Source organism: Rhamphochromis sp. 'chilingali', assembly GCF_963969265.1.
Source record: "Rhamphochromis sp. 'chilingali' genome assembly, chromosome: 19".
Taxonomy (NCBI): Eukaryota; Metazoa; Chordata; class Actinopteri; order Cichliformes; family Cichlidae; genus Rhamphochromis; species Rhamphochromis sp. 'chilingali'.
In genome coordinates, this window is record NC_137946.1 from 4,077,871 (window position 1) to 4,222,049 (window position 144,179).

General features: G+C 41.9%; 2 protein-coding genes across 3 annotated transcripts; both read right to left on the reverse strand.

Annotated features, from left to right (window-relative positions):
* Positions 1 to 915: 915 nt before the first annotated feature.
* Positions 916 to 56,770, reverse strand: jam3b (junctional adhesion molecule 3b; the record flags this gene model as incomplete). Its single annotated transcript, XM_080867661.1, has 9 exons — positions 916 to 4,063; positions 4,943 to 4,997; positions 5,083 to 5,212; positions 5,337 to 5,436; positions 6,743 to 6,945; positions 7,488 to 7,640; positions 7,725 to 7,838; positions 7,934 to 8,002; positions 56,629 to 56,770. 9 exons carry the CDS (start codon positions 56,768 to 56,770, stop codon positions 4,028 to 4,030), a joined length of 1,002 nt encoding a protein of 333 aa, XP_080723787.1. The 3' UTR covers positions 916 to 4,027.
* Positions 56,771 to 118,542: 61,772 nt separating this feature from the next.
* LOC308387301 (uncharacterized protein) lies at positions 118,543 to 122,620 on the reverse strand. Of its 2 annotated transcripts, none has more exons than XR_013969920.1 (2): positions 120,042 to 120,326; positions 118,543 to 118,744 (listed from the first exon to the last, which is right to left on the reverse strand). XR_013969920.1 is itself a non-coding variant. In XM_080867247.1 (2 exons), the coding sequence occupies exon 1, from the start codon at positions 122,601 to 122,603 to the stop codon at positions 121,776 to 121,778; it is 828 nt and encodes a 275-aa protein (XP_080723373.1). In that variant the 5' UTR covers positions 122,604 to 122,620; the 3' UTR covers positions 118,545 to 118,744; positions 121,586 to 121,775. The 2 variants fall into 2 exon arrangements, 1 of the variants encoding a protein (XP_080723373.1); XM_080867247.1 differs by lacking the exon at positions 120,042 to 120,326 and adding an exon at positions 121,586 to 122,620 and having other exon boundaries at positions 118,545 to 118,744.
* Positions 122,621 to 144,179: the final 21,559 nt, after the last annotated feature.

Here is a 144,179-nt window from a genome sequence, read left to right on the forward strand (position 1 = left end):
GTAAAATGACAGAAAAAGTTCTGGTTGCTCACTGACCAGACTGTCCTGGAGAAGAGCAAGTTTTTGTTAATTCACAAAAAAAATGTCCAGTTTTACTTACTTTACCATGGATACAGGCTTTTGTACTTTAGATAGTGGAAAAAAAGCAGTAACTTTTCTGTCATTTCATTAATTATTTATTACTTTGATGCAGTATGAAAGACTGTGGGAGAGGTCTTCACCCTTAGGACAAGCTGCAAAATTTATGAAAATACATTTAAAAGTCCGAAACGTGTGAAAGATGTCCAGCGGGCCGGTGTTATGACCCTGAGTATGACACCCCTGGTTTAAACAGTGTTGTGAAGACCTGAAACATTTCCCCGCCAGCACAGAGAAGAATAAATAACATACACAAAACAAAAAGAAAAAAGTCAGTACTGACTAAATTGGTCTTTCAAATTTTCTTTAGGGATTTTATTTTGAAATACCAATCAGTGTTAGAAAACCTGGATAAAGACATTATAAATAGGGCTGGGTATCGTCACTGATTTCTAGAATCGATTCAATTCCGATTCACAAGGTCCCAAATCGATTCGATCCACGATTCGATTTAATTCGATTCGATTCGATTTAAATCTGGGAAATTTTGACAGTCAGAAGTATAATTCAGATCAGAACATTTACATATTTTTGTATCTATAAAAAGGAAGCTGACACTCGCAAGACTTTATCCAAGGTGTGAGCATCACAGCAGATGCCTTTGTGTCAAAGTAGCTGAAGATGAAACACAGAAAAACATGAAGGTTTTCCTGGCCTGGGATTTTATAAAAATATTCTGCAGTACATCAAAAACGAAAGAAAACCATTAATTAATGAACATTACCTCTGACGTTACAGCGGTTTTATTAGACACACGGCTAAGCATTTTGCATTTTGAATAATATTAAAAAGTTTAAATTTGTTCAGTATTGAACAGCAGAAATGAGGTTTTCTTTTCGGAAGAATGTAAAAGGGAAAAAAACAGCGGCCGACAGCGCTGTAAGCAACAGTAGACTTGTGTAACAAGCAAGCGAATAATGAAGAAAGCGAAACTGTTTGAGAGAGGGGGGGAGGGAGAGAGGGAGAGAGAGAGAGCTGCGCATCGCAATGGAAGCAAAACAGTAAAAGAGTGAATTCATGACGATGTTTCTGTGAAGCTTAGTTTGGATCTTCTTTTGCTGCTGGTTCGGTCAATATTGTTTGGAGAGAGATCAAACTAACAGCTTTAGAATCAGCGCATAAAGGGCGTGAACACAAAGCGCGGACCCGGATCAGCGAGACTGTGAGAAAGGCGACATCTAACTGATTCTGATCCGCGGGTCGCGCTGTGTGTTTAAGTCTATGTGCAGAATCCCTGTACCTGCTCTCATTTACTGTTTGGTGGTTCTTGAAATTTTGTGAGATGTCACCAGAGATTCTGGCATTTCGGACAAAATAAATTTATATTAAAAAATCGATTCAGGATTTTAATGAATCGATTTTACGTTATCCAAGCCAGAATCGATTTTAATCGATGAATCGATTATAAAAACCCAGCCCTAATTATAAACCAGAGCTCACAGAAACCGCCCTGCTGTGGGTTTCAATCTGTTTTTTTCTAATAGTGCTACATGTCTTTACTAAAAATAATTCCCACAATATAGAGGCACTATTATTTTTCACTTCAACGCATCTACAGCTCCAAATCTATGTAAAAAGCCATTTACAAATTTGCAGATATGTAGGGGAGTGGAGACTTTTGGTGTCATCATTCCTCTCAAACGCCGCGCTTGTGGTTAAAGAAAAGGAAAAACACGAAGCCGTGACTGCACGGCAGAAGCTAGAGGTGGGACCGTGCACGTGAAACCGCACTAGTCTGAAGCCTGAAGGCACTTAAGAGGAATGAACTATGCACAAATGACGAGGTGAAATGTCTGATTCTCACCACACTGTGCAACTGCAGCAGGACTCATTTGTGACCTTATTTGGGCTAATAGTACACTTCCACAGTGGAACACGTTAGATTCAGTGTTGATGTGCAAATGACCGGCAGATCGTCTCTACCACGACTGATAATTGGTTAACATTTGACCGCATTTCCTCTGTTGAAAACCTCGAGCACAGCTGAACAAGAGATTCTTCTTATCTGCATGAAGGTTACAGCCTTTAAAAGTCTGGTTAGAGAGCGAACACTGAGGGAGAGAACTGTTTGTTCTCAATGCTTTTAAAAAACTGCCTCAAGAAGCTCTTGCTCACGTGTTCTGAATGATCTGATAAAATGCTACCCTTCTTTCAGTCCTACAAATGGAAAGAGTTTCATATCGCCTCAAACGGGAGTTTTGAAAACATTTTTTCACTTTACATGATCTTGCGAAAGAGAAAAAACAAAACAAACAAAAAACACCAAATAGCTATTTACAATTAGTACAAGCGTTAACCCTCCAGACCCCCGACAGCCGAATCTCACTGTAACACTGCTGTCAGCTCAGTTCTGTTCACCATCAGCTTTGCTCAGAAAACCAAAAGGCTTCAACTGAAACCTGAAAGATTTATTTTTCTCTCCAATTAAAACATCCAGTCGCTAAACCCAGGAATAAACCAGATGCAGGTCTGTCGTCGTGTCATGTGTTTCGCTCTGTTCTCCACCCGGCTTCAAATCTTGCTGAAAGGTCTGAGACGCAGAGCTTTGAGCCTGAACAGGGTCTTTTATTCTGAATACTAAATCACCATGCTGAGTGACTGATAAGCGCAGAGTTGCTCCTGGGACTCTTCTAAAATGTGCTTTTGCACATCTGGTGAAATCAAACACACAGTTGTGAGTAAGCCACTGGCTCCGGTGGCTGTGTCACACAGCTGGAACACAAAGCAGCTGTGCCATGTGTAGAAGTTAACTCTGTAAAAAACGCTGTTCCAGCATGTGGTCTACCTCATGTTGTTGGGACTTTCAGTACCAGCTGAAGATTTAGTAGTTTAAATAACCCGCTAACAGCTTTGTCTTGATTATCAGCAGAAACTATTTTAAATACCATTTACTTTGTCAACAGTCCACAATCATTCTTGTCTATCTTCTTTCGGGGTCTGGAAGGTTAACATACAAACCCTGTATTAATATTACTATGATTAATATAGTGAAGAAATCTACACATGTATGACAGCTAAACTCGACAGCAACTTCAATATATACAAGATTAACAGCGAGCAGAGAAGGACACTTAAAATCAAGAAAACGCAGCACTGATCGTGTACAGTGTTTCACAGCATTTGACTGGCACTCTTCAAAGCATCTTACTAAGACTATCTACAAACATCAACATGGAAGTCTGTCATGACACAAGCTGGACAATCCCAGCCGACAAATTCAATATGTAAGACCGCCGATATGCTACTACGAGCCAATTTTCACTTGTTTCTTTCATCTGCAAAGGTGTAAATGCTTACAACTTTATGCAAAGGGGTTTGTGTTACATCATCTCTTTTAATCCCACCCCAAAAAACAAAAAAACCCCAAAACATGTTAGTCATTTACAAATACTTAAAAAAGTAAACCTTTATATATAGGCATTTTAAAATATATTCCATCAAAAATAGTCTGACAAATTTTAACAGTAGAAAAGAAATGTTATAGAAATGACAAAAGGTTTGAAACTGAATGCTGCCAGCAGACAGAGCTGTCATGATAGACTGACTGTTCTACTGGACACAACAAACACGTGACTCCTGCTCGCCGCCTGCTTTAGAGTTTAAAACCATGCAATCACTGTAACTGAAGAACGCCAGAATTTAGCAAAAGAACTCGGTTGAAGATAATAAAGTTAAATGAATCTCAGTCCCTATGCGCATACTATTTTTTTTTTTTTTTACACATTATTGTCATATGAAATCCCACCACATTTGGCAAGCTTGTGTAATTGGATTTCAGGCATGCTGAGAGCTCGGTGCACGAACTGCGGCAGCTCCGTGGTCGGACAGTGTGGAGGGCAGACCCGTGTGTCACAGCTTTCACTCAGCACAACAGCCCCCGTCGTCTTTTTCAGATCACAAACGATGACTTGTGTCGGAAATCCCCCTGCAGACAACACGCAGGAAACAACTCATCGTTATTACATTATCACACGGCGCCAGAGCGCCATTCTTTCCACGCTTCTCCTCTCAGTGTGTTTGCTTGTCTATTTGGCACAAATCTTAATGTCCAGGCTTTCTGCAAGTTCGCTTAACAGTTGAGATTTTTTGGACCTTTCTAGTGCTGCATAATAGAAAAACAACATTCTGCCAGCTGAGGGGAATTTAAGTGAGACAGGTGTCGGAAAACAAACTCTTTTAGTCGACTACGACATCAGCACTGCCTGCCGTGAAATGATGGCTCTCATTGTTCCCAGCAGACTCCCGTGTTCAGTGTTGCTGAGCCGATACCTCACACAGAATCTGAATTTAACTTTTCAAAGGTTCTTCAAAAAGTAATATGATGAGGGGCAGAGAGGCCCTGTTTTCTCTGTTACAGGCAGCAACACGATGCTAAGTATTTGGGTAGCTGTTGCTTTCAGACCTGTGCAGACCTGGAGACTAAATACAGCAGCGTAATCACCGCTGTCAGCATGCAGCACACTGTAGTTACAGTTACAGGCGAGTCCTTCAAATGAAAGCTTTGAGAAAGCAACCAAGTAGTAATACTTTCATTTCTTTTCTCCAATCTTTGAATTTAATTGAATTCTGTTTTCATAATGAATTAGTGACAGAAACAAAGTTTGTCTTTGGACACTTTTTTACTCACTTTCTGTCCGGTCTTTGTACCTGATCACTTTTATTGATACATGAATCATTCAATCATAAATATTAGCACCTAACTGGAGCAGTATAGCAGACTGCATTTTCACTTTATTTGCAATTGACGTTTAGCAACAAAATGCCTAAAAGTACAAATGGCCACACAGCCAGACTATCTACTAACCTCATCCTCCGTCCTGACGTAGTCCACTCCATCTCCTTTAGCTGGAACTTTGTAACTAAAACACACAAAGCACATCCGGTTTTTGGCCGACATGTGGAAGTGGTGCTGGTTACAGTTACATTAGTAGTCTGGAATCTTACTTGTTCCCCGTCTGCTGTTGGCTGGAGAAGTAGCCTTGTTTGTAAGCACAGCAGATGCCCACCGTTATACATAAGAGCACAACGACCACCACCAGCACTCCCAGGATGATCCCCACTATGTCAATATCATCTGTGGAGTTCAAATGTGAGTAAAAACTTAAACACTGACGTTTGGATTCCTTTCAACAAATCTAGTACTATCTGCATTCAATAAACACAACAGATTTATTTCCAAAGGAAACATGCATACTTACACACTTCCATCTTCTGGGGTGCACACTGAGTGTGCCCTGCATCATTCTTCGCTCGACAATAGTACTCGCCTGCGTCTTCTTTCCTGACTGAAATGAACTTCTGTGTGAGACAAAAGACAAACCTCTGCTTAATGCAAACTCCCTAAGTGAAGCTCATAGTCTTTTTTTATGCAGACGTTTTATTCTAATTAATATAATAGATAAATATAGGTGAGTGGAACTACGCACAGGCAGCTGTTACAGAGGGAAACAACTGTAGTGACCGTTACTGTGAGCAGAGGGGACAGACAGGTAGAGATTTGCATTGTGCAAATACAGAGACAGTGCCATGAGCATGTGAAGAGATGCAAGATAGGAAAATTAAACAGACTGCTGTCTGCTGCGCACTTTGGATTCAGCGAAGGACGGAGTTAAAGCTACATCTTACACACATATATATATAATATTCACCCTGGTCATACAAGTGAAACTTTACATTTAAAAATGACTGGGCGTCTTTTGGATCATCAGTGTGTGGTAACTGCACGGACATTCATGCCCCTCAAGTTATTCTAAACATTACACATTAAAATGATCAAATAAATGTAAACACACTGATATCAGTGATTTCAAAGTGAAGCGTAAAGTAAAATAAAAGCATCTGTTGAGTTTGTGCCCACCTCTCACACACACTTATAACGCTAAGAATAATTCTCAGACAAATTGTCATCTTCAAACAGTTACCGTCACCCATTTTCCAAGTGTTAAAAAAGCCTGAACGTCAAAGTACAGGTGTTAACATTGCAGGTGGATTAGGTGTCTAAATACATCGAGAGTGCAGGAAATGATCACGATGACGTGATCCAAACATTAAAAATCAAACTTGGACTGAATTTAAATACAACTGTTTAAGAGATTAAGGTATTTTAACCTGTAAATATTAGTAGAGCATTACAAAGAGTTTCAGTTCCAGCTTTTTAAAGAGAATAAAGCTGACACTCCCCTTCTGAACTATTTCACCAGTTCCAATCTCTGCATCAGTTGGCTGCCATTCCTCTCCCATGTGGAAATAGCAAAGGAGTGATTACTGTGTTTACAGGGAGCACTCTAAAAATAACGAGATAAGAACAGTAGAAAAAAACATTCCTTAAACCTCCTTAGTTTACAGCACTGTCGTCCAGTACGTTCACTTAAAGACAAACGGTGAGCGTGTGTCACATCTTCGCTGTGCTGTAAAGCAAGAGAGAATAGAGGAATGTGCAAACGAGGACAGCAGATTCCCCTCATGGCTCAAGCCCTCTCACGCCATCAACTGTCTCCCCAAAATATCTGCCTCCACCCCTGGGCGTCAGGCCACCGTCCCTGCTGCCCCGCCCTTGGCGCTCATATCTGCCCTTGTCCGAGCACACGCACACACGAGTACTAACCAGAGTTCCTGTTTCTGTACTGAGCGTGTATGAGGAGTTGAAGAACTTGACACTGGTCTTTGGGTCATCGGGGATCTCCTCCATGTTCTTGAACCACTGGTACCGAGACTTTGGGAAGCCCTCCTCCTCCACACAGCTCAGCTCAGCCGACTTCCCCAAAGGCACCGATTTCGGGACGCTGCACTTTGGCACAACTGGCTTCACTGTGGGGAAACAGAACATACGATGACTGTCGCTGTAGCGAGTGTTTGCACAGATGGGCTTTTCTGCTCTGTAAACAACGGGGAGAAATAAACCAACACAATCGACACGACGCTGCTGGCTTTATGACTCTGAAGGTTAATGTCACCCTGACCCTGATGTTTGACTGGACTGCCAGGATTGACAGGGAGTGGACGGGAACGTGATTTTCGCTCCATGCCAGAAAACGCCACCAAAACACGCGGCGCTTGCTTTCTTTAGCACTGCAATTCCGAGCAGATGCAGTTTCAGAGGTTTCCTTTTATAACCTAGAACACGCCTTTGCAGCTGGGCAGGTCTGGTCACAACGCATCCTCACATGTATGCCAAAGGGTTGGTGCAACCTACAACACGGTTTCATCTTACAGCATCCGACGTGCGAATCGTTGAGCGAGGTCTGTCCTTTTGAGGGCGCAATAATGACTTGCTTTCTGTGTTTAGAAGCATTTTCTGGCAGTTATCAGTAAGAGAGAGAGTGATCAGTGGCGCAGGCAGGTTAAAGTACCTCTTACAACCAGGTCAATCAGAATCTCATCAAAGGCCTTTTGGTCTTCTGCAGCAGTGACCTCACATCGATACTTGGCTGTGTCTGATCTCGTGGCGTTGGTTATCAGTAACGTGGCAGGTTCTCTGATCACTGCTCTGTTCTCAAGGTCACCTGCCAGAATAAAAACACAGCAAAGGTGAATATTTAAAAATATGTAACATATAGAAACTATTTACAGACTACTTCATGTATTACCATAGATCTTCTTGTCAAAGTAGACATAGCTTGGCCCCCCGCTTGTTATCTTCTTCCATTCAATTCTGGGATTGATTGTGGAAATAGACTCAATCACACATGATAGCTCAACTTCTGTAAGCAGAAACGGGAAGTGATACGAGGACATTAATTCAAGATCAATGACTGGTTTGTATTTTTTTTGAGGGTCGTCAGTCTCGAGCTCTTACTGTCAAACTCATTTGTCCACGGTGAGGCATTATTTGTCTTCAGCACGACTGCCAACACGCTCAGGTAGCCTGCAAAGCAAGATGAAGAAGGCAACATAACTCTCCAGACTGTCATGATACAATACCAGCTGATGCTGGGCTTGTTTTTAACACTCATCTTAAATTTCACTGACACAATAAAAGGGAACTTAAATGTCAATTCCTACAAAACTGTGATGATCTAAACATAGAGGCACTATTTGCCCTCGTTCTGTTAATATCTTCCCTTTTTAGCTGTATTGGTTAAACCACTGTGTGTGGGTGTGTGTGTGCTGTTTCTATGCACAGTGCGGGGAGGCATGTGCCCTTTTCAGGGAAACCTCACCAAACCAGTAGGTCAACAGCTTGCTGAGCCCTACTCTCTCCCTCTATCCTTGCTTCTACCTTCCCCTTCCTCTCTCTCTGAGCCCGATGCTGCCAGTGTTGGACTAAAAGTGCAAACAATGGGCCATGGATGAATCATCTCGACAGCCTTTGGTCAGCAAATTAATTCACACAAAGTCATTTCCATGTCAAAGTTAACTTACCAGCCTGCTCATCAACACTTGCAGGGAGATAAAATGATGGCCTGGCTCATGGATGCAGAGTCACCAATAATCTATTTTTACTAAATTTGTTTATTGAACAAACACTATCGAGATGCTGCAATCATATCTAGTACTCTGGCTCACAGTAAACAGGCTACATAGAGTCCAGACATACAGTTGTGGTTATATACTCTCATAGGCATGAATATCCTGGTAATTTGGGCTTTTAATGATTTCTTTGAATTGTTCTGTTTTCTTCCAGGATGGAATGATTATACAGCTTTAATGGCTTTAAAAAATAAGATTTGGTTGCACAGGTTTGAATTTATTTTGGATTTTCTCAAATATACAGAATGGCCAAAGTATACTTAAACAGAGGCTCAAATATAGGCCTACATCCCTACTAATATTTTGTTAAATGTCCCTCAGTATGTTGTAGCTTTTTTCTGGCCTAATTCTAGCTGGATATTTGGTCACTCTTCTTCGGCAGAATTGGTAGCACTCATTTAAATTGGTTGGTTTTCTGGTACGGACCTGGCTTTTAAGTGTAGTCCAGGCATTCTGGGAACTTAATGGTATCCATTCCAAAAGCAGTTTTGGGATTACTGTACAGCTGGAAGTCCCAGCTGTCACCAAGTTTCACCGGCACAAAACAGTTCCAAGGTATGATGCACAGTGTTGCTAGGTTTGAAATCCTCATCTTTATGGAGGATGTGGCTCAGCTCATAGAGTGGGTCATCTACTAGTCGGACGGGCGGTGGATTGATCGTTATATAAAAGTGCTTGGGTATAGATCAAAGTACTGTAAAAATGTGTGTGTGATTGGCTAAGTAGTAGTAGAAAGTGTGTGCAAACGTACATTGAAAGGTGCAACGTTACAACTTTATTAGACCACTTTTCACAAAAAACAAATATTTTACAAATCTGTTAAAAACTTGTGGAAAACTAAAAATGACTGCACTAACATGTTTTTCTACACAAATTTGAGCCGTCACGCACGACTTCTGTTATCTTGAAATCAAGATAACAATATTTAGACTTACTGCTTGTCTATTACAGCACGGCGAGGAAGCCAAATGCAGCTCCTGCTATTCTTTAAAACCTTTCCCCAGTCTCTCCACCCAATCCCCTGTTTAAAGTATTTTTAAACCCACACCTAAAAGTTGCAGAAAATATTTACAGTTGGTGCAGTCAGTTACTAATTAGTGGTGGAAAGGGTGTTGGGCCTCTCAATCAAAGAAACCTGCTCAAACAGGGATAACGTGACCTCCACCAGCTGTCATCTGGATGCACAGCAGTGTGTAGGGTCACCTGCTAAAGCAGACAGGATAAGCTGATTAGCCCACAGTCTTCCCGGAGATCATAACAAGACGACAGCTTGTTTTTAGCTGCTGACTGTTATAAAACCTTGTCAAAGAAACGGTTGCACCCATGTGTGACAATAAGCTTAATTCTAGGAGTCACGTTTTGTGCACCAGGCTCACACTGAGACTAAATATGGCTATTTTAGCATCGAGTACCGTTATAGGCTACTAATTTTGCATAGCCAGGCTACGCTCATCATATGAAATTTTACACAAAAACCAGGATGATAACAGACGGTTCTTTAATTAGAAAACACTGTTTCAAATACTCCTTCACTCACATATTTGAACTGCTAAGAAGGTCAACAGCAAGACTTTAAATTCAGCTTCAGGGCGCTGCTTTACAACTTACCCTGAACTCTTGGTGGCAAAGGAAGGGAAAAATAAAGCAGAAAAGATGTCAAATGCATGCAGACTCACATTCAAAGCTATTTGAAGGAAAATGTTCAGCAGTACAACGGCGCTCTGGACTGTAATAAATATTAAATAAATACAGAGACATATTTGATTTTTTTGCTTGTGTTACACAGCAACACAGAAGGCAAAGTTTGGTCCCAAGTGGGACAGAGTTGTCTTCACAACACCAAATGAAAAAAAGTTTCCTACAGCTCCAGAAAGTATGACTGAGAACTTCAACAAAGAGCAGCACAAGAGCAGAATTAGAGTATGCACTTTTTCACAGAAATGTGGTAATCCAGTGAAAGCATGTCGCCTCTTTAACTTGTACTCCACCGCGCTGCGCGCATAAAAAGGCTGTGCGCAGAGCAGAAATGCTTCCCAGCCTCCACAGTTACTGAGAGCTCCTCGTACCTGAGCTCGGCTCTTGTTATTTCATTTGATGAAGAATCACTGAAGGGTAATCTTTGCTTTACATGTGCAGTGCAACGATGACTGAATCCAGAGCTTCTTCATTCATGCATGCACTATATTTACTGACAAAAGTTTGTACACGTGATGGAATGCCACTGCTTAATTCTGGTTTTAAATTTCAACGGCACTGCAAACTGCATAACCTAATACTGAATCCAAGCTTGCGAGAATGGCAAGAGTCGATGGTGTGTTGTAATAAAACCAGAAGTTCTTTGTGAATGATTAAAATTAAGTTATTTAGTTCTACGACTTTCCATTAAACACAGCATTCAGTTTCATCTACAGTTAGAGAGAGGCAATGAAGTCCCCTCCATTCCCTGACCACCTCCTTATTTCAGACAGTATTAGTGCAGATTAGGTTCCTAAGTGAGCTTGACGTAGAGATAAAAAGCTTGAGAGGTCTTCTGTGGAAACAGCTGTCCAAGAATGCATATTAAACCCCCACTCAAACAGGCTGGCCTCTAATATAACGTAGGGTAGAGACCCTCCAATAATACAGATAGACCCCCTATGAGCAACCAAACTGCTTCCTATCAGCAAGAACGTCACATGTTTTGACCCCAGAATAAAATAAAAGCCGAACAGTCCAACAACTGCTTTCTATCCTTTCAGCAAAGACTGCATCTTTCCCGGCTCTGTAACAGCGAGCCACAGCTGGACTGGCTAGCAAAGTATCAGGAACTGCTGACTGGATGTTATGAGAGCGGTGTTTCCCATCTCTGCTCCAGCCTGTCTGACACATCCTTCCCTGATCATGCCAAACTCATCCTGTCTGTCTTCTGCCATCCCTGAATAGCCTCTCAGGTCTTCTTCTGCTCTCCTGCATCAATAAAGCCAGTGATAATTAGTTAGTTAGAGGTTCAGGTCTTCATCATGAAAATGGGACGCAACTCTTACTCTATGTGTTATAGCTAAGCAGTGCGTGACCGGGTCCGGGCGTAAGCTGGGTGTAATGTCAATTCTTAGCTTTTAAACCATGCAGGTGCTCAGTGACCTACATATGGAATTATTTTCTTTTTTGCTTCTTGGTTGGACACAGCTGTGAGAGATCAGGGAATCTGCAAATCTGCATCAAAGTTTTTTTCTTTTAATCTTCCTTGCTGCCTCCATGATGGGTGCAGGGTTTTCTCTATAATCTTGGTGTAAAGCCCTCATAAACCCCACCCCAGGTTTTACATCACTGAATAATACAATAGGCACAGAGGAGTTGGTTATTCCTTGATAAAAAAAAAAAACCCCTCCATTCTTTCAGTGGTTTCCCCTGGGACGCCGCGCTTGTTTCCTGTACCGCTGCTCTGTAAATCCGGCGAGATGAGGCCGGTATCATAAATAGAAAGATTCAATTAGGCAACCGGTGATATTCCCCGTGGAACATCTCTACCTCGTGCCCTTGGAGAATATTCCCACACCCTTTGGAAGCTCAAACATCAAAGTACGCACACCCAGTTTTGCATACTATCAACAGTTGCTGTTTGGAAAGTCTTCACCTGCTTGAGTTGCACTGATCCTCTCAGCCAACTCTGACTGTCTACAAGCAAATGGGACACCCAAGAAGCTTTTAATATTATATGTTATATGGAATCTTTAATAGAAAAGAAGGACCCTCCTCCTCCTTTCACAGCCTGTCACCAACCACTGACTTCTCCAAGACTGTATGATAAGCATTACTAACATTACTATAGTGTCACACATTTTCTGTTCTGCTTTAAAGACACCAAAGACTAGCTTTACAGCCTTTCCACACAGACGCAGGATGAGCACGTGCATTCAAACACGTGTAGAAGCACAGAATGGTTAAAAGAACATACATCAAATGTCGCATAGCTACTGTTACATGAACAACATGACCTACATACCGCTAATAGGTGTTCAGCATCTTGATTCCAATTTAAACATAGGTAAACAAGCTAACCAATGAAGTAAACAACAACATCACTACTGAAGAGTACGAGTGTGCGGTGGTGGAGAAATGAAGCATGTAAGTGACACGAGAACCAAACTCCTGTTCCCACAGTGTCCCCTCACAGCGACGCTGCCTTTTAATTTGCAGGCCTTTTGACGTTTTAACCAAATCTTGGTTAAAAATCACTGTTTACATGTTCGGCAAAGACATGTTTGCCTTTTTTCCCCTTTTTTGTCATGAAACTTTTTTTCTTGAATTGGATCAGCACAAATAAACTTTTTAAAAATAATTTCTAAAATTACAGAAATTACTTTATCATAATAAAGTCACGCACCAAGTGATGCTCCTTATGGCTCGGTCACGCTAGATTAAAAAGATGACCGCAACCTCCTGTTGACTAAGAAAAACTGATCGTTGTCTGGTTTTGATTTTTATTCATATTTGGTGGCTGATTTCAAGTAGTTGAAATGATTAACTCAACCACTGGGCGACCACCTTTGATTGCAGGGTGACTGCACAGGTCGCCTGGTGGGAGGTATCAAGCCTCCTAACGATCACGCTTGAAGATTGGTGAAATTTTGCAAACAGCTGCAGTCTCCTAATTTTTAAAAGAAGACAGACTGCCAGTACATTGCAATCAATCTGAGTCAGGCTATGCTGATGAGCTTAAGTTGTCTGCAATGCATCTCTTTGCAGTAAAGGACTTATATTCCAATATAAAAGCAAGGCCGTCCTGCAACTAGTCAATTTTTTTTCTCTCAGTCAGAGCTTCACATCTTTGAGGCTTCACATCTTTGAGGCTCTGGCTGAAGACTGAACTTTAGTAGTTAAGATAAATTTCTGTATAATGTGAATTTGTGTGTGAGCATAAAGAGCAACAGACTTGTAACATGAAGAATTTTGCAGATTTCCTATTTCTAGACAGGCTGTACATGTTTGCCAACTTGTTTTATTTCTGTTTTATGACACATTAACGTTGCTTTAACTGACTGAGCATGACAGACCTCCTCCCTTGGCAACAAGTTATTGCACATGGTCTAGTTTTGCCTAATGTGACTGTAGCATTAGAGAGCCAAATAAAGACATGCCCTTCACAATCAACACCGTGCAAAGACAGTTCTGATTCTGGCTTTACTGAAGCATCGCTTTAAGGAGTTTCTGTTGGAATTTCTTTGCAGAAAGCGCCCAGTAACCCAGTTTATATTCTCATACAAACTGGGTTACTGGTTTTGGCACATGACCGGCACATTTGTGGTCAGTGTGCATAAAAGTTCAACGTAAGCTCCGAGCAGGATCAGGTCAAACCAGGGAAGAGTGACATTTTTAAAGTGTTGAAAGGAATAAAACATAAAACCACACCATGACATTTAGAGGACTGGGTTATACCGATGTCACCATAAGGGACAACTTACTACTAAAAGTAAAACAAACACAATACATACTATAGTCTGTAGTCACAGATTTGTGTTATTTTGCACCTTTACATTGTTATTTGTTATACAACTTCTATATAGTACCCAGTAGTTCTATGAGAGTTATAAAACTGTAAACAGTAATATTTCTCAGTCCATAGCTCTTTAAGCTATGGACTGAGACACTGGTGCCCTGACAGGAAGTAAGCACCAAGCTGAACAGTGTATTGCTGAATCTCTCTCATGTTGTGCATACTCTGTCCTGAGGAGATGCTAATTTCCATTTGATAAAAGTCTATGATTTCAGCTGGGACACAAAGCCTGACAAATTAATTCATAAGAGCATCGCATATTACCATAAGCTTCTTTCTCAGAGACGATTACAGCTCGATCCTAGACAAAGCATGCTCTGGTGCTCCAGTTCCCATAGCAATATTGCTGATATTTCCATAGTAACTGGATTCTGTTTCTTTCTTAGTCGCCGTCTCCCTCCCACCACCGACTGATGACCAGTGCTTGACAGGATCCCACCTGTTTTGGTAGCTGTGGGTGAAAGTGACTAAACAGATCTCAGAAACTTTCTTACAAGGGAAAGGTTTTAGGGCTGCTGGCACGAACCATGACCCCAGGTTGTATTGTCACAGCTGTGGCCATCCAACGGGGCTGGTGTGCCACATAAACCTTATCCCCAGCCACCAGTGTCTATGTGTGCTGGGAGCTCTGAAAAAATATGTGGACATTATAGAGGAATAACTCCTAAAATGTTGCATCGCTGTGTAATCTCATTGTTCGATCATTTGGGAAAACCAGTTTCTATCGACTGGAGAGAACCTATTTCTTTCAACAATCTTTCACTGACTGATGTCTGTTCCTCTGAGCAGGACATACAACAATGTGATACGACACGCGGCCTGTTTTTCTCCTGCCGAGCTTGTAATTTACATCAATATTCACTTAATCTACTGTATTACTGTCAGAGTTGTCTATGTGTGCTATACAGTCCTGTGTAAAACTAAGTACACCCAATAATTCAATAGCTTGTTGAACACCTTTGGGAGCAATAATTTGAAGTAATCATTTTCATTATGATGACGTGTCCATGGTGTACCCTGCCTCTCGCACTAGCACAGCTGGGATAGGCTGCAGTCCCCCCCACGACCCTGAAAAGCATAAGGGAAAGAGAATGGATGGATGGATGGATTTTCAGTATGACTTTATCAGCCTCTCAGTGGGAATTTTGGTCCGCCATTCTTCAGTTGTTTGAGGTTTGTCACCATTTGTTTATGTTTATATCTCATGGTCTCAGAATTTCAGTCAGGTTCCGGTTCGGACTGTGATTCGACCACTGCAACATGTTGATTCTTCTGATTTACAGCAATTCTGCTGTAGATTAGCTGGTTTGGTTCGGACCATTGTTCTGTTGCGTGACCTAATTTCAGCCAGGCTTTAGCTGTTGGACAGATGGCCTCATGTTTCACTCTAGAATACTTTGCTATACAGACGAGTTCATGGTGACTGGGAGGCACCCATGTCCCATCATCAGCCTCTCCCTCCTGTGTGTTGAGGATCTCGTGAGAATTAATGGATTTACGAATACAAAAAAATACCATCGGATTTTGATCTATAATACCATGTGGAAGTGTCTGATTGAAAATGATCCTAAACACACCACCAGTAAAATCATACATGGACAGAAGAACACACAGTGGAACGTGATCAGTCATGGACTGGCCTCCCCAGAGCTCAGACCACTCTGTGGATCCACTCTGTGACAGACTGGATCACTAACTTTACGTTATGTAATGTTGTTTGTAGAGCTGGGCGATAGAACGATAACGATATGTATCGCGATATAACTTTTACTCGATAGAGAAATTAAGCTATCGCGATAGACCTCGCCGCTCTTGTCCTCTTAAAAAAAAAAAAAAAAAAAAAAAGGTCAGCCAATCCAAATTAAGTAGCGCAGAGCCGAACCAATCACGGCCACAGCGTCACGTCGCGTGACTTGTTACGTACAGCACAAGTGCCAAGCCGCACGTGTGTTTGTTTGGGAAGCAGCCAGCGGGTAATGGAGCCAGCGCGTAATGGAGGAAATGAGTGTGCCGACTAGAAAAATCAACCGAGCGTGACCGAAGAGAAAACAGATGATGGTTCCAACGCCGGAGAGATTGTCGAACGGAAGAGCCATAGAAGTTCCGTAGTGTGAAGGTATTTCGGCTATTTCAAGTCTGACAAAAAACAGAGTAGCGTGCACTGTAAATTGTGCCGAAAGCAAGTCTGGAAATACAATAAACTGGTGCATGCGTCACACTGCGCCACGTTATTGTTTCGGTGAAATGAATTTCTACAATACTGTTACTGTTAATTCTACTCTCTGCAGTGTTTAAATGCTTACATATACACACAGTTACTGTCCGTCCACACATACGACTCGGTTCTGCTTCTATGCCCCAGCTTTGTTTACTTTTTCCCACCGAGGCTTCTAGACTTCTGATTGGCCAACATTTCTGCACGGTTAGGAATCTAGCGCCACCTGCTGCTTTGGCATGTTCATAGCAGCGTTTTCCTTCATTTCTCCCTTTATGTGTGGACGGGATTATTTTTTAAAACGAAAACGGAAAATCTCCGTTTTCAAAAATACCCATGTACGTGTGGACGTAGCCTCAGTCTCTGACTGGAAGCGCTAATTCGTCATTCGGCTTTTGTCAGACTAAAGTAACTGTTAAAACTGTTTGAAAAGCTAAGCTATACAACAAGGAGAGATTGAGAATTTCCTTTTAGTTCTCAGTTTATTTGATATTGACAAAAGTTAGTCAGTTTTGTCTGTTCTTCTGTAAAACAAACCAAGATTTATTTTTAGAATTAATATTTTGTTTCTAAGTGGAATTGACAATTTAGTCTGTTTCGTTTGTTTTATTTTGAAACTTAAACGCTTTAGCGGCTGCCTTTTGTGTAGTTTGCAATATTTGCCTTTATTTATCTGAAAAAGTCTCATGTTCCTTAAGTACATCTACCCTGTTGAACTTATTATGGGAAATAAATATTTAAATAAAAACAAGCTGCTGATTATTTCACATTTTACTTGTGAGCAACGGCACATTTAAATCTTACAAATATAGTTATTTGGCTTATATCGTGATAGATATCGTTATCGCCTGAAATGAAAAAAAACATATCGTGATATGAAAAAATCTCATATCGCCCAGCTCTAGTTGTTTGGGTGATTTGATGTGCTTCTGGTAGGGTTCTGTGAAAAAAACACAAGCCAATTTAACAGATTGCTAGCAGGTAAGCTAAGATGCGCCACAGCATAGTGGTTTACACAACCGCCCAATAACAGGAGCTCCTTAGTTTGATCCCAGAAAGAGACACAAATGTGACAGGAAGGAAAAATCTGACAAATCAAATATGTTTTCATCCCAAGAGAGCTGCTCAAAGTAGTTTTAATTTCACATTTAAATGTGAAAGCTACAGCCAACAACTAACTTAGCTCTGTTAAACAATAAAATAGAATCTGCTCAGTAAATAACACTGAATACAATATTGCATTCATATGAACTCATCATTCTTCTTCATTATTTGTGCTAAGCTAGAATGTATTTTCACGTTTATCATATAGACATCCAAACAGTAAGAAACTAAGTTCCTTTACAGGACAGCACATAAATAGGCTGAACTGTTCCTTTAAGGTAAGGACTTTCCAGTATTTTGAATCAGCCCAGTTACAGTGGCTTGTACTGTGGCCAAGTGGCACTGAGCCTGCAGAATCATAATGTTCAGAGATGAAAGTGTCCAGGCCAAGAGTGTGTACAGAATGCTAAGCGGTCTGGACACAATCAGTTTTAATAAGCACAGGAGCAAACAGATGAAAGCAAAGAGCAGGAAGCGGAGGTGAGGGAGATGCATGCTTATCCATCTACGTTTGTGGGTATAGATTAAAAAAAAAAAAAAAAAAAAAGTTAACTTAAAAGGGTCATCCTTATTTCCTAAAACGATGCGTTTAAATCAAATAAAGCCAGGAATCCTGACGGTTACACTAAGTCACCCTCTAGCCTGCTCATCCTGGACTAAGAGCAATGTTTCAGACAAGCTTTTTATTTCCACCAACTATTCGACCCCTGGTGAATAAACTCATTCTGTCTGACTAAAAGTTCAAAGAGATTATATCTTTTCCAGGTGCACACAAACATGGTTTACTTTTCCCTACAAGGACTTGTATACTAATTTGTTCCGCATTTACATACGAGGCTGCTGCGAGCCATGGTCTACAAGTCCGACTAGGTCTCGTGTTGGTGAGCCCTCTGATCTAGGAGGGTCAAAGACTCGGCCTGAGCCAATGAGAGGACGGAGGGGGTGAGGAACGGGGAGGAACCGATGGTGTCACTGAATGCCTGGGAACCTGTCACTTTGTGTCAGTGTTAATGTCTACATCTGGCCTGCTCTCACTTTAACCTCAAGCTAAGTATGACTGGCTCACAGGACTGGGCCAGAGTGGAGGAAAAGCAACTTTTTCTCCTCCACCTTACAGTGCCTTTCACTTGCCACTATGGCAGTCACTGCAATGAATGCGCCGCATTAAGGGATTCAAGAACAGTTTAGGAAACATGGACACATTTAAGACGACTCACATTATCCTCACATTACCACCCTTTAAGTCTCTTTCAACTTTTAATAGCTTTTAGAAGACTCGGGTCTCACCTTTCAGTCTCTCATAAGAGAATCCCACCTGGCAAAATTAGTATTTAAAACTTCCAAGCAATGCTTACATTTGAGTGAAGGGTAAAAAAAACATCTTTTTTCCAGTCTTATAAAATCATCCTTGTAAAATCAGCATTTTACATTCTCTTTTCATCATGTCTAAGTCCCTAAGAGCAGAGGCATGTAGTGACTTTTACACAAAAGCAAGCAGAGACCCCTCCCAGACCCCTTCCTCTATTTAAGACACGTTAGATCAGATTAAAACACACCGTTTTGTGCTGCCTGTTTTTTATTCTCTTAAATATGCTGACAGTCTCCTGCACCTTGCTGAACTGTACATGGATGTCTTTCTGTTTTTGCACTTCTTCTTTGTTTAAGAACTGTAAAATATTAATACTTAGTCCTTTTTCATCACATGTTACACGGTACGTACATTTATGTGGGACTATACCACCAAAATATGAGATGTGCACTCCAGATTTTAGAGCTCTTTGTGAGCTCAACAGTTTTCGATTGAACTTGCGAATGCCGAATCTAAAACTTTCAACTTTTAAAAAAACACCTAGGTGTAATAGGACGTCTCAGAAATGGTCTTCTTAGACAGTTATGTTCCAGCAGAACTGCGAAAGACGTCAAATCAGTGCAAAATGGTTCGCTGGATTAGAAAGAAGCCTCGTACATCATGTCCTCTAAACAATCTGATAACACGCCTTTTCACTTTTCAAGGCTACTGAGAAGTCTACCAAATTGTCTTCTCAGCAACTTTTTGCTGGACCCATCTACATTGGATCAAATCTCATGGATTAAGCACGGCCCAATTTTCAGTGACTATTTTTGGACTAAATAAAGGCCACGACTGACTGACCACATTAAGCCGAGAAAACAACATCCATGGACGTCTGGTGCTTTGGGGAACTTAACTTTATCCATTTCCTATGCAGCCCTTTTGTTCCCATTAAAAACAGGATTTTTAGCCAGTGTGTCTATGATTTAACCTTCCTGATAAATTGCAGGAAAATATAAGCTGACACAAAGGTACTGACAACAGCACTGTACTTATTTCTCTCCTTTAAAGATATAAATCAGTCGTATAGAAAATGTCAAGATATATAACAGACTCATGATTCTGTAGAATAACCTGTCTAATGACTCATAATATTGTGTTTTTGTGTGTGTGTGTGTGTGTGTGTGTGTGTGTGTGTGTGTGTGTGTGTGTGTGTGTGTGTGTGTGTGTGTGTGCATCGAACCGAACCGTGAATTTTGTGTAGCGTTGCACCTCATATATACGGTACGCATATGTATCGAACAATACAAAATGTTTTATTTATTTGATCAACTTTTCTTCTGACGATGCTGTCTGTGTTGAGCGCTCAGTGGATCTGCGTTCGACTACTCCGCCTAGGCTGCACTGTAGGGCTGCTCGATTATGGCAAAAATGATAATCACGATTATTTTCACTGAAATTGAGATCTCAATTATTTGACGATATTTATTTAACCCTTTAAGACCTACCATAGAACCAAGTCCGCCAGAGCTTATATTATTTTTTTACATGTTGTAGTGCCATTTGTGGGAGCATTTCAAGTTGCTATACATCAATACAACTGTTATAGCCCATATTTTAATGATATGTATGCATTAAGTCCATAGTAACTACATTAATTGCAAAAAAAGTGCAATAAACTACAAAAAAATTGAAAATCGTTTTTGTTTTTTTTTTACATATATTTCTACTTGGAGAAATTTAAGAGGTTTATCCCTCAAAACTTTAAATACAAAAAAGTTGCAAAAAATAGTTTACAACAGCAGGAAATTTATTTTGAGTGTCTTCATAGTTTTATTTTGGAGATACAGCAATTTTTATATACTGCAGGAAAAACAAAAAAACAATCCTATGATGCAAATTTGCAAAGAAAACAGCATGTGCATAAAAAAATAAACTATTTCCAGCAGTGCAATTTGAGTTCTAAGCATCCCAGAAACTATTCAGAAAAGTAAACATGACTTATAAAAACACTAGTATAGGCTTTTAAGGCCTACAAGTAAAAAACTACATTTTCCGCGAAAATGGCGGACATGCGATAGTTCGCGCTGACATCTGTTTCAATGTGGGAAGTGTTACAAACAGCTGATCGGATCGGCAAAGCCTGTTTCTGGAATATTATGTTTTTGTTCCTGCAAGCACTTTTTATGCAATTTTTGCAAAGCTATATGTGGAAGGAAACCGTGACCTAGGACAAGCTGATGGCATAAGATGTAAGTACAACTCCTCTGGTTTCATATGCAAAAAAAAATATTGCGCTAGCTTACATGGTTCAGGTTCTACAGGGATTTAAAAATAGTTACACAAACTGGAGCGTGCCGCTCTGACCGCCTTTAAAGGGTTAACAATAACAATGTATTGAATAATGACTTTAAAAAATAATATAAAATAGTGTGCAAATACTGATAACAGTGCAAATGTTTGCAATATAAGAGATAAATGAAAAATGTAAACATCTTTGCTAAACATCAGCACTCTGAGAAGATGCAGCAGCAGATCTCAGAGAATGACTCGGCCTCTGTGTGGAAAGGTTTTAGGAATATTACAAACTACAAGCCTAAAACCCCCCACTCCACTGATGACTTGCTCTTGGCCAACACCCTTAACGACTTCTACTGCCGTTTTGACGAGCCATCAGGCAGCCTTCACACCTCCAACGGCCCCAACAATAGAGACACTTTGGACACTAATTCCCCCACCTCTCCCCCCTCCACAGAGCCATCACCACCTTCAAACACTTCACCTACAACACCCCCCTCCTCACCCCACACAAAAGAGGATTTCACACCACCTCCTCCCACCACAACTCTTCATATTCATGAAGCAGATGTGAGGAAGCAGTTTAAGAACCTGAATGCTCGGAAAGCTCCCGGCCCAGACGGTGTGTCTCCTGCCACCCTCAGACACTGTGCAAACGAGCTGGCCCCAGTGTTTTCTGGCATTTTCAACTCCTCACTGCAGGCATGTCATGTGCCTGCCTGCTTCAAGTCCTCCACCATAATCCCTGTCCCCAAGAAACCTAGGATCACTGGACTAAATGACTACAGACCCGTGGCTCTGACATCTGTGGTCATGAAGTCTTTTGAGCGCCTAGTTCTCTCCCATCTCAGGACCCTCACGGCCCCCCTCCTGGACCCCCTGCAGTTTGCATATAGAGCCAACAGGTCTGTAGATGACGCCATCAACATGGCCCTACACTTCATCCTGCAGCATCTGGACTCCCCAGGAACCTACGCCAGGATCCTGTTTGTGGACTTCAGCTCTGCCTTCAACACCATCCTTCCAGACCATCTCCGAGACAAGCTTTCCCAGATGAATGTGCCTGATCCCATCTGCCGGTGGATCACTGACTTCCTGACGGACAGGAAGCAGCATGTGAGGCTGGGAAAGAATGTCTCGGACTCCCGGACCATCAGCACCGGCTCCCCTCAGGGCTGTGTTCTTTCTCCTCTGCTCTTCTCCCTGTACACCAACTGCTGCACCTCCACCCACCAGTCTGTCAAGCTAATCAAGTTTGCAGATGACACCACCGTTATTGGACTCATCTCGGACGGGGACGAGTCTGCCTACAGGAGGGAGGTTGAACGTCTGGTGTCCTGGTGCAGCCACAACAACCTGGTGCTGAATGCCCAGAAGACAGTGGAGATTATTGTGGACTTCAGGAAGCACACAGCCCCACTCCCCCCCATCATCCTGACTGACACCCCCATCACCTCTGTGGACTCATTCCGCTTCCTGGGTACCACCATCACCCAGGACCTGAAGTGGGAGCCCACCATCACCTCCGTCATCAAGAAAGCCCAGCAGAGGATGTACTTCCTGAGGCAGCTGAAGAAATTCAACCTGCCAACACGGACGATGATGCAGTTCTACACTGCAATCATCGAGTCCATCCTCACCTCCTCCATCACCGTGTGGTACGCTGGAGCCACTATCAGGGACAAACAGAGACTGCAGCGTGTTGTGCGCTCTGCTGAGAAGGTGATTGGCTGCAGACTCCCATCTTTGCAGGACCTGTACACCTCCAGGACATTGCGGCGTGCAGCTCGGATCTCAGCTGACCCTTCTCACCCTGGACACAGTCTGTTTGACCTGCTCCCCTCAGGCAGGAGGCTCCGGTCCATTCGCACCAGAACCTCTCGCCATAAGAACAGTTTCTTCCCCTCTGCTGTTGGACACATGAACAATAACCATATGACTGTACCCGCCACTAACACATGACCCTACGCTGTGTCACTGCATCATTCCATGTTTGGCACTGATCACCACCTGCACTCATGTATATATCTTTCAACGTAGCACTCTTAATTCTTATTCTCATGTATATCTCATGCACATATCTTTCCACGTAGCACTTTTAATTCTTATCCCTACTTTTATTTTTTTCCATGTCTATTTAAGTGCTATTTATGACACTATGTTTGCACTGAAGCACCGCAGCAATTTCCTAATGTTGTAAACCTGCCCAACATTTGGCAATAAACCCCATTCTGATTCTGATTCTGATTCTGATCTATGTTTAGTGAACTTTGCAGTGTTGCTCTGTGGTGCAGCTACTACACCAGAGCAAAGTTTACACACTGTGTCTACTTGATCCACGTCTACAATCCGAGGAGACTTGTTTATACCCCACAGACGGACAGCATTTGGGCAGAACGTCCTCTCTGTTAAGGGTGGCCATCTGTGGAACAGTCTTCCTCAACCCAGTAGAGAATGCTCTACACTCAATTTGTTTAAGGCAAAGGTTAAAAACTGGTTATGGACAAATCAAGTGTGTGATCATGTATGAGTTGTATAGTTTTAATGTTTTATTTGGGAACAGAATGTGTGTATGTCTAAGTTTGGTGATGGAGTTTTTATTATGAATGAATGATGAATTTTTATGAATTATTATGTCTACTTTTTTATGTTTAAGGACAACAGATGGAAATTAGCCTTTGGCTATAATCTGGCATGTTTACATTCATGTAATTTATTTTTTTTACATTTATGTTCATTAACATGCACTGTCCTAAATAAATAAATAAAATAAAAAAGACTCCGCGAACCCATAATGTTTCCACACCACTGAAGTTTTTTTTTTTTTACCTCTCTTTTCAAACAACGGCAGTCACTCTCCTCTCCAAATAACTTCTGCTTAGCTTTCCGAGCTTCCCTCGGGTCCTCTTAATTGTTGTGACGCGTGTTCGAAATGCAGAGAGGTGCGCTCGATTTGCCACACGGAGTAGCACAAGAGTAAAGCACGAGGGAGGGGCTAATAATCGGCTCAGTCATTGTTAATGATCTTTGAAAGCCCAGATCGTAATCGTGATTAAAATTCGATTAATTGAGCAGCCCTACAGCACTGTCGAGTGCAGGTCCACTGAGCGCAGCGCAAGCTAGCAAGACAGAAGTTGCAACATGGCAACTGCCTCAACGCTACCCGAAATTGAACCTCCCCCACCCTCATTCAGATCTGGCGTTTGGAACTATCTTGGTTTTCATGTGAAGTATGACCCTGATGGTAAGCGCGTCATGGACAAAAGTAAAACAGTATATTGGATGTGCCACGCAATGCTCAACTGGTAGGAACTAGTGCATTAGCGCAGTTAGCTTGTTAACGTGTTGACGGCGTCCAGCCCCACGCACGGGGCGATCCGCGGTAACTCATTAACGGAGATTTGCCGCGTTATGGTGTTAATGTCATTTTAACAAGATTAATTTATTTTTTTATTATTATTTTGTTGTTTCAGCAACATTAAATTTAAAAACTGTACTTTTGAGTTAAAATATATATTTATAATTTTAATAAATGACAAATCAAAAAGGGATGAACATTTTTTTATATCGAAAAAATATTGAACCGTGACACCAAAGTATCGAACCGATCCGAGAATGTTGTGTATTGTTGCACCCCTAATATATATGTATACACACACACACACACACACACACACACACACACACACACACACACACACACACACACACACACACACACACACACACACACACGTGTATATTATATATATATTAAAAAAACACCCAGCACGCCCCTGCGGGCGGTTTATCCTTCAAGCTCGGGTCCTCTACCAGAGGCCTGGGAGCTTGAGGGTCCTGCGCAGTATCCTGCAAAGAAACAGAAGAACTCTGACCAAGATTTAACTTAAAGTCCAGAAATAAATGTGATAAAATTTATCTGTTCTGGATTTTGACTCATTTTTGTCTTCCACTCATTATTTATATATATATATATATATATATATATATATATATATATTAGGGGTGCAACGATGTTCGTATCGATATTGAACCGTTCGATACAGTGCTTTCGGTTCGGTACGCATATGTATCGAACAATACAACATTTGTAATTTATTTTATCAACTTTCCTTCTGACGATGGTGTCTGTGTTGAGCGCTCAGTGAATCTGTGTTCGACTACTCCACCTAGGCTGCACTGTCGAGCGCAGATCCACTGAGCGCTCAACACAGACAGCATAGTCAGAAGGAAGAGCGCAGGGCACCTCCCCCACCCTCATTCAGATCTGGCGTTTGGAATTATTTTGGTTTTCATGTGACGTATGACCCTGAAGGTAAGCGAGTCATGGACTAAAGTAAAACAGTATGTTGGATGTGCCATGCAATGCTCAATTACATGGGTGGGAACTAGTGTGTTAGCGCAGTTAGCTCGTTAACGTGTTGGCCGTCCAGCCCCATGCACGGGGCGATCGGCGGTAGCTCGTTAACGGAGATTTGCCGTGTTGTGGTGTTAAGGTCATTTCAACGAGATTAACCTGAAAGCACTAGTGGGAACACAACAAATATGACTGCACATTTACGCCGACATCATCCTAGTGCAAAGACAAAAACAACAAGCATGCTACTAACTTTAGCCGAGTCATTTAGACAGCTGTTAGCACATGATTCTCCTTATGCTGCTGAGAATATAGCCCAGAAGAAGCGGATAGTATAGCTTTTATTTTGGAAAGAGCCATTTCTCTGTAATAAACTCTCTTTTCCAAAGATGCATGATTCCTCAATCAGATACAGGGCTTGCAATATCGCTAGCCTGACGTCCTGGGGCTAGCGATTTTTCCAGTCGGGCTACCAAAATCTATCTCTGCCCTGCCCGTCGGGCTATTGTAGGAAGGAAAAATATATGTCAATGCTTTTGCATTCTTTCAGAAATGTAGCTGGGTAATTATGTCATTGGCATCGGTGAGCCACTGTCGATATGTGACATATTGAAATCGCGTTTGAATTTGCGCTTGTTTTTTTGCTTTCACTTTGCAATCGTGCGAACTGTGTATAGAGAGCGACAGCACTGATCTGTGAGTGATGATAATTTGCGCACCAATTCCTCTGACATCGTCTTATTAATCGTTAGCTTACTATGCAAACATGACAAGTGAAATCTCCCGCAGCTTAAACATGCGAGAGGTTGATCACGCAGAGAATCGCTGAGCTTATGTGAGTGCGTGTGTAAAAGCAGCAGGATTTATATTTGACTACGATGACCTGGATGACTGAGAACCTTCACAGACAGATATATATTTTAGTTCTGCTGAGCCAAATAAGACAGGTCAGGGTGAAGAAGTGACAGCCAAAGAAAAGCTTACCACAAAACGGAGAAGTTATGACAAATCAGACTATAAGGCAAAAAGAAAGTGCAGCTTTATGGTTTCATGGACAAAAGAATTTCTGTGGCTGCAATATGACGAGCTAAATAACCAGGGCTGCACATAAGTGGTCCGCAGGTGCGCATTCGCTGTCAAAATAAAAAACACGCACAAGGGTTAGGGTTAAATTTAAAAACTGTACTTTTGAGTTAAAATATATATTTATAATTTTAATAAATGACAAATTAAAAAGGCATGAACATTTTTTTTGTATCGAAAAAATATCGAACCGTGACACCAAAGTATCGAACCGAACCGTGAATTTTGTGTATCGTTGCACCCCTAATATATATATATAAAATATGTGTGTGTATGATATTATATGCTTTTATCTAATAATAGGTCTTTTGCTGAAGCAGTACTAATCACTTGGATCTACTGTCTGAATACTGAAGCACATATAAATGCATTGTGTACTTTGCTATTAGTGTACAAACACTCTTTAAACATGAGCTTTGTGTGCTGCCCAAGTTTATCTGGTCAACAAGGCATTTAGAAATGATTAACCGACAATGAATGATCTCCAGTGATAAGTTTACTCATTCATTAAGTCATGTGAAACATCTTGGTACTAAGATAATCAGATGGCTGTTGTACAAAAATAGTCCAGTTGTTTGGTGTCACACAGCCTCTTCACATGGTCCCAGCGGCCCTGCATGCCAATGGAGACCTTTGTTTTGTGCCATAGTTTGAGGCTCGAGGAGTGAATGAATGCCTAATTAATCAGAACAATGGTCAGTGGGTGCTGTGATGCCACAGCCATCAAACGCACACAATGTGGAAGTGCAGACCTAAATTCTCTGACTGAAAATCAAGTCGTAAGATCCTGATATGCCATCGATTTGTATCTGCGATGCAGAGTAATTCCAGTGCTGCACTCTTTTCCGAACTAGAATTTTAAACTTGATACTGATACGCAGGAAACTACTCGATACCTGATAACCATCATGGTGAAGACTTTGACCCCATCCTGCAACAACAGAATAGCGAAAAAGTCATATCTGGAAAAAGTTAACTTGTTAATTTTCCACTAATTTTCCCAAATATAAGTTATATTTAGCTAATATAGAGGTTTCATTTGCTTTACAAAGTAATTAGATCATTTCATTACAGATCATGAAGCTAAAATATATTTTAGAGCCAACAAATAACACAGTACCTAACATCTGAATAGCTTAATTATTGTAGAAGAAGAGCATTATGGAAACATGTGGTACTACTTATACTAAAATAAGACGAACTGGTCACAGGCTGATTTTACATCAGCTGTGCTCTTCTGATCGGCCTGGTCTACTCTGGATTCCCCTCTTTATTTGCTCGGATCAGTTCTCCACACTCCGGCTGGATATCCAATCAATATTTCATACCACAACGCATTCAGCCCTTCAATAATTATTCATCTCTTATCTGACTACAGTCCACTAGCCTCTATATTAATGATAACAGATGGCTAATGTCGCTATCGGGCAATTGCTAAGGGGGTAAATGTTGCTAATATTAACAATTGCGCTAGCCGGGTTAACATTTATGATAACTGTTTAATACTTCAATGCTGTTGAAAGGGAAGCTTTATTGATCTCTTGAAATTCCCCCAAAAACGTTGCTCAGTTTGACACGGACCCCTTGCAGTATCCTGTCGTGTCTGGCACCGTGGCGCTGGCAGGAAATCCCTGTGGCCATGGATGTGGGGGTGCCACTGATCAGGCATGGTGTTGTTTGTGCCCACGGATGTTTACTAGGGGTGCAACGATACACAAAATTCACGGTTCGGTTCGATATTTTTTCGATACAAAAAAAATGTTCATGCCTTTTTAATTTGTCATTTATTAAAATTATAAATATATATTTTAACTCAAAAGTACAGTTTTTAAATTTAACCCTAACCCTTGTGCGTGTTTTTTATTTTGACAGCGAATGCGCACCTGCGGACCACTTATGTGCAGCCCTGGTTATTTAGCTCGTCATATTGCAGCCACAGAAATTCTTTTGTCCATGAAACCATAAAGCTGCACTTTCTTTTTGCCTTATAGTCTGATTTGTCATAACTTCTCCGTTTTGTGGTAAGCTTTTCTTTGGCTGTCACTTCTTCACCCTGACCTGTCTTATTTGGCTCAGCAGAACTGAAATGCTTTTACACACTCACTCACATAAGCTCAGCGATTCTCTGCGCGATCAACCTCTCACATGTTTAAGCTGCGGGAGATTTCACTTGTCATGTTTGCATAGTAAGCTAACGATTAATAAGACGATGTCAGAGGAATTGGTGCACAAATTATCATCACTCACAGATCAGTGCTGTCGCTCTCTATACACAGTTCGCACGATTGCAAAGTGAAAGCAAAAAAACAAGCGCAAATTCAAACGCGATTTCAATATGTCACATATCGACAGTGGCTCACCGATGCCAATGACATAATTACCCAGCTACATTTCTGAAAGAATGCAAAAGCATTGACATATATTTTTCCTACAATAGCCCGACGGGCAGGGCAGAGATAGATTTTGGTAGCCCGACTGAAAAAATCGCTAGCTCCGGGACGTCGGGCTAGCGATATTGCAAGCCCTGTATCTGATTGAGGAATCACTCATCTTTGGAAAAGAGAGTTTATTACAGAGAAATGGCTCTTTCCAAAATAAAAGCTATACTATCCGCTTCTTCTGGGCTATATTCTCAGCAGCATAAGGAGAATCATGTGCTAACAGCTGTCTAAATGACTCGGCTAAAGTTAGTAGCATGCTTGTTGTTTTTGTCTTTGCACTAGGATGATGTCGGCGTAAATGTGCAGTCATATTCGTTGTGTTCCCACTAGTGCTTTCAGGTTAATCTCGTTGAAATGACCTTAACACCACAACACGGCAAATCTCCGTTAACGAGCTACCGCCGATCGCCCCGTGCATGGGGCTGGACGGCCAACACGTTAACGAGCTAACTGCGCTAACACACTAGTTCCCACCCATGTAATTGAGCATTGCATGGCACATCCAACATACTGTTTTACTTTAGTCCATGACTCGCTTACCTTCAGGGTCATACGTCACATGAAAATCAAAATAATTCCAAACGCCAGATCTGAATGACGTTCAATTTGCCTGTTGCAGGGAGAGCTTACTTCTGTCTTGCTAGCTTGCCCTGCGCTCTTCCTTCTGACGATGCTGTCTGTGTTGAGCGCTCAGTGGATCTGCGCTGGACAGTGCAGCCTAGGCGGAGTAGTCGAACACAGATTCACTGAGCGCTCAACACAGACAGCATCGTCAGAAGGAAAATTGATAAAATAAATTACAAATGTTGTATTGTTCGATACATATGCGTACCGAACCGAAAGCACTGTATCGAACGGTTCAATATCGATACGAATATCGTTGCACCCCTAATGTTTACCTAAGGATCTGGGGAGTTCAGGCCCTTTATTTCGCGGGCTTGTTTTTGGTCTGCAACAATGTTTGGACAGATATTACACGTCCTTTCTCCTTAGACTTCAGTGAGTTTTAATCGAGTTTCCAACAGAACATTACACTGTGATGACATAATCCATATCATCGACTTGAGCTGTGGTTTTCATATTTGGGCTAAATAGGTGTATATAATCTGCATTTCTTCATAGATTCTAAATGTTAACATAGAAATCTGTTAGTTTTAAAATGTTGACTGATGTCAGTGATGTCACAGGTATCTTGGGCAACCTACATTGGTGAGCTATTCCTCAACAGAGTAAGAACAGGTTAGCATTCAAATGCCCAGACACTATTTATAGTAGCTGTCAGCAGCAACCACCAGCAGCCTGCTAATTAGGATCCCTCCCAGGTAGGAAGTGCACACAAGAGTTGCTCTGCCTGACTTTCACGGTCACTGAGAGAAACCTTGACCATGCTTCATGACGAAATAATTGGGTGCTCATTTTTCTAGCCTAGGTCAGCCTCTTGAGGGAGACAGTGACAACGCCTTGTCATAACAGATTGAAGCACAAGGCCAAGAGGCTGAGCGGGCCTCCCCTGGCACAGCATCTCTGTTATGCGAGCAATCTGACATGCCACACATGTTGAACGTCCAGATGAATTGGGGAGCTCCATGGCGTCAGCTTAAAGGAGATCTAACAGGAGGGGGTCAGGGCTAATTCAACTCCCTGTAACAGTTTTTTTTGGCTACAGTCAGAATCAAATCCCAGGCTTGAATATGAGCTGCTACCACGAAATTCTGTGTTAAATCACGCCACACTCAGTGCCAGAATTAGCTCCTCACCACACTCCGCACAGATGGCATCAGCGGCGCTCGTTGCAAATGCTTCGCATTCTAGTCCGGGCTGCCCGACCCCTTCCTTAATCCTAATTAGGAACACAATTTCCGTGCAGGCTTTTTCCAACCATGATGAAAATAAACATTTGTATGGCTACAGCACAGGCTTATGGGTAATAGTATTTCACAATTCTAGGAATCCACTGATTGTTACAACATTTTAACTGATCAAGAGCGAGCTTTTAGAAATAACTATTGCTACTGTGCTGTAACCTATATCCTGGATGGATGACGTTCTGCCGCCTGTTCCTTCAACCACACACCATACCCCCCCCCCCGTATACTAACAACCCGCTTACACACATTTGATCCTCAGCAGAAATACTCCTCTTTTTCCCGAAGCTTTCCATCAGCACACCATAAAGGATTAACCAATAATTCCCCAAAACATATAAAGATCTGGAAACACTCGCATCTGCAGCTATCAAGCTAATCTGGATGTTGGCATATTAACACAGGTCCTTTTCTGACCAGCCAGCAGTTCCTTTACCTAATAATGCCCTATTTGACCAACACAGTGACAGAGAAGTGGGGAAGCTGATCCACTCTGCCACAGCCTGCAGAGATAAGCGCTCATTGTTGAGTGCGTGGATAGTAAGCGTAGCCGGTCACGATGAGCTAAGGCTCGACTGACAACGGAACAATAACACAACACCACGCAACCGAGACGTGTTGACTTAGCAGGTCCAAAAGGTTTAATCTGCCTGACTTCCTGCGTGCTCCAAGGATGCCTGCTGTGGGCTAAAATGAAAGGGTGGTTTGTGATGTAGCTTTTAGGGACGTGCCAAATTTGTGTAACTATGCTGACTTCAAATTCTGACTGTTTTCATTGGAAGAATATTCCCCCAGCCTTGCAGCTTTCCGTTTATTCCATAAATTTTAAGGCTGCATTGAAGTGTAAGACAAAAGAAGATAAAGAAAAATGCAGTTTATGGAAAAAGCAGAGACCTAGGCAACAGGCAGGTGCTATTTTTTTTAATCATACCCTACAAGTAGGCGCACTTGGCGAGTATGGAGAAAAAATGTCATGTATTCTAAAGTCAATTAAAGAATGGAAGAAGAAATTGGCATCAGGAGAGAAACTGCTTTGCTTTAATAATGTCAATATACTGTGGGGATGAACAAAAGTATTTTACCAGTACAATATAATCTGCAGTATGATCATTGCTTTAACAATGTAACCGATAGTTTTAAGATGGCCTTAAGAGGTTTATGCATACTGTTATCATATTAACCTTGTATTCCAGATGCAGTTATAACTATTTTATACACATTGCATATCTGTGCTTCTTTTGAGTGGATGTTCGGTTCATTAAGGGTCTTAAGCTTCACTGGCATGACTGTCCAGGTGATACATACTGAGGGAAACTAGAACATAGAAGGAATTGCAATACATGCTTACAAAACACTTATATCAGGTCATTTTTATTATCGTTTATAAGTTCATATTTATATCCTGTTCATATCCTGTACATAGCTTGTACTCACTACAGCCTGTACATACTTATAGTTATAGAATATTCACAACATACTTCATACCGTGTACATTATAACGTACCATAATAGACCCATTTCTGTAATATATTCACATATCTATATTATTGCTAATATATATTGTAATATATCTATATCACTAAAGCACTTCTGGATGGATGCAAACTGCATTTCGTTGCCCTGTACCTGTGCATGTGCAATGACAATAAAGTTGAATTCTATTCTATTCTATTCTATATTCTTGTATTAAGCCTTTAGTAGAGGTTCTTGATTAAAACATTAATTCAGTAGATGACATATACATAGTTTCAGTTCGGTTATTACATATATGAGAGTGGCTTCTGTCTCTCTGTCTGGTGAGAGGTCAGGAGCTAGTCGGCGAGGTGAAATAGGGTGTGGTTAGCACACACACACACACACACACACACACACACACACACACACACACACACACACACACACACACACACACACACACACACACACACACACTCGGTTAGAGAGAATCATTTATAGGTGAAAGTTTAATCATGTTTTGCTCGGGGTTGCAAAAGAGCAGTTTGTCGCAGAACTGCTGCTGATGTGTCAAGATGATAAGCGAGCATCCGGCAGTGACAGGAAGTACCAGCCGTGAAGACGGCAGGTACTTCCTGTTTAACTGTGTTAAAAGTCATTGTGGTTTTGATCTGACCTATGTATGAAATGGATCTGACGTTGAGGGGGCGTCATTAAATTTAAGCCCTGATGGTATAAAATATATGCTTATGCTTTGATTAGTGGAAGATCATCAATTGCTGTCTGCGTACGCAGTGATCTTCCCACGCGTGCATTAAATCATCGTTTGACTTCACCCGGCCGGATCAGTGTGGTTATTCTTCGATCACCTCTTGTACCCTTCCTCAATATTGAACCCTTAACAATACCAAAATGTATCTTCAAACCCTATAACAGAAACAAATATAGCCAATGAAGAAACATTTTTAATGTAATTCCCCAAGCTCTCTTTTTCTGATACTGTACAATAACTGGGTTTTCAGCCAGCTCAAACTGAGAGTCTACTACTGAATACTGCTGTCTGTTATTTCTATTTAGTTGTGTTACTCTCTCCACTCCACACCCACATGTTTGTGGATGTGTCATGTGTTGAGCTGGCAAGAGACAAGTGAAGTGAAATAATAACGATGCTGACAATAATATGTTATGTTACCAAGCAGCGTAAGGCAAAGCCAGAACAACACAGAACTAAAAGGAATAGATCAGAACATAACAGAACATACTGTTTGCGAGGACGAACCAATATCAGATCTCTTTGTCAAATGCTATTTTGCAAAATAGTATGTTTTGTTGTACGGCAGCTGAATGTGGATGCTAAAAGACAATACGACTGACATGGAATGTCTTGAACTATTCACCTGAATATTTGTGGCACAAAAATGTACGACGTGGAAGCTTTTATAGTCTTCTAACAGGGCCTCCCAGATGGGTTCAGCTTAGTCATCAAGATGCTATCAGTTCAATAAAACAGTATTTCTAAAGTCTATGGTTACAACAATAGCTTCCTTTAAGCTAGCATTTGTTTGCTTTCCTTGAACAAAAGCCACCTTGTGCAGATGAGGACTGAATGCAGGAAAAAGAAGTTAGACTGATGTAATGATGTATGTCCGATCACTGCTAGATACAATAGCACCCTTTTCTTTCTCTACAATTTAAAAACACTCAAATATTTTATTATGGGTACAATTTATGGGTACAACTGCAGAGCTCCTTCAGTGACAGAGTGCTGCATCCTAGATGCACGAAGGAGCGTTTCCGCAGGTCCTTCCTCCTTGCAGCTGTCAGACTGTACAATCAGAACTGCTCCCACCAAACACAGATGTTTACATCTGCGCTGTAACTGCAATAAGTTAATCAACCGATTCGCACTACAACCTGGGTTTGCCTCTTATCTGTAGTTATTTTTATTTAATTTAATAACTGTACAGTACTCTGTATATAGTAACCATTGTCCTTAATGTAAATATTCAGTTCAGTTCAGTTCAGTTCATTTTTATTTCAAACATTTCAAACATGTGCCTTCACAATCATTACAAAATATCATTCCATTATTTGTTTGAAAAGGAGTAGGCTGAAGTATTTACTTATTTGTCCCTACCCCCTCAAGTTTTACCTCTCATTCATTTAATTTTTTTTTGTCTTAAATTAAACAAACAACATATGAAACATATAAACATATGAAGTAAAACAAAACATAACATACATAAATCAAAAACAAGAAATTAGCAAGCCCCACCACAGTATAGTTTCTTTCATATGAAAAATACAGAATGTGTATATTTGCAGATACACAAGTTATGGAAAAACAACAAACCAAAACAAAACAAAAAAACAACCAAAAAAGAACCGCAACACCATTTCCAGCAACATTACCGTCCTGGGTTAACCCCGTTTTCTTCATTCTTATACTTATTTAAAATTAGGTTTTTATATTTTACTTTAAACTGTTTTATGTTTTGACTGTCTTTTATTTCTTCTGTTAGACTGTTCCATAATTTAACTCCTGCAATTGAGATTGACATAGTTCTTAAAGTTGTTCTAGCACTTTGTATTTTTAAATTCCATTTCCCTCTTAAGTTATACCCACCTTCTCTTTCTATGAACAATTTACAGATTTCTTTGGGAAGCAATTTATTTCTGACTTTATACATTATTTGCGCTGTTTTAAGCTTCACCAAGTCTTGGAATTTAATAGCTTGCATTTTGACAAAGAGTGCATTTGTATGGTCCCTGTACCCCACATTATTTATTAATCTAATGGCCCTTTTCTGTATTATAGTTATTGTTTGTGTGTTACTTTTGTATGTGTTTCCCCAGACCTCTACACAGTAGCTCATATATGGCAGTAGTAAAGCACAGTATAAAATGTGCAGTGCTTTCTGATCCAACATATGCTTTGCTTTTCCCAGGACGGCAATGCCCCGTGCCAATTTCCCCCGAACATAAGTAATGTGTGGCTTCCAACAGAGCTTGTGGTCAATGATCACCCCAAGAAATTTTATTTCATTTACTCTTTCTAAATATACATTGTCAACACATATTTCTACTTCGATGTTTTTCTTTTGGTTTCCAAACAACATAAATTTGGTTTTATCGAGATTCAATGATAATTTATTTATATCAAACCACTTCTTTAATATCGTTAATTCCTGTGTGATCATTTCCAAAACCTGTGGCAATTCCCCACCTGCACACAGTATATTTGTGTCATCTGCAAATATTACAAACTTTAAAATCTCCGATACTCTGCAGATATCATTTAAGTACATAATAAACATTTTTGGACCCAGTACTGAACCTTGAGGTACTCCACAAGCTATATCCATCAAATTAGATTTATATTCATTTATTTGTACATATTGTTGCCTATTCCCTACATAGCTTTTTAACCATTCCAAAACCACTCCCCTAAACCCGTACTTTTCCAGTTTTTTTAATAGAATTTCATGATTAACAGTATCAAACGCCTTCTTTAGATCTAAGAAAACTCCGAGCGCATACCTCTTATTATCCATACATTCCGTTATCTTTTCCATTAAATCTATCAGTGCCAAAGCTGTTGATCTGTTGTTTCTGAACCCATACTGACTATCTGTCATTAATTCATATTTTTCCACAAAACTGTCAAATCTTTTTATGAAGAGTTTTTCCAGTATCTTAGAGAACTGGGAGAGTATTGACACTGGTCTATAGTTTGTAAAATTATGTCTTTCACCGGTTTTGTAAATGGGAATAACTTTAGCAACTTTCATTTTTTGTGGAAAAACTCCTTTTTGAAACGACAAGTTGAATATATATTTTAATGGTTTTACGATACCATCAATAACTGTCTTTACCGTTACCATATCAATATCATTCCAGTCTGTACTGGTTTTGTTCTTAAGTCCTCTAACCATGTCATAAATCTCTTTCTCTTCCACTGCTCTTAAAAACATTGAGCTACTATTCCTTTCAATATTTTCACCAGTGTCCCTTTCTATTCCATCAACCTTTATTTCTTCTGCCAGTTTTGGCCCTATGTTTACGAAGAATTCATTAAAGCCATTTACTATCTCCTCCATGTTATTAATACTTCTTGTCCCTTCTATAAAGTACCCAGGGTAATCATTATTCCTTGTTTCATTTTTGATTATTCTGTTTAATACATTCCATATATCTCTTGTGTTATCTTTATTGTGTTCTAACCTTTTAATGTAATACTCTCTTTTACAGGATCTCATTATATTAGTTAATTTATTTTTGTAAGTTTTATACTTCATTTCAGTTTCTATTGTTCTCTTTTTTATGAATTCTCGATATAAGGTATTCTTTTTTTTGCTGGCATTTTGTAGTCCTTTTGTCATCCATGGTCTTCCTGCATAGTTGTGTTTCCTATTGATTTCAATTACTGGGCAGTTTTTATCAAGTAATGTGTTAAATGTTCTTAAAAATCCTTCGTAAGCTTTATTAACTTCTGTTTGTTCATACACAATATTCCAATCTTGCTTTAAAAGTTCATTTCTAAGACAATTTAAGGTCTTCTCTGTTCTTATTCTTTTGTAAATAATCTTATGTCCATCGTTGTTCACTTTATAATGGCAATTATACGATGCAAAGACTGGTAAATGGTCACTTATATCATTGATTAACAGCCCACTTTTTATCTTTCCTTCTATTATATTTGTAAATATATTATCTAATAGAGTTGCACAATGAGATGTTATTCTGGTCGGTCTTGTTATCAGTGGAAATAAACCTATGCTGTACATGGAATCAATAAATTCTTCTGTACTCTTATTATGATTTGGATTCAATAAGTCAATATTAAAGTCCCCACAAATAAACATTCTTTTCTGATTTATATTTGTAAATAAGTCCTCCATATTATCCTTAAATATCTCAATCTTAGATCCTGGTGTTCTATATATACAACTGACAATTAGGTTTTTCCTTTTTTCTATACTTATTTCCACTGATAAACATTCCATCACTCCATCAATAACAGTTGTCATTCTTCCCATTCTTTTGTACTTTAGGTTTTTATCAATGTAAAGTGCCACCCCACCTCCTTTCTTGTTGATCCTGTCTACATGAAGGAATTCATATCCATTTATTTTAAAGTCTTCTTCTTTTCCAGGAGTTATCCAGGTCTCCGATATGGCTATCACATTGAATGGCTGTTCAAACTGTGTTATGTAGTCTTTGATGGATTGAAAGTTTGCATATAAGCTTCGACTATTAAAGTGAACCATTGTTATACCCTGTTCTACCTTGAATTCCTTTTTAAGTTGCTCATTTGTATAATAATTGCATTCATTTGTCTTATTGTTAAAGAAATTACAATCAGGATCTATGTTGCTGTCATACATCAATGTCTTATTTTCAATATCTATATGAGTTGTTAGTTGAAAATTGTCAGACATCTGCGTTGGTTGTGCACTTGGACGGTCACATCATATTTAGCACTGCTTTGCATTTATCGGTTATATTTTTCTAGTTCCGTCATCTCTTTGATGACTAGAACCTTAGCCTGCTCTGGTGTTCCATTTAACTTAATGAATATTTTACAGTCTGACGTCCAAGTTGACTGTATTTTCTTCTGTTTTCTTAATATTCTTGTATATGTGTCTTTTTGGCTGCTGTTACAACCAAATTTCCCCTTGTGGGACAATTAAAGGATTATTCTATTCTATTCTATTCTATTCTAATTTATTTCACAGAACTCTGAAGGACTTTCAACAGACAACTCAGTCATGAAGTGCCCTTCTTTAGCACTAAAAGCGGATATATGCCATCTAGCTACAGCATACAGCAATACTTCTGCACGGGGCTATTAACAAACTCCATGTGCTGTTAAGTGTACTTAGCGTTTTCGATTGTTGTTTACATTTCAAATCTCTAGCACCAGGCAGAAGAGAGAGTCAGCTGATTGTGACAAAGAAAAAGAAAAAAATACACACAAAACCCCCCGAAAAGTCAAACAGTCAAGTAAAGAGTCACGAGGTCAAAAACATGACTGCTGCAAAGGTTTACGTTCTCACAAAGATTTCCTGTACAGCAGACTGTGACAACTGCATGATGAATAATCCTGTGGGAAGCTGTTCTGACTGTTTTGTTGTTCCTTAGTAAGCGCTAACGTGGCGGACATGAGGAGGAGTGCAGAATGTGAGGTCGCCAAAAGTACGTCACTGTGTAGGAAATGACTGGTCACAGGTGAAATGAGCTTTGAAAGGCAGGCAGTATTGAAGGGACTGCCCCACATTTTTTGACTTTAAATGAAGGAAGCAGTGGGACAAGGTTATGATCCGTAGGAAAAGAACGACAATGTTCTCATTGTTTCTTTAGAACAGTCTTTGGAAAGCTCTGGCTTTTGATTAAAGTGATTAATTGTTGTCTGTCAAAATGTTTGACCAATAACATTTTAAAACACTGAAACTACTACCAGTGCAAAAAAAGTCACAACATAAATCTAAAAATTGTTTATTCCAATCTGAAATCACTTCTAATTAAAAGAGTGGAGATGCCTGCTGTCATACAGCACATTCTGGAAACACAAAAACATTCCATTCTGCAAGACAGAGCTGCAAGCAAACCCTGACTGTTATTCATTTCAAGAGACAGTTGTTTATGTCATATGCCTATGGTCAAAAGAGAGAGAGAGAAAAACTAAACTAAATACTTTGCCATCAAAGTGTGCAACCCAGGCAAGAATTTGCCAGCGAGCAGCCCACTCAGACAACAAATGTGTGCAAAGGCATACTATACACTCAAATAGACTGCACAGGCTGGCTGTGGCTGAGCTGGGCGACAGGGAATGCTGCTTAAACAACAGCTGGGGAGAGAAAGCATGTGAGCCTCCTGCTGCTGGCCACTCCCCTCCCATTCGCTCCCACTCTGAGGGAGCACTTCCATCACCTGCTCAGGGAGGAATCCTTGATGGGTTTCCGTGGGAATTACCAGACAAAAGCAACAGACGGTCCAGCGACCGACCGCTTCGTGACATCCATTCCATTTCCAGGCTGTTACATGAACTATGCCACTGTGTATACAGTCGCATAGCAAAGTCCTAAGGTGTGCGGCACGTGAATGGAGAGCAACTTACTGGTCCTGGGAACAATGGACAAGCAAAGATCTAAAAGTACTTTCATGGTAAGAATAGAGGACAGCTGGCGACCTCAGTCACCTGCTGTCTTTGCCTGCGTCATGCGTAACTACTTAGTGTTCTCCTGCATACTGTGGCCGAGTATGGAACACGTGCCTCGTTCATGATCAGTCTGCTCTTCGTGACAATCATAGCTCCTAATACGAGGAGAATGAGTTAAAAAAAAAAAAAGCAAACAAGCAACAATAAATTGAATCTCTTTTCCCTATAGGTAAGAAATCAGAAATGTATTCCTAAGCAGCTTATAATGCACTTTCTGGTGTTCTTACATGGAAATCCAAAAACAAAAACCTGCACACATCTGCCGCTCGATGCAGTAATGAAATCCAAACCCTGTGGAATGTATCTCTGTCTCTTCTCAGAGCGATAAAAATGATAATGCTTTTGCTCACATTCAGTGCAACTATGGAATGACTCAGTCGTGGGTTAGAATTGATAACCTACCTGTGTAATAACTAGGGATGGGTAGCGTTTAGGTTTTATCCGATACCAGTACCAAACCGGTACTTTTGAAACGGTGCCGGTGCTTAAACGGTGCTCAAACCGGTGCTTAAAGAATGGAGAACACAAAATTGGTCCAAAAACCTCTCATGTTCAGCTGTTTTTTGTAAAAAGATAACAATGTTAGCCTTTTCTGCAGCTATAGGGCATATATGGTATCACTCTTGGCTGGAAGCAGTGCTTAAACAATGGAAAAAACACAAACTTTGTCCAAAAACCTCTCATGTTTAGCTGTTTTCCACTTTTTCTTTGGTCATTTTACCCTTTTTGGCCAGGGTGAAGGGAGTATCTGCCATCAAACAAGAAGACAGCCGCATGTAGCTATGATGGTGTTTGCTAGTTCACCTTACATGCATTAATTTAATAATAATAATAATAATAATAATAATAATAATAATAATAATAGATTGGATTTATATAGCGCTTTTCAAGGCACCCAAAGCGCTTTACAATGCCACTATTCATTCACTCTCGCATTCACACACTGGTGGAGGCAAGCTACGGTGTAGCCACAGCTGCCCTGGGGCAGACTGACAGAAGCGAGGCTGCCATATCGCGCCATCGGCCCCTCTGGCCAACACCAGTAGGCAGTAGGGTAAAGTGTCTTGCCCAAGGACACAACGACCAGAACAGAGAGCCCGGGGATCGAACCGGCAACCTTCCGGTTACAGATACGCTTCCCAACCCCCTGAGCCACGGTCGTGGTTAGCCTACTCAACGTAAATTACACACGAACAACATTAAGCTACTCACGCAGAGAAGAACGGCTGCTGCTGCCGTCATCATCCGTCATCATTTCTGCTACACTGGCAGGGCTAGGGGCCAGGACTCTATTCTTCGGGTTCTTGGGGGATGTTGCTAACTCCGGGTCCGATAACAGGCACCACACCCGCAGTAGATGTGCCCGGCGTGAGGTCTCGCAGCAAGCTATCAAATACGGCGCATTTCTCGGCTTTTAACTAAATGCTATACGTCGCCAGGTGTTTCATCAGATTCTAGGAGTTACCTACTTTGCACAGTATCAGCTTAAAGCACTTGTTGCAGGCTGCTGAGTTTGCATCTTTTGCTGTGAAGTACAGCCAGACTTTGACCGCTTCGCCTTGGGCATTTTTAATCTGTAGCTCTGCTCTAAAAGAACGTACGTACCTGGGCCCGCCTACTATCCTCGGAAAGGTAAAATGATTGGCTAGAATCCAAAGTGTATGACATCTCAGGGAAAAAAAAAAGCACCGAAATAAAGCACCAAAATGTGCGCTGCTTTTCGGTCTGGTTACTACCGTTTATGTCAGAACCGGTGCCATTACCGGTACCCATCCCTAGTAATAACTGCAAGTTAGAACGTAGAATAGAACAGACTTACTGCACTGAACCAGCAGGCAAAGCCCTTATAAGCCATGATAACAACTCATTCTGCTTAAATTCATCATCTCAATAATCTAAGGGAAACAATATAATAGAACAGACAGAAGTGGTCTAGTTCCATTCATAAGGCTTGTTCTACTCAGATCTGATTGGAGCCTTTGGGTTAGATAGCAGCACATCATAGCAGTCCTTCAGAGCTCATTCCTCTCTGCAGAGCAGTTCTCACTGAACATTACCATGATAGCAATCGCCCCAAAGGAAACCGCCCACAGATGTGAACACTGATGATCTTGAGTGTTGATGATAAGGGATAAAACTGTACAGTCACTCAGTTCCACATGAGTGAGCCTGTACAAGGGAAGGGAAGGACAGGGCGGTGGTGGTAGAGGGGGAAGTTGGGGGTGGGGGTTCATTACACTTGAGCGCTAGCTGGACGGAGGCCGTTTCGAGAGGCTTGTCAGCAAAGCGATATAAATATTTCCTCTGAAAGTGTGCCAAAAAGCTCAAGAAACCATAAGATTATTGTTCTAGCTCATAATAGATTGGGCCAGCATGAAAAGCTGCGAGGGGGCTCTGGGTTCAACTTTGGGGTGGAGTGCGCTGGCTGTACAGAGGACTGTGGCTTGCTGTTTGTTTTCCTTCTGTTTCACCTCACACAAATGGAATATACAATATACTGAGGCGCACCATCAACTTTACATGGCTTTTGTTCTCATTGCTTACTGCTGTTGTTTTTTTATTTTCTCAATAAATTATTTGTTGGCTTTTTGCTTTTGTATGTTGAATATTTTAGGAGCCACACATCTGTGCTCTCTGTATTCTTAGGTTTTAAGAGAATAGCTCTCAGAAGTGGCTTTGTTTTTCAGTATAAGCAAGGCAAGCAGGGGCCTGCCACTAATGTAAAAACTAGTGAAGCACTTGAAGAACAAGGTAAAATTTTTACCTCAGCAAGATCTCTCCTGTTGGTACTGTCTGGAAAAACAGCGCAGCATTATCCTCTGGGTTTTTATATTATATGTATATACTAGGGGTGCAACGATATTCGTATCGATATTGAACCGTTCGATACAGTGCTTTCGGTTCGGTACGCATATGTATCGAACAATACAACATTTGTAATTTATTTTATCAACTTTCCTTCTGACGATGCTGTCTGTGTGGAGCGCTCAGTGAATCTGCGTTCGACTACTCCGCCTAGGCTGCACTGTCGAGCGCAGATCCACTGAACGCTCCACACAGACAGCATAGTCAGAAGGAAGAGCGCAGGGCAAGCTAGCGTGACAGAAGTTAAGCTCACCTTGCAACATGGCAAATTGGACCTCCCCCACCCTCATTCAGATCTGGCGTTTGGAATTATTTTGGTTTTCATGTGACGTATGACCCTGAAGGTAAGCGCTCATGGACTAAAGTAAAACAGTATGTTGGATGTGCCACGCAATGCTCAATTACATGGGTGGGAGCTAGCGTGTTAGCCAGTTAGCTCTCTAGCCCCATGCACGGGGCTATCAGGGGTAGCTCGTTAACGGAGATTTGCCGTGTTGTGGCGTTAAGGTCATTTTAACGAGGTTAACCTGAAAGCACTAGTGGGAACACAACGAATATGACTGCACATTTACGCCAACATCATCCTAGTGCAAAGACAAAAACAACAAGCATGCATGCTACAAACTTTACCCGAGTCATTTAGACAGCCGTTAGCACAGGATTCGCCTTATGGGGACCTGATATGTTTAATATGCTGCTGAGAATATAGCCCAGAAGAAGCGGATAGTATAGCTTTTATTTTGGAAAGAGCCATTTCCCTGTAATAAACTCTCTTTTCCAAAGATGAGTGATTCCTCAATCAGATACAGGGCTCGCAAAATCGCTAGCCCGACGTCCTGGGGCTAGAGATTTTTCCAGTCGGGCTACCAAAATCTATCTCTGCCCTGCCCGTCGGCCTATCGTAGGAAGCAAAAATATATGTCAATGCTTTTGCATTCTTTCGGAAATGTAGCTGGGTAATTATGTCATTGGCATCGGTGAGCCACTGTGAATATGTGACATATTGAAATCGCGTTTGAATTTGCGCTTGTTTTTTGCTTTCACTTTGCAATCGCGCGAACTGTGTATAGAGAGCGACAGTACTGATTGGTGAGTGATGATAATTTGCGCACCAATTCCTCTGACATCGTCTTATTAATCGTTAGCTTACTACGCAAACATGACAAGTGAAATCTCCCGCAGCAAGCTTAAACATGTGAGAGGTTGATCGCGCAGAGAATCGCTGACCGTTATGTGTGTGTGTGTGTGTAAAAGCAGCAGGATATATATTTCAGTTCTGCTGAGCCAAATAAGACAGGTCAGGGTGAAGAAGTGACAGCCAAAGAAAAGCTTACTGCAAAACGGAGAAGTTATGACAAATCAGACTATAAGGCAAAAAGAAAGTGCAGCTTTATGGTTTCATGGACAAAAGAATTTCTGTGGCTGCAATATGACGAGCTAAATAACCAGGGCTGCACATAAGTGGGCCGCAGGTGCACATTCGCTGTCAAAATAAAAAACACGCACAAGGGTTAGGGTTAAATTTAAAAACTGTACTTTTGAGTTAAAATATATATTTATAATTTTAATAAATGACAAATTAAAAAGGCATGAACATTTTATTTTGTATCGAAAAAATATCGAACCGTGACACCAAAGTATCGAACCGAACCGTGAATTTTGTGTATCGTTGCACCCCTAATATATACATATGTAGTCCAGCCTTAAGGTTTAAAATTAGCCATATTTTGATATTTTTCCCCTTTCTAAAAGTGGTGATTTTTGGTCATTATATCAGGCAAAAGAACCAAAAAGTGGACGCTAATAACACTCTTGGACCATTTGAATCTGATTTTAGAAACCACATAATACCTAAACTGCTAAAGTTATGAACAAAGATCCTGGACAGACAAAGAGAAAAGCCAACAGTGAAACAATCGTGGAGGTTTTTCAGTTCTCTCACCTCACTTGAGCATAGTTTATGGCTATTAAAAAAAAAACCTAAACAAAACTATTTTGCTGTTAGCTTCCTTTATGCAACGGCTCTGTCACTAGAAACCAATGCAGTAGCGATAAAACACAACTGAACTAAATAAAGTGGCTTAATGAAAACTGCACCTCAGTAGCCAGTATTCAGTACTGTATATGCTTACACGTGCCCAAATCATTCATTGCAGGTGTAGGGGCGTTCCTCGTTAGTCGACTAAAACGAGGAAAACAAATTTGACTAACTGACTAGTCTCAAATAAAGACTCAAATATCAAGTTAAAGCTGAGAACCATTTAATGCCAAAAACTCTCTAAACAAAGGCATTTGATACGTTTTATCGTCCTTAGTTGGTGTAACTTTGACATGGAAAATCGTTTGGAATTACTGCTGCCGCACGTGGAACCATTTGAAGTTGCCATTTTAGCTATGATAATGACAAAGGAAGTGGAGCACCCTCATTAAAGGAAATGAGCAGATAACCTCATCGTCTTGAAAAAAGCTGCTCTTATACAGGATATGAGGTTTAATGTAGACAAACTCTCAATTTAGTCTAATTACTACAGTTACAGGAAAAAATACAGGAAATTCCTTAAAACAGAAAGGCTGTGAAATATCTACTAGCTCCTCCTCTGCTTCTAATTCTTACCCCTTTTTTCTTCTTCTGTTTCATTTAGTTCAGTTTAAGGTGGAGTAAAGCATTTAAAATTGAAATTTAATATTTACAGAACTCTTGTAAGTGCTTTTTGGGTGGATAGCCTTGTGTAATCTTTTTTTAAGTTCAGGAGCTAGAATTACAGAATATTCTCAGCTTAATGCTTCGGTCTTATAAACCTGACCATTTTGAACCATCTGTTCCATTCATGACGAATGCCTGACAAACTCCTGAGTCATGGTGAAATCCACACAAATTGCTTCTTCCTTTTCCCCCTCCATAGCTTTCCGTGTCACGGAGACGAAGCAGAGCCACATGCAAAGCCCCCTCTATGGGAGCTCAGCCGGGCCAGCCACCATGTTACAAACTCGTCACCTATGTCTGGCATCCTGACAAATATTTAAGGCACTCACTTACCCAGAGTATGCCCTGACACGCATGTGGCAACAGCGCTGTGTATACTGAGCTTCTGCTCAAGCATAATTCAAAGCAAAGACCTAAAAAGCGAGGCTGATCCAGGCATTCATGATCCTTTGTGACATAATCAGGAAATTCCATTCATGCGCCTACATATCAACCATTTCACTTTCTTTAAATATTTATTTTACTTTCATACACCAACACTTAGACCCAGGGTAGATTTTCCCCACACTTCATTTTTTTCGTGGATGCTGAGAAAGAGCACACAGATGAAGGTCTCTAGCATCATCATCATCATCTTTTCTGACCCGAAAAACCACTGGTGTACAGAAATCGATAACATTCAGATCAATGCCATTTGGACCGCTTTCTACCACAAGGTACTTTGGTAAGCTCCAAAGCAGCCAAAGAGTGCTATCAATTCCAGTGCAGCCTCAACATATTTATCACTAAGTAGCCCAGAAGGCATAGTGCTCACACCATATGGCCACATGGTCTGGTTACAATCTGTCCACGCTATCTGTCCAGTCAGCTGAACGCAAACTGCACTTCTGTCAGTGCTGGTGGGCTTTGTACAGCACCACAGCTATTGATCACAAATAGATACAGCTTTTGGAATTTGCATTAAAAATATTGTTTATGTTTTTTAGACTCTTATGTGATAACTTGGAAAGATCGAGTCCAGTCTTCTGTACAGCAAGCAGCACAAAGACAGAAACCAGTGAATTACTGTGGTAACAAAATCCACCAGCATTAATGACATTTCATAAATTTCTGGTTTCTAACCTCTTCGATTCGGTATTTTTCTGATTTGAAAATATTTCTTGGCTCTGAGCGGTTGCCAGGCAACAAGATGAAGCTGCATCTCATTGAATCTCAGAAAATAATAAAATCTAGACACTATCACATCCTGTTGCTTGCCTGTTTGTTGTAGATTTAGGAAACAAGATGTAAGAAAGGTGCTTTTTTGTTTCATCTGAAGAGTCAAAGACCGTTTTCTGTACTTGCGGTCAACCAAAGTCCTTTCAGAAGAAAACTTCAGCCCTCAACAGGAAACTTTAAAGTTGGGACAGTTATTCTTAAGCATCATCTTAATTAAACCCTCACTTCAGTGATTACCTACGCTCTATGAAACTGACTCGGGAGGAGTACAACATTCATTAGAATTAAACATTAGAACAATATAAACTTTGTATTTGTAATGTATTGTTATCATTTTATTACATTATTAAAGCACAAGGTTCAGTTAGCAGTTCACAAAAATAAATACTTTTACTTTCTTCCTCTGAGTACATTTCTGTACATTTTTTAAATTTTTACTTGAGGACAGAAGTTGAATCAGTTCTTGAACTTTGACCAGAGTATTTTTAACACAAGTATCTGTACTTCTACTTAAGTACAGAATGTCTGTACTTTTGCCACCTCTGGGATTCTGCATTATTTTAGGATGAACTTGAGATCGTGTTAAGAATTTCTGCAGATGACTGGATGCTGAACTTTGACCTTTTTACCTGAAGTATTTATGTCCTAATAAAGTGACGTTGGTGTAAAACAAATATTTTCTAGTTGCATCACTACTCTCTTTCTCTGTCACACGCACTGAAACACTTTCCATCCCTTCATATGTTGTTATGATGAAACTAATGTAATCTGTATCTTGTAATATGTAACTTAATCATCACAAATGACTCATTGGATGAGTTCCAAGCAGTTAAATCCCCTCACAGGAGACTTAGCAGTATGGGAGAGCTATACCATTAAGTATGATGCTTCTACAAAGTGTCTTTTTCATGACACGGAGACTTCTAACCACTAAGAAGTGATTCGTTTGTCCTTATCATTTAAAACGACGATGCTGGACGTTGTTCTAACATTGTTAAACTGCCCAGTGTGTAATGAATAACCTCATTTTTAAAGCTGAAAACGTCAAGGTCCTGGTCTTGCCCACTGGCTGACCCACACTGCTGAGCCGGGCTGTTTAAAACTCACTTTGCAGAGCCTCCAAGTGGATGCCACTAACTCCCATGAAATCCTCTGATATTTAGCATCACTACTAAACTGACTAGACCAACCCCAAAAAATTAACATTCACTTGATGTTTTAAACAACAAATTACAGTACAGCCCAGGATTACTAATAAAGTCCAGCATTTCTATAGTGTTTAAGGCTTCTATCTACAGCCATTTATAAATAGTGGTAATGTTCTGTTTTGGGACCACATGCATATCTGGAAAGGTATGATGATGCTGGGAGTGCTTCCCTACTCATGCTTCCAAACATGGAAACCTTGAGGTAGAGAGAGCAGCAGCAGCAATGTTCCTGTTAAAATGAAGTTTTCCCTTCCCACTGTTGCCAAGTGCTCACTTATATTGATTGTATAATTGTTGGTGTTTCTCTGTATTAATGTAGGGTCTTCTTACCTTACAAAATAAAGTGCTTCAGGGCAACTGCTGTTGTGATTTGGTGCTATACAAATAAAATTGAATTGAATCAGCTGAGCAATTAGCTCACATGGGCAGCACTGAAATCAGATGGTTATTATTGATTGCTTTTGATTGTGGTCTGAGCTTTACTTTCATGGCCAGCCAAACTAACCCCATGTTAGATGCCGCATGCTTTTATTTAGACACCACATGTCTGGCAGGTGCACTCAGATCCCCATTCAACCTCCACAGAAACATCACGCAGGCCTGATATTAGCCCGGAGGTGGTGGCTGGAGGTGTAGTAACCTCCTTGTAATTACAGACTAACAGATGTGAGAAAAGGAAATGAGCTTTAAGCCCAACTGCTCCTGTGTAGCAAAGGGAGTTCTTGCTGTAATAACACGTGCCGGTATACTAGTCTTAATTACAGCATTGTTACCTAGCACAGATGAATGCTCCATACATGCAGTTCATCATCCTGTCACCTTATTCTCATGTTCCAAGCAATAACAGAAACTGGGGAACTTCCAAAAGCTCTTTACTCAAAACAGCCAAACATCATATTTCATCCCCGGTACAGCTTGTGCTGAGAGGCACAAGGTCATGCTCAACATTTCTGGAAGCTTTAGTTAGAGAATTGGGAAACCCCAACTCAACACAAGATAACACACATTTATACTCTCACACAAAGAGGTTAGGATCTCAGCAGAGCTCCCTTAATATCTAATGTTATTTTTGTGGCATACATCATCAGATGAGCTGAAATCTTTTTTAATTCACTCGGAGAATAACATTTACAGAAAACAGATAAAAAAAACAAACAGATTTCTTTAAAGCCATTTGGTTTATCCTGTGACATCTGAAGTCTCTCTGCTTCATTTTCTTTCACGTGAACACTTGTCTACAGCCCCACCACATTCAAAATTTAGGGTTGATTTTAAGATTTTAGTTATCTATCATTGTTATTTCAACTGTTGCTCTTATATTATATCATTTATGGAACTGAAAGCTGAGAGAACTGAAGGGACCACATAGGGCTGCACGATTAATCGTTAGAAAATCGCGACCTCGATTCATACTTATGTGCGATCTCATTTCCAAATGACAACGATTTAAAAAAAAAAAAAAAAAAAAAAAAAAGACGACGACAATTGTACCGCATTTTACGTTTCATGCAGATACGTAATCTGCATGAAAACAAGCGCTCACTCTTCCTGCTCAACAAATGACAAGGGCGGAGCCTTATACCACGTGATACAGAACCTGGCTGCTAAAATTGGCAGGGAAAAAACAACAGAGAGCACGTCAGGGATGATGAGAAAGTGGCAGGAGAAAATCCGTCCCGGTCAACCACCCAAACATCAATAACGGGAACCTTATACAGCGCTTCCCTATACCCGTCGAACTCCCGCAGGCACAAAGAAATTACGGAGGCTATTACTTATCACCTGACCAAAGATATGGCTCCCATCAACACTGCAAAACGAGGGATTTAGGAAAATGATCAACACCCTAGACAAACGCTACACAGTGCCGTCCCGCAACTATTTTTCTATTGTTGCACTTCCTGCTCTATACACGCAGTGTCGAGCAACGGTGGAGACGGAATTTCAAGCAGCAACGACAAAATGTGAGACATTTGTTGTTTTTATGTTCAGTCTCAACTGTTACGAAGTTGATGTGCAGTTAAAAAGTGCAATAAATATTTATACTGGAAAAGAAAATCGTGAGAGAATCGTGATCTCAATTCTAAGCAAAAAAATCGTGATTCTCATTTTATGCAAAATCGTGCAGCCCTAGGACCACATTGGAACACTATTAAGCTACTGTACATGCAAGTTTTGTGCACAGTTGATAGTAGATGTGGTTTTGAATGAACTGTGATCAAACACCTGAGGTTGTTTGATGACGCTGCCTTGTAGCTATTTTTAGACAGTAATTGCCCTTTTGTTACAGCCTGGTAAACAAAAGATGAATCCAGAGCGATTATCTGGTTATGACTCTGAGCAGGAGCACAGCCTCCAGCTCTTTCCTTTCCGAGCGCAAGCGGCTCAGCCACATGTAGTTCACTGCCTCTTCCATGTCATTAATGAAACCCCTAATCACTTCACTAAGCTGACAGCATCCCAGTGTTTGATCGATATGGTCCCTTTTGAACTATTGATGTACTCCAGCAGAATCCAGTGAACACAGGAGCAGGAGAATAGCCGTGGTGTTTCCTCCCTACACAGGCCATGTGAACAAAGAGAGATAATCAAACAGGAAGCCTGTCTTCTGCCATCCTTAGCTTTGGCAGCCAGTAAGGACTCATCTTGGAGATTATCCTGTTTATCTAAAACACCCTAAACACCCGGTAATAATGTCTTGTCAAAATAAACAACCAATTAGCCTGCTATCACAACAGAGCCATAACTTCCAAAACTCAATACTCCACAACACGCAATTTTTTTCTCATGAATGTCTCCCTTGACTAAACCTCCAGTTGAAAATAGGACCATGCTGACAAACAAAGCCAGAATTTTTAGATTCCTTTTACCCACCGAGGCCATCAAGATTTTCATTTTGTTTTGTTGGCGAGCATGAGCTGCCTGGAGGCTGGTTCTCATGCTAGTCTTACTGACATTTGAAGCATGCACATGCTTTTTTGCCATTTTTGGAACATTATGTTTACCTTTTACACCGAGCATCTTCAACGCTCAGGTACAGTGAGAATAAATGTGAGCAGGACAACAAGCCAAATCCTTCTATCTGTCAAGCTAAAGTGGATTTGTGTCTCAGAAGATGTTTGATGAATGCCTTCAACTAACAATATTGGCCAGCTTTCTGTCCTCCCCCTTTCTGCTCTGCTGATGAGCTGGGTGAGGTCAGCCGGCTCATCAGCAGTGGTCCGTTTTATCTCCAAGGAAAACAGGTGGTTGTGATTGTCAGTCGGTGCTCATGTGATGTAAGGCATTCTGTCTACATATGTTTTCTATTTGGTATGTTGCATTTGCTAATGCGCAGTCAGGTTGAGGAGGGATGCACATATTTCTGGTTATGCTGCTGTTCAAAACACCACGACCACCACCCACTCGTGCACAGTTGTTTCAGGTCATTCCACACTAAGATTCATGTGGCACTCCCCCATGGAGGGATTGCACAAATATCCCCTCGACTTACAGGAATGAATTGGGATTTTTTGTCAAGATTATTACACAACTTCCAGTTAGGCAACAAGCACAAAAATGCATAATTGCTTCCTGGAACCATGATGAATGTGCTGGTATTGCACCTCTCACTCAAGGGTGTGGAGCGACAGACTCTCGACTCATACCAGGCAAATGCTGTGTAGCAAGGGACTCCTTTTGGTTTGTTTGCCCCGTTTTACTCTGCCATTAGTAAAATGTCAGACTGTATCAGACTTGTCCACAGGGGCCACAGCCATGCCATTCAGAGAGCGCTCCAAACATTTGCTCACAAGCTTTGGGTGGGGAGAGAAGCATCTGACAGCAAGCAGCTTGTACGGGAGCTACTATCAGCATTCATCTCAGGGTGCTGCCACAGTCAGAGTCCTGCCGTGACAACTGACAAATAAAGAGCCAAGACTTTTTTCTTTTCACAAAAATGTTTAAATAGCATAATGGGGTCCAATTACATGTGGCTTAGCCCATGTTCAAAATTCTCAGAGTGACATAATGACATTTAACAACAATCTAGCAGTCTGCCGACTCATAAAAATGTCAGCTGTTCAGAAAGAGACTGCAATACTTCAAGAGTGAAGGATGGTTAAATGAGCCTCTAAAACCATCTGCACGATTTCAGTCTCTTTCCAGGTAACAACATTTACATGAATACAATGTTTGTGAGTGAATTACGAGGCTGTAGTTATGTAACTTAAAAATGCAACAATTACGTTTGGTGTGTGTTGCTCTGCACAAGTGTTTCTTATAAAAGTGAGCTTGTGATCTCAGAGTTTATATTGATACGAATCCACTTTGAGCATCTTCCAGTTCCACACATTTCTTGGCTGTGCTGCTGGCAGGAAGGTTCTGGCAGATGTCTAGCACTTTCTTTGGAATATTTTACATGAAATGGTTCAGGTGGAGCCAGCAGTGGAAAACGTCAGTGCATTCCATTAGATCAGATTGGAAAGTCTGCTGTAAGCATGTGTACTTAAAATAATGATGCCCCTCGTCTTTCCCTCTGATGTCAGATGATTGGGCTGATATGTGCAGCCGTGTTCAGCCCGAGCTGGGTTTAGCGTTCGCTTGGCTGACTAGGGCTGTGTGGTCATTAGGATGATAGCTACCCAAAGAATGCCACGAACAGAAAATAACAAGCACATCTCACAGAGACAGATAATAACACTGAGCGTGACCAACAGCAAAAGCAGAGCTAGTGACACTCATTTCTCACTGAGTTCTGCTCAATTTTAAAACTTCAAAAAATAAATTGGGAGCAGAGCTTTTTCAACATACAAGAAGCATTCTAATTACAGTCGGTACCTATTAGGAATCAAACCCTTTCAGTACCAATTAGAGATGGCACGATACCACTTTTTTATGTCCGATACCGATACCGATATCATAAATTTGGATATCTGCCGATACCGATATGAATCCGATATAATGTTTTTTAATCAACAAAACTGTTTTTTAAATATCTTGCTGCATTTTGTATAAGTTCATACTCAAGTTTAAAACAACAACTACACTAAAGCTATTCTGTTATACCTGTATGCAAAAAAAATGTTTCATAGTTCAGCAATACTGATCAATCTAATAAACTTAAACCTACACCATCCTCCCTATTCTGGTATTTTAAAGAGTACTTAGCATAAATATTAAGCAACCTAACTAATAGGGTTCCAACTCCCAGCAACAACAAAAATAAATAAATAAAAAATAGGGAACCACCCCTCACGCTCCACCTCATGATGCTTAATCGACGTAATCAACCTTAATTTGATGCAGTGTGAAAAAAATGCACAGAAATCAATTATTTTTCAAGAAATATTAAATAGATTCAACATCTTTCTTCAACAAAATTGCAGACTGCACAGATGGTACCTTCCCAAAGGAAAAAGTACTATAGCTTACTAGGGTATATATATTAGACTTAATAGTTACTATATACAGTAATGGACTTCTATTCATTTTGCATCAAATTAAAACTTTGGGTGTCAGATAATTATTTATTAAAAGCTTGACATTTTAAATGAGAATAAGAAAGAAAAGTATGTCTTTGTGCCCCCTTTTCCCTGTTAATGCCCTATCGGCCCCCCTGGCTAAACTTTGCTAGATCCGCCCCTGCACAGTTACCAGCGTCAGCTACGTAGAAAAAGATCCTGGAGTAGAAAGTAATATTAAATACATTCTAACAACAGCTGATCAAGCTTAAACGTGCTTCTGTTGTTCAGCCGCTGGTTTCCTCTTTCTGGTGCAAAGTGGGCCAAAAGCAAACTAGAGACACGGACTCACGACAGAAAAGCTGATCAGCTGATCATTAAGCAGTTTCATGATTGAAGTAGCAGCAAGAAGAGGCAGTCGCTCCATATATCGTTTGTTAAGCTTAACGCAGGAATGCTTTACAAACATTCAGAGATGGACTTACACACTTGCTTTACTTCTCTCGGGGATAACTTTGTCGGAGATGAAATGCCGGGTTGCTAGCGAAGCTCCAAATGCTATCCAGAGCACCAACAGGTCCCGCATGCCACAGCCGCTCTATCACGTGAGGCATACTGCTCAGACGTGCTAACGTTCTGAGGTGAGTTACGGCGTGTTGCAAGTTTTGTGAGGTGCTTTCGTGATATTTAATGGATCGGATTACATTTTTTATTTTTCTCCGATATCCGATCCAGTAATTTAGGTCAGTATCGGACCGATACCGAGACGTAATATCGGATCGGTCCATCTCTAGTACCAATTAGTAATTCATAAGATGGCTTGTGGCCAGATTGTCTAGCCAGATTCATTCCTTTTCTAAAGACAGTGGCGATGCAGGCTGGGAGCCACTGAGACCACATGGCTAAGCCCCGTCCAGGCAAGACAAAAGAAATTCTTCAATCTTTACCGGCTCACTGTCCTCCCCTGAAAATGTCAGTTGTGCTGCCTTGTCACAGAGTTTTCACAAGGGATCATTCATTAAGAGTACTGACTTTGAAATATATTGTAAATAAATAAGTAATCCAGCACACAGCCTGGAGGTATGTGCTGAGAGCACGGCAACAGATTTCACTGCTGCTCCTAATTAAAGCAAAGAGAATAAGCCCAGTCACACACGTGCGATATCACAGGAAAGGTTCTTATTTCTGTACCCTTTGATCAATATGTCTGTTCACATCTAAGGGGAAAAACCAGCAACCCATTTCATGTCACGAGATTCTTACCAAGCTCTCAGGCATTCACACGAAAACAAGGTTTCCTGAATCATTTACACATCAAATTAAGTACATTTTGTTGCATTTCTTCACCAAGCTAATAAATAAAAATAAATAAAAATGAGATTAAGGAAGGAATTAATGCCTACGACAAGACAGATACATATCGGAGATGCAGTCAGTTTTCTATAAAAATCGATCTATCTAAATTTAAATTGTATTTTTATGTTGGGATATGAGAAAGAATTTTTTTTAAAGTAACTGCAGCAACAAATATTTTGTTTCCTCACTGTAACACCATGAAACCAGTGGAGCAAATACATTTCCTGTTATTACTGTACAGATTTTATTATTATATTAATTATAGCCTAGTCACCTAGTGACATCATTTGAAATAGCTAGCTAGCTATAACAAGATCACAGAAACTAATTTCAACATTTGTTGGTAAAGCACCAGCTTGTAGAAAGAAAACAACAGGAGGCAAGTTGATTCAGGAAAGCATCCTGATGTCAGCCGCCACGTCGTTATCTGCTTTGCTGTCTACTTGTTCCACCTCAGAGAAGAACTTTGAGGCCCTCAGGAGCCTGCCACTCCTTATTATTACTCCTTATTACTCCTTCACACAACAGATATGGGCGGGTCAATCTAGATATCGATAGTATCGATACCAACGCTGGTATTGTCATTAGATCAACGCTTTGTCTCTATCCTCCAAGTTCAGCATGTAGCCCACTGAATTTTGTTCAATTAATTTTTAGTAAATATAATATAAACAAACATGCACTATAAAAAATATAGTGCATGTTTTATTTATATCCTATAGCACATTTATAGAACAGAAGTTGAGCCAAAGTGATTTATAAACAGGCACATTTACTTACTTCCACTGGCAGTGGGTTTAACATGTTATCTGCATCCGAGGAGCCGTTTCAGCCATCAAACTTTTTCCCACTAGACATTTTTTGAACAGTAACTTTCAATCGAACTGAACCTCAGAGACTGGCCTACCATTTTCTAGCTTCATAATGACTTTGCTCATTGGTGTGTGAACCTTTTCACAGAGCACAGTATTTGTTATTGTCCTTTCAGGATGTTTAAAATGTGTTTTTCTGGCTGTGTGGAACAGACTGTTGGATCTGTTCATCTTTGTTTTGGTTTATTCTTGTCTGCTTTGTGCTTCGGGGTCTGCTCGTTGGAAGACAACTCTGTTTAATTAAGTTTCCAGTTGCATTAGATGAGTGGAATATTTACTGAAAATCAGACTCAGACTTGTTAAATAAAATGTGTATGAAGTATACTAACAATTTTTAGTCTAGTACTCCCCCCAACCACCACCACGCAAGCGTAAAACACCTTCCGTCTACAGTAGCACCCTGAACTTCAAGACCCTTCCCCACGGCTCTGAGCAAATAATAAATTTTAAATTTATGTAAAATCATATGAATGAATACGACTTATTTGTCTTATGACAAATATCGTCAAACCGTGTGAGGAACGTGTAAAGGAACTAGGAGCTCGCGCATGAATATTTAAACAAACCGCTCCGCTCTTACAGGTGTCTGTTTTTCTGTTCTAGGTATCGGACTGATAAAGTTATGAGGACTTTCAGGTGGATACGGTTAGCATAAAAAGAATTAATTTTATTTCGGCTTTGTCGGTTCACCAGCCGTGTCGCGGTTTGAAAGCGTTGGAGTGGAGGAGAAGGATGATGAGGAGGGGGGTGGAGGACGCTTTGCTGGTCTGCCTGGCTCCTCCCGCGGTCAGCCTGCTTTTATTCCGCTGTAGGAAAAATCCGTTATCTCGCGTCAGTACTTCCAACATCATCACCGCAGCTTCAAACCCGCGTTAAATAGTTAACGGCACAAGCTACGAAACCGCCTTGATTCATGTTTAATTTCCCAACGAAAAGTTTGTCTTCATGCTGTAGAGAAACTTTTTCAGAGCCAGGACACGCGCACACAGAAAACGTGTCGGCTTAGCGACTCCAAATGTGCCGCTAAACTGAAGATCTGAACGTTCAGCTCAGACAGCCCTGCTTTCCTGATGTGTAGTTACATGTAGATATATCTGTCACTCCTGTTAACGGCGGCATTATTCCAATAAAATCAATACTTGAGAGTAGTCTGAGCGATGTTTTTCAGTAACAATGGACGCTTCAAACAATCACTCCAGCCGTGCATTTGCCAGACTCGCGTTGACATTAAGTTAAAAATGGCGACTATTTTGGTCACTTCATTAACTATATTTACTTCACGTCGAAGAGACCGAACTCGCTGTCAGTCTGGTTTAAGTTTAACGTTAGTTGAGTCTACACGGTTACTTCTGAGGCACTCTCTTTTCCACTTACTGTTGGTGTAAAAGAAAAATCGACCAAACAGATGTAGTAGTGGATGGCATTTGGCGGCCACCTTCCTCGAGCGGATAAAAGACAAAGTAGTAGTCGGTTAAAATAATTTTTGCACTTACACTGAGTTGAGAGGAGAGTCAAGAGCCAAGCCAGACGTGTTTTCGCCATCTTGGAGTCGATGCAATGCTCTATTTGGCTGACTGTACATGCGCAAAGTAGACTGAAGAGCCTTGCTGGGGATGGAGAGAGGGAGAGAGACATGGAGATAAACCGGAGAGAGAGAGAGCGCGCGCCAGGGAGGAGGAGGGGGGAGGGGGGTTCTATTATATTAGGTTTCCATAGCTACCGAAAGCATCACTCACACAGACTAGAATTTATAGTTGACACAATGTGGGAGGCCCTCACTACTGGGGCCATATGCTGTAGTTATGGTAACTTATCTGCAGTTGCAGATAAATAGGGTACCTCTGCCTTCTGTATACTGTATTGCTGTGTACAGCATTTTGACTAAGAAAATAAAAATATCAAGTTTCCTTGACTACATTAAAAATTTGGTAATATGAGTACAAAAACACATTGACAGATAATAAAGGCCAGCAATAAAACATGAATCTGTAAATACTCTTTCAGTTCTAGAGGAATCTATCATGTGTGAAATGCTGAACTTAACACTCTGTTACTGTGGCCAATAGTATATGGCCGGCTTTAATTAAATATTAACTTTACCTGGCCAGTCCTGCTCATACCTGCTTGCAACTGTCATCCCATTGACAGCTGCCGTATCACCTTGTTCACATGAAAGAGCAACCCCAGTCTTGTATGTCATGTCTGTGATGACAAGTGGTGCAGCCTGAAAAATGCTATACGAACTGTTCCGGTTCGTTCAAACTGTTTCACAACAGCAAAAATAATCTCATATACTTTAAGCTGCTTTTGTCTTTGACAGGATCAACCAACATTTGTCAGTGATAGATCTCATAAAAGCCTCGTTTAAAATAAGCACAGTGCTCACTGTGTACATCATTACTGCAGCAATTGTATCTAAATATAGAAGTATGTCTAATAATGCTAGAATGCATTTGAATTGTATTACATAACATCAAAATCTGTAATTCAGGCAATATTGTGGTATGAATCAGGTGTAGCTGTTTCAACCACACGCTTGTGTTCAGGCTCTGCTCTCTAGGTTTGTATTTGGAATCTGTGATGTAGCATTAAAACTCGATTATCAAAAAAGGGGCAATCAAAGCTTCTCAACGTTCCAAAAGCTGTGTTTGTAGACTAAGGGAAACACCAAATAATATGTACAAACCCTCCTAACACCAAGATTACAAAGTACCAATATATATATATAAATATGACTCTATAATGTGTATATAAATACTTCGATTTAATGTGCATCTTCAATAACGTTTGGGAACTTCAATCATTATGTATGAGATGAAAATCTAAAATCTTGCCTTTCCTACATTTTAACATTAAAAAAAAGTAAAAATCAGAAATTATGCTCATCTTGTTGTTGACAAGATGACATAGAGCTTATCTCTTTTGTTCCAGGTTTTGTTTTTATTATTTATTTAGTTTGAAATCTCAATCTTCTCAGAGTCATCCTGCAAATATCCAATGTGATATCATTTGGCTATTTGTCCCCACTTTTTTCCTTTAGTCAACATAAACGTCCTTTTTCAGTTGGTCATAGAGCCTCAGGGTGCTGGACTTCAGTTGGACTTCCCGTTTGGCAACACTCAGCTAGTTTTAGCTTTCCTGTATATGTGCTATTCTGGCTTCTTGTAGCTCCACCTGCAAGCATTCCTTATCCAGTCCAAATGACTGGACAATGAGCTCACCTCCTCTCCTTAGCTCATACTGGGTGGTTGTAGCTCAGGTGGCAAAGCAGGTCAGCCACTAATCAGAAGGTAGGTGGTTTGATCCCAGGCTGCCTCCTGGCTGCATGCCAAATATTTTTGGGCAAGATACTAACCCCATGTTTGCCTACTGGTGGTGGTCAGAGGGAATGGTAGCGCCAGTGTCCGGCAGCCTTGCCTCTGTCAGTGTGCCCCAGGGTGGCTGTGGCTACAATGTAGCTGCCATCACCAGTGTGTGAATGACTGAATGTAGTGTAAAGCGCTTTGGGGTCCTTAGGGACTAAGTAAAGCGCTATACAAATGCAGGCCATTTACTTATCCAGTTCAAATGACATCCTGAGGTTAGGTGGATCAGTTGTGAATATTTTATTTAGTCTCAGCCTACAGTTTGATGTTCGCTTTGTACAGGAGGTTGCTGATGACCACTTCAGTCCTGAATTCATATCAACTCTTGGTAGTGAATGGACTTGGGGTTTAATGCGGAACAGCAGCAGGGACAATACGTCACCTTGGTATAGCACACAATTGATGGTGATTTGTGTGTTGTCTTCCACAGTCCCAGTAAGTCCCTGATGAATGTTATTAGCACACCAGTATCCACATGTGGGGCATTGAGTTTCAAGTTTTTCTTGTAGTCAATGCCAGTGGTGCGCAGGTTGGTCTGCCTGGCCTTGGAGTCTATCAACCTGCTCTGTCAACCAAGAGCTGTTGCTTTGGCCCTCTGGTATTATTTCCAATGTCTTTCTGAGCTGTACCCATGTATTAGGTCACATGCCCATGCACATATTCAGTTTAGTTGCTGTGATGACTGAGAGGAGTTTCCATATTGTGGCGAGGCAGGTAATCAGCTAGTAGTTTGATGATATTGTACCCTTGCAGGGATTCTTAATGATCAAGATTGTCCTGCATTGTCAGGCAATCATGGTGTGCTGTTACTTTCTCCAGTCAGGTCCTTGTGCTGTGCAGCTCTCGACTCCGAAGACTCATTGAGATATTGACTGGCTCTTGGTCTGGGAAGTTGCTGTGGTCTACACTTAGGGCCATCAGCCACTTTGCATTTCTATCTTATATTTTATTCTTTTTATTTTATTATTTGCTTCCGTCTTATATACCTTGAGCCTAATGACCACAGCTGTGAGCCTTTGCTTGGCAATTTCTAAAGCCTCACTCATGAATATCTTGTTGTACCTCTTTTTCATTAAGCTCACCTTCTGCACCGTAGTTAACTTTGATCATACCCAAATTATTCTAGGATTAGTGTGGCAGTAGCATATGTGAGTAGTTTCACTGATACCGGTAGACGTGTGTTGGGCTCAGAGCAGTGTTCACATCTGCAAGCATCTCCTCTGGCCACAGTCTTCATCCTTAGCTCAGCATCTGTCATCGCGTGTGGCTGGGCATCATTTAGTCCAGTTGCACTTTCCAGCTTCGATATTAGCTGTCATCTATTGATGTTATTGTACAGAGCTACTTCTTCCGGGTCACTGTGGATGTTAGTTTTCTACCCATCTATAGTTCCCACATATGTTGCACACCACCCCTGTTCCCACCACACTGTTCCCTGTTTTCTGTCTAGTCTCCTAATTGTTCTACAAGAAAAGGTATAACATAATATGTCTAAGAGTTTCCACATACATTGTGCCCATTGTGCCCTGCTGTTATTACAACACTAATATTTACAAGGATTCTAAAAAACACCTGCATGTCTATTGTTATATAAAAGAGTGCTTGATAAACACAGTCTTCCTCCCACTGTCTGTGACTTCAGCAGCATCTGTCGCGGAGCACAGAGATTTATACGTCACATTGAACGTCTTGTCGTTGTTCCTTGTAAACTTTTTCAACACTTCGTCTGTAAAGCTTGCTCTGCTTTCCAAGCTGCTGTGTGTCTTGAAAACCTGGTGGAAAATAACTGTGTTTGAAACTGTGTGATTTTTTTCTTCTTTGTCTCATTGAGGCAAACAGAATTAGACCAAAGGGCTTGAATGTACTGTGCTCCCACAGCCCATAGGGAAATGATGTAGAGCTGAAAAAGCTAGTTTCTCTGTTTGAGTTTAAAATTATTATGGAAGCTGTCAAGGCAGATCCAATGAGAATTCCTTGTTTAGCTTAAACCTATTTCAACCTTCTTCCTGTTCCTGCTGATGTGTTGGTGCACTGTTGCCCTTCAGCTGATTGCTTAATGACCTTTGGTCACATATAGGTAGAAGCTAAGTACCTTTCACCTATATATGTGACTTCAGCTGTGCTTTTGCTTGTAAATTCTTTTTTTTTCATGAATAAATAAACCCGAGAAAGGGTCATTTATATTTCAGTCATACACTGAAACAGAAACAAAGACCCAAAATACCAAAACATGTCTTCAATTAAATTGTCTGTTTGGATGCCCATTTGTGACTCTCACTCTGCTGTAGAATAGGGATTTGTTCATCAAAGCTCCTGCATAGCCAATATGACTCCTAGTATACGATCATTCATGGATCAGCCAGATGGTAATGTCTAATGGCATTCCAATGGACCTGAAATTCCACTCTTAGTCTTTCATTGCTGTCATGCCAGTTTAATCCTGCACTATACAAACAAGGCATGTCAGTGCTTTCAATGTACTACAGCACAATGAAGCCTACATAAAATGCATTTGTCTTTAGAGTACTGGTGGAAAAATATTTTCATATTGCAGTGTGGTTGAATCAGATGTTTTTTTACCCTTACATATAAGTTCCCTACTAACTCAAATCCAGAACCATGGCTCCATGTTTATTGTTGGAAAGATGGGTCAAAGCCAAGAGACTGTGTAGCTATTCAGCCAGCCTCCTATCACTGCTGCCAGACACAGACATGACTACCATCAGGTCATGCAGGCGGAGAGCTGAGCATGGCCTTTGAAAGCAATTTTGATACAGATACCTTTTTTATACAGGTGTCAAAAATTTGATAAGCTCACATCAAAGAAATTAAAGTTCTCACCTGCCATCCTAAATATTTAATAGAAGCTTCACTATCCAGTGCTGCAGTAAAATACCACCAAAACCTCTGCTTTTATAGATGTGGTCACACCTACTGATGATTGATTAATTGAATGGATTAGCAGCATCTGGCTGCTTACCCTCTTACTATGGAAGCAGTAAGGGTGTACTCGGGGGTTAAAGTCTGCCAGTTGAGCCCTCCACTGAAAATTTGCTGTCTCTTCATTTAATGGACAGTGTATACGCTGTCATTTTCTACTGGAGTTCTTTTTCATCAGTCTTCATTCTGTTGCTGTCACCCTGCCATCCCCATTTGGAAACTTCTGCATTTTCCATTTCCACCTTCCACCCAGTTAAACCAGTATATTAGTAGACAGCAGTGGAGCTTCTTCAGCTTCTGTTTAATTCTTTTAAGTCACCACCAGCATTGGATTTTCACCACTGGAATATTTTCTGTCATGCCCATCAGACATACATTTATTTTGTGCCTATAGAAAACTTCAACTATCACACAGGCCACTGTGTGCTAACTAACACAGTGAGGTTGCTACAGTTTGGTCAAATAAAATCTTCTTCAGGGTATTTAATGTACATTTATCCACCAGGGTCTTCTTTTTTGCAATCTGCTGGACAACTATAAGTTTAATTTTCTTTTTGACTGCGACCTGGCAGCAACCCGATGGTTTTGCACAGCTTAATTAATCAGGTGTTCCTGCATCTGTCCCTCCCCTGCGCTCATGATGAGAGGTGGACAGTATTGTCTTATTGTGTTGGGTGATTTTATATATCTATATCTAGATAGATATGTCTATATATCTATATCTATATATATATATATATATATATATATATATATATATATATATATATATATATATATATATATATATATATATATATGCGATCTAGCTTATTTTTATTCTCTGGTGTCATTCTTCAATTTTGTACAGCATCTGACCTTTCGATATCTGACCATAAGCTGAGGTCTAAAAATGTCCGTTTAATATTATCTACATCAAACTCTTTTGACTCTATTTCATGCAGCATTAAGAAAACTGATATTATTATTATCTTCTCCAATGACAGCCTGCCTAATAGACACAATTTATCTACTTCTGATGAATAGGTATCCTTCTGTAACAGCAGACTTCGATGTCTTCCTTTGAGAACTTTGATTATTTCTTTTTCTGTCATTTTCTTTCATGCACCACACTCTCTATTTCACCCCATAACTACATCAGCTAAAGTTAAAGGCTGCTGCTTGGAACACCTTATTACTAACGCTGGTCTTGTAGTTCATAAATGATAAGAACACTCTATTTACAGCTAAATCTGAATATTATTTAACACTAATTACTGGTGAAGGAACAGCTAAGACTCTTTTGTCTACTGTAAACAACATCTACTGACCATCTACTGACCACTCAAGAAGGCTCTTCTAGGTCAGTCCAAATATATATACACTGTCTGATCCCATCTTCTTTTTTCTAGCTTGAATTGTTGAGGAAATATCTGGATTTGTTAAATCTACACCTTCTACCTCTCATCTTTATCCACTTCCCACTCATCTTGTTTGTCCCCTCCTTCCACTTTAATAGCTGACATTATACATTCTTCCCTAGTCTCTTATTCATTAAAATTCTTAAGAAACCTGGTGCAAATCCTTTCAACCTAAATAATTATCATCCAATTGCAAATTTACCTTTTTGATAAAGCCTCTCATGATATGCCTTTGAAGAGATAAAATATGCTTGTTGACATCTCACAGGCCTGGTTTAAATTGTACTCATATTGCAATCAATATGTACAATTAAATAATTTCAGCTTGCGTAGTTGTCAGTGGTGTTCCCCAGGGCTCTGTCATTTATTATTTATCTCCTACCTGTGGGTCACATCTTAAGGAAAATTTGCACACATTTTAATGTTTATATGGTCTGTATTTGTATAGCGCCTTACTAGTCCCTAAGGTCCCCAAAGCACTTTAAACATCCAGTCATCCACCCATTCACACACACTGGTGATGACAAGCTACATCGTAGCCACAGCCACCCTGGGGCGCACTGACAGAGGCGAGGCTGCCGGACACTGGTGCCACCGGGCCCTCTGACCACCACAAGTAGGCTGACCACCACTGATGACATCCATCTCTATCTGTCTGCTAAACCTAAAGCCATTCTTACACCTTGTTCTCTCATCGACTGTTGTAAATCACTGACTGAAATGAAATCACACTGTCTGCTAATTTTCTCAAATTAAATAGTCACACAAGTTCTTTTAGTAGGAACTACAACTGTTTTGGATAAATGTAAATGCACCTTAAATTTTGAAACAGAAGTCAAAATTAAATTTCTGTTGATTTTTCTTTGTGTCCAGACTGTGATCTGTTTTTCTACTCTGATATTCACTGCCCCTTTTGGATTTAACTAATTGACTTCAGAAAGATGTCATTTGAGCTGTAGAACTGATTTTAAAACCCTAGATGCTATAAAGCTGGTAAAGAAGGTAGACTTCAGTGAGTGAACTGAATCAGCATCAGCACCTTAAATATAAATTGATGCCCGCTGCCCTTAATACTATAAATGTTCTCACAAAAAGAAAATCCCCTTTGGAATCTGAACTAAACTGAATTAAAAACGGAACAAAACTGATGCCTCTGGTTGGTCTATAGTATAATTTGTCCCAGAGAGTATAGGCAGATACAATGCTTCTGAATTATGCACCGACTGCATCAAACATTCTAGTTTGACATGGTAAGAAGTTGAACCAAGCACAACACACACACACACACACACACACACACACACACACACACACACACACACACACACACACACACACACACACACACACACACACACGTCTATACACAGTCCACTGCCTCTTTTGTTTTCATTGTGTTCCTTGTGTCTTTTGAATAATAGAGGTGGCTGGAGACTTCTTGAAGTCTCAGATTTACTTCTAGCACTCAGAACAACACTCCTTCTTTCTCCATTCACTCAAAACTCCAGCTGCCTTCACTAAACCTACATTGTGTTCACAAATCCCCCCCCCCCCCCTCTTTCTTACTCAGCCAATCTTACTTTTACCACACTTGTTGGGAATTGGATGGACAGGGTGAGCGAGACATGTCAGGCAGCGGATTAACCCCGGTTGAATAAAACAGCAATGAGGATATTGCCTTCTTAAAAAATGCAGAGTAATATTATGTTACCCTATTACAGTTTTTGCCCGTTGCTTGAACACCATGAACCCATGCCTAGACTAAAGTAACACAAGTTGAAGCTTTTGTTACCATACCTCAAACACATGTACCCCTACCTTAAACAAAAGCGCTGCTTTGCACCCCAGTTTCAATTATGCAACACACATGGTCCTGCATGCTACACTCCATTTCATACATAAGACACTTCGCTCACAAAATGAAATTTCAGGGTGCCATTCGGAAAACACATGTATCCAAAATACAAAACACATCGGGTAATTGCAACCACTCAAATACACACCTGAAGGCACTTACTTGCAAAACCGAACACCAATTAGCCAACTACAAAAAGCCCTCAGCGTAGCCATTTCAAGAATGGTAAATGGTAAATGGCCTGTATTTATATAGCGCTTTACTCGTCCTTAAGGACCCCAAAGCGCTTTACATATCCAGTCATCCACCCATTCACACACACATTCACACACTGGTGATGGCAAGCTACATTGTAGCCACAGCCACCCTGGGGCGCACTGACAGAGAACTTTGCAAGCATGGATGGAGGGAGAGCAAGAGGAAGAGGAAGAGGTAGAGGAGGAGGAGGAAGAGGAGGAGGAGGCCGAAGAGGCCATGCACGGACCCATATTTCTGATGAAATAAGAGCAACTTTGGTGGACCATGTCATCAACCATGGCCTGACTATGAGGGAAGCTGGGCAGAGAACATCTAAGCCGCTTCACAGTGGCATCTGTAATACGAACATTCCGACTAGAAAACAGGTCTGTCTTCACCTCCATACCTTCTGCTCTACTCAGATGGTTTTATAGCACTGTTCTACAGTATATCACATTACCATATCAAGTGTACGGGGTGCTAATGCTCCTTTTGCAGCCAAAGTGGCTGATTCCTTATATTGAAGTACAGTGTTGTACAGTGGATGACACAGTACATACAGTAAAGTATTGTAAGAAAAATAAGCAAACCGATGACAATATGTGGTTGTATTTCTCCAGAATGACTCGAAGACCTTCTGGGGGAGGACGGCAACGCCTGTTCACACAACAGCAGGAACTTGCCGTTGTGGACCTAGTGAGGGCAGACAATGCCATCCGTCTCCACCAGCTACGACGGAAAATACTTGCAGACAGGCAAGTGTTCAGCAACATAGACCATGTGAGCATCACCACCATCAGACGCATCTTGGGAAAACACAGCATCACCATGAAGCAGCTCTACAGAGTCCCATTCGAGAGGAACAGTGACACGGTCAAAGGACTTCGAGCTGAATATGTACGGGTACGTGTAACTGTCCCTTACATTTACAATAGAGTATTGGTGAAGTCCAGTAGCAGCTGAATATGTACCATATCAGTACCACATGGATCTATTCTGAGAGCTACACAGGTACCTGTGTGATGGGGTGAGGGTGCTGTATGTGTAGCACTGTAGTACAGTGATATGTTCCCCTTTTTTTCAGAGAATCTTGGCCATGGATGGAGCTGCACAGCCTCATGAATACATTTTCATTGATGAAGCTGGATTCGACCTGAGCAAAACAAGACGACGGGGTCGTAATGTAATTGGCCAAAGGGCAATTGTGCACGTCCCAGGGCAGCGCGGGGGAAACATCACATTATGTGCCGCCATATGCCTTCGAGGGCTTCTGCACCATCATGCAATACTAGGTCCATACAATAGCCAACACATACTCACATTTCTAGATGCTCTCCATGATATAGTTGTACAGAATAGACCAGATCAGCCCAGGTTTGTGGTGATATGGGATAATGTCAGTTTCCATCGGGCTGCTCTGGTCCAGGCCTGGTTCTCAAACCACAATCAATTTGAAGTGGTATACTTGCCCCCTTACTCACCATTTGTGAACCCTATAGAGGAATTTTTTTCGGCTTGGAGATGGCGAGTATATGACCGCCAACTACATGCCCGCATGCCTCTTCTGCAGGCAATGGAACAGGCCTGCGGCGACATTCAGGTGACAGCAATCCATGGATGGTTTCGACATGCAAGAGGATATTTTCCCCGGTGCCTAGCGGGAGAGGACATTGCTTGCGATGTTGATGAGGTCCTGTGGCCAGACCCCAACAGACGGCGGGATCCATGAGCCCACTTATGCACAATTGTCATGGTTTTTTGTGTTTACAGTATAGTGTTTTTTCTATTGCAATATTATTGTGTTGTTGTTGTTGTTTTTTTTTTTGCTTTATCTGAATTCATGGTACTGCAATGTACAATATTGAGTAGGTCTATTTGCGTTTTTGGTTGTTTGAAAATGTGTCTCCTGTAAATGTGCCTTCTGAATAAACAATGGAAATCAAGGACTGCAGTGTTTTATATAAAGAAGACTAGTGTGTTCCCCCTGATCTGTCAGTGTTTGCATATGATGCAAGTATGTGTCATTTTGTCAACAGAGTTACATTTTGACAAAGGAATGTTAGGTTTTGACAGCAGAGTTTAGGTTTTGGGAGTAGAGTTTCAATTTGGCACAGATGTGAATGGTATATTTCCCAGTGTTGTGTCATGTGTACTTGTGTGTACAGTTTTGGCACAGAGCGGAGTTTTGCAAAATGTGTTCAAGCAGTGGGCAAAAACTGTAATATTTTATACTAAGCATTAGGGGTGGGGGAAAAAATCGATACTGTGTAGTATCGTAATATTTTTTTTTGTTAATAATGTATCAATACAGGGACAGCAGGAATCGATATTTTGTTACAAAAAAGTTTTTGTGGACTGACTTCAGAGCATGTTGATCAGCTCCTTTTTCTGAGCAAGAATCCTGACATTCCTTCACTGTCCAAATTTGTTTAACTTTTTTTTTGGCAGCAATAAACTAAATTTAAGACATGTTTTATTTTAATTAAGTTTAAAACTTTTTTATTTAATGTAAAATTATATTTTGTTTTAATTTACTTTCAAATTCTTCAGTTGCTGAATGGGCTGCATAGTTTTCATAAATTGCATAGTTCAGAATAGCTACCAGATGGTTGCATTCAGTTAAGTTGGACTAGACTGTAATACAAACCGTTCAGTTTGTCAACAATAAAACTGACTGAAATGAGAGAAAGACTGAGTGTGAGACTTTGATCCATCCATCCATCCATCCATCTTCATCCGCTTTATCCGGGGACGGGTCGCGGGGGCAGCAGCCTAAGCAAAGAGGCCCAGACCTCCCTCTCCCCAGCCACCTCCTCCAGCTTATCCGGGGGAATACCAAGGCGTTCCCAGGCCAGCCGAGAGATATAATCTCTCCAGCGTGTCCTGGGTCTGCCCCGGGGCCTCCTCCCGGTGGGACATGCCTGGAACACCTCACCCAGGAGGCGCCCAGGGGGCATCCTTGTCAGATGCCCGAACCACCTCAGCTGGCTCCTTTCGATGTGGAGCAGCAGCTGCTCTACTCTGAGCCCCTCCCGGATGGCCGAACTTCTCACCCTGTCTCTAAGGGAGAGGCCAGCCACCCTTCGGAGGAAGCTCATTTCTGCCGCTTGTATCCGCGATCTCGTTCTTTCGGTCACTACCCACAGCTCGTGGCCATAGGTGAGGGTAGGGACGTAGATCGACCGGTAAATTGAGAGCTTTGCTTTTACACTCAGCTCCCTCTTCACCACGACGGACCGGTGCAGCGTCCGCATTACTGCAGCTGCAGCCCCAATCCGTCTGTCGATCTCCGGCTCCCTTCTCCCATCACTCGCGAACAAGACCCCGAGATACTTGAACTCCTCCACTTGGGGCAGGAACTCCTCCCCGACCCGGAGTGGGCACTCCACCCTTTTCCGGCTGAGAACCATGGCCTCAGATTTGGAGGTGCTGATCCTCATTCCTGCTGCTTCACACTCGGCTGCGAACCGTTCCAGTGCGAGCTGGAGGCCCTCACCCGATGAAGCCAACAGAACCACATCATCTGCAAAAATCAGAGATGAGATTCTGAGGCCACCAAAGCGAAAGCCCTCCGCCACTTGGCTGCGCCTAGAAATTCTGTCCATAAAAATTATGAACAGAACTGGAGACAAAGGGCAGCCCTGGCGGAGCCCATCACCCACCGGGAACGAGTCTGACTTATTGCCGGCAATGCGAACCAAGCTCTTGCAACGGTTGTATAGGGATCGAATGGCCCGTAGCAATGGGCCAGACACCCCATATTCCCGCAACACCTCCCACAGGACACCCCGAGGGACACGGTCGAATGCCTTCTCCAAGTCCACAAAACACATGTAGACTGGTTGGGCAAACTCCCATGCACCCTCAAGTATCCTGGAGAGGATAAAGAGCTGGTCCAGTGTTCCGCGACCAGGACGAAAACCGCATTGTTCCTCCTGTATCCGAGGTTCGACTAACGGACGAACTCTCCTTTCCAGCACCCTGGCATAGACTTTCCCAGGGAGGCTGAGGAGTGTGATCCCCCTGTAGTTGGAACACACCCTCCGGTCCCCCTTCTTAAAGATGGGGACCACCACCCCGGTCTGCCAGTCCACAGGTACTGCCCCTGATCTCCACGCAACATTGCAGAGGCGTGTCAACCAGGACAGCCCTACAACGTCCAGAGCCTTCAGGAACTCGGGGCGGACCTCATCAACACCAGGGGCTCTGCCACCAAGGAGTTGTTTAACTGCCTCAGTGACCTCGCCCCCGGAAATTGGCGGGTCATTCCCCTCATCCCCAGACTCTGCTTCCTCCTCGGAAGACGTGTCAGTGGGATTAAGGAGGTCCTCGAAGTATTCCTTCCACCGCCTGACAATTTTCTCAGTCGACGTCAGCAGCGCTCCGCCAGCACTATACACAGTGCAGGTAGAGCACCGCTTTCCCCTCCTGAGACGACGGTTTGCCAGAATCTCTTCGAGGCAGTCCGAAAGTCTTTTTCCATGGCCTCTCCGAACTCCTCCCACACCCGAGTTTTTGCTTCAGCCACTGCCCGAGCCGCATTCCGCTTGGCCTGTCGATACCTGTCGCTTGCCTCCGGAGTCCCACAGGCTAACCAAGCCCGATAGGACTCCTTCTTCAGCCTGGTGGCTCCCTTCACCTCTGGTGTCCACCATTTGGTTCGGGGATTACCACCACGGCAGGCACCAACCACCTTGCGGCCGCAGCTCAATGCAGCAGCTTCGGCAATGGAGACGCTGAACATGGTCCATTCGGACTCAATATCCCCAGTCTCCCTCGGAATGCTGTTGAAGCTCTGCCAGAGGTGTGCGTTGAAGATCTCGCGGACTGGGGCCTCTGCTAGACGTTCCCAGCACACCCTCACTACGCGTTTAGGTGCACCAGGTCTGTCCAGCGTCCTCCCCCGCCACCTGATCCAACTCACCACCAGGTGGTGATCAGTTGACAGCTCAGGCCCTCTCTTTACCCGAGTGTCCAGAACATATGGTCGCAGGTCTGGTGATACGATTACAAAATCAATCATCGACCTACGGCCTAGAGCATCCTGGTGCCACGTGCACTTATGGACACTCTTATGTTCGAACAGGGTGTTCGTTATGGCCAAACTGTGATTAGCACAGAAGTCCAATAACAAAGCACCGCTCGGGTTCAGATCAGGGAGGCCGTTCCTCCCAATCACGCCCCTCCAGGTCTCGCTGTCGTTACCCACGTGAGCATTGAAGTCTCCCAGCAGGACAACAGAGTCTCCAGGTGGAGCACCCTCCAGCACCCCCCCCCCAGGGACTCTAAGAAGGCTGGGTACTCTGAACTGCCACTCGGCGCATAAGCGCAGATGACAGTCAGGACCCGTTCCCCGACCCTAAGGCGCAGGGAACAAACCCTCTCGTCCACCGGGAAAAACCCCAACGTACCGGCAGCAAGCCGAGGGGATATTAGAATACCCACCCCAGCCCGCCGCCTCTCACCAGGGGCAACTCCAGACTGAGACAGAGTCCAGCCACTCTCCAGGAGACTGGTTCCAGAGCCCAAGCCATGCGTAGAGGTGAGCCCGACTATATCTAGCCGGTACCTCTCAACCTCACGCACTAACTCAGGCTGTCCCTATTGCCAGTCTTGGCAGCCGGGGGTCAGTCCGCCAGGGCCTCCGCTCCTGGCCGCCACCCGGCACACAATGCACCCGACCCCTATGGCGCCTCCTGCGGGTGGTGGGCCTGCGGGAGGATGGGCCCATGTCTCCTCTTCGGGCTGTGCCCGGCCGGGCCCCATGGACTAAGGCCCGGCCACCAGACGCTCGCCCTCGGGCACCCTCCCCGGGCCTGGCTCCAGGGCGGGGCCCCGGTAACTCTATCCCGGGCAGGGTAAACTGTTCCCTCGGTGTCCTTTTCATAAGGGTCTTATGAATCGCTCTTTGTCTGGTCCCTCACCCAGGGCCAGTTTGCCATGGGAGACCCTACCAGGGGGCAAAAGCCCCCAGACAACATAGCCCCTGGGATCCCTGGGACACACAAACCCCTCCACCACGATAAGGTAGCGATTCAAGGAGGGGGTGAGACTTTGATATTAGATAAAATGAATATTGATAAAGTTTACCTTTATGTACAGAATCTGAATATCGCAAAATATTTTAAAAAATTGCAATAATATCGTATCGTGGGTTAAGTATTGTGATTAGATTAGATTAGATAGAACTTTATTAATCCCTCAGGTGGGTTCCTCTGGGAAATTCGATTTCCAAAAAAGCACAGCACCGACAGAAGTTACAGAGTTACAGAATATTATATATATATATATATATATATATATATATATATATATATATATATATACACACACACACACACACACACACACACACACACACATATATAAATACAGAGACAATATAAATAAAATATACGAAGGGGATAAATAGAATAAATAGGAATAAAAATAAAAATACAAGTGAATTGCACATTTCAAGTATTGAGTCTATTGCACCGTTGACTATTTACAAAAGTATTGCACAAAAGGTATTGCACAGTGAGGTGAAGAGGCACTACAGCTTAGTTGTTCCCCCCTCCTTTGTCCTCCTGTTTCCCTTCCCTCTCCCCTCCAGGGAGGAGTTAAACAGTCTGATGGCGTGTGGGACAAAGGAGTTTTTAAGTCTGTTAGTTCTTGTCTTTGGGAGAAGCAACCTGTCACTGAACAGACTCTTCTGGTTGTTAATGGCCGTGTGCAGAGGATGTCTGGCATTGTCCATAATGTCCATCAGTTTCTTTAATGTCCTTTTCTCTGCCACTGTCACCAGAGTGTCCAGCTTCATGCCGACCACAGAGCTAGCCCTCCTGATCAGTTTCTCCAGCCTGGATGAGTCCTTCTTTGCTGTGCTGCTCCCCCAGCACACCACAGCATAGAAAAGTACTCCAGCAACCACCGACTGGTAAAACATCCTCAGCAGCTTCCTGCAGATGTTAAAAGACCTCAGCCTCCTGAGGAAGTACAGTCGGCTTTGGGCTTTTTTATACAGGTGCTCTGTGTTGCATGACCAGTCCAGTTTATTGTCCACCCACAGCCCGAGGTACTTGTACTTGTTGACCACCTCCATCTCCTCCCCCTCTATCTGAACCGGCAGTGGTAATATCGTATCGTGGGATGTATGGTGATTCCCACCTCTACTAAGCATGTTATTTTTACTTTTGTGTTTTAGGGTTTTACAATTTCACAAAGTCAAAAAGGAATTGATTTTAAAGTTGAGAGAAATAAAGAGATAAAGTTTCTAAAACTAATCACATAACAGTGATGGTTATTCTTCCATCAAAATGACACCAGGGAATCACACAAGTGGTTTTAGTGTCTCTGCAATGATGACTGCACTGTAGCTAAAAGCAATATTACCTTTCAAAGTGAATCATTATCTTAACTTCTAAATAATCACTGCTGTTACCATTAGCCTCTAAGTTCAGGAAGAACACTTTTGAAGTCCACTGCAGGAGCAGGAAACTATCCCTGTTCAATCAGGTTAATGAGCATCTAAAGACTAAAACTATTATATAGGGTTTCTGAATTTCAAACAACAACCAAAAAATAGATTAAGACAACTCAATTAAACAAATGGAAACACCAGCTTTTATTATATATTCATTTATTGAGCAAAATGTTACAAATCTCTGAGTAAAAAGTAGCAGTAGCAGGATCTAGCAGGTGTTTTCAATCACTCCGGTGTGAGCATACAGTCTGTGGGTGTTGGTGTTCCCAGGGATTTACAGGGATAGTTCAGGACGTGAATCATGGCTGAAAGATTCCTGAGGTTTAGAAAATTGTTGCAAATGATGGGGCTGTAATTCCTGCATAAAACTTTCATTATGTACAGTAACTACATGGTCTAATAGGAAGGTGTAAAGTGGCAACAAGCCAAATTATTTGGTGCCTGAACAGGTTGCTTTTAGAACCGATGACTTGGAAGCGTGTGAAAAGTTTAAACTTCAGTGATCAAGGAACTGACCTCCCAGCCCATTGCTCATTCAGTGGGCTGGTTTCAGTCATTGTGCAAATGTAGTATTTATGAGGTTGGGGAAACCTGCAGTCAGCTGAGACTGAAGAAGTCACCTGACGAAACGTTTCTCCCACTGAAAACGTTACGTCCAGATGAACAGAATCAATCTTTTGGGATTTACTTACCTGGATGATTGAGCATGTATCAAGACATAAACTTCAGTGATGCTCATGCATATAAACGTGAGCAGTAATAGACAAATTGTTTGCTTTTGGAAAAACTTCCTGCTGTGTATTGTGACTCTGTGTGACCTTGAGGTGCCCCAGTTGCCGTAAACACTACAAACAGTGACTCTGTGGTGTCCTCATTATAGCCAAAGCCAGACACGTGTACCAGCAGACTGCACACAAGCCTTCGGCTGCTCTCTCACCCCAGGCAAGCCATTTGTTTTTCCTCTCGCACTGGCATGCATCTAACATCTCCACTTGGAAATTCCCACAGTGATCAAAGGCAATATTGCAATATTGTGACTGGATTTACTCATTGGATGTACAGCTTTTCAAATACCAGATGGATGCTTTGGCGCTTTTGCAAGTAGATGAAACAAAATCCCCTCAGCTCGCTTTGCCAAAAGAGGGTCAACATTCACCAGCATTGCTGGTATTTGCAGCAAACACTTGTGTTTCACGAAGTGGAGTTCTTCTTGGGTCTTGGCAATGATAGTTTTGCATCATACTAAGCAAGAATGCACACAACTGTAATTGAAAAAAAAAAAATAGAACATTTAAATTTAGACAGAAGGACATCGGTGCATAGTGTTAATTTGGTTCATTAATTATCTGAACTTCTAGAGGGGTTTATTTAATATCTGTACACACTTTGATTCCAATCTATTAAAATGTTAAAAAGGTTCAATGAATAAGAAAAATGAAAAATGAAAAAGTCAGTAGTCTCATCTTCTATGGACCATGAAAGCCAGATAGGTTATGATATACAAAATTGTCACATGGCCTTTTAGGAAGCATGGAAACAGCCCTGGTATGCTGGGCTCATTAGCAGCATTGTAGCAGTGCAGTCAACTACCAAAATAGGGTTGCTGCTAAATGCTAGTAGAGGTCACAAGTGCTCCATTGTTCCATGTTAAGCTCTGTAATAAAAGAATTTGATAAATAATAATATTAAAAGTTGGTCTGCACCAAATCCTTCCTCTGCCTGCAATGATTGTAGTCAATGGTCACTTATCAAATAGCTTGACATTAAAGTTAATTTTAGTTAAGGACAAGCGGAAGAGGATGGATGGATAAAGCACAACACACACACACACACACACACACACACACACACACACACACACACACACACACACACACACACACACACACACACACACACACACACACACCTGATTGTGTGTCCACCTTGAAATTTAGAGGGTCTTGCATTTACTGCTTGTGGAAAAATATTTATCGTTTTGGTAGGACCAACAGCTAGTCCTAGGGAGTACATTCATTTAGACTGTGCCTGTAGTATCCATGTTTGTCACAGTGTACAGCCCAATAATAACTCTGAAAGCCAGCATGCCAACTGGATTCTGTGTATGGCAAATTATGGCCATATTATGAAACATATGGTCAAAGACATAGAAAATGGGGCTTTTCAATGTATGGCAATACATCTGACTCTCATCTAAAATTTACACTGTGAACACATTTTTCTATTATATGCTTTATACCAATCACCCATAGTAAAAAAACTGGATTATATAAAATACTTGGATCTGCTAAGTTTAGACATGAAGCTGGTCCAAAATTGGAGAGAAAGATTTAGGATACCAAAATAATTTCTGATGCCTTTTTCAGCTATCTGCCATGGTCCCTTAGTCGATGAGGCACCATGCCACCGTGCTGGCCACTGTAGGGCCAGCACGGTGGCATGGCATGGTGGTTGTCTATCCCTGTGTGTTAGCCCTGTGACAGACTGGCAATCTGTCCAGGGTGTACCCCGCCTCTCGCCCTATGACAGCTGGGATAGGCTCCAGCATTTAAGAATTTAAATGGATGGATGGATGGATGGCATTTCAAAGTTTAAAAACCATTTGCTCACCATCTTTTTTCAATGTCTAGTCTTAGGCAAAAAAGTAGCCACAAATGAAAAACAATGCCAACACTAAAGACTGGATGTTCACATACTGAATGCTGCTTGGACAGCTTTCTTAAAATGTATGAAAAAAATGGTTTATGTTATTTTTAAACTATTAGAACAAAATAATTTAAATAAATCTTTCTTATGAGAAGTCATGAACAGACCCTATTTACACAAGAAAGACTCAAACTAGTGACTGTTTGTTCTGAGGTCTATTTCTTACCCTGCTGAGGTAACTGACCTCCAAAGGATTATAACAGGGTTTTTGCCCAATTATAACATCAGGGGACAGAGAGACAATGCTTTTGACAGTTCAAACTATATTTTTTGTATTTCTAGACTTTCTAAGTATAGGCAACATTCCCTGAACACAGATTAGGGACAACCTAATGTAGTAATAATACCTCTATCTACATACGTTTAGATGTCATTGATCGGTTTTGGCACAAAACCACTTCAGTGCTGATAATGGAAAGGCAACAGAGTCAGCTGTTTAAGCTCTGTGGACTTTGCTGATTCAGCTCCTCACACAGTCAAAGATTCACCAACTGAGTAATTAACTCATATCTTAAGGGCTGACATGCTTTTTCACATAATGCACTGTTACTCCATTTCAGAGTCAGTGCATTAGTAAATCATTTAGTGTAGTATTCTATGTTCATACACAGAGTGAACAAGCTCAGTGGTCTGGTTCATTTTCTGTCTGCCTCGCTGGTCCGACTCTGAAAGCATCTTGGCATTTCTGAACCACACATTAATACATATGGACTTTTTCTGCCAGCTAGCATTTTTGTGAAAAATGAATCCTTGTGTCTATGTCTGAGGGAGTGAAGTTGTCAGTTATCCAGGTGTGTGTCTGCCAGATCTCAGTTTCACTTAATTTATGGCTACGCTTGTGGTTTCTTGCAGTTTTGTGTTGCAAACTGTACTAAGAAATTGATCGCGTCCCTCTTTTCTAACTTGTCTCTTTTTCCTACTTGTCTCATGATATTTTGAAGTAATTTCACTCGGGACAGGCATATAATGGCACAGAACCACGTGAGTGGCAGCAGAGAACAAGAGACGTGGAAACATTTACTCGGTGGATAAAAGTTTGCTTTTACTAATCCTGCCACGTAGTCAAATAATAACACGCCTGTGAAACTTTTTCTAAATGTATTGTGTCTATGGAGTGTAACTTGACCAGCATTACAAACTTGTCCAAAAAAAGCTGTTAAAAAGACAGACTAGTGTAGCTCTAGTCTCACTATTTAATGTGTGAATTTAAAACACAGAAATAGCTCAGGTCATTTCCTTTAATGAGGAGATGTTAAGGTCTGGTTATGGTTTGCTATTATGGGAAATAACTGATGTTTAAAATCAATTCAGGCTAATGTGATCTGAGACTGGAAAAAACTTTTTATTATTTGCACTATAGATATGATCATTTAATCACAACTGAATTGTGAACTTGGTGGAATTGTGTGGGTGGCTTTTATATCCACAGCAAGCACTGTAAAACCTCCACGTAGAACTTAAAACAATAAAATAAAATGTACAATATATCTTATGTTTATTTCACCCTTTACCGAAGCTCTTTCTTGTGTGTGCAGTCTTTTTCCCTGCTGGCCCCAGGTGTTTTATCTGGGTCACTGCATGCAGCTCAGCTTGTCTGTCTACATGGTGAAGACATTTTATCTGACCAGTAAAATAGACGTGGATCCAGAGACCAAACAACTGTGTGCTGCAATGTTACATGTTTCCTAAAAGGTACACTTCTCTAGGCCAGTAAAATAGATCCTGCTCTGCCAGTTCACATATGTTTTTTCTAATTTCTCTTCTCTCCTCATAGACATGGAGACAGAAACGAAGACAAGGCTAATGCAATAAAAGTGCTGCATCTGCCCTGTCAGTGGTTTTGCTCATTACACTGCAGTGGCTGGCCAATTTGACACTGACGGAGGCTTTTGCTATTTTGAGGTCCTTATCAGAGTCATGGAGGGCAAAGCACTCTTAGCACTCAGGCGGACCTCCAGCCTCCATGAGGAGCCATGGGAGGCGGGCAATGTGCAATCAGAGGACCACGTGAGGGGGGGTGGGGTTGGCGAAGGATGGAGACAAGGGTATCTAGGCAGTGTATTTATATCCTACATGTCTCACATCTAACAAAGTGATAGACAGACAAACTGAAAGCTTCTGTCACACAAAATTCTCCATGGCAGCATCTCGCCCCATGCCCCTCTATCCCTCAAAGTAAAAACAGAAAAATAATCTGCGGCATACAGGGTACGCTTGGATTTCTTCGGGTTAATAATAGCGTTTCTCCAGTCTTAGTAATTCCAGCACAGGCCTGTAAAGTCAGGCTTGGGGGAATCTAAAGCATGGGGCCAGCAAAATAAATAGAAAGTATAAAGCAAATTCAGACCAAAGAAGTCGTACACTTTTTCTCAGGGGGACACAATATGTCTCAACTAATCATTTCTTATGCTTTGCCACACATCTGTCACAGAAACATGAACTATAACACTGGTCTTCGCTTACTAGCTTAACCAATGTGCTTAGACATAGTCATACCACGACCACCACCTTGATCCTCGACAGGTAAAAAGGAAGTCAGAGCTAAAATTAAACCCGCAGATACACATATGTAATGTTTCAAGTTATTTTCCTGTTGGATGAAGAGAATATTTATAAATCAAATATTTATTGCAAAGTAAACATAAGTATATATCGTTCTAATTCATCATCAAGGAATCATCTTTAGTAAATATCAATGAATATTTATAGGCTTTGTATAAGAACAAAGCCTATTTTTCTAGTGTTCTTAATAAGTGAATTTATTCTGATAGGCACACAGAAGGGGGTGGAAAACATGCACCCTGGATCGTTCAGATTTTACTGTTAGATAAAAGGTGAGATCCGTAATTTGCCACAGAGCAGTGTTTACATGGATGTCAGTGCAGAGCTGCTCAACGCTTCAGAGCACACAGGCACTGATGCACAGTCAAATAAACAGGCAAGCGCATACAGAGAGAAGACCTCTGTTATTTGAAAAAAAAGGTTCCAGATGGCACTGTGTGAGGTGGTCAGTGAGGACAAGGTAGGTGAAGCCCCCTCAGTAAGCTTCCGTGAGGTCATCCAGGCGTAAGTCATTACGGCAGAGGCGGAGGAGGAGTGAGCGTGTTGATGTGAGACCTAGCTGTCTGTTTGAGAAATACTAGGTGTTTAAATGGAAGTCCTGAAGCAGGTTTCATTTTCCCAAGAGACCTCAGTGCAAGCTACCATGATTATGTTATACTAGCAAAGCTATGAGTGAGGCTCGGAGGGTCGTCACACAGATAGTCTTGAATAATCAGACCCCATCTTATCTTAATAAACTTTTAGTACTATATCACCCCAATTGAGCACTTTGCTCTCAGAGCTCTGGTTAACTTGTGGTAAGGTAGAGTATTTAAAAGTAGAATAACAAGCAGAGCCTTTGGTTTCCAGGCCCCTCTTCTGTGGAATAAGGTCTCAGTTTGAATTCAGGAGACGGAGACATACACCCTCTACTTTTAAGATTAGGCTTAAGACTTTCATTTTTAATAAAGCTTATAGTTAGGGCTGGATCAGGTGACCCTGAGTCCACCTTTAATTGCACTACAATAGATCCAGGCTGCTGGGCCTGAGTGTTTGTGACTTCTTCACTCACCTTTTCAATCACTCTGTGTTTATTCACCACTTTACATCTAATAATTAGTTACTATTAATCTCTGGCTCTCTTCCACAGTCTGTCTTTGTCCTGGCTTCCCCTCCTCACCTCCAACCAGTCACGGTGGGTGGCCACCCGGCTCTGAGCCTGGTTCTTCCAGAGGGTTTTTCCTGTTAAAAGGGAGTTTTTCCTTCCCACTCTCAAGAACATTTGTGCTCATAGGGGGTCATATGAGCCCACTGATTACTATAGGGTCTATACAGAAAAACCTATTTGAACTAAATTGAATTACACTTGAAAATCTCCATAGGAACCTATCACTGCACCTTGTACTGCATGCTTGCAAAATCATGAGCAGGCTGCAACTGTTCATCACAGCGGAGTGCTTCTGTTGCTTTAACCTTAGGCTGGAATGGACAAAAACACTGAAAGGTGAAGCTCTGTAAATTTTATACTGTGCCCACAGTAACTGAGTCCGGCATCAGGTAATGATGTGCTGCTTGTGCTCTTTATGGACTTCAGCAGTCCGCATTACACTGAGAACTGGTGAGAAACTGAACACTTGCACCTCTTGAAAAAATGAATTTCTTGACAGAAACCAGAGGCAGACAGAGTCCAGAAATAACATGTGCAGGTTGAAGTTTAACACATTCCCACATGTGTCTGTTCCTATATACAAAGAACACTGACAAAGGAGGCATGAATAAGGATGAGTCCGTGATCTGTTTTAATGAATAAGTTTATATGTTCGCCTATGCAGATATTTCCTGTTGACTGAATTCATGATGGTGATGATACTAAATTAAAACAAATCACTTTTTTATTCTAGATTTTCTACACAGCCCTGGAGAGGGAGAGATGTGACTCAAAAGATCAGGGGAAAGATGCACATTGAGGTTCTGTAAAAAGAAATTGAGCTGTGACTAAGAGTTCTGACATTTTAGTCTAACTTGCTATAGTTTGTTGATGGCATATCTTCAGGAAAAGAAACATTTATTAGCAAATTTGTTCTTTTTGATTCTAAACAGTTATAAATCAGGCACAGAATTATAACCCAGACGTCTGAATTCATGGCAGAATAAACTGAAATATGACAAAAGGCTATTTCATTCTATAACTGGCCTACACAAGTAATAAAATTTTACAAAGCTGTGGAAATGTAAGCTTGGGGCAAGGTTGCAGGGTTATTCTTTAGGGCTGTTTCCATCATGACCACTGTATTACAAGAAGATCATTTCCACTTGCAGCAGCATGGATCTGTACCTCGTTCCCCATCCTTTCATGTGTAAATGCAAAGCTGCATGAGGAGAGAATAGTAGTGAGACCCAGGTACAGAACACAGCAGGCAGCAGAGTCACCTTATGACAGTAATTAAGTCAGATGCAGTTCGAAAGGAGGAGCTGTGGTAGAGCTGGGCTGCAAAGTTGTTTGCAGATGCACAGCGATTGTGGACAGACTAAAGTAGCTTCTGTCGGCTGGCTGTGAGATCAGACGATGTGCCAGGATTCTGGCTGAGCTTGACTTTGTGGTTTTCTGGAACTAAAACTATAGTGAACAAATACTGCTAATTTATTTCATGTGGTGTACTGTGTCATAAGTCTACCTCTTAGGTAGTCATCAGAGGAATCGTGGCAACAATCAGCTGTGATATTAAGGTAACTAGTTGTCATAGATTCCTTTTAAATACAAAAGTCATTCAGTCACCTCTTTGCTGGTGTGGATAATGCAGCGGCTTTATCTGAATGTTTTTATTAATTGCTTCACTGAGGTAATTTTCCTTTCTTGATCTGAACTGATCTTCAGCTACAAATGGTCACTATAATACCATTCAGTCCAGCTGAGGACTTCTCTTAGTCTTAGTCTTTAATGTGCATTGTCTCTACTGATTAGTCCAAAAACCAGTCCACTGCTGCAGTGAGCTGAGAAGCCTTTCTAAGCATAATTCAGCCTTTTGTTTCAGATAAATTATGTTGGTCTTCTGTATGATCACTGCGGGGCCTACACATCTCTTCTCAGTAATAATGAACGTCACAGATCAGCTATCCCTCTCAGGACTGAAGACCTTTTGGTATTCAAGGGAAAGCTGTAAATTTCACCAAAGCTGTCCACATGACCCTTTCAATCTCAAGTCTTTTATTCTCTGTTGTGTTAAAAGAGATAACCAAAGCCCCTCTGTCAGGGATAAAGAAAAAAAACCCTTACATGAGAAACTACTGAAGATATCTGTAAATATGGAAATAAGTGTAGCAAAAAGAAAGGCAAGAGGCACTTATAAAACTCTCAAGACTCTACAAATCCCTCAAACCAAATCATCCTTTCATTTCCATCATCGTTTTTTGCATTTTAGAGAAAAACACCAGTGGGAGGAAAGGCCAAATCATGGAACAAAGTTATTTCAAGTCAGTGAATATTTCCTTTAGTCAGAGCTCTGGTTCTCTTAAAAAAGTGCAAATTGAGGTCATTCGCCAGTACTTTCTGTGCTAAGCTAATGGATATTACAGTTTTTCTCGATTGCTTAAACACTATAACCAGGCTTTTAAACTAAAATTTCAAAACCGTAACGCTATTTTTCAAAAAGCTCACCCATTTCCCTGAACTATAAACACTATTCCCTGCTTTGACACATGAGTCAAATTTGGTGAACTGTTACTGCAAAACTCTACACACAAATCCCTACATTTTTCAGTGCTTACACCATGTAGTCATTTAGAAAGCACTAGCATTCAATAATGTTAACTTAAGTCAGCATAGCTTGAGCTCAATTAGCACACAATTAACCAGGTGGAAACACTAGGAGTCAAAATTTATCACACACCAATCAGAACCTTCGAATGTGTGACAGTTACAGTAATGAGTGCTTCTATTTTTGTAGGACACAGAGACGACCACCTGGTGGAGGCAGGTTAAGGCTTTTGTCGGAGGGGCAAGAGAGGGAACTTGTAAACATGGTAATTGCAAATAATGTAATCCGCCTGCAAGAGATTCAAAGGAGAGTGATTGAGGATGATCATCTTTTTCGAGGCATAAATGCCATCAGCCTCTCCACAATTGACCGCATCCTCCGAAAGAATCAATTCCGGATGAAACAGGCATACCGAGTCCCTTTCGAACGAAACTCTGACAGAGTGAAAAACCAACGTGTGGAATATGTTCAGGTATGAGTTTGGATATTGTATAAAGTATTGTGTACCATCACAGCATGGCAGTTTATGCTGCCATTTCAGCACTCTTGAACTGTGGTTCAGGGTACCGATTGACTCTACTGTGTTATGTGTTTTGCAGAGAATCTTTGAGATTGAAGGACGGCCTGTTCCCCATGAAATAATCTTTGTGGATGAGGCAGGTTTTAACCTGACCAAAAGAAGGAAAAGGGGGAGGAACATAATTGGCCATCGGGCTATTGTAAATGTCCCTGGTCAGCGTGGGGGGAATGTCACTATGTGCACAGCCATCAGCCAACGAGGGGTACTCCACCGCCATGCCGTACTAGGACCCTATAACACTATGCTTCTCCTTGCTTTTCTTGATGGTTTAAGACAACATATGTTCCAGCTGGACTACAGGGAACCAGCACAGCCAGAGCAGCCTCACTACGTTGTTGTGTGGGATAACGTCAGCTTCCATCGCGCTGCTCTGGTTCGTGACTGGTTTACCAATAACCCAAGGTTTTCTAATATCTTTCTGCCTGCATACTCTCCCTTTCTAAACCCGATAGAGGAGTTATTTTCGGCATGGCGGTGGAAAGTGTATGACCGAGAACCTTATGTCCGTGTTCACCTCCTTCAGGCCATGGAAGAAGCCTGCCTAGACATATCAGTAGATGCATGCCAGGGGTGGATCAGGCATGCAAGAGGATTTTACCCCCGCTGCCTGGCTAGGGCCAATATAGCCTGTGATGTGGATGAGATTCTCTGGCCTGACCCAGACCAAAGACAAGATGCTGAGGTGGAATAATGTTTTTTGGTGTGTGTTGTACTGTATAGTACATGAATAAAAATGTGCCACTGTACATACATTGGTTGCGTCTTTTGTGTTTATCATGTGAAAAGGTTTTTGAAGGGGAGAACCATAAGCAACCTAATTGTTTTGGAACTATTGTTTTGAATTAATTGTACCAGTGTGCAAAACTCTGTTGTAGTGTGTGTGTTTTTGAGGGCTTGTGTTTGATGTCTGAGGGCAAAGTTTGGTTTTTCAGCAAGAGTGAATAGTTTTGAGTGTAGAGCTTCATTTTGACCTGGAAATAGGATGTTTGGGAAATTGAGTGAGATGTTATGGATTTGTGTTTACTGTTGTGAGAATATGAGGCATAGTTTCAAGAAATGTGTTTTAGCAATCGAGAAAAACTGTAATAAGCTATAATCAATTTGGTGTGAGAGCCTACTTACATATTCTCCCATGCAAGGAGGAATCATTCTGCAGAGTGTATGCTGAGGAGAAAATCACCATCAATAATGTGAGTCAAGCTTTTTTGTGCTTGTTGATATAGCTCATCCAGCTTCATGAAGCTCGCTGCTGTGAGGATGTAAGAGTGGCTGCAGAACTGTCGCTATGGATCTCAGACCTGGAGCTACAAGGTCACTGAGCCTGACAGATAGAAGAGTTTGAAGTACAGAAGCTGCTATTTTTTTTAACCAACTCTGACGATGAAGCCACTGTAGCATGACAGATCTCATGAATTAAACAGTGCTCTTATTAACCATGGTGAACCACAGGAGCTGGCTTTCTGTAGTCTGCTGCGATCCGCTTGGTGCCATCTCTCATTTCTTTTTTCTCTCCCTTAAATGACTGTTTGAGCATACACATCAGGTGTGAGAAAGCCTCACCCAGCTGCACGGCATGAATTAGAGCCTCGGTGACAGAGGGTAGGGTGAGGCTTCGAGGGTATCTCCATCCACCAGGAGTGCAGTGCCGACAAAAAGCCAGATGCATCTCAATTCCAATTAGGTAATGGTAGCTGACAGCAGGCATGAGCGAGCCACACGTGGACTCTGAGCCATGGAGCAGAGAGCCGGATGGATCTTTACAAGCTGCATTTCATAAGCGCCTTGACCAAAGGTCTCTGTAGTGCACTTGCCTTCATCTGCCAATCAAAAATTAATACTGTCAAGGAGCGTCTGCAGGATTGATTGTGTATGATGAGGAGGAGAAAAGGAATGCAAGACTGAAGAACACGTGCAGCATTAATGAAATAGGAATGAAAAAGGAAATGACTTGCCAGACTGAGGATTCTTTCTCATCTTGTATTCAATAACCAAAGAAAACATCCAAAAAGTTCTTTTCAGGTCTTGAGGATTAATCAGGTTGCAGTACAGGGCCTTCAATTTATAAAGGTGTCTAAACAACATGAGCCAAAACAGGCTGTTATATGCTTAAATTGTAGCGTTTGACAGATAAAATGTCAGTCATGCAGCACACAGACTCTCTCTCTCCATTGCACACACACACACACACACACACACACACACACACACACACACACACACACACACACACAGATAACCCTGAACTGACAGACTGAATGAACGCTGCTAATCTGCTCATAATTTAAGTCATCTAGGCTAGACAAATTTTGCACATCTGTCATCTGCTTGCCTAATGTTGCTACATTCTAACCGTTTTTCTCCTCCCCAGCAGTCAGACTCTGTGGTCATTATAGTTTGTGTCAGGCCAGCTTGCTGAGTCCTGCATTTACAGTAACCCGAATCTCTGCTAACGCGGTCAAATATCTGAACAGTGATTATCAAGACCTGTGAAAGTCACTATAAAATGTTTGATGAGGAAGAATTCTGTCTTTATTATTTTTTCAGGTTCACTGACTAATCAAAGGGCATGATTAGTCAGTGCACCTTCTATGCATAGCAAAACCTCACACTTGTACAGACTGTACAACTGCAAAATCTGACAGTTGTTGAAACTGTTAACTTTCTGTTACTTACTTACTTTTAGTTATATCACTAGACTTTACTGACTGACAATAAATTGAGTTGGTGCACATTGTTACCAGCTCACTCTTTTGGCAATGATTTTATACAGACATTTGAAAATCAAGACCATAACCCAGCCGTTTATAAATCTTGCTTACTTGACTCATCGTTAAACTATGTTTGGCCAGTGATATGTGTCTCATCTCCCTATTTACCCCTCAGTGGTACTGATTTTGACACCCCTGTTTTTGTAATTAGTGAGCTGCTTAACCAGTTCTAAGCTAGATAATAGCTGATTTTTCTTTCTAGTGACTAGAGTTGGCTTGCTGCATGTGAAGTAGTTTGTTTAGCTAGCTGGATAAATCTTACTTCATGGCTAAATGGCGCAAAACATGGACTTTTAATCCCCTAACCCCAGTGCTAGCCAGCACTTTGATTTAGAGGTTTTTATGGCACATTTTGTGGTAGTTTGGCCTCTGCACACCATCACAGTGGATTTTAAATCAAACAATCAAGCAGTAACACTGAAGTGCAGACTTTCAGCTTTAATTTAAAAGTTTAATAAAACTATTGCATTAACTTTTAGGAATCATAGACATTTTATGCACAGTTCCCCGTTTTTTAGGGGTTCAAAATGAATTGGACAAATTAAAATAAGGATTGCTTTTAATATTTGGGTGAACATCCATTTCAGTCAATAACTGGCTGCAGTCTATAACCCATGAGAATTGGGGTTACAGGAAAGGAACAGAGCAGAGCAAACCTAAACGATATCATATTCAGCCAGATAAGTCAGTCTCCAGCAAGTGGTACTGAGGAAAATCGAATCTCCTTCCCCAGCTGAGCAGCAACGTTAGAGTGAAGGTGGAGCAGAGTGTTAAAACATGGGCTGAGGGTTCAGTTTCAAGAGAGAAGGCATTCCTTTCGTTTTATGTCAGACATTTGTTTCAACTTAATGTTATCCAAGTAGTCCAAAACAATTATGACAATGCATTAGTTCTCAATTAAAACTTTTATAATGACACAAATCGAAAGGGTTTACAGTTAAGAAAAGGTGCTTTGAAACTTCAAGGCCTTACAAAAGTCTTTTTAAACATCAGGTTGGATATACTGTACAGTATTCAAACATTTGCCAAAAAAACAGTTCTATTGACACTTAAAATTAATGAACTTGTTTCCAGTACATGACTTTCTTTGTGTAATATTCCCAACAAATACCAGTCTTTTTTATTTTTAGTCATCAGTTTAATGAATCAAGGCATTTTGGTGTGTGTATTTGAGTCAAGTGCCCAATTACAGGAGCATTAATAAAGGAGGCGCAGGAAAGACTATGAGCCTAATTCTTTCTCAGCCTTTCTGATGATGAAACCATAGCACCCCAGGGCTTACTGAAATGGAAATGGATTAATTATATACTTTTGATGCACTGCCCAGGGTCAGAATTAATCAGATGTGCAGCACATTAGAATACAAATACATCTCCAGTGAAAAGGTGGCTGATATGCTTTTGTTTAAAGCTCATTTGGTAATAATGTGTTCCCAAGGCACTTCAAGGTAACACTTCTTTCCCTATCCTCATAGTTTAAATTCGAAAATGATTGCATCTTCTTACAACGCAAAGATTTATTCAGCTATGTAGCAGGTTTTTCACCGCATATTTTGCAGCACTCCACTTAAATAATGAAAGTGCTTTTTTCTGCATTAAGATAAGATAAGATAAGATAAGATAAGATAACCTTTATTAGTCCCACACATGGGAAATTTGTTTATTATTATTATTATGATGATAATATGATGCTTTGGTCAATTCAGCAAATCGTACATGCAGGACCCAGTTGGATCTGGGCTCTGTTCCACCTGTTCCTCCTTTACAGTTGCCAAGATGGACTGACTGTTGCTACTCTGCCCACAGCTGTCACAAATCCCAGCATTCCTGGGATGAGTGGCACATAGGATTCAGACCAATAAGTTCCCGGTTGGTTTCTTTTGAAGAACTATGCCTCTATGATGTAGCGCTCCCTTGTTACATCTAGTATGGCACCAGCCCTGGACAAGAACAGATTTGGTCCCCTACTCCTGCCTGTTGACCTCACTTAAGTGTCCCTAATTTACCAACATCTGTGCAGAAATGTATCAGCTTCAAGCAAGGATGAGTGTAGAGAAAGAGGGATTGGCCTTGTGCCATTGCTCCAGATGCTTTGCCAAAACATGCTATGATCTTGCTCCTCTGATTCAGCTCACTTTACTCTGTTCACTGAGCTAATGATTAATAGCATAGATTGGGATCTAGATTACATCTGGATTGTCCTTGCTATTCTTGATGTAATTGGGAAAAAAAACTTAAAGAATTATCAGTCCAGAAGAGAATTTGAGGTATTTTTGATTTTCTCCAGCAATATGTATAAACTGTTTCCGTGATAGATGCTAAAAAGTTGTTTTTTTGTCTTTTTTAAAAACAAATTCTAAACACAAGTTACACTATAACAAGATCCAAATTACTTGTGTTGTCAAAACTTCAATAAAGATGTGTTTCAGGCTCTGAAATTCTATTCATTGATTATTGTTGTTCATAGTTTTGGTTTTCTTTAGTTCTCAGTGATCTTCGTTCTCCTCCCTCGGTGTTTTCTCCTTGTCAAGTCCGCGTTTCCATGCCTGTCTCCTGTGCCCTGTTTTATTTTGATAGTTCCTTGTCCTCTGGTTATTGTTTTGAGTTTTGCTTTCTCTTTGTCTCATTATGTCTGATTAGCCCCAGCTGTGTTTCCCCCGTTTCCCATTCCCTCGTTACTCCTGTGTGTATTTAAGCCTTGTGTTTTCCTCTGTCGTAACGTACCATCATACTGCCTCAGTGCTGTGTGTTTCCTCTGTGCTCCTGGTAACTTCCCAGTTCTCTGTCACAGTTTAGTCCCCTAGTTTTCATGTTTCTGGTTTAGTTTCCCTGTATTTCAGTGGAGGTTTTACCTGCTGTTTTAAGTTTACTTTTCTGTGTTCGGGGTCCTGCATTTGGGTCCTCATCCTGCCTGCCACACAGCGAAACATGACAAAAGAGAGCTTGAAGTTCACTTGATAAGTCTTATTTTTAGACCAAGCAGAGCATGACTCCACCCTCATCTGTCTACAAAAACAAGGTGATAGAGAGCAGCCCTGCTACTGACTGCATAAAGCTAATGTCACAGCTTTGCTGTTCTAACATTAAGGTGAATAAAACATGATCCAAGCAACTGAACGTCAGCTACAAAGTAAACAAACATAGAATGACTTAGTATAATGCAATATATAATTAGCTTTCCTAAAGTATATGCTAATGCAAGAAGAACTTTCCACAGACTCCCACTCAGGACAACCAGGAAGTTATTGATCTTTTTTATTACCCCCTTTCACCAATTGCCTTTCTTAACAGTACTTAGTACAGTGATTGTATGGATAGTGTTCACCCTGAAGCTTTCCTGTTATCCCACTGGGATCAGTATGATGATATCAGATGTACACACTCATGATGAAACAATAGAAATTAGTTCAGTAAAAAAGGACTTTTAAGTGGTGCATACTTAATCCCCCCAAAAGTTAATCAGATCAAAAAGATTTCATATTACAGGAACTGGAACAGTAATATAAAAAAAGTGGTTAACAAATTTATTAGACCACTACCCAATGTAAGGCTTGTGCCATAGCTGCCTTAAATTAACAGTGTTAGTGTTAGTGCCAGGATGATGAATACTAAATCCTACTGGACAAAGGCTGTGTCCAAACTCAGGGGAAGGATGCTTCAAATGCCATATTTGGAGGCAATGACGTCACAGCGACGTGACGAAAGCTGTCCACAGCCATTCACTTCCTGCCTACCCGGCTGTCGAAGGATCCTACCTACGTGACATAGGTAGGTAGGATCCTTTGGAGCATCCTTCCCCTGAATTTGGACACAGCCAAAGTAAAAACATGTTGTACAATGACCATATGCATGTTTAACACTGTCAGGGGAAGCAGACCATGTGGAGAGAAGAGGAGGACCCAAATGCAGACACTTGGAGCAAAACTATGATTTAACAAAGGGTGAGCCAATAATGTGTGGCTGGGGAAAAGGTACAAAACAAAAGGTGGATTCACACGAAGGCAAAACTAACTAGAACTAAACTGGGAGAAACTGAATGCTAAACAACGAGACAAAGACAAAAACCCTGAACATGGGAAAAGCTGGAAGCATGGTGACATGGAAACATGACGTGAACTCAACAGAAGATGAATGACAAGACAGTTGAGAACTAAATAGGGAAACAGAACTCGCTATCAACAGAACTAACTGATTTCTAAACTATGCAAACAAGAACATCATAATAAAAAAAGGCATGAAACTCACTAAAAAGATAAGCTCTTTAACTTATTGCAGAACTATAAAGACTGAAATGATATAGTGTATCATTTTTGTTACATTCACTTTTGTGTGAATGTAAATAAATCAAGGAACAAGAGTAATCTGTAGCTTAATTAAAAGCCACAAACATATTTCACGTGAAATGCTGACGCTCGATTTCTGCATGCATTGAAATTTCATTGCTTGTTACGCCTTGAAAGACTAGACGTGTTCTGCATGTCTCACAGAGATGAGCTAACATGAAAGAACATATTTAATAAGGTTACTTATGATCACAAGCATGAGCCATTTCAAAAGCTAATTTATCTGCATTTTATATGCGGCATACAACATGGGATGAACTGATGACATGTTGCAGCCTGCATTTCACCGTGTTAGGCAGACTCTAGCCATCTGAGGCCCTGAACTGGATGTGGTTGATAAAATGGATGGATGGATGGACGGACATATGGATGTGGAGCCACAAACCAGGAAGAAACACACAGCATCCATGAGTATAGAAGGAAAATGGCTCCGTGAGATGAACTAACCTAAGAGTGTCTCAGCTAAAGATAGACATTGATGAGGAACAAGAAAAGGAAGTACCAGACTGGAGTTAGATCTGGCAATCAGAAAAAAGCAACATGAGAAAATAGAGAAATACTGGGGACAAAAGAAACAACTGGAGCAGTAAATGTTTAAGGTATTTTCCAAAGTGGTCCCAGTGGTAATAGGAGTATTAGGAGCTGTAACCCCAAAATGTGAAGAATCACTTCAGCAGATTTCATGATCAATTCAAGTTGGATCGCACCAGTTCACAACAACAGTGGTCTCAAGGTGCTTTACACTGTAAGATAAAGACTCCACAACAATCACATGACCCCCTCACATGAGTGAGCATTTGAGACAGCGGTTCAGTTCACTTTTATTTATACAGTGCCAAATCACAGCAACAGTTACCTCAAGGCGCTTTATATTGTAATAATAATAGATACAGAGAAAAACCCAACAATCACATGACCCCCTATGAGCAAGCACTTTGGCAACAGTGGGAAGGAAAAACTCCCTTTTAACAGGAAGAAACCTCTGGCAGAACCAGGCTCAGAGAGGGGCGGGGCCATCTGCTGCAGCCGGTTGGGGGGAGTGGAGAGTTTTAACAGGAAGAAAGCTCAGGGACGGGCAGCTGGTTGGGGATGAGGGGAAAAATAAGAGAGCAGAGAAAGACAGGACAAAAGGCAAAGCATAGATAGATTTTAGTTATTGCTAATGATTAAATACAGCAGTGGTGTTTAGTTACTCCCACTTTAAAATATAAACAGCACACCATCAGAGGTCTCTGTCCAGAAGATATTGTACAGAACCGTCAAATTCCCAGGCCTCTGGTAGATGACCTGAGCTTGAGAAACACACACATACCCCATAACTATTTTATGGAAGTCAGGAAAGCTGCTGGGTTTTACAGTGTATAAGAGAAACATTTCTGGGTGGGTTGTGACTACCATGCAAAGAAATAGCAAACATCTTGTACCACTCCCTGTTTCTTATTGCTGAATGAGGTATAGTCTGATCTGGTATACTTGATACTCTGTTGAGAGATGTCTTTTACTTAATAATTTGGTACATGCTTATTTTGATAAACTATTTTATTTTATTTTTTTGGCTGCATGTTTGAAGTGGGAAAGAATCTCCTTGGTCTGTCACCACTCTGTGTGATTCTCATTGGCTGTTAATGACTCCATGTGTATGCGTGTTGGCATGCCTGTGTACTTGTGTAGCATCAGACAAACATACATCAGAAAAAACATATCGCTGATGTGAGATTTGTGAGATTTGAGGGAATTTCTGGGCATGAAACATTTTTAGAATAATTAACAAGCTCGCAACTAAGCATGCATGAGTCATTACTCAGGAATTTAGAGTGAAGAGGAAAATTCGTTTTTTTTAAGTGAGATTTAAATTACGACTGTGAAAAAAACTAAAAAAAAAAAAAAATACAGATTCAGGTATTAAAAGTTCAAAGCTTTGTGACCTATTTGAAGTCTGGGTTCTCTGATGGGGCTTCAGTCACTTCAATGATTGATTGCCTATTCATTTCGATGTGTTTTTGTCATGGCACACTGTTCAGGATTCAACTGTACACACACTGTCATAGAACTCTTGTGGAGGTTCTCTAACTGCAGAACTAGTTATGTACAGTATATCTCAATGCTTTGAAAAGCACCAAGAGCCTCATCAGAAATGGTTTGAGTCCGAGGGTGGCTGTCAAGAAGCCATTCTTAAGGAAGGAAAGAGACTGAAAAGCTGAAGTCTATCAAATTACACAAGAACCTGACAGTGGCAACAAGTCTTATGAAGGAGGAGGCGAGAATAGAGAACATTGCCTACAAACAACCTTAAAACAGAGCAGAGGTTTTGGGGATTTGTGGTTGAATTTCAGCCTGTGGTGTTGGGAGTTGTCCAAATTTCAAGGAATCAAATTTGATAAAATTATAAATGTAGAAAAGTAGCGTCAGATTTCAGCATCCACATTTGGAAAACCTCTGAGTGGCAATGATGTCATTTTTAGGGAGTTAAGGATCTCCTCCCTCTTATGTGGCATTAGTACAAACCTCTGGTAGAAACATATTTAGTGTAAATATAGGGAGTGAGTTACGCTGTACATGTTGGGTGTACAGTACAGCGCACTGCTTATGTATAAATTAACTGAAGTAGAATTAAAAAAAAAAAAATTCAGTCTGAACTGTTTGTTTTAAAAGACTGGTCAGAAAATAAAAATGAAACTTTTGTTTGAAAAGTATTATTTAAATATATATTCCTAAATGGACAAAGTAATTTTCAGCGCAACATGTTATCCCACGATGATTTGCTTTAAGTTTTACAATTGAAATTAACAATCTATGGTATGTGTAAACAGCTAAAAAGATGTATCGGTGATATGAAGGAGAAAGCCCACTTTCTTCAAACACTAACCTCTTTCATTCCTTTCTATTTTTGTCAAGAGGTCACCGTCCCCTCGACCATGACAGCATTCTGAAATCTATTACAACATCTTATCTTTGAGAGAGCTGTTATACAAAGCAGAGTCAAAAAACAGACTGTATTTAATATGACTGAATATTAGCAGAGAGGACCCTGAGGTTAGAGGTGTGTGATTGCATGAGAAAGGAAAGGGTGAATATGAACAAATGTTGAGGGTGTGTGCAGCTCTGAGATTAAGGAGGAATGCCGGCAGTCCAGGCCAGTCTCCACTGCGGATCTTGAGAGGCTTTTCCATACAATTTTTAGCTCTCGAAAGTCTCAACAGAGGCTGCATGATCAATCACACATTCCATGCCTTTTCTTCTTTTTGAAACATTGCAACAGGTACTATTAACTATATGTGTGTGTGTGTGTGTGTGTGTGTGTGTGTGTGTGTGTGTGTGTGTGTGTGTGTGTGTGTGTGTGTGTGTTTGATTAGACACTGTCCATTTTATCAGTCACGTCAGGGTTAAAATTAATGGATAAAAAGTCTGTATGAATTCTGATATTTTATAAAATTGTTCTTAAAGCTTAATGCAGATTAAATAATGTCTTTGTACTAATACTGCAGGTATTTGTTTTTAAAAAAAAGACAACATATGAAAGTGACATACAGAAATTTGAATTGGTAAAAAAAGTTCCCACAGTGGCTTTATAAAGACATTAAAGCAATTCGTATGAAAAATAAATCTGCATGTGATGTGGGAATGTAAAATTTTCAAGGTTTTGAGGAAAGATTCGCAAACAGATTTTATTTGTAAACCAAACAGAGTAACGGGGTAACTGTACACTGTATAAATGAGAAATATCTAGTGAGTATTTTGAGTTCATTTGGAAGACTGCCGGTATAATACCTCACAAACAACCAGCGACTATAAACTGACTGTTGCTGGTAAGATGTAGTAACTGTATGCGAGCATGTTAGCATAATTTATGTGCAGAGAACAACGACATTATAAACTCCCCTAATAATACAAAGATGTAGCTTTGATGCTAGTAAACGTTCTGTTAGTGACAATTAAAAGGACACTCGGGAAATTGTGTAGCTGAAAATATAAATGATATGCAAATGACTTAAACATTTGAAAATTCAACAATCAGTATTTGTTGACCAAGTCCCAAGTAAAGCTTTTACCCTGAACTGAATACAGTTTTATCCACAGCATCTATAGTATACCTCACTATTTTTTACAATAACATAAGGTAGAGTAGTCCATGAGACTTACAATTCTACTTTAAAACATTACTGATGTCAGTCATGTGACAAATGACAAAATCAGTGCAGATTAAAATATTAAATGTCACATATGAAAAAAAAACCCCATTATATTCAAAAATACCCATAAAGATTGTTGCTAAAGTGTCCCGTATAAATTTAATGACATGCAAAAATAATCAGCTTTAATTAAAACTAGTGTTTGATATTGTTTCTCCTTTAAAATAAGGCCTCTATAAATATGCAAACATTTATAGAGCAGAATAATATGAAAACAGCCCTATAGAGTCACGTCAAAGGCAAAAAATACAAGACAATAAATTACAAGCTTTCACAATAAAGCAATGTAATCAGCAAAACACTGTGGCTTCTGTCTGTGACTAGATTAAATAGTAAATGCTGCTTATACATTAGCAAAAATAATTCAGTGGCCTATTGCAAAATTTATCATAAGGAGAATATAGTCTTTTAGAAGGTGGTGCTAGTTTTGTATTAAGGCCTAACTATTATATTGTTTGGCTAACGTTATGACACTGGGCGGTAGGAAGCATATGTGAGAAAAAGTGCAATGCCTGAAATGTTTCCTTAAGGCTTGCTTACAACAGTGTCCTGTTTTAAAATTCCTAAAATTCCAATAGAAATTTGCATTTAAGTCCCAATTTAAAAAAAAAAAAAAAAATTGGTTTCTTGAGCTCATTTTTCCTGCTTGTGACAAACGTGAGAGAGGGTTTAGTTCTATGTAACTCGTCCATTTCAGTTGTATTACAGCTTAGAGTTATGCACGATTAAGGGTGTGACAGGCTACTATAGGCACTAGCTGTCTGCCAGGCCTCAACTCAACTAGCATGAGTCACTGAACTGGTCTTTTCAGCCTCATTTGTGGTATTGGTACTGTTTAATGTGATTATCTAAAAAATAATGTGACAGATCATCCAGTGAAATTGTAATTTGATTTTATTCATGTATAAAAGAAGTTTTAACAGGTATCTATGTTCAATCAATGTGCTCCTCTATGTAAGCAGTTTATGAAGTGAGCTAGCTGACAGCATAGTAGATTACATTAAACCTTACGATGTAAAAATCAGTGTCATTAAAATAATTAAAATTGTGATACATAATATAATTATGTAAGCACACTTAATTCCCCAGCCATCCACCCACATGCATTTACCATTTGCCATCAAATACATTTTATAGACATTATAATGTTGTATTGTTGTGGTTTGCTACAATATAATCTCCTTGTTTGATAGATAAAATTTTCAATTTTAATATTTATGCTTAACCAAAGCTTTAAATTCCTTCCTGAGCAAAATCCAAACTATTACAAGGTCTGGTATTGCAGAAGGGGGGTGGATAGAGAGAGGCAATCTCATTTTAAGCAGGTTTTAATGTGTGCCAGAGCCTACATCCACTGGTAATAATTCACCTATGATACTGATATTTATTTATTTTTTTAAAAATGAAAACAATGCTTTCAGGCACGGCTATGTTTTCAGAAAAATCCCATCAGCAAGGCCATGACCCTTCTTTTAATCCACTGTTTTTACCACTCACTGCCTGAATGCCGGAGAGCAAACCATGCCACAGCTCCCCCTCTCCCTCTGAGCAGAGAATATCCACTCTCCTTTTGCTAAATGTGCAAATGACAGTCATAGCCCATGGGTAAACACAGCAAACCCTGTGAAAGTGATTTAATTGCTCTGTCATGTCAGTGGAAACTCACAGACTACCTGCAATACACCTGCCCTCAGCCAAATCGCTGGCGGTCAGTCCTCAGTGAAATGAAACAGGGTTGTGTAGGGTCCGTGTAAATTGGACTTGACAGTGTTAAGAATCATCGAAGAAAAGCGCCAGGCTGCAGTTTACTGGCAGCCAGCATTTGACACAGTGTAATATCCCTCCAGATTTACTGCTGCTCTTGGTTCTTTCTGCCTATTTAGTGCTATTGCTGCTGCTCTTATGAGGCACTGTCTCATTTTAAAGCTGCTCCTGATCCATACGTATCATTCGAATTGCTCGTTTCTCTTCCTTACATACTTTTGTAAGGTTATGCACAAGGACAGGAAAGCAGATTATGTATTTTGAACACTTTTACTTGAGAGTAAAAGTCTGATTTCTGCACATTCATGCATTTTAAAATTTGGATTTCACCAAACCCCCCTAGAATTCCTAAAAATATGAAACAGTTTAGCATACACTTTCAGCACTTTTCATGCAATTGTTTTACTCTTCCAGTCTGTTAGTGGTAAACATGCTGTATCTGTTTTGGCCAGTGTGTGGTAGAATGCTGCCCTCTTGTGATCAACCAACATCTGTAGCTGTACCAGAGTAAGAAAATATTTAAAGCTTGTTACTTTCAACATTCAGCTCAGGTTACACAATTGTCTGTGGAAACAGATAGATTATTTTTCGAGTGCAAATTCTTGGCATTAATTCCCAGACAGAACAAAAATACTGTAATAAAGTTTGTTCCCTGGCCCCTGGAGCACATGTAATTGTCCCTAAAGTCCCTCATTATGCTTCTTACTATGGAGCTGCCAGTGAGGGTTTGCTTCTCAGTGTATGTGTCTAAATGAACGGGTCAGCATCTGTTTTGGACTCTCCTTCTTCCTAATGTCCTCCTACTAGCAAAGGACAGCTAACAGGGTCTCTGCTAGGTTTGCCTATACTGGGGCTAGCTGTCATCGCTAATAGTTTGTCCCATGGTGCGGAGCATTGCTTCCAATTGTAAGGCTAAGGCTGGGTACTTCAAGTACCATTAAGATTACAGGAATTAGAATAACAGAGACAGAGACAGCACAAGGACAACCTTGTGGGTCAGTCTCCTTTACACCCACACAACTGCATCTAAGGATCTGAGTTCTTCTTGGCTTAAAAAGCTGGAGCCCAACAGGAACCAATGCAGAGCATACATGTCCATCAATGCTCAGTTTTTCAGAGTTATTGAGGTTTCTTTAATTATTACAGAACAATTAGTTTCATTTGATTAAATTAAAGAGAAATTAAGACAGTCTGATGAAATATTTATTAGATCTTAGCTTAACATCTTGTATTGGAAATTACAGCACTGCATCAAGTTTGCAGTTATTTCCCAGCTCTGCTCTTTCAGTTCGTGCAAAATGAACACTTCTACATGAGCCTGAGTTCCTCTGTGTCCAGATCTTTCATTATTTGCTGCAGGATTTCATCTGTCAGGAGCTGGTGGCATAGTGTGTAGTTCCTAGGATCAAGCCTCTAACTGCTGGACATGGCAGAGTGTCGCAGTCTTTGTGGGATGACCAAAATATGGTGAGGGAAGAGTCCGCATCTCCTCTCCACTCTCATCTTCAGATGAGTCAGAGTTGGACTAGAGCTGGTCTGTTTCTACCTCTGAGGCCTTTTCCACGTCAGTCTCAGAGTCCTCAGAGGGAGATGAGGAGCCATTATTGCACTTGGTGTGTGATCACTTCCACAGCCTGCGTTGTGCTGTAAAGTCCTGCTATAGTACTACTCACACTTCTAACCATGGCTGCACTGCAGCTGCATAAACTACACACCCAGGAACCAAAACAGTCCAATTTTGTTTCGGTTCTTGCGGGGGGGGGTATCTTGGCAGCACTGAAAGGCTACTGTAGTGGCAATTCCTTTACTCTTGTAAGATCAAACGTCCCACAACTTAAAGTCCACAAGCCACTGCTGCATTGAGGTAATATTTCGTACGCAGGCAAAAGAAGTCCATTGTCCAAACAATTTAGTTGAGAGTTTTGGTTTATTTATCCATCTTGGCAAGCAATAACAAGATCCTTCCTGCTGCTTCTCCTGCTCTGTTAAAAAACCATAGGCCCACCCCAATGCATGCTGGTCCTATACCAGTCTCTTTATTTATAGAAACAAAATGGCCCTACAGCTCTTACTAACTAATTTAACAAAATAACAACAAACAAACAAATCATTTAAAACAAAATATTAACCGACAAATAAACCCCAAAATATAAGTAAACTAACAACAAACTTTAACTAATTTCAAAAATAAGAACAAAAACAAAAATAAAGAACAAATAGCTCCAACAGCTACTGATGGCTAAGCAGCTGATAGCTGCAGCATTCTGGATAAATTCCAGTCTGGCTTTCGTAGAGCTCACTCTACTGAAACTGCACTTCTTAAGAGTCTCCAGTGACATCTTGATAAGATGTGATGCAGTAGAATGCTCTGTTTTGCTGATGTTGGACCTGACCTGTGCCTTTGATACCGTTAACCATCACATTTTGCTAGATGGGCTGAGACACTGGGTGGGTATATCTGGGTCTGCTGCGGATTGGTTCGCATCTTATTTGTGTGAATGATCCTTTTCTGTGGCTACTTCTAAGTACAGGTCCCCTTCTACTTCTCTTGCCTATGGTGTGCCACAAGGTTCCGTTTTGGGACCTTTATTGTTTTTGTTGTATTTACCCCCTCTTCAGCACCTTCTGAGCACTTTAAGGATATTTCTTATCACTGCTATCCAGATGATATTCAGTTGTATATCTCCTTTAAGTCCCAAGATGTTTCCAAGCTACAGATTTTGTATAGGTGCATAGACACCATTGGATGGCTGATAACTTTCTTCAACTTAATGAGGAGAAAGCCAAAGTCCATGTTTGTGCTCCTGATAAATTTGTGCCCATGGTTATGGAAAATTTTGGTCCTCTTCCTACATTTGCCAAATCCTTTACTAGGAATCTTGGAGTAACTTTTGACTCAGCTCTGACTCATGTAAAATCTCTGGTTCGCTCCTGTCCTTATCATTCAAGAAACATTGCTATCTGAGTCCCATTGTGTCACGCACTGAACTGGAAATTGCCATACATGCATTTGTTTCATCTTATTTAGACTATTGTAATTCTTTGTTAAAGTGTTTATGTAAGGCCTCCTTGGAATGTCTGCAGGGTGTTCAGAATGTTGCTGCAAGGCTTCTGACCAAGTCTTCCAAGTGCGCTCATGTTACACCCCTGCTGATCCATCTGGACTGGCTCTCCATTAAATCCACTTTGAGATTATGACATTGACATTCAGGGCTCTGCATGGACAAGCACCGACATATATCAGAGATCTTTTCCATTCATACAACCCCAACAGGTCCCTGAGGTCATGTGATCAGGGCTTGCTGGTTGTCCAGCATGCGAGGCTGAAAACGAAAGGTGGCAGAGCTTTTGTAACTGTGGCCCCCAGACTCTGGAACTCTCTCCCTTTGAGCCTGAGATCTGTGGACACAGTGGTCTCTTTTAAAAAACAGCTAAAAACTCATCTTTTTAAACTTGCTTTTGGTTAATTTTTGTTTTTATTTTTTAGCTTCTGTGAAGCTAAATGTGATTTTTATCTTGAAAGGTGCTATACAAATACAATTTTGCTTACTCAATTACTACTATTATTGAATAATTTATAACACAGTTTGGCATTCTACGATGGATAAACAGATACCTTATTGATCCCACAATGGGAATTGTTGTGTAACGACAAAATACTTTAAATTGGACATATATTGTTTGAGTGTATTTTGTTAAGACTCAGCAGACCCAGTGTGTCTGTTTCATCCCCAACTTCCCCCCACACTCTTTCTTTCCCTCCCTTTTTGTTTCCTATTCTTGCCCCGATCCACTTCAGCATCCACACAGATAATGATATATAAGTAATAAAATAAAATAATAGGATTAACAAAAGTATTGTGTCCAAGGATTGTTTTGGGAAAGCAAATGTGTTTGGACAAAAAAATTCTACTACAAATTCTACATAATCTATTTTTTGAAAAGAGTGATTTTAGAACAGCTCATAGTCTTCATTTATAATCAGCAGACAGAATTAATGGATTTCTCTTTGGATGTCCCTGTTTCTGTTCTGGACAGAATTCAGGACACCTTCTTCGTTGGGCACAGTTGGGGGGTACCCTATCTTTAGAACCACATGCACCCATGCTCTGACTGCTGCTGGTGAAAATAATACTTGACTTCTATAAACCTCTGAAACTCTCTATATTTATCTCCACAGAGATAGATGGAGGTTCACAGTACAAAATGCAATTCATATAGCCCGGTTTGTCACTGAGACCACCTTCCCTGTGTACTTTATGCATGTGACACTTAAGAAAGACAGGTGAGCTTATAAAAACGGCAATATGTCCTCTCCACCAAATACACCCACACATAGGTTTCCATCTGGACCAACTTTTTAATTATCCCTTGTGCGGACAATCGTTTCTAAGAGCTCTAGAGGGATGAAACAAATCAGGTTAACTAGATGTGGTTTTGTTAACTTATACATGCCTTCAGACATCAAAACTGATAAGGCCATATCTGTACTGTGCTTAATAAGAGTTTTGAAAAGTCCAGTGAACATTTCTGGTGGAGACCTCATTTACATAATTAACTCAGATTCCCCTTTATCTGGGGGGACCTTGGAACAACAATAAGTAGTAACCGTAATAAATTAATCTTGATCTCTTTTTTTTTCTTCCCCAAAATGATTCATTTTCTCAGTTTAAACAGTTGATATGTTCTGCTGTGAATAAAACATGTTTTCATGAGATTTGTAAATCACTGGAGGTTGTAAAATCCATATGACAATTTAAATCTGACCTAAATACATGCGAAAACATCTCCTTCAAAATAACTTTTTAGCAGGAAGATGAATGTACCTGTTGAAGAGTATTGTCCGGTAGCATCCTCCTGAGTGGGACACTAGAGATGGATGGATGTCTTTCCACCATCGTGGTATTTTCTGCAACTTTTTACTGTAAAAGCATATTTTATGGACAATATTTTAGAATATGAAAACAAATTTTAAAAATGGTCAGTTGATATAATACTGCGTCACACTCAAAGAAAATGACAGAACATTTTGAAAGTACTCCGCTCTTACTTTGCTTCCTCTTGAACTTATTTCAACCTCCCCAGAAATCAGAACCTTCAACCATCTTTATAAATGTTTGTGGAAAACATGCCAGAACTGAAAGGAGCCTGCTGAGGTTGTTCAATTGGGAATCCTGACCTGAATCTAGTAAACAACAGGATACTGAAGCTGGAGCAGTAAAAGACATAATCCAGTCAAGTGCACAATATTTATTAGAAAAAGTGTAGCATAGCAATTCAAAGTATCAAAACTGCATGAATGTTTGTGTTCTTTAGGTGCTTTTCAGCAAAACTGGAAAAAATTCCATCACTCAGACCCAAGAGAATCCACAGGATTACAGCTAATATCACTGCTGACTGTTAATTAGCAGAAAACATCGTTCCAGGTCAGGTTAGATGTACTGGATGTTAAGTAGAGGCTCATCAGCATCAACGGGTTCCTCAGAATCATTTTTCTAATAAAACAAAAAACAATAAAACAATACAGGGAGTGCAGAATTATTAGGCAAGTTGTATTTTTGGGGGATAATTTTATTATTGAACAACAACCATGTTCTCAATGAACCCAAAAAACTCATTAATATCAAAGCTGAATGTTTTTGGAAGTAGTTTTTAGTTTGTTTTTAGTTTTAGCTATTTTAGGGGGATATCTGTGTGTGCAGGTGACTATTACTGTGCATAATTATTAGGCAACTTAACAAAAAACAAATATATACCCATTTCAATTATGGGTGCTAACCCGTGCAATGCCTTAAAAACAAATAATCCATCCATCCATTCGCTTATCCTTTTCAGGGTCGCGGGGGGCGCTGGAGCCTATCCCAGCTGTCATAGGGCGAAAGGGGGGTACACCCTGGACAGGTCACCAGTCTGTCGCAGGGCTAACACATAGGGACAGACAACCATTCATACTCACATTCACTCGCACATTCACACCCAGTGGCAATTTGGATTATCCAATTAACCTATCCCTACAAGCTGCATCTCTTTGGACGGTGGGAGGAAGCCAGAGTACCCGGAGAGAACCCACGCAAACACGGGGAGAACATGCAAACTCCACACAGAAAGACCCCGGCCTGATGGTGGAATTGAACTCAGGACCTTCTTGCTGTGAGGCAACAGTGCTAACCACCGTGCCACCGTGCTGCCCTAAAAAACAAATAATAAAATCTTAAAATTAACTAACTGGCAGCCAGTGTAATGATGCGAGTATTGCACTGGCTCCAGACAGATTCAACACCTAATCTCCACACAGAAGCAGAGAGGAGATGAGTGATGGACTGGTAGCGATGGACTGGTAGTGATGGACTGGTAGTGATGGACTTCCCATGGAGTCACCCATATGGAAAAGATATATATAAATCTTATAAAGTTTGTATCTGTCTTGTGTGAAACTTGTATGAAAAGCATACAAGAGTGAAAACAGATATAAGATCCCTTGAAAAATTATATAAATGAAACTTGGATACTTACTAAAACAATATATGAAAGTAATGAGAAAGTGGCTACTTTCATGAGTAAATCATATAAGCCTTACATGATTCACTATATGAAGTAAGCCAAATCTTATTATAAGTCTTTTATAAGTTTTTACTATTTCTTTTCCATATGGGCACTGACAGTCATAAACATTTGAATATTTAATCAGCCACTCCAGAAAAAGAGCTCACCTAAGACCCGGCTCCAACACGATGTCCTCTGGCGGAGAAGAGGGAAAGGGAAATGACTGTTTTGCTTGCAAGCAGGAACAATGAAGTCAGTGAAAAGCTGCTTTAATTATGGTGTACAGAGGAAGTCTTTCAGAGGAGAAGGCTTAGATTTCCGGTGATGTAAACACTCAAGTATTTTGTTGCATTTATGTTGCTTTTTCTTTGATTTTGACTTGGAGTACCACTAATATGTTTGTTTTTTTATCATCATTTCACTCCGGTGGCAATCTGCCACAGAAGTCTGTTATTGAATGGACACAATAATTTGACCGGCCACAGGTTTTGTCCTGCCTAATGGCCCAAAGGTGAGAGCACAAGCAGTACAGAATGACACCTGGTGGCTACGAATAGGAAGTGCATCTCTAGGCCTTTCAGCCTATTTACATTTTAAGTATTCACACATATTCATATAATAATATACATTCACCTAAAGTGTGAACACATAAGGTCAGCGATGCATACAGAAATAAAGAAATAAAAATGCTTAATCACTTTATAAAAGTTTACTGGGCTTTATTCACATTGCAGTTAAATGCCTGCTTTCCTTTAATTAGTGCAGTTATCATGTCAAGACACAATTTTCTGATCATGCAAAATGCTTCCATATATGGGGGCCAAAAGATGCAAAGGTGCAAATAAAAGTGTGTAACATAAATGAACTTTTGGATTGGCCTTTGCAAGTCCCAAAAACAGCTGAGGTTGCAGGTTGGATCAGTTCTTGATAAGAGGAACAGGTAAATGACTGACCTCATGACCACTATTAGGAGATGTAGATTCTTAGACACAGCTGCATTCCTTGATTATTTTATTTTATTATTCTACAATTTATTTGTTTTATACGTCTAAATATATGATCCTAAAAAAGGCCAGATATTTGTGCTTGGATAAATCAAATGTGCATAGTTTATTCTACCTTTGAAATCTCCCTCTATATTTATTCTCTACTTGCACTCATTGTTAAACACCACTGCAGCTGAAAGAATAAAAACTAAAACTGTCTCAACCTCTGCAACTGAAATGACCACACTGATAATCTGTGTTCTCATTTAGAGTAAAGGCTTTATTTTTTATGTAGGGTGATGGTATTGACCAGAAATATAATAATAATAATAGTATATCAGGCTGTATTATAGAGCATCAGATACATAGGAAATTGATGTGGTAATCTCTCTGTGTAGGCAAAAAGCTGTTGTGTCTGGTAGAGTTTCCCATGAAGGTGAGACTTCTCCTTCCAGTCCAATTATAGACAGTCTGTATTCGGTCAGGCACAGAGGGTTCTGCCAAATTATGACATATTCTGAGTTCTTGCCTACTTGCAGGAGTGCCAAAATGCAAGCTGAATTGCTTTAACATTTCAAAACAGTATGTATGGGTACTGTGGAGTGTCCTTTGCTACTAAGCTGACTGGTTTGTGCTTGCAGATACTGATAAACTACCGTTCTTTGTCAGTTTATTCATTACTCTTTTCTTTTATTGTTTATTGACTCGTTGTGAAGCCAACTTCTGTGACAGCACTTGAGTCTACGACTATCAAATATATTGTGTCATGAGCCCTGTGACAGACTGGTGACCTGTACAGCGTGTACTCTGCCTGCTGCCCCATGACAGCTGGGATAGGTATCCAGTAACCCTGGAACTCTGAACTGGGAAAGCAGAACATAGATGGCCAATTTCAATCCCGACACTCATATCTTTATGACCCAAGGTTGTGATACTGAAAAATCTGTTAACTTACACAGTCAGTATTTTTGCAGACTTTCCTTTGTGGCTTCAAACAGATTAAACTGTAATGTAGTAAGCCCCGCTGACTAAAGTGCATAAAGCCTTTCCTACAGTGTTTTTAATACTGTAGCTCATAGTTAGAATAACCAAGTTAACCTGAAGTTACCTTAGTGAACTAATAAACACCTTTGTGTGACTGCTTAGCTGCTACTGATTTTAGGTTAAGCCACAAAACAAAAAGATATCCTGGGTTCCTCCTGAATGTACCTCAAATTAAAGGGCCCAGACCAGTCCAAACACAGTAAGTGCACAGACACACAAACTGTAGGCACTCAGTAACAGTCACATTATCTGCCCGCCAACAAGGACAGAGTGTTTTTTCCTCTTAAAGTTCAAAAAAGAAAAAGTAGTTGGCACTTCTAAACAGATAAACAAAATGTGTAGTTTAAAGTCTGTCTGTGTAGTTGTCAGCGGTTGGGTGGAGGCGAGGAAGAAGGAACCCAAACGCAGGACTCGCAGGTAGGTGACGATTTATTATAAGGAGTGGATGAACAGAACAAAGGGAGAAAATGGCTGGCTGGACGACTGACTGAAGCACTGACTGACTAACTGAACATACAGACGGAGAGACAACATCACAATAACATCAATGACACGACATTGGACTGGTTGAACTGAGGGACAAATACACAGGCTGAGTGATGAGAGATTAGAACCTGGTGAGTACACAGCTGAACATAATGAACTAATGATAAACGGGAAGAGGACGGAACATAATGCACATGGACCAAGGCTAACACAATAAAACAGGAAGTGGAACAGGCAGAAGATAAACAGTGAACATGAACTGAAAATACTGGGTCACCGACCCAGGAACCCTGACAGTACCCCCCCTCCAAAGGCCGGCACCCGACGGCCAAAAGAGAAAGAAAAAAAACCCAGAACAGGGCGGGTGGAGGGGGCCCAGGACGGAGTCCACACCGAGACAGCGCGTGAGGGGACTGGAGGACAGGAGGGAAAGCTGAACAGCGCGTGAGGGGACTGGAGGACAGGAGGGAAAGCTGAACAGCGCGTGAGGGAACTGACTGGAGGGAAAGCTGAACAGCGCGTGAGGGAACTGACTGGAGGGAAAGCTGAACAGCGCGTGAGGGAACTGACTGGAGGGAAAGCTGAACAGCGCGTGAGGGAACTGACTGGAGGGAAAGCTGAACAGCAGGTGAGGGAACTGACTGGAGGGAAAGCTGAACAGCAGGTGAGGGAACTGACTGGAGGGAAAGCTGAACAGCAGGTGAGGGAACTGACTGGAGGGAAAGCTGAACAGCAGGTGAGGGAACTGACTGGAGGGAAAGCTGAACAGCAGGTGAGGGAACTGACTGGAGGGAAAGCTGAACAGCAGGTGAGGGAACTGACTGGAGGGAAAGCTGAACAGCAGGTGAGGGAACTGACTGGAGGGAAAGCTGAACAGCAGGTGAGGGAACTGACTGGAGGGAAAGCTGAACAGCAGGTGAGGGAACTGACTGGAGGGAAAGCTGAACAGCAGGTGAGGGAACTGACTGGAGGGAAAGCTGAACAGCAGGTGAGGGAACTGACTGGAGGGAAAGCTGAACAGCAGGTGAGGGAACTGACTGGAGGGAAAGCTGAACAGCAGGTGAGGGAACTGACTGGAGGGAAAGCTGAACAGCAGGTGAGGGAACTGACTGGAGGGAAAGCTGAACAGCAGGTGAGGGAACTGACTGGAGGGAAAGCTGAACAGCAGGTGAGGGAACTGACTGGAGGGAAAGCTGAACAGCAGGTGAGGGAACTGACTGGAGGGAAAGCTGAACAGCAGGTGAGGGAACTGACTGGAGGGAAAGCTGAACAGCAGGTGAGGGAACTGACTGGAGGGAAAGCTGAACAGCAGGTGAGGGAACTGACTGGAGGGAAAGCTGAACAGCAGGTGAGGGAACTGACTGGAGGGAAAGCTGAACAGCAGGTGAGGGAACTGACTGGAGGGAAAGCTGAACAGCAGGTGAGGGAACTGACTGGAGGGAAAGCTGAACAGCAGGTGAGGGAACTGACTGGAGGGAAAGCTGAACAGCAGGTGAGGGAACTGACTGGAGGGAAAGCTGAACAGCAGGTGAGGGAACTGACTGGAGGGAAAGCTGAACAGCAGGTGAGGGAACTGACTGGAGGGAAAGCTGAACAGCAGGTGAGGGAACTGACTGGAGGGAAAGCTGAACAGCAGGTGAGGGAACTGACTGGAGGGAAAGCTGAACAGCAGGTGAGGGAACTGACTGGAGGGAAAGCTGAACAGCAGGTGAGGGAACTGACTGGAGGGAAAGCTGAACAGCAGGTGAGGGAACTGACTGGAGGGAAAGCTGAACAGCAGGTGAGGGAACTGACTGGAGGGAAAGCTGAACAGCAGGTGAGGGAACTGACTGGAGGGAAAGCTGAACAGCAGGTGAGGGAACTGACTGGAGGGAAAGCTGAACAGCAGGTGAGGGAACTGACTGGAGGGAAAGCTGAACAGCAGGTGAGGGAACTGACTGGAGGGAAAGCTGAACAGCAGGTGAGGGAACTGACTGGAGGGAAAGCTGAACAGCAGGTGAGGGAACTGACTGGAGGGAAAGCTGAACAGCAGGTGAGGGAACTGACTGGAGGGAAAGCTGAACAGCAGGTGAGGGAACTGACTGGAGGGAAAGCTGAACAGCAGGTGAGGGAACTGACTGGAGGGAAAGCTGAACAGCAGGTGAGGGAACTGACTGGAGGGAAAGCTGAACAGCAGGTGAGGGAACTGACTGGAGGGAAAGCTGAACAGCAGGTGAGGGAACTGACTGGAGGGAAAGCTGAACAGCAGGTGAGGGAACTGACTGGAGGGAAAGCTGAACAGCAGGTGAGGGAACTGACTGGAGGGAAAGCTGAACAGCAGGTGAGGGAACTGACTGGAGGGAAAGCTGAACAGCAGGTGAGGGAACTGACTGGAGGGAAAGCTGAACAGCAGGTGAGGGAACTGACTGGAGGGAAAGCTGAACAGCAGGTGAGGGAACTGACTGGAGGGAAAGCTGAACAGCAGGTGAGGGAACTGACTGGAGGGAAAGCTGAACAGCAGGTGAGGGAACTGACTGGAGGGAAAGCTGAACAGCAGGTGAGGGAACTGACTGGAGGGAAAGCTGAACAGCAGGTGAGGGAACTGACTGGAGGGAAAGCTGAACAGCAGGTGAGGGAACTGACTGGAGGGAAAGCTGAACAGCAGGTGAGGGAACTGACTGGAGGGAAAGCTGAACAGCAGGTGAGGGAACTGACTGGAGGGAAAGCTGAACAGCAGGTGAGGGAACTGACTGGAGGGAAAGCTGAACAGCAGGTGAGGGAACTGACTGGAGGGAAAGCTGAACAGCAGGTGAGGGAACTGACTGGAGGGAAAGCTGAACAGCAGGTGAGGGAACTGACTGGAGGGAAAGCTGAACAGCAGGTGAGGGAACTGACTGGAGGGAAAGCTGAACAGCAGGTGAGGGAACTGACTGGAGGGAAAGCTGAACAGCAGGTGAGGGAACTGACTGGAGGGAAAGCTGAACAGCAGGTGAGGGAACTGACTGGAGGGAAAGCTGAACAGCAGGTGAGGGAACTGACTGGAGGGAAAGCTGAACAGCAGGTGAGGGAACTGACTGGAGGGAAAGCTGAACAGCAGGTGAGGGAACTGACTGGAGGGAAAGCTGAACAGCAGGTGAGGGAACTGACTGGAGGGAAAGCTGAACAGCAGGTGAGGGAACTGACTGGAGGGAAAGCTGAACAGCAGGTGAGGGAACTGACTGGAGGGAAAGCTGAACAGCAGGTGAGGGAACTGACTGGAGGGAAAGCTGAACAGCAGGTGAGGGAACTGACTGGAGGGAAAGCTGAACAGCAGGTGAGGGAACTGACTGGAGGGAAAGCTGAACAGCAGGTGAGGGAACTGACTGGAGGGAAAGCTGAACAGCAGGTGAGGGAACTGACTGGAGGGAAAGCTGAACAGCAGGTGAGGGAACTGACTGGAGGGAAAGCTGAACAGCAGGTGAGGGAACTGACTGGAGGGAAAGCTGAACAGCAGGTGAGGGAACTGACTGGAGGGAAAGCTGAACAGCAGGTGAGGGAACTGACTGGAGGGAAAGCTGAACAGCAGGTGAGGGAACTGACTGGAGGGAAAGCTGAACAGCAGGTGAGGGAACTGACTGGAGGGAAAGCTGAACAGCAGGTGAGGGAACTGACTGGAGGGAAAGCTGAACAGCAGGTGAGGGAACTGACTGGAGTGGAGATGCCAAGGGAGGAACAGAGGCAGGCGTGGCTGCTGGCTGAGCTACAGATTGAGCTAGTGACGGAGATAAAATTACGGCTTGGGCTCGTAAGGCTGGTGCCTGGGCAGGGGACAGTTCAGCTAATCTAACTAGGGATAGTGCGAGGGCGTGAAAGGCTGGGTCAGGAGGTGGATGAAGTGGTGAAGTAGCAGGTGGACCGGTTAGCTCCTCCAAGCCTCCAGGGAGGTCAAGCTGGGTTCTGGTTGCCCTCAACCTGGGCGCTGGGACGGGCACGGAAGGTGGCTGGACACCAGTCACCCCCACCTGAGAAACAGAAGCGGGTGTGGAGGTAGACCGGGTCGCAGCTGCCCTCCTCCTGGGAGCTGGCACTGGTGTGTGCGTAGACTGGGCCCCTGTGCTGGTGGGAAATGGCTGAATACTGGGTGTGGAAATAGTGACGGTGTGTGTGTTACTGGCAGGTTTATTGGAGATTGTTCTGATTTTTCTGCCACCACTATTTACAGTCTTTGGGGGAGCAGAGCAGAACAAATCTTCCCAGTCCACAGAATCCTCCAGGAGGGAAACATCCCATGAATGAGAGATGGGTTTATTGTGCGTTTTAAGTGAATAATCAGATGGTGAGTGCGAAAAACAGTCACTGGAGCTCACCATCGGGAGTGGCTGAAAGTAGTCCGTTCTATGGCGGCGTGTGCGCCGCTTTCTCTGGGAAGCGGAAGCGGCCGGGGAAAACAGCAGAGCCTCTGGCGCGGTAGCCTCCGTTGAGCCGAGGTGGGAGGCGTAGCCGTTGTGCCGCGGCGATGGTGGAGGTCCGGCGGATGAGGCGGCGGGTGTGGGAGCGAGGAGCGGAGTGGCGAGAGAGGGAGTGGCCGAAGCGCGGCGTGGAACGTCCACTCTCCACGGCAAATGCTCCGGTACAGGTGAGGCAGCAGGTGGGGGAACGCGGCGTCTCCGAGGCCCGCCAAGAGCCAAGCGAGTGCCCTCGAAGACGTGCTCTCGCTCCGCGAAGAGCCGCTGTCTCTCCTTGAGCTTTTCCGCCCACAAGGAGAGCGCTACCTCCTGCCGCTCGTAGAGGTCCGAGTCCGCTGGGTTCCAAACTTGTCTTCGTGGCACGGGTCGTGTCATTCTGTCAGCGGTTGGGTGGAGGCGAGGAAGAAGGAACCCAAACGCAGGACTCGCAGGTAGGTGACGATTTATTATAAGGAGTGGATGAACAGAACAAAGGGAGAAAATGGCTGGCTGGACGACTGACTGAAGCACTGACTGACTAACTGAACATACAGACGGAGAGACAACATCACAATAACATCAATGACACGACATTGGACTGGTTGAACTGAGGGACATAAATACACAGGCTGAGTGATGAGAGATTAGAACCTGGTGAGTACACAGCTGAACATAATGAACTAATGATAAACGGGAAGAGGACGGAACATAATGCACATGGACCAAGGCTAACACAATAAAACAGGAAGTGGAACAGGCAGAAGATAAACAGTGAACGTGAACTGAAAATACTGGGTCACCGACCCAGGAACCCTGACAGTAGTAATGTGTAAGGCTCTATATGTGAGACAGAACAGCAGTTTCTCCAGTGGAAACTACACTGCACAAACCTTTATGAAAACATCACAAAAAACACAGTTTAACACACAGAAAAATGTAGTTGTTTACTTGTCATCTCCCTGGTGCAGTACTAATGACATCACTCACTCTAGATTTTAATGATGACCTCTGGCTCTGCATGCACTGAATACTAAATCCAGTCTTTCTTATTGTGATAGGATATATGGTTTTAACCCAGATGTCCCCAGAGCAGAGAGCCGCTCACACGGAGAACTATAATAAAACTATTCAATTTCAGGTGAAAACTGAAGTGAAGGGTACCTCAGTCTCTCAAAAATCAAACATATCATACATGCTATGCTCAATGAAGAGATCAGTCTGTCGATCAGAAGGTGTTTCCATTCACGATGGAGGAATTTTTCCAATATGATTTGTACTTTTTGCTTTTCATCCCAGCCTACCTGTGTTTCTGAATCTGACTCATGCTGGCAGCAGGGGGTTTCCCACCTCCCTCCTGTCAGTGACTGGAGTTGCCATAGCAACCAGTCTGACTCTAAAACTTATCATCTCTGATCCTCTGTGTGTGTGTGTGTGTGTGTGTGTGTGTGTGTGTGTGTGTGTGTGTACTTGTTTGAACATCTTTGTGAGGACCAAAAATTGTCAAGCCAATATACTGTGTGACTAACAGTCACTTGTGAAGACCAAATCCTGGTCCTCATAAATATAAAGGTATTTTTGAGACTCAAAATGTGGTTTTACGGTTAGGGTAAAGGGCCAGGTATTTAGATTTTCAAAACAAAAAAGCTGCTTACTGTCGGCTATAAAACATGATGCATTGTCTTGTGGATATCTTAGTCGTTCAATTTAAGGCTGCTATTGTGTAAAGAGGATGGCTTTAATTGTGAGTGTATTGCAGTTAACTTTTAACTTTTTTTTACACAGACATATTAGCTAGACAGTCCAACAAAGAAATGACTACTGTATTTTTTGGACCATAAGGCACACCGGATTATAAGGCACATTAAGCGAAACAAAACAGTCAGATAAGTCAAACTTTACTCAACTCATTCTTCTTGCTTCGTCCACTTCCCATTGAGTCATTAATGTTGAATTCTCTGGCAGCTGCTCTATTCCCATGTTGTTGCAGTATATTAATGACTAACCTCGTATTGTGGATGGATTATCTCAGTTGTTCTGCTGACTGAAGTTTGGTCTGTTTACAGCATCCTGCCATGCGATTGCATTTGTCCCTAACCAGGGCCGTGCAGAGAGGTTTAAAGGGGCGGGTGCTTAAAGCTAAAAAGGGGCACATTGAGCCAGGCTGAATAACAACAACACACATTCATCAAGAATCTAATATGGGCAACAAGGCAAAGCAAACGTAGCCGATGTTTTACCTGATGGGTACAATGTTGCTGTTGAGGGGTTGCTGTGGATAGTGCTGGAGGGCAGGGCTGTGTTGATCTGAGACTGTAGACATTAAAAAGTCCATAGGAGAGATGGTAGCTGATTAAACAAGTGTCATGAGATAATAACTAAATGCAAAGATTGGTGACAGCGCTTAGGCTCTGCCTGTGAATCACTCTTTGCTTCTCTTCTTCCTTCCATCCCATCATTTCATATATCACTCTCCACTTGCTGTCTTTCTGAGAACAAGGCACAACTTGCTATTGCAATAAACTATAATTTAATTATCCACACCTAACAACTCTTGCACTTAATCTAAAATAAAATGATGAGAGAAAAATGTTATAGCACTGCCTTTAGTAGCCTCACACAGCTCCTGCTGTTTCCTCCTCATGTCCTTACTAGCCATGTCTGGACAATGTTATATCATGAGTAATAATTTAAAAAAATCCATATACATAAAACACACACATGCACGCACACACAGTGACATTTTAGACCTTCTTCAGAATACTGTATATACTGTGGGCATCACGGTGCTGATCCAGAATCCTTACATATTTATTACTAGAGCTACAATAATAAAGCAATGAGGAGGGGGAAGTAATAAATATGAAATAATGTCATTATGATGATTCTATTTGTTTCACTATCCACTCTGTGCAGGGCAAAGCTTATTACATTTTTAAACTGTAGAGATACAATCATTTTACTGCTGTAAAATCCAAATTTTGTCTTATTTAAAATATAAATCTAATATAATCTGCTTCTTAATGTATGTTCTTTAAAATACAGTGTGTTTTTTAAAATATTATAATTATAATAATTATTATGTGGACATGCATATTAGATCGTTTTTTAGTGAAATATAATCCCTCCAGAAAGGCAGGAAAAGCCCGGAAACTTACTTCAAAACTAAATATGTTCTAAATACTTTAAAACTAAATATGTTCCCTAAAACGGTGACAGAGCTACAGACATGACAGCCTTACACAGGTAGCCAGCAGCTATGACCAGCACTACTTATGCAGTTAATAAAAGGACAGGTAATGTTTGTCGCGCTGTTGCACACACAGCACGCTCGTTTGTTTCAGTTCGTCAGTTGCCACAAGACAGCTTACCAACGTGTACGTAATAAGCTAATACTCCTGGGTGCTATACACTACAGTTTACGCTGTACACCTACTTACTGGTTTTGTCGCATCAGTCTGTGTCTCTGAGTTAATGTGTGTTTCTCCTACAGCTCCAGACCGCTAAAAATGCGCGTGCTCTTTGTGAGCTCGTTCCCGGCTCGTAACCAGCGCATTCTGCCGTCAAGGGCGATCATTGGTTAAATGTGATCATGTGACTGATGCAAGCCAGATCCTTTTATTTAGCAAAACTGTGATTAATAGTTAAATATTATTGTTGAGGGGCACAGACAGGACTCCGCACGCACACACACATTAAAAAAATAATAATAATTTTTTTTTTTTTTTTAAAAGTTGCCTCAACAAAAGGGCACTTTGGGAACCCATCAGGAAAGGGGCGGGTGCTCAAGCCCCTCTAGCCCCCCCCTCTGCACTGCCTGTCCCTAACCATCAGGAACCCTCATGTTGACTTTTATCGGGTGGGAAAAAAGTTGCCGTTCATCCTCCAGCTTCACTGTGTTTATGTTATGCTAACATAGATGTGTCGCTAGCAATTGCGTAGCACATCATTATATACCAGCTAGCCCAACTTCAATAACCCTACAAATAGGGCTGAACGATATATCGCATTTGCGATAATATCGCGACATGATCAAGTGCAATTTTCTAACCGCAAAGGCTGCGATTATACTGCGATTATAAGGCTGTCCAAATTACTACCATATCCCAGAATTCATAGCGCGGCCCAGCCAAACTCCAGTTTCCAACAATGGCGGCCGCTACTAAGTTTTAAAATTACTCATACTAATCTTTCTGGGTCACAAAATAAACTTTTAACATATTTTCAGGCGAGAAAGTAGTTGTGTAAACATCAAATATCTGCTCGGTTTATCAAGATATCCCATATTTGCAAAAGTGCTTCGACGTTTTCAGAGGCGTCTGCTACCCACCAGCTCGACAGCTAGCCGGGAGCTCGAGGATTACTGATGCGGCCGAGAACGGCACAACTCCCGGCACATCATTTTCAGATCACCGCGGAGTTTCGCTGCTCGGGTTAAACGTAATATATAAGTCACTTAGACAACCTAAAAATGTTATTGTTGGGCTTTTTTCAGTGTTTTGTTTGTTCGTGAGTAAATCGGTTTGGCTGAGATTAAAGTTATTAGATTAGATAAAATAAAACTTTATTAATCCCCCGGGTGGGTTCCTCCTTGGTTTTCACACAGCTGACTAAACGTCAAACAGAAAACTTATTAAACAGAAGTATGAGACAGTCGAGAATTTACACCAGTGTCTGGTTATATTTTAGATAGCAAGAAGCAGACGGCCGAGTTTATTAAACTCCACCGAGACAGCGGTGACGCTAATCAGAAGGCTAGACCGTCCAATTTCACGCCTTTAAATTTTAAAGGCGTGTTTGTGTGTGTTTATACAATTGCTATTATGTTTGCACTTTATGTGTAATGTTACTGACTGCAGAGATCAGTAAGATGTGTGTATTTTTTATTTATTAGTTTTATTTATTTAATATTATTTTTTAATTGAATGACTGTCTAGTAGTTCACAGATGTCGAAAAATTGAGTGTGGTAAAGCCACTGATTTTTTTTTTATGTATATTTCTGCAATCTGCACATTGTACTGACTTTCATTTTAATGTTTACACCAGGGTTCCTTGTCAGCACTTTATGCTCAGATGTTTGTAAGCTAAAAATAAACTATTGTGTATGTTCAAATATACTGTTGTGATTGAAGAAGTTAAATAAAAATGTCAGTCATCAATTCATGCATCACCTCATGTCATCATAACAGAGGTCTGTCTTCCAGGAAAGAACAGTTTAAAATTAATGTAATATAGTATTGGCCATACTATATGATGTATTGCTTGTCTTTGTTTAATAATACAGAAGACAAAGACCTTAAAAAATAATCGCATATCGCATCGCAATCGCAATATTGGGGCAAAAAATCGCAATTAGATTATTTTCCATAATCGTTCAGCCCTACCTACAAACGTCACTGCTGTTTAGTTTTCTGTCTTCATTTGTGTTGGAAGTGATAGCAGAGCTGTGCATTTAATTTGTTCCAGAAATCTCTCAGTCAGAACATGCTATATCATGATTAGGTGGAAACTAGCGAGCTAACTTCCTGCTAACTTCTAACTCCGTTAAATTTACTAAATTCTATTTTCATGGATGCCTGGATGTTAAACTTAATTGTTACACCTGGTAAAGCAGCAACACTGATCATTTTTTTAAAGATGAAAGAATTTAGACAGTTTTTAACTCTCAGTGATGCCGCAGTGATCGTTTGACTTTGGGACCTGAAGCGGAGTTTGCTTGTGTGAATGGGTAAACGAGACATGCAACATAATAGCTGGTTCATTTAACTCTATACCTGCTCACCACCACTGTTTCCTTCTGTTTTATTGAAGTCTGCTCAAATCAGTACCTTCTCCCCTCTGGGAACACTCTCCGCCACTTGATCCAACATACTCCAGAATTCCTCTTTCTTTTGTGACAGCAACCTGTGTGGCATATGCACTGACCGCATTCAACATCGCCCCTTCAATTTCCAAGTTCAAACTGATGATGATCCTGACACTGTCTTCAGCTCCACAATACTTTTCACATAATTTTCCTTCAAGATTAACCCCACTCAATTTTTTTCCTGCCCACGTCATAGTAGAACAGTTTGAGTCCACCTCCAGTGCTTCCCTTCCACCTGGTCTCCTACACACAGAAGGTGTGTAGGCTAACAGCCAAGGTTTTGAGTATTAGCCAAAATGTTGATATCTCTCAGCATGGTTCACAGTATGTCCTTACAGAAACTGACGAAACCGGGCATGTGGAGAACTGTCAACAACAGGTGTCTGAAAGTCATGTTCTTAAGAAATAACAAAAAAAAAACAAACCCTGACACAGAACTCAACAAGACTTTCGGACAGTACAATTTGTTATTATCTACTGGTTATACTGGTGTACCACATTTGATCATAGAATTGTAAGAATTCATAAACACTATCCAGAGCCATGTCAGTCTGCAAAACCTTTGTGTAGCCTTGATCAGAGTAGACACGCATTCTCATGTTGTTTCATGCTACAATCATATTTTAAAGTTATTATTAATGATGGCTGAGAGTGAAATGCAATTAAGAGAATAATTATGTTGCTATAAAAAAGCATCTCCATAACATTGCTAATTCTTGTAGCACAGTTGAGTTCACTAGCACACAGAGCATACTCTGACGTCAATAATTTTGTCTCTGTCAATCTTGGTTCTACAATACCATCTGCCTCCATGACTCTGTATATAATTTAAGTAAAATACAATAAATTTAAATAGAATACTAATGCACTCTTGTGAAGAAATGAAACCGTCATACCTTTACTGTTGATTCAGTGCTCCTTTTTCATTCACTGTTTTGATTTTATGAAAAAAAAAAAGTAAAGCAATCCCTGATTACATTATAAACTATGTATTCATAACTGAGAGTGCGTTCTGGACGATGGATGACAAACTGGAGACCAATTAAAAATGATCCCAGTCTCTAGTATTCTAAACAGCAGTTTCTTCACTGGATGGTATAGCCCATACAGATACCAATTTGCTGATCCTTTTACCACAGTATCAACAAATAAATCTAATACCTACTACCTGATCTAAGCTTCTCACACAAACCTCTCACTTTGCTGCACCCCACAGCAACTAACATACTGAAAGAACCTCAGACCAATTAGCTCTGAAAGCTGTGATTACACGACAGAGTGAGCTCTCACGAGCATCATTTCTCACTTAGCATGAGCCAGAGTGCGTAGGTACTGAACCTGCGAACACATGCACTAACTGGCGCAACCTTTACCTTAGTGTCAGAACACTGACTGCAGCCACCTGCTGAACTGAAGCGGACGCTGTCGCCCAAATCATCCTGTATGTTTGCATTCTTTCCACTGCAACCTGCCATCAGCGCTGCCAACAAAAGCTAATGAATTAACATGAGGGTCAGTCCATGCTCAGCTGGCTTGGACGAGAACAGAATTACACAACTAAATTACACTGCCTCACCCAATTATAAACCAGTAAATTGTTTGAGACAATGAATTTTAAATTTCTTAATTTAGATTTGATAATGAATAGAGGTCAAATATGGAGACTAAACTCAAGGTGATTAACTCACTAATTTGCAGTTTTGCATTAGTGTGTGTTAAGTCTGGTCTGATTGCATCAATGAGTTAAGACAGGAGTGTATTTGCAGCCAACATGATACACTTTTATGTTGCTATAATATTATATACAGCACAAGTGCTGTATGTCTACTTAAAACCAGTTTTTAAAGCTATAAAAACAGTATTTTGTCATATTAGAGTTCAAGCTTAAAAAGTCACTGCAGAGTAGCATCACAAGTTTAAGTTGAGCTGGTGTAGGTGGTTAACCATCATAGTGAATTACATGTACTGCAATACATACAGAGGGGGGAGAAACAACATTTGGGGGTTCTTATAAGACTGGAAACCATAGCAAAACAAACCAGTGCAACATAGGCCAGCAGCTATGATGTCCTTTTCAGAGCTCACAAAAAAGCACAGGCTCCCGCTATTCTAACCTTCTGTTCTCAATTTATGATATATAAGCATTTTGTTGTAAGGTGAATCATACACAGCTGATCCTGTAGAGTCCATGGAAAAAAAATATGAGTAGGACTAGGCCTACTAAGGCATCTCCTGCCAAAAATCAATGAAAGCATAAATCAGAAGAGAACTGCTCATGTTTGTGACAATATGTAAACACATTATGTAGCTGAAATGTAAATGATATAAAATGTTACTCATGTCATTTCACTTAAAAATGGTGTGAAACTGACTTCCTGTCAACTTAAATGAACCTTGACTCATAGTAACAAATGTTGCCTGACTGTGTACCCGCTCACTCACTGGCCCAGTGGGAGTCTGAACCTGGATTTTCAGCAGCAGTGAGTCACCAGGGAATAAAAAACAGCTCCCCTTCACTTATACTGTCAATAAAATGAGGGGGAAAAAACAAAAAACCGTGTGGGAACAGACGAGGGGAACAAAAAGGTGGGTGACTCATACATGTTCTCTTCCGGTTTGCCCGCTCGGCACAAACACACATGGCAAATGAGACATGTGAGCGGGTGAGCGGCAGCCAATGTCCTGATGACTATGCTCCAAGGACAATGGTGGCAGGCAAAGACTCGCTTGCATCAGGTGTTGGTGGGTGGCTGCTGAGCAGACGTCGTCACAGGGAACAAAGCCTGCTCCGGTCGCATGATAGATGGCGTTGGCTGGACCATAAAGGTCATTAATGTTAGTCAGGATTATTCATAGTTAGAGCCCACACATGAAAATATCAGCTGCTGAGTCACATTAAGTTCCACGCTGGCTACGAGTCAGCATGGGGGATGGATGTATGCATGTGTCCTGCAGATGAAATCATATACATGGTGATAGATATTTAATGTTATCAAAGCTTAGGAACTGGCAATTTTATATAATTATATTTCATTTAATCTTTTTGTATGAAACAGACTTCATTATTAAGAAACCATACTGATGTTTTCAGATTTATTGCTGTGCATTTTCCAGAATATCAGGTCAACAATACAAGTCAACTTTAACTTGTAGTAGTAGTTCACAAGTATGAAAATCATCTTTATCTGCTAAAGATAAAATCTAAAATCCATCAAACTAAGTACGGTAAAGTTTCCTTAAAATGTCCTTATTAGTCTGACATGCTTAGTGAAATATCACACCTGATTTCAAGTCAACTAACAAAAAAACAACAACAACAAAAAAATCCGATGTAGCAGAAAGGATAGTGTGATTTTAATTTAAAAGATGACTTTAAGCAGGCTGAGCCAGGACTGGCGCTGACGCAATTGATTGCTTGAGTTTGCCAAATGCTTCCTGGGCAATGGAGTTTCACAGGAAAGGAACCTTAGGGGAGATCAAACACTTTAGGAGCAACAACTCTAAGTTCTGATAAAGCCAAAAAATCACTGGAGCAGCTTTCTGGAAGTGGGTCGCTGCCTGAATCTTGGGAGGATCTTCTCAAACTTAGTCTCAGTCACATACACCAGAAAAGACACACGCTAAACATTGAACTTACATTTGCTTACTTTGACAAATAACCTGTTTTCCAGAAGTCGTTGCAGGAGGTGACAGACGTGGATCTGTTCGTCCAGGTAAATGAATATGAAGATGTTTAAGATATCGGGGAGGACTCGCCCTCCCAAATGCGGATGAGATGGTAAGCTTGGAGAATATAGAGGCTCTCAAAAGTAATGTGTACTTAATTTTAATGGTTATTCAGTTTAGCACATAGAAATCTATACAAGGTCAGACTTTCTTATCTTTATTTTACCACAAATAAAAAATCCTGCAGCTAATAGAGAACAGGAGGAAGAGATAATAGCTGAGTCTGACAAAAAGCCATACTCCAAGCAGCAGGTATATTGTCACATTGGCGTCCTCCATAGTTGTGGTGTTTGTGTTGCATGCAGATAAACGTCACAGTGTGGAGGTAAGCATCAACGACACAGCTCTCAGTTCTCACTCCTTCTTTATTCGTCTCCAACATCAACTGCGCATATCGCGCCACAAAACACAGGAACACACTTCCTCTACACTGGGTGTGAGTGGAGCCCTCTAGTGGTCCACCACACATGCCCCCCCCCCGAACACCCAGCAGAACTAGTCCAGGACCCGGGGCTTAAGCAAACGGCCGGAGCGGCTGAACTGGGGGGGTGGGGAACTGACAGAGGGCAACCCAGCCCGGGAGCGAGGCTGGCACTGGCGGTCAGAAAAAGCTGAAGACGACTCGGACTCCGTTGATTTCGGGTCGCTCCTGGGGGAAAAAACAGAATCCATCAGCCCGGTGGCAGGTGGGCGGCCGCGGCGAGGGGCCTGGGCCGGGACCACCTGATCCTCTTGCATAACATGTGCAGGCTTAAGTCTGTCAACAGAGACAACTTCCTGCCGACCGCCAAAGTCCAAAACGAAATGTTTGTTGCCTGGTTTAAGAACCCTGTATGGCCCGTCATATGGTGGACGCAGCGGAGTCCTATGGGCATCGTGCCTGACGAAAACGAAACGAGCAGAGTCCAATGAACTCGGAACAAAGGTGTCAGGCAGGCAGTGGTGCACAGGACCAGGAACAGGAAATGAGTTTCTTGGGGGGCGAAAAGGCAACAAAGAGGTATCGAAACATGGGGGAGGGCTCTCAGGTAAGAATTCCCCGGGGACCCGGAGAGGCTGGCCGAGGACCAGTTCAGCCGGGGAAACCCCGAGGTCTTCTTTAACCGCGCTACGCAAACCCAGCAAAACCCACGGAAGACGTTCGACCCAGTCGCCACTTGTCAAGGAAGCACGGAGCGCGGCCTTAAGTGACCGGTGAAACCGTTCGCACATCCCATTAGCTTGCGGATGGTATGCTGTGGTGCGGTGGACCTTGACTCCCAAGCCGTCAGCCATAGCAGACCAAAGCTCGGAAACAAACTGGGGGCCCCTGTCCGAGGTAATGTCAGCAGGGGGGCCGAAACGTGAAACCCACGTTGACAAAAATGCCCTGGCCACCGTCGCCGCTGTCGTGGACGCCAGGGGTACCGCCTCCGGCCACCTGGTTGTGCGGTCCACCACAGTCAAAAGGTGCGTGAAACCCTGTGACTGCGGCAAGGGACCAACCAGGTCCACATGAACGTGATCGAAACGCCTACCCGGGACACGGAAAGGCTCGAGGGGTGCCTGTGTGTGCCGGTGGATTTTCGAGCGTTGGCATGGGATACAAACCGCCGCCCATTCTTTCACCGTCTTGCGAAGGCCCGGCCAAACAAACCTGGCGCTGACCAGCTTGACCGAGGCCCGGACGCCGGGATGAGAGAGGGCATGCACCGAGTCAAAAACACGACGACGCCACGAAAGGGGAACCACCGGGCGGGGGCGGCCGGTGGAAACGTCGCAAAGAAGGCGCGGACCGCCGTCCCACACCGGGGTGTCCTCCAGCACGAGGCCCGTTTTAGTTGACTGAAGGGCAAGGACGTCCGGGTCAGCACGTTGCTCGGCGGCCATGGCAGCGTAGTCGATGCCGACATACACCGGAGAAACCAACACACGTGAGAGACAGTCAGCGACGTGATTGGACTTACCAGCCACATGCTGAATGTCTGTGGTAAACTCAGAAATGGCCGCCAACTGGCGCTGCTGGCGTGCGCTCCATGGGTCAGAGACCTTGGACATCGCAAACGTCAAAGGTTTGTGGTCAACGTACGCAGCAAAGTTGCGACCCTCGAGGAAAAAACGAAAATGCCGTGTTGCGAGGTGCAGGGCCAGCAACTCCCTGTCAAAAACACTGTACTTGCGTTCAGCATCCCGGAGCGTACGACTGAAAAAGGCGAGCGGTTGCCAGAGACCTGAAACCCGCTGTTCCAACACTCCGCCCACTGCCAAGTCCGAGGCATCGGTGGTCAACGCGATCTCCGCCGACGGAAGCGGGTGGGCCAGCAGGGCGGCGTCAGCCAGCGCAGACTTGGCTGCGGAAAACGCACGGACGCGTTCAGGCAGCCAGTCAACCGGATCTTTGGCTGTTTTACCTTTTAAGGCAGCATAGAGTGGCTGTAGCAGGTGGGCAGCTCTGGGGAGAAAGCGGTTGTAAAAATTTATCATCCCCAAGAACTCCTGCAACGCTTTAACCGACGTGGGACGCGGGAAAGCCGAAACGGCCTGGACTCTGTCGGGCAACGGAACCACACCTTCAGCGGAAATGCGGTGCCCGAGGAAATCCAGAACAGGCAACCCAAACTGGCACTTGGAAGGGTTGATGATCAGGCCGTGCGCTTCCAAACGCTGGAAAACCTGGCGCAGATGGGACTCGTGCTGGCTCGCTGAGCAGCTGGCCACCAATATATCGTCCAGATAAACAAAAACGAACGGCAGCCCACGCAAAACGGAGTCCATCAGCCGCTGAAAGGTCTGGGCGGCACCTTTCAGGCCAAACGGCATGCGCAAAAACTCGAACAAGCCGAAGGGGGTAATGACAGCGGTTTTAGGAACGTCTTCGGGGCGCACGGGAACCTGGTGATACCCCCGCACCAAGTCAATTTTAGAAAAAATCGACGTTCCGGCGAGATTGGCAGAAAAATCCTGAATGTGGGGGATGGGGTAACGGTCATTCTCCGTGGCATTATTTAAACGGCGGAAATCTCCGCATGGCCGCCACCGACCGTCCGATTTGGGCACCATGTGAAGCGGAGAGGCCCATGCACTGTTCGAACGCTGTACAATGCCAAGGCGCTCCATGGCTGCAAACTCTTCCCGAGCGATGGACAGTTTCGCGGGGTCGAGGCGGCGCGCACGCGCGAACACCGGGGGCCCGACCGTGGGAATATAATGCTCAACCCCATGCTTCGTTACCGTGCTAGAGAAATTAGGGACAGACAGCGATGGAAACTCTAAAAGCAAACGCTGAAAAGCATCCCCGGAGGTCACTACATTAGCCCGAATCAGGGGCTCGGCGGCCTGAGTAAAACAGGGTAGCGAAGAAAACGAGAGAGCATCGATTAAACGTCTGTTAGCGACATCGACAAGTAGTCCATGAGCACACAGGAAATCAGCACCCAAAATAGGTACAGAGCTAGCAGCAACAACAAAGTTCCACTGGAAATCCCGGCCATGAAAACAAACAGTCACCAACCTTTCCCCAAACGTTTTGATGGGAGAGCCGTTAGCTGCAATGAGCTGCGGCCCACAGTTCGCTGCTAGTCCGTCGGCAGCGGTAGGGGGAAGGAGGCTCTTCTGGGAGCCGGAGTCCACGAGAAAACGTCTCCCGGAGCGCGAGTCCTCTATGAAGAGCAGCCTTTCTGTATTGCCAGCGGTCGCGGCTGCTACGGCGCGCTGGCGGGTCCGTTTCCCTGGGCCGTGAAAGCGCAAGGCGGCAGGCAGCGACGCGCTCTGTCGCCAAAACGCTGATGGTAGAAACAGATGCTCTTTCCGCGGTGCCGGCGTGTAGCAATCCCTGCCGTCAGCAAGGGGGCGGATGCTCCGGGGGAGGCAGGTGGAGGCGTGGAAGGTGCCGCCGGCGTGTCCGTAGCCAGGGCGTGAACGTCGAAAGTGCGGCTAGCCAGGAGAATGCGATCCGCTTCTTCAGCCAGGGAGCGATAATCCTTCGCAGGCAGAAGCGGAGAGTTCGCGAGGACAGCTCTCACGGCGGCCGGTAGTTGGCGAAGGAAGAGGTGCACGAAGAGGAAACCACCGTCATCCGGCCCGAGCAACGATAGCATGTTCTCCATGAGCTCGAGCGCGGTACCGCCACCCAAGCCTGACAGGTTGAGGAGCTTTTCGGCTCGTTCGGCGTCGGAGAGGGCATAGCGCCGAAGAAGCAGCTCTTTGAGGGCGGCGTATTTCCCTTGGGCGGGTGGGTCCCGGAGGAGCGCCATCGCGCGACGGGTGGCCAGCGGGTCGAGCGAGGCCACCACATGGTGATACTTCGTGTCGTCAGCCGAGATGCCGCGAAGGGCGAACTGAGCCTCCACGTGTACGAACCATGACGGGGGGTCATGGAGCCAAAAGTCCGGCAGTTTCAGCGCCACAGCGAACGTAGCTGCAACAGGAGGCGGAGGTCCGGCGGCCGCTGATGCATCCATAGCGGAGTGTGCGTTATCTACGGCCCGTTGCATGCTCGAGTCAGGGGTCACCAATGTGGAGGTAAGCATCAACGACACAGCTCTCAGTTCTCACTCCTCCAACATCAACTGCGCATATCGCGCCACAAAACACAGGAACACACTTCCTCTACACTGGGTGTGAGTGGAGCCCTCTAGTGGTCCACCACAACAGGATCTTAGGCCGTGTTGCTAGAACAACCCCGTGCACATTAGCCGGTACTTGGTTGTATTGGAAACAACTGAAACTGAGTAGGTGCTAGTGGAAAAGGGCTATTACTGTTTATCCAATTTATGTTGTTGGGTTGTGTGTTTGTAGTGAGGGAGGTGAGAACAAGAGGTGAATCAGGTGAGTCGAAGATGAACAGAGTAATGTACTCATGGTGATTCCGGAAAGCAGGATTGAGAAGGGTTGAGGGTGATGGGTGATGCTGGCAAGGAGGTCACCACTGACAGCTGACATGCGAAGAGATTCAGGAAGTGGGACCAGAGCAGCACCTAGTTGTTTAACAAGCTTTGAATCCATGAAACTCTGCAACTCCCCAGAGTCAACAAGAGCTTAAAGTTAAACAGAATGATAATCATAAGAAACTGTGCCAGGAATCATTAAAGGAGGTAGGAATGAGTTAACCGGTGTCCTACCTGCCAGCATTCCTACTTTGACTGGCGGCCTACTCACACTTATAGAGGAAATGACCAGATTCAACACAATAAAGACACTCCATGGCTGTTATTCTTCTACTCTACTCCTCTGGAGTTAAACGAGTCTTGCCAACCGGGCTCTGCAGGGGACTCTCCGCCTGGTTGGGTGGTATCCCTGCAGGGCGAGGCCTCACAAGCCTGGCTGGCCCTGTGGCGCTGGTGTTCCCTCATGTGGTCATCTACTCATATACATTTTACTTATAGGTGTACTCACTTTTGTTGCCAGCGGTTTAGGAAACAATGGCTGTGGGTTGAGTTATTTAGAGGGGGCACCAAATTTACTTGTTGCTTGTTGTACAAGCTGTACACTGACAATTTTACATCTTCAATGTTGTCCCATAAAGAGATATAACAAAATATTAACAGAAATGTGAGGTTTAATCACTTTTGTGAGATACTGTAAGAACAATACTCTGGTACTTTCTGGTGGTTTTCCAGAAATGACAAGGAAAACAGGTTTAGTTTAATGAGTGATTATTGCCAACCAGTGTTGGTCAAGTTACTTGAAAAAAGTAATCAGTAACTAATTACTGATTACTTCCCCCAAAAAGTAATCCCGTTGTTATGTTAACTAAGTAATTAATTACTTAGTTACTTTTTAAAAACACGATTTACAACCTGAATAGGTGATAAAGTGATAGATCTTTCAGCCCAATTCTACTTTTTCTACATAATCCATCATACAAAATGTAATCAAATGGAAAAGTCTCTTTTTAAAACTTGTTTTATTAGTTTTAATCTTTTAACTTTATGCATCAAGCAAACATTTAATTATATGCAACATTCTCTGACTGGAAGAAGTTTGTTTAACATTTAAACCTATTTTCTACACATTCCAGCACATAAAATAATTTTTCTTTTGTGTTTCAAATAGATGCAAGTAAAACACAGCAGAAAATAAATAAAGTCAAAGACTAGCGGTCCTTTTGCTCTATTTTCACCTGTAAAGCAGGAGTAGGGTAGGCGGAGGTTTATCTTGGTGCAGGTGTGCCGCAGCGGTCAGTGGAAGAATCCGCGAGTTTCTCTGTGAATTTCCCATTACGTCGTTGCGCACTCGGTGCTTGCTCGGAAGCTTAGGGGTTTTTTTTCGCTGTAAAAAGAAGTTTTCTTCCCACGCACAATGCTAATGGACGCTAATGTTTTTGTCACTTTTTATGGAATCAAACTCAAAGTAAGGTCAGTACTTTCACGCTTTAAACACTGCATGCTCATACTCTCTCCCGCACTTGATATATGATCCATTGTTGATCTGCACACAGCTGTTGTCACAAACGTTGCACTTGCTAACGTCATTGTCATGAGACATTCTCGCAAAAAATCACGGTTTTAGTAACGCAGTAACGCAGCGTTCCTACGGGAAAGTAACGGTAATCTAATTACCGTTTTTGCAATAGTAATCCCTTACTTTACTCGTTACTTGAAAAAAGTAATCGGATTACAGTAACGCGTTACGCGTTACTGCCCATCTCTGTTGCCAACTGTTGCCCATTGAGAGCAGAGACTGGGAGGGGAGTAATGAGTGGTTTGCTACACCAACTGGGCATCCCAGTTACTTGGGCATCAAGCAATCTGCGAGAACTAGAAATTCCCTTGAGTACTCAGTCACACTCCTATTCCCTTTCATAAATTAAAGAGCTGTCTAGCTGTCTCTTCTTTGGAGGGGATGATCAAACACTCTTTTAAACTCCTCTACAAGCTTATCATATGTGGATGACTCAGTTAAATTGGTAATTAAATAAGACTCAGCCCACTGGAGGGCCTGACCCTTCAGCAAACCTATAATAAAGGGAGCCAACTTAGGGAGAATTAACTGATTAAATGATGCCATTCATTTGATCTAGCCTCTGATGTGTTGCCTGTAGCATTTCATCAAGTGAAGTGCGAATCTGTTTATGTAACAAAACACCTTGGTGGAAAACAGCTGCTTGAATGGCTGCTGAATCTGAAGGTTGGCCAGATTGTTCAACATGGGTCCACAATTTGGACTCAGGAAAATGACAGGAGGTTTACAGGTCTTTATTGTAAAATGGGAATGAGTATATTGAAAATAGGTAAGTGGCATGGGTGGAAGATGTAGAGATGATACTATTCATAACCATTATTATTACTGTTGCATCACTTATGATTTATCTTTATCATTTCATTAGAGCATTTATTGAAACTGTTGCTATTACATTAAAGTCTGTATTTCAGGTGGGAGCATAGTTATATAATAATCTTTCGTTGCAGGTGCAACTGTAATCATGTTATACACATATTGCATTTTTGTGCTAATTAAAGAGTTGAAGTCATGCACTGAGGTCAAGTCACATAGGCTGCCTGCACACATGCACAGTATATAGACTTGTTTTGCTTGTAAACGGCATGCTCATGTTCTGTTCTGAAGCGCAGAAAGTGGAATAACAGGAAGCATCTGGCGGGTGGCGGAGGAACAGAGGAAGGAACTGTTCTTTTTTAGAATATGTCCTAAGACAGAATTACTGGAGCTGGTGCATGTTTTTTATCTGTTTGGACGCACCAGGGGCGTTATATTTCCTGATACCCTGATGTTATATATATCACACCCCATTTATTGTTCGGAGAAGATCGAGGCTGATGTTTTGCAGAGCTCATCTTCCCACATATATGTGTCTTAATAAAATCATTGTTTTGACGCACAATGGACCATCAGTCGTATGTCTCTTCCTCAAATACGAAACCAGGACAAAGATTTGCCAACAGGAACAGAACTGGAGTATCTGCTAGAGAGAATAGGAGAAGTTAGAAACAGCCACGGTGAGTTTGACAAAATTCAGCAGTATTTGTGGTTTGACTCTGATACCTTACTTGTTTTTATCTAGCAAAGAGAACTTCCCAAAGGAGCAGGGAGTTTTGGTCGAGAGTGGACAGGCAGGTAACTAACAGGCAGTGTTGGGTAAGTTACTTTAAATTAGTAACTTAGTTACATTGCTACTTCTTTCAAAAGTAATTCTGTTACTTCAAGTTACTCTTTACTTTCAAAGTAACTAGTTACTAGGGAAAGTAATTTTGGTTTTACTCAAAATTCTCTTATTAATGTGTTGCTTCTCTAACTGGATACTCAGCAAGGATGCCAGTCTTCTAGCTTGCCTACATGTTAGCACTATCCTGCCACAGTGCACTGTGCCACCTACCAACAGAAAGGAAAAAATAATGCGCATATTTCCACGAGAGAAATCCCACGCCTGGACCGTCGTCGACTGCCGCCATGATTCTAGCCTACCTACGTCACAGTGTCATGTGCGCTTTTTACATCCAACATGGAAACTACTTTCGATTGTACTCGCAACTCAGAAATTCTGCCTTCCGAGTAGGAAGATATAGGTAACTCCAGACTGCAGATGAGCTGCATACAGGGATGGACAGGAGACTGGCCCACCATTATAGGAAAAACCATAAAGCCTTTGAATGAAAACAAACGCTGTTGTGACAGTACACACAGTACTGGTACAGAATCTAGAAAATGTGGGAAAATACTGGCATCATATACAGTACTTACTTCTGAAGAAATTATGATGGGACCCTGAAAAAAACTTACTATGTACAAGAATGGATTTCTATACATTTTACATCAGATGAAAACATTTGTTGTAAGATTCAGATAATCATTTGCTAAAAGCTAGACATTTTAAATGAGAATAAGAAAGAAAAGTATTTCTTTGTGCCCCCCTCTCCCTGTTAATGCCCTACCTGCCCCCTGGCAAAACTTTGCTAGATCCGCCCCTGCACAGTTACCAGCTGTCAGCTACCTAAAAAAAAGGATCCTGGTGTTATTTGTCTCTCAGAAACAGCTCATAACTTCCCTTCAACTCATTCATGTCACCTAAAGGTAAACCTGTTTCTCCATCTGGGTGATAGTGGGCAATAAGCAAACAAGAGAGACGGGACTTGCGACAGAAAAGCCGATCAGCTGATCATTGATCAGTTTCATGATTGAAGTAGCAACTGGAGAGGGAGGGGGAGAGAATGAGAGAAGAAGAAACAGCTGTGCAGCGTAAAGACAGAATAACTCCAGCTTTGTGTCTTTTTTCATTGTAGCTGAATTCACCGACAAACTGTGTTCCTTTTCACCTCAATACGAAACGCGTAATATTTTCCCTGAATACGAGACGATTCCGTTTTTAGGGGATGGTTGGCAACTCTAATAATTAACCTTATGAATAAAATAAAGTTCAACATCAGTAACATCATAGCACCCACCCAGCTGTATAGAAACTCCGTCATGCTAGCTAGTGTGCAGTTCATAACTTCTTACCTGAAGTTCAGTTCACCTGACACTCGGACCAGCGGCTGCCTCGGGTCTCTCCTCCTCCTGCCTCCCCTTTCCCTCATCCACCTGCTGGCCTCCACCCCTTGCTAATGTTACTGAATCTGTGGAAGCTCCGCGACAGCCACCACCAAACAACTGAGTTATTTTTACACATCTGCCAGCATCTGGCCAGTCCACCATCTTTCATTGTTTATACCGTTACAGAAAAAAAAGAAAAAACCCCAAAAACATCGGCCCATAAAAACAAAAAAATCACCACCGGCCCACCGAGTCCAGCTATGGCTGCATACGTGTTTAGTAGCAATTTGTTTTTGTAGAGGGCTAGCAAAACAACCGTTTTCGAGGGCATTGCCATATTGGAATCCCGAGACTAGCCAGTTTACTCGAGTGTGACATCATTCCCAGGTCCGTGTTCCGGTTAACGCGTTACAGTGGAACTGTAACGCGTTATGATGTAACGCGTTAGTCCCTACACTGCTAACAAGGAAGTGTAATTGGAAGTTTCTGTTAAATTCCTCCAAGCAACAGGATTTCATGACAAGAGGGTAATCACACTGGCTTTGGGCAAGCGGCATCGTAACGGCATAAACAATCTGGCAGTGAGTATCAGTGCCAAACGGTCCTTAAATACCCTGAGCAAATGAGTTAGTACAGAACAGGTGTGGGAGAAACACCACCTGCGGGCAGACCAGGGAGGAATATTGGCTCATAACTCCACCTGAGAATGAGAGAGACGCAGAGAAAGAACACGAGAGAGACTCAGGGTGTCCAAATTCATGGGCTGCATCCTCCTGAGGCTGCATTTGTAGGCCGATTACGTCACAGCGACGCGACAAAGGCTGTCCAAATTCGCAGACTCCTCCGAATGCAGCCAACAAATGCGTCCTCCTTTTCCCCGAATTTGAAGGATGGGTCGGGTGTATCAGGAGGATGCAGCCTATGAATTTGGACACCCCTATTATAAAAAGAAAGAGATAGGAGGGAGGAGAAAGGATTCAACCCCAGGCCTGTCAGGACCTTAACCCAAACAAGAGGGGCCAGGGAAATACTGGGCACTGTCGTTGTCTTTGTCGTGTCTGTGGTTACTGATGTTATCCTTGGTTCATCTCCTCCTTTGTATTTTAATTTTTCAATTTCTATTGTAGCTATGTTTTATTGCACTCTCTCTGTTTTGACAGTATTTTCTTGGTTCATCTTTTTACAAATTTAAATATTTTACAAGGTTAACCCAAAGAATTACAAAATGCAGTTTGTAAATAATGATTTTATTTATTCTGCTGTAACTTTTTATTACTAGGATGTTGTAAAAACTTCCTGAAAAGTCTTCAGTTAATCCAAAATGCTGCAGCAAGAGTACTGACAGGGACTAAAAAGAGAGAGCATATTTCCCCCTATATTGGCTTCCCTTCATTGGCTTCCTGTTAAATAAATTGAATTCAAACTCCTGCTCCTTGGATACAAGGTCTTGAATAATCAGGCCCCATCTTATCTTAACGACCTTATACTATCATGTCATCAGTTTGCATCTTGAAGTTTGCCGTTCTCTTCAATGTGCACGGCGCAGTCCAGGAAAGGCAAACAGTTGTCCTTTGTGTCTTCCCTGGTGAACTTGATATTTTTATCCACAGCGTTAATGTGCGCAGTGAAGGATTCCACTTCTTGTGTCTTGATTTTGACCCAGGTGTCGTCCACATATCTGTACCAGTGGCTGGGTACTCTTCCTTTGAAAGAGCCAAGAGCCTTCCTCCATGTAAAGGTTGGCTACAATAGGTGACACGGGGGAGCCCATGGCACAGCCATGTTTTTGTCTGTAAAAGCCTTCGTTGTACTTGAAATATGTAGTGGTGAGGCAGAGGTCTAACAGTGTGCAGATCTGATCGGGTGTGAAGTTGGTCCTGTCCTCCAAGGAGCTGTCTTCTTGTAGTCATTTTCTGACAGTCTCCACGGCCTCCGTGGTGGGTATGCAAGTGAAGAGAGAGACTACATCAAAGGACACCATGGTTTCATCTGGATCCAGGGTAAGTTTCTGAACCTTGTCGGTGAAGTCGGTGGAGTTCTTGATGTGGTGTGGGGTGTTCCCCACGAGAGGCGCAAGGATGGTAGCAAGGTGTTTTGCAATGTTATACGTGGCTGAGTTTATGCTACTGACTATGGGTCTGAGTGGGACAGCTTCCTTGTGGATCTTCGGAAGTCCATAGATGCAGGGTATGGCATCCCCTGGGTAAAGGCGGTGATATGTAAGGCGGTCAATAATTTTGTCCTTTTCAAAGTCTTGAAGGCAAGCTATAACTTTCTTTTTGTAGCTGCTTGTGGGGTCTCGCTTTAGGGCTTCGTAGGTATTGTTGTCACTGAGGAGAGTAGTGATCTTTGTATGGTAATCTGTAGTGTTTAGGACCACGGTGCATCTTCCCTTATCAGCTGGTAAAACAGTGATGTTGTGGTCTTTGCTCAGGGAAGCGACGGCCTTCTTTTCCTGTATTGTGAGGTTGGATGGAGGGACTTTGGCACTGGAGAGCGTGGCTGAGACTTTCATCCTGATTTGCTCTGCTTCTGTCTGTGATAATTTATTAATCCGTATGGCAGATTCTGTGGCTGTGATGAGGTCCACTATGGGCAACTGTTGTGGAGAAATGGCAAAATTGAGTCCTTTGGCTAATACTCTCTTTTCAGGTTCAGTGAGAATCCTGTCTGAAAAGTTCTTAACCCATTTCTCCTGACTGACATCAGGTGTGTTTTCTTCTCTGGGTTGTGTAGGTTCAGGATGAGGAGTGTGTGTTTTTGAAAGCAAGGTGTGAAATTTCCTGCGTTGTCTTTCTTTTCCTTTAGAGTGTTGGGCCCGCTGAGCCTTGTCCACAAACTTGTAAACCTCTTCTAAGATTGGAGAGGGTAGAAGGATTTCCAGTTCTTGCAGGGTCTGGCTGATCTTGATCTGGAGGGCATCTATGGTGAAATGGACCTGTCTTATCCTTTCACTTAAAAGGTGATTTTGTGCTCTCTGTAGAATCAAGTCTGCTCTGTATCCCCTGACAGTGGATCCAAGGCGCAGGCTCTTAGGAACAACTCTGCTTTGTCTACATCTTAGGTTATTGACCGCCTTACATATCACCGCCTTTACCCAGGGGATGCCATACCCTGCATCTATGGACTTCCGAAGATCCACAAGGAAGCTGTCCCACTCAGACCCATAGTCAGTAGCATAAACTCAGCCACGTATAACATTGCAAAACACCTTGCTACCATCCTTGCGCCTCTCGTGGGGAACACCCCACACCACATCAAGAACTCCACCGACTTCACCGACAAGGTTCAGAAACTTACCCTGGATCCAGATGAAACCATGGTGTCCTTTGATGTAGTCTCTCTCTTCACTTGCATACCCACCACGGAGGCCGTGGAGACTGTCAGAAAACGACTACAAGAAGACAGCTCCTTGGAGGACAGGACCAACTTCACACCCGATCAGATCTGCACACTGTTAGACCTCTGCCTCACCACTACATATTTCAAGTACAACGAAGGCTTTTACAGACAAAAACATGGCTGTGCCATGAGCTCCCCCGTGTCACCTATTGTAGCCAACCTTTACATGGAGGAAGTGGAAAGGAAGGCTCTTGGCTCTTTCAAAGGAAGAGTACCCAGCCACTGGTACAGATATGTGGACGACACCTGGGTCAAAATCAAGACACAAGAAGTGGAATCCTTCACTGCGCACATTAACGCTGTGGATAAAAACATCAAGTTCACCAGGGAAGACACAAAGGACAACTGTTTGCCTCTCCTGGACTGCACCGTGCACATTGAAGAGAACGGCAAACTCAACATCGAAATTTACCGGAAGCCCACACACACGGACCAGTACCTCCTTTTTGACTCCCATCACCCTCTGGAACACAAACTTGGAGTAATCAGGACCCTACACCACCGGGCAGAACATGTTCCCTCTAAGCCTGAAGGAAAAAAGAAGGAACACACACATGTAAAGGAAGCACTCAAAACGTGCGGCTATCCTAAATGGGCATTCTTAAAGTCAGCAAAGAGGCACAGAAAAGAAGATCAGACACCAGCGAGGGAGGATAAGAAGGACAGACGCAACAACATTGTCATCCCCTATGTAGCCGGTGTATCAGAAAAACTCAGGAGAGTTTTCTCCAAGCATGACATCCCGGTGCATTTCAGACCCAGCAACACACTCAGACAGAAACTGGTTCACCCGAAAGACAAAACGCCAAAACACAAACTTAACAATGTGGTGTATGCTGTACAGTGCAGCGAGGAATGCTCAGACCTCTACATTGGTGAGACCAAACAGCCACTTCACAAGCGCATGGCACAACACAGAAGAGCCACCTCCACAGGACAAGACTCAGCAGTCCATCTGCATCTTAAGGATAAAGGACACTCTTTCGAGGATGCCAATGTGCACATTTTGGACAGAGAGGACAGATGGTTTGAAAGAGGAGTGAAAGAAGCCATCTATGTCCACTGTGAGCGACCATCTTTGAACAGAGGCGGGGGTTTACGACACCAACTCTCTGCCATCTATAATCCAGTTCTGAGATCCCTTCCCAGACGCCTTAACGCCCACTCACATCCTGGGCCATCTGACCTCAGGAATTCGCATGATAAGGTGGGGCCAGGTTTCACAATGAACACACCTGAAACTCTGGCTGATTGGGACCCACACCCAGTTTCACACCTTGGCTCAGGCGATTAGAGGATCATCAGGGGGTCCTTTTGTCCCCCTGTGGGGGGGTCACTCCCACTAGGTTTTTATCTGGGACTCTCCACCATTTGACCTTAGAACTGAAGAAGCTTCTCGGATGAGAGGTGAAACGTCTTCAAGCAACTTAAAGAAGTCCAGACGCTTTTCTTTGCAAGCTCCTTTGAGTTTCAGTTTGGTGTTACTTACTGCACTAAAAGTGGATTTTGGTTTAAACCTTTATCACCAATATGCCTTTCCAACGTTTGGGGAGTTCTTAAAGAGGTATTTTGAAAGTTGTGGTGATATCATACCTTAAGATGTAAATTTCTATAAATTTAAGTAAATTCACTTTTGCTTGAAACTCTTTTTTATGATTAGTGGGAGCAAAGCTTATAGGAGAGGCACACTGGAAATGGAGCATGTGGACTTTGGAACAGAATGAGACAGAGCAGAAGTATAAGAAAATGTCTATTCAACAACTGAGCGTGCAGTGAGAGAATAAACATCTAAATATCCCGAGGCTCAGACAGTTGCCAGGTTGAGCCACGGTAGAGTGGGTGGGCAGGATCAGATTAACAACAAGGAGATGACTGACTGGGACAAGAAGCAGCTGGTGCATGGAAAGATCTGGAGCACAAGTGGAATATGGTAAGTCACGAGTACCAAAGATTTAGCCGATGGACACCAGAATATGTCTTGTGAGGCTGTTTCTCTCTCTGTGGCACAGCCATCACTTGTCCTGTTCTCTTACTCTTTCTCACCTCTCTTTATACACCTCTACACCTCAGCTGCGCCTCAGAGTGACTGTGCAGTTTTTAGGCCTCTTGTCAAAGGCAGGCGAATTTTACAAAAAAAGTAAACAATGACAAACTCTAAAGACTGCTGCAGAAAGATTCTGACTACATTCTTTAGCTTACCCTTTGCTGAAAATTTATTTTTTCATTTAAATTTTCATTCATAAGCCACTTTGTTCCTGCTTGACTCACTGCACTCAGTTCCTGCACACACACAGATATAAGATATTGTCTTGATTAGATGGTATTTTCCCAAATAGTGGAGCTTGATCCATATTACTTTAATAGAGTACCATTACTTTGCTATAACATACTTCGACTCATCCTTATGCATCCTGTATTAATATTCATGTGTAGCCCACAATCTTTCAATCATGTAAATGAGGTTAGCAGGCCTAAATGGAAGGGAGGAGTACACTCTTAGTACTGAGTCACAGTTCTTGTGTGGCAGTGGGTCATTTGGACATATTTCTCCACCCCACCTCCTTACTCATCAGTGCCCTTGAAGATCCAGTCCAGCTGGGGTCATTTGTATGCAGGGAAGCCACTGTAGGTGATAAATCAATGTTACCTTAGATGCTTCTCATGCTCACATTCAATCTGATTGTCTTTCTGTAGGGTACCTTTACCTGAAGAGTGTCAAATATCATCTGCTTTGCAAATCTAGAGGTACCTGTCCTTCATATCCGGCATGCAAACAAATAGTGAGTTTCTATTTATGGCAAAGAAAGAGGAATCACAACCAGTTATGAGAAAATAGTAGCTGCTGCAGTAGTGAGATCATCATTAAAGTGAGTGGTCCTTGTAAGTAAAAGTATTATATATGTATTTATTGGTACTTTCCACTGATGCTTCATAACACAACTCTGTCAATAACAGCAAAGACAGAGAACAACAGTAAGACACAGTGAGAAATTATAATCTGCTTTTGAACAGTGAAGACCCCAGAGATAATTTTAATCAGCAGATAAGACTTAAATTCTGATCTCCCAGCATGCAGTCTGGAAATGCTAGCTTACACCTAAAACACCACAAACCGGTGTTTGTGAAGATTATTGAGCAATTAACCACTGGTTACCATCTGGCTTTAGTATAAGCTGCATTCTCTGTGCAAGCTGTTGTGTTCTCAGAACATATTCATCTGTCAGCTGATATGTTTACCGCTTTTATCAAATAAATCCAGTAAATCCACATACTAGAACATTATGCTCATTACTGTACTACAGAGCCAATGGCTAATACGCTTATCCCAATAGTGTTCCTGTCATTACTCTTCTTAAAATCAAATGTTTCAACTACAATAACGAGTCAAAATAGATTTTATGAGGCCGTTTAAAACAGGTTACCTAAAAAAAACGTTCTGTTTAACAAATAATTATATAAATTAGTCACATCTAACTCATTCAACCAAGTATCATAAAATGATGTGTGTGAATAATTATTTTAGTGGTGGACAATAACAACTTACAGTAATAGTTGATTGAGCACAAAATACACACATAGCAAAATGTTTCATTACTCAGAAAAAAAAATTGTTTATTCTAAAATGATTGCATTTTAATATATTTTTTCTTATGTAAAAGGCATATATGTAGAGTAGAATATTCTCTTGTATCTTTTACTGTCCAGGAATTATGTACGTATGTTTTTATTTATATAGTAAGACAATCCATCCATGCGGTGAGTATCCATCTGTCATCATATGAATTAATGGAAAACAGAAATCCAAATTTAAAATAAAATCACTAGGAATAATCATAATAAAATTAATGATACTTGTTGCAAAATATTTGCGATACCACAAGTCTACTGAAACATGAAAACCTTTCTCGTATCATCCATTTCAGTCTTTTGCCTAGTTACTTGAGACAAAGCTGGAACACATTTTTGGGTCACAGATTATGTTTGACACTGTTCTTCCTCCTCACCTCTCCGTTTCATTCACCTCTGCACCTCAGTTTTGCCTCAGGGTGACTATGCCGTTTTTAGGTCTCTCGTTGATATTCAAAGTTGCACTTTCACATGAAGGCGTGGAATAGAAGGAAGCAGTACAGCCCAGCATAGCAACTCAAGTTGTCTTTGCATGTGTGTCTCACATTACTAGTACTTTTACAGTCAAGCCCACAATTATTCATACCCCTGGCAAATTTTAGCAAGTTATTTTTTGACTGGAAATGGCATAGGCATCTTCCAAAAGATAATAAGACGATGTAAAAGTGGCATTGTGTGGGAAAAAATTATTTCTGAGCTTTTATTTAAATTTGAACAAAAAGTGTCATGTCCAGAATTATTCATACCCTTCACAAACTGTCACAGTCTCTGGGAAAATCCAAAGTTCTATACCATTCCAAATAGTCCAAGCTGTTCTAAAGCATCCTAATTACACTGATTAATTGGGAACAGCTGTTTTAATCAACTCAACAGGTGAAAAACAGCAGCTCTCTGCAGTTGGTTTGTGGACAGCCATGGCTAAGACAAAGGAGCACAGTGAGGACATGTGGCTGCTCACAAGTCAGGAAAGGGCTACAAGTCCATATCTAAATGTTTTCAAGTTCCAGTGGCTGCAGTGCAAAGTATTATTTAAAAATACAAGATGTTCCGCACTGTGGAAAATCTGGACGTGATCGGAAGCCAAAAGTGACACCTGTGCTGGCCAGGAGGATAGTGAGAGAGGTAAAAAAAAGAAAGAATCCAAGGATCACCATCAAGGCCATCCTGGTGAATCTGGGCTCTGCTGGTGGCAATGTCTCAAGGCACACAGTCCAACAGACATTGCACAATGCTGGGTTTCACAGATGAAGAGACCAAGGAGGACGCCACTTCTCCAGATAAAGCACACAAAAGTTCATCTGGACAAAGAAGAAGACTTCTGGTCTTCTGTGTCATGGTCAGGTGAAACAAAAATTTAATTTTTCCTTCTTTTGGCGTAAAAAAGGAGAAGCCTTCAACCCAAAGAACACCATTCCCACTGTCAAACATGGTGGTGGGAACCTAATGCTCTGGGGGTGTTTTTCAGCCAATGGACCAGGGAACCTAATCACAGTAAACAGCACCATGAAAAAAAGAGCAATACATGAAGATTCTCAACAACAACATCAGGCAGTCTGTAAAGAAACTTGGCCTTGGCCACCAGTGGATATTTCAGCACGACATTGACCCAAAACACACAGCAAACTTGGTGAAGAAATGGTTAGGAGACAACAACATTAACGTTTTGCATCAGGGTGATGGCAAGAAGACGCTCCAACTTGAAAGATTTGGAGCTCATTGCTAAAGATGAATGGGCAAAAGTACCTGTGGAGACGTGCAAAAAGCCGGTCTGCAGTTACAACCAATAAAGGCTTTTCTATTGATTATTGAGAAGGGTATGAATAATTCTGGACATGACACTTTTTTCTCAAATGTAAATAAAAGCTGAGATATATTTTTTTCCACAATTATGCCTCTTGTACATTGTCTTATTATCTTTTGGGATACGCCTGTGTCATCTCCGGTCAAAACAAAACTTGCTGGTTGAATAAAAGTAACTTTAACCCTCCTAGGACCTGGCGTCCACATACGTGGACATCACATTTTGGGTTGTCTAGACCAAAATACTCAATTTTGCTCTATAAGTTATGTCTCTCCTGCAGACCTGATTCCTCCCTCCCACCTTCTTCCTTTACAGAAAGTCTGTCCGAATTAAAATCCTGGTTTAGCTCTAAATTTCTGAAGCTCAATGAGGATAAAACCGAAATCCTCCTTATTTGCACCAAATCCAACCTATTGAAGGCAAACCATTTCTCACTCACTATCGATAACTCCAGTTTTCCCTTCTCCTCAGGTTAAGAGCCTTGGTGTCATCCTAGACAGTTCACTATCCTTTAAATCTCACATCAATTATCTCATCTGTTCTGCCCATTTCCATCTACATAACATTAACAGATTACGTCCTTCTCTTTCCACCCAGTCTGCAAAATACTAAATTTTGCTTTACAAGGGCCTGATATCCACTTACGAGGATATTATACTGCCACTGTCCTATCGAAATTTAAAGCGAATGTCATCATATGTGTATCTAATTTTTCTCAGAAACAAAAATCAGGTAAAAAAAAAAGAAAAATCACGTTATTGTTTGTTTTTAGATTCATCAGGTTCCAATCAGCCCAAATAGCAAAAAGAATTTAAAAATGCATGCCATGCCTGCTTCAGTCTGTATGCCAAATATCTTTGGGCAAGATACTGAACCCCAAGTTGCTCATCCATCACAGTTTGAATATTAGATAGAAAGCACTTAAGTATAGAAATAAGTGCTGGTGTCAAGTGATGAATGATGGATCTTGTATAAAGTGCTTTGAGTCTTCAGGTAGAGTAAAGAGTACTATAAGAAGTGCCAGAGACATTGTTACAATCCGTATTTACTTACACATTATCCATGCCATTTTTCTCTGATAGTTTCTCAGAAACTAGAAAACCAGCCTTGAGCGTACAAACTAGCAACTAGAGTATAACACAAGTGTGATAAAATACATGTTGTACATACAATTTCAGAATCAAGTCAAAATGAAAGATGTAACAATGGTGCAAGCAAAACAAGAGCAGCTCTGCCAGATGTTTTCTTTGTCGACATCAAATAAATACAGATGATGTATCTGCGTGATTTATTAACGATTTATTACACAATCATCTGGTCCATTCGTAGTTGGTATCCATAGCCACTATTGTTAAAGATCTCACTGGGCGGCTTATGCAAAACTACGGAGCCCCGCAGGGGACATGGGAGAAAAAAAATTAAGACAGACTTTTGCGAGATCTCGCAAAAGTTGAATTCCAACAATGGAAAAGTAATATTATTATTAGTTGTAATATTACTTTTTCTGGGTCACAAAATACACTTTTAAGATATTTTGAGGCGTGACTGTAGTTGTGTAAACGTCAGATACCTGCTCGGTTTACAAGACATCACACATTTGCAAAAGTGCTCCGACGTTTTCGGAGATCTGACACCCACCATCTCAAAGCTAACGGGAGGTCGAGACCTACTACAGCTGGGAGGAACACCGCTTTCCCGGCACATCGTGCCTCGACCTCCCGGTCGGCTTCGAGCTGGCGGCCTCCGAAGAATGCGGCTAAAACTTTTGCGAGATCCCGAGTTTGTTTTGCGAGATCTCGCAAAAGTCCGTCTTAATTTTTTTTTCTCCCATGTCCCCTGCGGGGCTCCGTACAAAACAGCAGGTAGACAGAACATCCCCTTGGTAAGTACTTTAGTTTTTCCCCAAGGAAGCGCTCACAAAGACAGGAAAAACAGGGTGGCAGTCTTATGCTATGATATGATCTTTTAATTCTTGGTAATTTTAACATCTATGTTTGCTGTGTACTGGAAATTTCTTTATTTTTATGTATTGATCCCATATTTTAATTACATCACTTTAGTATAGCAAAATCACTCCAGACACCTCTTTGTATACACATATGTGGAATGTTCACACAAGTGGGCCTCAGATTTTATTACACCTCACAGAGGGTGCATTGTAGACTTGAAGATCTCCAGAACATCCTGCTTTTAGGGAGGTGACGGGTGGTCGTAACTTTTCTTAGAGTGTGAGACGGGCAAGGATGAGCTGGATTGAAGGTATAGAGATATATGATGTGCTGTGGAATGTTCTTTGTTTGAGTGTTCTGGGAAGGTATAAAATGGTTCAGGGCGGTGTCCTTCCTCAGAAAATTGTTTGGTGTTTGCTCTGAAGATTTTCTCCACGGCAGTGTTTTCTTTTTTTAATAAACCTCACTTCAAAGATACGCTCACCTGGTTGTTGCAGTTTATTCAAGATTTTCCATAACAGCTGTAAGACTCATTTAATTTCATTCAGTGGGTGAGGGATTTAACTTGTGAGTTGATGCTGCCATACGGTCTGAACGTCTGTATTACGGAAATCAAAGACTGTGGGATATCGGATCATTTCCCTGTGATGTTTAATATGGTGGTGTGTAACCTGGAGTTGAACAACAAGGGACCTATGCATCAGTTGATAAATCCATCAATCTGTTCAGTTTTCTTACACTTTCACTAACTCTGCCCTCTACGATGCCAACCCTTGGGCAGAATTACCCATTGAAGAGCTAGCTAATCTTTTTAACTCAACATGCTCTGGTATCCCAAAACAGACCCTGTGGTCAATGTCACCAGCAGCCCTCAATGGAAGAGGCCTGCTGGTGACATTGACCACAGGGTCTGTTTTGGGTCCCGCTCTGTTCTCTTTATACATGCTGCCTTTGGGATAAATTTCAGGAAATACAACATTCCCTTTGACTGTTATACTGATGATATCCAACTTTTCTTCCCCTTGAAATTGGATGCCTCTGTCAAACTGCAGCATCTGTCTACATGATGTTAAAGACAGGCTAATACAGAATTTCCTTACCCTAAATGAAAATAAGTCTGAAGTTCATGTTTTTGGAAGTCATGCCCCCAACTGGTACCCTTGGTCCTGTTGTTTGTCATCATTCCAAGAATGTACGACATCTCTGACTTGTTTTAGATAGCTCTTTTAAATTAGAGATACAAGTTACGTGAAATTGCCAAAGCAAAGTCCTAAAGACCTAGAAAAATGTATTGATGCCTCCATCTCTTCTACTGCAATTATTTTTATTTGGGTTTTAAACACTCATCTGTCCATCATGTACAGTTGATCCAAAATGGAGCTGCAGTTCTTTTAGCAGGTGTTAGGTTTGATGACATCACTCCAGTTTTAGCAAATTAACACTGGCTCCCTGTCCATTATTGTATTGATTTTAATATTCTTTTACTTAATTTCAAAGTTTTGAATGGTATGACGCCAAGCTATTTAAGCAAACTCCTAAACATATATAACCCCAAAAGAGCACTGAGATCTTCTAGCCAGATACTCTTGGTACAGATGAGGTGGAACTCATGCAGGTTCCCGCCTCTGGCCTACAAACCTGCAAACAATCACACACCTGCTGCACATTATCCTGACTCACCGGTGACCAGTGTTGGTTACTTTTAAAATGTATTCAACTTTACATTACAGAACACGTGGCCCAAAATGTAGTTTGGAACGTATTCTGTTAAGTTACTCAGTGTGAGTAACATATTCTGAATACTTTGGATTGCTTAATATATTGTCACGCTTTTTACAACTACATGAATGTAGCAATTGCATCCTGCAAAATTCTTGTTTGTTTTTCTCTACCAATTTGCTGTTAAACCCAAACTCCCTGAAAAGACAATATATTTACTGTAGAGGAGCAAAGACTTGGGTGTGTTAACATAAGATGTTTTGTCTGCTTAAAGATAATTTAAAAAAGCACCGTCTTTCCTCAACAATTTTTTTTTAAATTTACAAAGCTGAAAAGTGGAAGAGTACTAGACAAACATAAAATATACCATTGAAAAGAATTTACTACTGCTGTCAGCGTTAATCTCGTTAAAATGACGTTAACTCCATAACCGCATTAACGTGATAAATCTCCGTTAGCGAGTTAGCGTGGATCTCCCCATGCGTGGGACTGCACAGCGTCAACGTGTTAGTGCCGTCCAGCTGACAGCACTAGTATTTACTATTATGGTCACCAACATCACTTAGTTATAATAAAAAGTAGCCTTGCACAAGGACGGGAAAAAAATCGTTTTCCTTATTAGGACAAAAAAGGCAATATATAAAACAATTCTCAAAAATGAAAAATATATTATTTTGGCATCTACTGTCAATATTGTTCTACCATGTTTTAATGTAACCCAGCAACATTACTTTATGTGCATTTAACAAAGGCATGCAACAAGAACCATCCAAGGTGCCAGTGCTGAACTGTTTGGTTGAAAACCTTAAATCCCCCCAAAAATCCAATAATTGGCTAACAATTGCAGTAAACATATGAGGTGCTGCTTTTCAAATCCATGCCAAAAAACAAATACTAAGATTACAAAATAATGAGGTTACAAGCCTTATCTGTGAACAATACCAAGATAGTTTCAGCAACCTACCTACATCTTTTCCACTTAGTCTACAGTCCAGTAAAGGCAGTTGTAACGCAGCAAGAGCACCTGTTCAAAGTGTTTGTCTGTCATGCGGTTACAGTGTGGGGTGAAAACAAGTCCTCCATGGCTAAAGAGATGTTTGACAGGAGCACTTGACAGCAGAGTCGTAATCTATTTCAAGAAGAGGGCTCTGATCACTGGATATGCCTTTAATGAGGCAATGTCTTATCTGAATCTTGAAGATACCTCTGTACCTCCATCCTCCGCTGTGGAACAGATCACCTGTGGACTCTGAAAACTGAAGAAGTTGTCATCATTATCTTCTGGCTCATTTCCCACTGAGGCATGTCCAGTGGTGCTGGTATTATTAGAAGGTTCTGTGTTGAGGAGACGAGCCTTTGGATCATTGTTCTTCTCATGGATTCTCTTTCATCATCAGCAAGCCACCAAAGTTGAAATTTTGGGATTGTGGATGCTGCCATCCTTGCCTCACGGGAGGCCAGGCTGCAAATTGAGTGTCAATTGCTTTGATGATTGCTGAGAGGATGTGAGTTGAAAATTGCACTTTGCACTGTCAACTTTTCAGATAACTTGGCTTTCAGACTGAGAAGGTTGGGAATCACATATCCAAAATAACAGTTCTTTCCTTCCTGGACCAGGTTGACTGAGTAGGCAAGTGGTCTGAGAATGGCTGTATAATCTTTGAGAAACAGTGTCTCCTCAGGGTGCAGTTTTGCCACCTTCAGTTGTTCACAGATTTCATTGAGCTGACTTTAAGGTAGACTCACTAGCTTCTTGATTGCATTGTACTCTGAGCGCTACCCAGTCACTGAAGGTACAGCACATCTCTGCACATTTTGCCTTTGCACTCCTATATAATTTTCCCGAAACACGTATATATATATATATATATATATAAAAAAAACACCCAGCACGCCCCTGCGGGCGGTTTATCCTTCAAGCTCGGGTCCTCTACCAGAGGCCTGGGAGCTTGAGGGTCCTGCGCAGTATCTTAGCTGTTCCCAGGACTGCGCTCTTCTGGACAGAGATCTCCGATGTTATTCCCGGGATCTGCTGGAGCCACTCGCCTAGCTTGGGAGTCACCGCACCTAGTGCTCCGATTACCACGGGGACCACCGTTACCTTCACCCTCCACATCCTCTCGAGCTCTTCTCTGAGCCCTTGGTATTTCTCCAGCTTCTCGTGTTCCTTCTTCCTGATATTGCTGTCATTCGGAACCGCTACATCGATATATATATATATATATATATATATATATATATATATATATATATATATATATATATATAACAAGTAATTCCTTACGATACCACAATAGGTGTGACGGCCTCTTATCCTCTTACATGCCAGTACAGCAGACCTACAGCGATACTAGCACGATCTGATATCCTCGTGTTGGTGTTGTTCCCATCATCATAATTAATGTTGTTCCAGGTTCAACATTGCAAGTGACCAATCACCTTCTTGTGACATCACTTGCGAGAAACCGCCTCTGTCTGCCGATCCACCAATTTGAATTCCTTTCAGGATACTTTTCTTTAATAAACAGTAAGCATTATACATATTTTTCTTGCAACATTGAATTCATCGCTTGGCTTGCTGTTTGTTTGCTAGTGATAGGCTACTTGACGACAGCATTGGCTAACCAGTGTTCTCTAGACCAGTGGTCCCCTGTCATGGCACAGTGGCCCGTGGAAATGGGATGGACTCAAGTGCAGTTTCAAACCCGGAGGCCAGAGGTGCGGTGTAACGAAAAGAGTCTTTATTTACAATGCTCAGAGGCTAACAGAAATTTCAGACTAGAATTAAGGAACATAAACTAGACGTCTGAGGCGAGAGAAAATACTGTGACTATGACTAGATGGCAGGGATAACTGGGTGCAGGGACTGGGCAGGGGAAACTGGGGCTGGCCAGGGCACTGAAACAGAAGAGAGAGCAGTCAGGGGAATCCCACAGAGAGCTGCGAGTGAATCTGAGAATAATACACTGAGCTGTCTTACAAGCTTGCAGGTGGGGGTTGCGTGGAGGGGGGAGGCAGGAGAGGTCCAGGTGGGTGCTGCGTGCAATGCAGGGAGGCAGGCAGGAGAGACTGGCAGTTCCAAAAAGGGGAGAGATTACCGGCGGCTGCAAACTTGTATCCAGGAGAGCTTGGTAGGTGGGTTTCAGAGGCTGACGAGAAAACAGAGGAAATAAGGTTAATATACACGATGAGTCATCAAGGAACAGACGTGAGGCCGAGAACTGACTAAAGTTGGCAGATAATCTGGCGAAGACCAGTTGAGTGTACAGGTCATAAATACTGCTGGTATGATTGCCATCAGGTGAGGAACAACAAAGACTCCACCCAGTGGGGAGGAGCCGATGCTGTGGAAAACCACCCAGACCATGACAGTCCCCAACCCAGGGAAATAGAGTTAACAATAAAAACGTGAAAAAACCCCAACAAAAAACCCCCCTGAAAACCATAAAGTTCACGTCCGAGCATCAACTCTTGCACCCCCCCGTACCAAACGACTTTGGTCCGTGGCCCGGGGGTTGGGGACTGCTGCGCTAGACAGAAAATTGAGTGTCAATGTATTATGATCTATTATGAAAGTACAAGTAAATTTAGCTGTCATAAAAATGTTGTCAGGCAAAATCACAGTAGCTTCCCTGATCATTTTACAAACATAAGTAAAGAGAAATCGATCTAAATAGCCTAGCCTAATGGTTGTGTGCTGAATCTATGAATAAAAATATCAGCTGTACACATAATTAACTGGCCCATAGCTGTGGAAATTGACTTGAATTCTTGAGTCTATGGAGATTAACAGTAATTTATCCCTCTACTGCATAGCGTTGTCCTGAGCCAACAAACCACATTTTCATGCCTCACACTGTTCCTTCAAAAAACCCCAACTTTTTTTTGTCAACTAATGCTACCAGGCACATCTCTGTCCAATAAAAGGATGAGTTGAAGGTGGTGTGAGTTTCATTTGGGGGGGGGGGAACCTCTTTCTGCAAGCTGCACTACATGAGAGACATCTCCATTAGGAGGTAAGATAAAGATCACTATTTTACACGTTTATAGTGAAATAAATGTATATAACAAATACACTCAACAAAAATATAAACGCAACACCTTTGTTACTGCTCCGATTC

Bases quoted from the DNA above. Each gene is read 5' to 3' on its own strand.
- LOC308387301 (XM_080867247.1), bottom strand. From the start codon at position 122,603: ATGCTTACCTCCACATTGGTGACCCCTGACTCGAGCATGCAACGGGCC.